Below are 144,179 nucleotides of genomic sequence, written 5' to 3'. Positions count from 1 at the left end.
ACAGGAGATCAGAACCACCTGCTGCTTATTTGGTACATCCCACCTCAAATACTGTAATTAAAGGTATATTAACCTAGGTTTTGCCTCTTTGTGGTGTATACATTGATGTGGAAATGTCTGAATATTTTGACTTATCGTTCACTTTTGTGTAAAGAAATGATACTGCTCTTTTCCTGAGATCATTGGGGGGGGGGGGGGGGGGGTGAGGGGCTGAAAGCTGGGACCCTTGTGATCTGCTGGGCCCCTCCTGTGGTTAGAAAATAACTTTTTCTAGATGGCACAACCACTTTAAGCAAGGCAGTCTTCAAATGTATGTGGGACCTTTAGCCCTAGAGTCACAATGGGACCCCAGTCTAGACCACCCTTGACAAGCATGGAGTATGTTTACCCAGATGGCAGTGGGCCTACCAAACAGAGGCTGTGGCTTCTGCTGGTGTTCATGTTAAAAAGGGTGGATTATCCAAAGAATAATTGCGAGAACAAACCCCTGTCTGTCATACACTGTAGGGTGTTTCATTTTTCATATGACTTTGCTTACGCCCCGAGTCTCAGTGATGTAAAATATATATATATATATGCCAAATTTCAAGAAGATTGGATAATATTTAGGGGTTGCACACATTGATCACTTTTATCTCAAACTAGTAAAATTTCTAATATTTAAGTGCTTTGTACTAAAAAGCTTCTCATGTATTTCTTACAACCAAACCAATGGGAACCAAAAGAGGAATTTGGCTGCTAGAAAAGGTGCCTAGTGGTGAGTTTTTAAGAGCTCGGCTCCCTTCAAAGGAACAATTACTTTTAGTTTTTATTTACCATCACAAGGAAATGAAAAGAACACTTTTGGATGCTGCTAAATCTAGCAGTACTAAACTACAGGAAGTGTGGAGGAAAGCAAATATCCCTGTTAGGATGGAGGAGAATATCCGCGCTGGTATACAGAAGCTGTACAAAGAATACCAAAATCTGGGTAAAGAGAAATCGAGAAACACAGATAAAGCAAATGTGAAACGGCAGATTTGGAAAGATGAACTTGTCGATTTATTTGACATTTCCCGGCAAAATTTGATGGACATGACTAGCATATGACAAGAAGATTGTATGAGTTCATCAATGAGTGGAGTAGAGAAGGTACAAAAGAAGTGTACAAAGGAAGAAATGATTCATAGAAGAATAAACATTAAATAGCTATCACTGAAATCAATAAGACAGTTATACTGGAAGACTCATCTCCATCATCAGCAGCACCTAGTGACGAAGAGGCCGCGTTTTTGCTTCCAGCAACAACAAAAATTACTTTGAAGTCCTAGATTAAAACCTCTTGATCAGACACTCACGTCTACTTGGGATTGAGAACAGCCATGTGAACGCTCTTAAGGTGGTCAATGATACCGCAGAAAGAGGAATTGCTCTGATAAAAAAAAGTTTAACGAATCATTCAGGGATGAACAACAAAAAAAAATTCTTGTTGAGGGTAGTCGAGCATCACAGAAAAGTCGTCACCAAGCAAACAAAAGAAGGGATTGCATAGTTCAAAGTTGATTAAAATAACACATGTTTTGTCTATCATACTACCTATTAATCTTAGTGTCGAGTTTTAATATTTTTTTTTTATCCATTCTTTATTTTCAAAAGATTTTCATAACAAACAATAGAAACACAAAAGAGAGTCTCGCAGGACTCCTAACTCACATAGAGCTTCAGACTCCATAAAATGTGCCGTAAACAAACAGCAATGAATTAGACTGCATTGGAATTTGATATATCCACTGTGTCCTTGTTAGTAGGCGACCCTGAAGTGGGAGTACATTCCCATGAATCGGAAGCTCAGCAGTCTACCAACAATTAAATCAAAGACTAATTCAACAAGAAGGAAGAAGCAGTCAGGAAGGCAGGGACAAGAGAAGAAATGGGATCAGGTGAGTATGAAACATAGAGATGATAGAAGACAACAAAAGGACAAGCTAAATGGAAGGGGTGGGGAGCGATATTAAACAAAAGGAAGGTTCGAAGACCTGAAAAGGAAAGGAAAGACATCAAGAAGGGGAGAGGAGCAGTGAACGAGAAGAAGAAGAAGAAGAAAGGAGGGGAAAATAGAAGGAAGGGGGGGGGGGGGCGAGGAGGGGAGGATAGAAAGAGAGGGGGGGGGGCAGGGTGAAAGGATGGGGAAGGTCCAGTCCAAGAAATATGAGCTATGGAAGGCAGGAAAAAACTGGAAAAATGTAAAAAGTGTGGGTCAACACACAGCTGGGGAACATGGTTGTGGGATCACAGGGGGGGGGGGTAGGGGAGAGAGATAAGGAAACGGCTTGGTTGCGAAGTTGGGTCTCAGAGTATCTCAACCACGGTGACCAAATACTCGGAAGTTTACCATGGGTACCCGTGCTCCAGCTTGCCAACTTCTCCATTCTGCACTAATCACGAACCTTTTGATGCCATTGGGCTACTGTAGGTGACGGCACCTGCAGCCAGTGTAGAGGTATCAAGGCCTTCGCTACAGAGAGCAGATGGGCCACCAACGATTTTCTGTGAAGGTTACAATCAGCATTAGAGAGCCCTAGAAGTACTAATGTAGGTGTCAGCTTAAGTTGTTTCCCCACAATGGTGGAGATAAGCCTGCCATCTTCCCAAAACGACACTATACCTGAGCACGACCACCAGATATGTAGAAAGGTGCCCCTAGCGGTTCCGCACCTCCAGCACTCGTTGCTAGCAGCCAGGCCCCTGTGGTACAATAAATCAGGGGTGCGGTACCATCTGATAAGGAGTTTGTCGTGACCCTCTAGCAGTTTAACACACCTAGAGAAGCCATGAGAATGCCTCAGAACCTCCCTATGCTCCTCCTTCATCAAGGATACTCCCAACTCCTTTTCCCAGGAGAGTAAGAACAGCGGGGTCAGGGACTCGCCCTCCTGCGCCAAGCCTGAGCAGATCAAAGGCAAGGAAAGATTCGATTTGTGGGGGGGGGGGGGGGGTTGCCAATGCCACCCTCTCCAGCCAATGAAGATCAGCTCCAAGGACTCAAGTTTTAATATCATTTTAAGTTTGTGATTTCTAGTTTTCCCAATAAAAGTAATTAATATTGAAAAATCATATTTGTTGCCTACTTTTACTAAACTGATCAAAGTGTGCAACCTCTAAATATTATCCAATCTTCTTGAAATGTGGCATATATATATCTTTTACATCTCTGAGACTTGGGGCGTAAGCAAAGTCAGCAAAAATGTTAAATTTTCTTTTTTGCCTTACAAAGTGAAACACCCTAATACACTAGCTACCTGCTTCTTGTAGAGCTGAATTCAGAACTCAAGTGCTAGTCTTCGGAGCTCTTCCTGTGCTGTGCCATCATATATTTATGGTTTTGTCTTATCTCCATCTACCATACATATGTCTTCTTTGTAGCCAATGACCTACAACCCTTAGACCATGTTCCCACAGTAGATTTTGTCAGAAGTGTTAATAAGATATAGACCTGAGGAAGATAAGCGGAGCCTTCTCGAAACGTGTTGTCATAATAAATTTTTATTTTAATCGTGGTCCGTGATGCTGGTAACAACTAAACTGGTTACGCACCGCTAGCAAACCATTTGGAGGCTCCTGGGGGAACCTTGCTTGTCTTGTAAAGCTATGAGACCTCAAACTGCTGCCAAACTCCATTTATCAATACTTTTCGTAGGATGTGATGCTGAATACATTAACAGTCCGTTCTTGTTCTGAGGGGCTGGGAACGTCAAACGTCTCATACTTTCAATCTCCCTTGAGTCGAGACAACTGAGTGCTGGACGGTGCAGTCACCTTATTAACACTTCTGACATAAGATATGTTGAAGGCCTGAAATCCAATACCCGTAGCCGTTTTCTGATAGAGAAGTGTTTTTGACTAACTGATAAAGTCCCAAGCACTGGACTCCATCCATCCCTCTTGTATTGGGACTAGTCTAATGCGTCATCATTTATTAAAAACCTTATAAAGCCTTGTTCTAAAAAAAAAAAAGGAAAAACCATCTGTCGGAGAAGGAGCCACAGAACGTCATAGCTTTACATGGTGCTGAAATGTCTTGTTGCTAATAGCTAAGGACAATTCACTGCCAATAAACAGAGTGAGAGAAAGGTCAGACGGAGCACATTGTGTTTTTGTCCCTGCATCAATATAATGGTTTTACCATTGAGATGTATCTTGAGAAAATATAAATTTTCCCCCTTTTCTTAATAATGTAAACAGCCTTATAAAAGTGATTCCTTATAGTTTGGAATAATAAAAAGATTGGAACATATTCAGAGACAATGGATGCATTCCAAAAAGATCTGGGACAATCTCCAGAATATCATTAATTGTCTTACCCTTTCACATGGTGTGTAACCATTTCTCTATAGAGAGTTTAGCCTTGACATATGGTGTTGGGATTTTCTGGATATAGATCTAGGTTTTTCATTTTGGCGCCCATGGGCCTAATCCAACCTGTTAGGATCTTGGACCAGTTGTTACTGCTTATTATACTGCACAATGGAGCCAATTTTAACACTTGATGTTTTTGTTTTAGCATATTACGAAATATGAGATCACAAAACATTGTTCTTGCAAAGAATAAGTTACAGTACAGTATGTCCTTGCTCACCATAAGTCGGACAGTGCCCTGATATATCTGTTGTAACAGACTAGCTACACCCCTTTACAAAAAAAGAAAATGTTGACAGTCATCATTTTGTCTCTGGCAAATTCCAAGTATTGTATCTCCTTACTCATCCAACGACTACATGGTCAGAAGATAAAATTCACAGTTCACTGCCCGGTACAGACCTCTATCCAATACTTTTCTATCTAGAAATGTTGGTGACCCGTAGTATGCTTTTAGTTATATCAAGTTTTAAGGTCTTCCTCAAAAAACAGCACAGCTAAAAAGTTGATCCAATCATTATTTAAATGTTTTTCTCTAGTTTTGCCTTTATAAACCTAATAAAGAATATTTTCGAAACATATTTGCTTTTAGGAATAAGAGCATTAGGAGCACCATTGACCTTTTTCTGGGGCATTACTAATCTTGACTATTGAGTTTGGATGCTATAATCTGATTGGAGCAGGGTAACCCGAGACACTGGATCTACAGAAACCAATAGTTGTTATATTTGGCTAACTGTTCAAGTAATGCCTATGGGGAGAGATAAGCCACAGCAAAACTTCTCTGATAACTGCTTATCCCTCCCAGAACAGTAGGTTTTGGTTAAAAAAAAAAAAAAAAACACACCTGACCCTTCTCGACATGCCATCCTTCACCTTAGACCAGTGTTTTCGGCTCGGGGAACCCTGTACCGAAGTTGCAATGTACAACATCAATTTATCTGTGGGTATATAGACTACAGTGCTGCTTTATACAGCAACTCTCGCGGGACATCTTCTAAAATCAGCGTTGTTTCTTCTCTTCTCCATCTGGTCCGCGCCTACAATTTTTTCCAGCCACAATACTTTACTGTTAAACCTGCAAAACAAACCTATTAGGATCCATACTTTACCATCATCACCCTCCAGATTCCCCTTTTAGAAATGAGGAGGAATACAGGGGAGTATAGGTGTAAAGGGGTAACAGAGGGATGCAGAAAGGTCTACATGGGTGACAGGTGTGTAGAGAAGTGTACATGGGTGACAGAGGGGTGTTGGGGGGGTGTAGAGGAGTGTACATGGGTGACAGAGGGGTGTTGGGGGGGGGGGGGGGGGTGTAGAGGAGTGTACATGGGTGTAATGGAATGAAGACAAAAGATCAGACCGGCAGACTCACCACGATTCTTTTCTTCTTTTTTTGCGTCAGCAATGCATAGACAAATACTCACAAACTTGGGGGGTCAGGACGTGCAGTGGGGGGACAAACTGGCAACAGACTCCGTTTCGCACGGACCCGTGCGAAACGGAGTCTGTTGCCAGCTTGTCCCCCCACTACACGTCCTGACCCCCCAAGTTTGTGAGTATTTGTCTATGCATTGCTGATGCAAATAAAGAAGAAGAGAATCGTGGTGAGTCTGCCGGTCTGATCTTTGGTCTTCATTCCATTATATCAACTGTGCCTCAGTTTTGACCAGAGCACCACCACCCTCATTTCACATTCATCCACCTATACCACATCGAGTCCACCAGTGAGAGCAGTGCCGTGCCACTCGCGTTATCTTCAGTGTACATGAGTGACTGAGGGGTGTTTTGGGGTGTAGAGGAGTGTACATGGGTGACAGAGGGGTGTTGGGGGGTGTAGAGGAGTGTACATGGGTGACAGAGGGGTGTTGGGGGTGTAGAGGAGTGTACATGGGTGACAGAGGTGGTGTAGCGCCATGTACATGGGTGACAGAGGGGTGTTGGGGGTGACGGGTGTACATGTGTGACGGGTGTAGAAGAGTGTACATGGGTGACGGGGGTGTAGGGATTAAAGAGGGGTGAATAGGGGGATTTGGACATTGGCGATAGGGGGAGTAGATTGGGGGGGTGGTCAGAGGGGTGTGAACATGGGTGACAGGGGCGGACAAGGTGGACATGGATAACAGGAAAGTGGGTGAAAGGAGGTAACAGAGGAGTGACAAAGGGGGTCTGATAGAGGGGAAAGGGTGCACTACCTTAACTAAGCTGAGCCGAGCCGTCCTTCTGCGGGGGGCCCGAGTAACATCAGGCAGGCCGGCCTGTGTGCCTGTGACTCACTCACGGCGCCGCAGGGGGGAGAGGGATGCTGTGTGCACACGTACATGCAATGCGCACGCAGTGTTCCCTTCCCCCCTGTGCCTCCGTGACGTGCAGGCCGGGGCAGGAGACTTTAAAAAATAAAATAAAAAATTTGCCTGCTGGAACCCGCAAAACCCCCAGAAGTTCTTAACGGAACACCAAGGTTGAGAATCACTGCCTTAGTCACAAAGGGTTTGGGGAGTTCTGACTTTTGTATAAGATGTATGGGCACCTCTACAATACTGTTAAACTAGTGGCAATTGACCAAGTTTAAGAAGAGCCTGGATGCCTTCTTTGAAACATATAATATTTTAAGTACCGGTAATAGGCACTAGATTTATTTTTTTCACAATAGGACACAATAGCTGTTTGATGCCTTCTTAACCACTTAACGACACAGGACGTAAATGTACGTCCTGTTGCCCTGGTACTTAACGCACCAGGACATACATTTACGTCCCATACATGACTGGAGCGGTGCTTGCATCATGCAAAGCAGGTCCCAGCTGCTATCAGCAGCCAGGGACCCGCCAGTAATGCCAGACATTAGCAATTGCGCTGATATCCGCAATACTGATCACGGCATCTGCAGCAATGCGGCACTGCCTCGGGCATCCGATCATCCAAGATGGCAGACGGAGGTCCCCACACCTGCCTCCATCTGTCCAGCAGACCGGAGAAGTATATAGTCGATAATACTTATCAGTGATATGCCCATGCATAACACTGATCATTATCAGCAATCCAAAGGTTGCAAAAAAAAGTCATAAAAAGTGTAAAAAATAATAAAAATAAAAATTAAGTGAAAAAGCCCATCCCCCAATAAGAATTTCCATTTTTACCTCAAAATGTTTAGAAAAAAAAAATTATTAAACATATTTGGTATTGCGCCATGCGTAAATGTCCAAATGATCAAAATATGTTTTATAATAATCCCGTGCGGTGAACGGCGTAAACGTTAAAAAAAAAACACACACTGAAATTATTGCTTTGTTTTCACATAACATTCCAAAAAAAATTCATAAAAAACGAACAAAAAGTCCCATATAGGCAAAAGTGGTACCGATAAAAACTGCAGATCACGGCACAAAAAGTGAGCCCTCATTCAGCGACCAGGGGTATGACCTTTGCTGGGCATAGAGAGTTGAGAGACTCACCATGTAATGACCTTTTTGAACAGTTTCAGTTCTTAAAGGAACCGTTTCAGTTCTTAGAGGAGGGGTGTATTGAATAAAAAAAAAAAAACATGGTGGCATTGTTCTGTGGTTACATTGGCTGTTGGTGGTATCGCAGCTCAGCTGAAGCCAGTGGGGCGCCAGAAATGTCACTTTGCATATCCTTTTAGACACCGAAATTCCTTCACTTAGCAGATTTCACTTTTCTTGATGTAATTGTGTCTGAGTGTGATGTTTACCTGTAAGTCATGGCAGAGTCATTTCCTCGCGCCCCCTTCTACACTCCCCCGAGTGCTGGTGTTTACATTACATCTGCTGGAACCGCAGTTGTCCGCATTACTTCAAAAGACTCCTGCGCTAATGTTTTCTTATTTGCCCCCCTTCCTTGACTTCAGTGAAATCTTAGCGGTGTTCTTATATTAAACACTGAGGACGGGGCCCTAATGAAGTAACATGTCATTAATCATTGTGGTCTAAGCTGCGAAAAAAATCTAAACAAAACACAGTTCTTTGGGCGTATATGATACTTAAACTGTAACAGCTGTACAGTGCCTCCCCAAACTGCTATATAAGATTACCCTGGGGAGCCCGTGTGTATACATCCATGTTATTATACTGACAAGCCAAGAGATGTTTATACTTAAGACCCCCAGGCCACCTCCATGCATGTCATGGTATGGGGAAAAGGACTGTTGCATCCAAAGAAACATATAGAAATAAGTATCGCATGCAATTGCGGTCTATCTAGTGACGATTTACTGCATCTTTAATGCAATGAATCCACCATGTCTCTTTTGCACAGCTGTCTTACATTGATGTGCCTCGCGCGATTTGGGGAGAAGCTCTCTTGTCGTGGAATCAAATGGCAAAGAATGAATCTTTGAACCCAAAAATTGTCCCAGCCTGTGGTATAGAAGGGAAGGTCACCAACCATAGTTATCCGCTGGGGAAGAACGTAAAATTGCAATGCATAGCCTTACCTAAAGGGGTACTCCGGCTTTATATATCTTATCCCCTATCCAAAGGATTAGGGGATAAGATGTGTGATCGCAGGGCTCCCGCCACTGGGGACCCGCGTGATCTCGGTGCAGCCCCCTCCATTCATGTCTATGGGAGGGGGCGTGACAGTCGTCACGCCCCCTCCCATAGACATGAATGGAGGGGAGTGACATTACTAGGGGGCGTGGCCGTGACATCACATCCCCGTCTGGAGGCAATGCCGGGGGCTGCACAGAGATCGCGGGGCTCCCCAGCAGCAGGACTCCCGCGATCATACATCATATCCCCTATCCTCTGGATAGGGGATAAGATGTATAAAGCCGAAATACCCCTTTAACCCCGATATCTGCCCCATAAGAGACCAGGATTATAAATGGCACATGGGACCCTGTTGCAGATTTTGCATTGGGGTCTAGAATCTAAAAGTTACACCTTTTTGGCTCTATTGTAAAGATTAGATTTTGACAATAAGTATATCTCATGGGAGAACTTTAGACAGAAACAATAATTTATGACCACGGAATAGACATGTTGGTTCCCAAATGGAACCTTCTTATGGGATCCCATCTGCTAGCATTAGTATTATATGTCTAGGGAACCATTGGTTGTTGATGACTGCGCCAGTGACGTGAATGAACCTGTTACCCACAAGAATTGTCTAGACTACAATTTGTATGGCTAGTTTCGTGCCTATCACCGTGATGTCTGTTGTCGGGAGGTTATCCAGAAGCCCATTATAGCATTGGAGAATCGTGTAATTAGATTTAAAGGGGAACTCTGGTGGAAAACCTTTTTTTTAATTTTTTTATTTATTTTTTTAAATCAACTGGTGCCAGAAAGATAAACAGATTTGTAAATTACTTCTATTAAAAAAATCTTAATCCTTCCAGTACTTATTAGCTGCTAAATACTACAGAGGAAATTCTTTTCTTTTTGGAACACAGAGCTCTCTGCTGACATCACGAGCACAGTGCTCTCTGCTGACATCTCTGTCCATTTTAGGAACTGTCCAGAGTAGGAGAAAATCCCCATAGCAAACATATGCTGCTCTGGACAGTTCCTAAAATGGACAGAGATGTCAGCAGAGAGCATTGTGCTCGTGATTCAGCAGAGAGTACTGTGTTCCAAAAAGAAGAGAACTTCCTGTGGATCATACAGCAGCTAATAAGTACTGGAAGGATTAAGATTTTTAAATAGAAGTAATTTACAAATCTGTTTAACTTTATGGCCCCAGATTATTTAAAAAAAAAAAAAGAGCTTTTTCACGGGAGAACCCCATTAAAGTACATATGTATATTGAAGGATAAAGATATATCTAAAAAAAATAAAAATAAATGTTAAACCCATTTGTTTCCTCGTCACGTCAGTAGCACATCTAGCCACCACCTAAAAACACACGCCCGCTATATATCTAAATTAGGAAGCCTCCATTCACAATTGTCGTCATTCACAGAGGAATGTAGTAAGGCCTCCCAGAATTCTGAGTGACACATTCCCTTCAGACATGACAGCGGCAGGTTTCTGTTTTTTGCATCACGCCCATTATAATATTCCTTAAATTAAGCTCATCCACACCTTTTTGTCTCTGAGTTATTATAAAGCAGCCTAACACCTACTAATACCGTGTTAGCACCCGGGATGACCCTCGTGAGTGGAGCGCTAATGTTTACCTCAGAGGAAGGAATCAGTCACATATTAACTAAGGATTTAGAAGTGAAATACATCAAATCTTCACTTTTAAGAGCAATTTTAAAGAGCTCAAACCTTAAAGGAGTAGTCCAGTGGTGATTCAGTGGTGAGCAACTTATCCCCTATCCTAAGGATAGGGGATAAGTTGCAGATCGCGGGGGGTCCGACCGCTGGGGCCCCCTGCGATCTCCTGTACGGAGCCCCGACAGCCCGCGAGAAGGGGGCGTGTCGACCTCCGCACGAGGCGGCGGCCGACACGCCCCCTCAATACAACTCTATGGCAGAGCCGAAGCGCTGCCTTCGGCAATCTCCGGCTCTGCCATAGAGATGTATTGAGGGGGCGTGTCGGCCGCCGCCTCGTGCGGGGGTCGACACCCGCTATCTCGGCGGAGAGCCGGGGCCCCGTACAGAGAGATCGCAGGGGGCCCCAGCGGTCGGACCCCCCGCGATCTCAAACTTATCCCCTATCCTTAGGATAGGGGATAAGTTTTTCACCACTGGACTACCCCTTTAATCCTATGTCTTCAGCAATGTTTCTATCTATGACCCTACTCATGGTATATATTGGCACACCCACACCCGATCCATCCATTGAGTTAATCTAATATTTACTATGTTGAGTCCATTTCTGACCATATACAGTTATTTTGTGGGGCGGCCGCAACATTGACAGAAGTCGTCCTTTACAATAGCCTGAGTTTATCCTTATGATTTCTGCTTTGGCTTCCGCCATAGATTTTCCATCCAAGAAAAGTACCCCACGTTAACATAGCATTAAAGGGGTACTCCCCTGGAAAACAAATCAACTGGTGCCAGAAAGTTAAACAGATTTGTAAATTACTTTTATATAAACATCTTAATCCTTCCAGTATTTATCAGCTGCTGTATGCTCCACAGGAAGTTCTTTTCTTTTTGAATTTCATTTCTGTCTGACCACAGTGCTCTCTGCTGACATCTCTGTCCATTTTAGGAACTGTCCGGAGCAGGATAGGTTTGCTAATGGAATTTGCTCCTACTCTGGACAGTTCCCAAAATGTACAGAGGTGTCAGCAGAGAGCACTGTGGTCAGACAGAAAGGAAATTCAAGATGAAAAGAGCTGTCTCTGTAGCATACAGAAGCTGATAAGTACTGGAAGTATTAAGATTTTTAAATAGAAGTAATTTATAAATCTGTTTAACTTTCTGGCACCAGTTGATTTAAAAAAAAAAATAATAATAATGTTTACCAGTGGAGTACCCCTTTAAGATGAAGCCTATAGACCACAGTTTCTTGTATCAGTTAAAATGATAAATCTATTCGGAGTGTCTTAGATCTGATTAAATGTGAAATAAATTATAGGGACAGAGAGTTTTCTGAACTTCAGACCTCCAACTGAAGTAAAGCAATATACGCTTCTCTCCAGCCTAAAATGGCTGATGACAGGAAGCAACATAATTTTTAACCCCTTCCTAACACTTGTGAAGCAATCACAGGGTGCCGATCGGTTGTCAAAGCAGTCAGAACTCTTCTGAAGACCTAAGTGTCCATGTTTAAATCATGTTAGGGTGTAATAGGAGAAAAAAGAGTGTACTGCTACTAGTAAATGTTTCTGTGTAATGTACAAGTGATCGAACCATCAGGCTGACTAAAAAAATGTGTATCCTCCAGATAGGGAATAGGTTTTTCAGTACGTTTTTAGAATAGTCCTCTACTTTAAAGGGGTACTCGGTGGAAAACTTTTATTTATTTATTTATTTTTTTAAATCAACTGGTGCCAGAAAGTTAAACCGATTTGGAAATTACTTTAATAAAAAAAAAAAAAATCTTAATCCTTCCAGTACTTATTAGCTGCTGAATACTATAGAGGAAATTAATTTCTTTTTGGAGCACAGTGCTCTCTGCTGGCATCTCTGTCCATTTTAAGAACTGTCCAGAGTAGGAGAAAATCCCCATAGCAAACATATGCTGCTCTGGACAGTTCCTAAAATGGACAGAGATGTCAGCAGAGAGCTCTCTGTTCCAAAAAGAAAATAATTTCCTCTGTAGTATTCAGCAGCTAAGAAGTACTGGAAGGATTAAGATTAATTAAGAAGTAATTTACAAATCTGGTAGACAAGAAATCCAGCTCACCGTGCAGTTGTCTATTCACCGGCAATGTGCTATGGCAGGCATACAATGCAGAGAAACAACAGAGGAAAATAGTCCAGTGAAAAGGGATCGTGCCAAATAAAATTCTTCTTTATTGTAGTAAAAGCCAGTATACGGGAACAAACATGGACAATGTGACTCGTTTCAGGTGTCGTAGTGCATCCTTAGTCGTGCACAACGACACCTGAAACGAGTCACATTGTCCATGTTTGTTCCCGTATACTGGCTTTTACTACAAAAAAGAAGAATTTTATTTGGTACGATCCCTTTTCGCTGGACTATTTTCCTCTGTTAATTTACAAATCTGTTTTAACTTCCTGGCACCAGTTGATTTAAAAAATAAAAAAAAGTATCCCTTTAAACAAAAAAAAATATTGCTTTGACAAAAAAAAAGGTGTGTGTGTGTGTATATATATATATATATATATATATATATATATATAATATAAAATGTGTGTGTGTGTGTGAAGAAAGAAAAAGGTCCTGCACTAGATTGGTTGCAGGTAAAAACTTCTCATATCTTTATTTGAAGATTCTGCAGTACAAGGCTGGAAGTCTGACGCGTTTCGCTATAGAGCTTAAGACTCAGGATTAAGACTCTACGATGAAGCTCTATAGCGAAACGCGTCAGACTTCCAGTCTTATACTGCAGAATCTTCAAATAAAGATATAAGAAGTTTTTACCTGCAACTAATCTAGTGCCGGACCTTTTTCTTTCTTCACTAAGTGAGCAGCCGGAGGCGGTACCGGCCGGTCCGCGGCACAGGTGGTGAGGTAGGCGTGCACAGGGTGAGCGGCTCACAATCCAGCCTTCTGATATATATATATATAACAATTATTCTATTAACAGGTAGAATCTGAAGACCCTTTAGATATTGAGGACTTAACCCCCGTGGAACGCAGGGTCTTTGAAAGGAAGTTGAAGAAAGAACGGAAGAAGGAGGAAAAGAAGCTCAAAAAAGAGGGACTCGCTGAGGAAACGAAGAAGGAACCAGAAAAACCTTCTGCGGGCGACCTGGCTCTGCAGTACTTAAATTGGTATGTTGATTGTTTACATCTGATTTTTGGAACCTAGGTACTGAAGACACTGTGATCTATCCCCATTTTATAGTTGCATTTTTTTTTTTTTTTTTTAATCTTAGACTACCGGTATTTTGCAGCTTTGCTTGTTTTAGGGTGTTAGGATTACTATGTCCTGTTTTATAGTCATTTACATGTAATGATACATTCACGCTGTGTCCGTTGTGCTGATACACCTTCTGCCGGCTCCGTTACTTTCGATAATGTACCCTATTCTACATTACATTCCAGAACAGTGTCATGCTCATATATGTGCATACTTTGTGAATCTATTTTCCTACTAAAATTCTAGCATACTTTTGTGTACATTTTTTTTACATCCACTATGTGCATATATATGTATATATATATATATATATATATATATATATATATATATATACACACACACATACAGACATGTTTTACATGTTCGTTGGATATTTATAGATATAGGGGGAGATTTATCGAAACCTGTGTAGAGGAAAAGTTGACCAGTTGCCCATAGCAACCAATCAGATTGCTTCTTTCACTTTTCACAGGCCTCTTTTAAAATGAAAGAAGCAATCTGGTTGCTATGGGCAACTGCACCACTTGTCCCCTGCACAGGTTTTGATAAATTTCCCCCATATACCCTACATCTGTATACACTTTGGGGGAGATTTATCAAAACCTGTGCAGAGGAAGAGTGGTGCAGTTGCCCATAGCAACCAATCAGATTGCTTCTTTCATTTTCCACAGGCCTCTTTAGAGGCCTGTGGAAAATGAAAGAAGCAATCTGATTGGTTGCTATGGGCAACTGCACCACTCTTCCTCTGCACAGGTTTTGATAAATCTCCCCCTTTGTGTCTAAATTGATATATGCATACATGTTTTTATCTACATACAGATATATGAATATTTTGCAATTATGTTATATAGCATGTTGAGAGTGCATGCACATATATTCACACTCTCCATATATATTGTTCCCATACATATTATGCAATTTTGGTTCATTATATGATTTGTATTTATTCTGGTCCATATCCATGTATTACACATCTAAAACACTCATTCACCTCCTGGTAATAATACCTCCAGTCCATGGTTTCTGGCATTTTTGGCAAGTCCAACATGGTCCATGTACGTCATTCTTGTTCCGGAACCTATGATTTTTGGAAGCAGGACTATATAAGGGGCATATGCCCGTAATTTTTTGTGCCACGACTAAGAGCCAGTGTCGGCTCAAAACGCGTCGGTTTCTTGTACCATTTTATTCACCATGGCTATCCTCTGATTTTAATGGCTGTCCGGGCATGCTGGGAGTTGAAGTTTTGCAACATCTGGAGGGCCACTGTTTGAGACAACTTCTCTAGAATGAAGGAGCACAGTGCTAGCGCATTGCAGTGGCCTTTTTGTCCTATACACAGACTTGTTACGTAGCTCCATTGAATCCCTTGAATAGGACTGTGTTGCAACACTAGACACTGTTCCTGGACAGAAATTGGGACTACCAAGGGCAGCGTGTATGGAAAACTGCACAGACCTCTGGGTATGAGACTTTATCATAGCCAGGGGTCAAGTCCTGGAAAAAAAAAAAAAAAGGGGGGGGGGGGAACTCATCCAAGATTTCCACTAAAGGGCTGGTCCTGCGGGACTCCTGCATAGGGAACGTTGTTCCTGCTATGAAAAAAGTACAGGAACTTGGTTCCCATGTGTTCCTGCAGAACTTGAGCCATGATCATAGCCCTTCTGGCAGGAAACACTGGAGAAGTGGTGGGGAGTTTAGGGATAAGTATAGTGATCTCTGCCAAAGGGGCTTTACGCAAGTCCTGAGTAGAGATGAGCGAACTTACAGTAAATTCGATTCGTCACGAGCTTCTCGGCTCGGCAGTTGATGACTTATCCTGCATAAATTAGTTCAGCTTTCAGGTGCTCCGGTGGGCTGGAAAAGGTGGATACAGTCCTAGGAGACTCTTTCCTGAAGCTGAACTAATTTATGCTGGAAAAGTCATCAACTGCCGAACCGAGAAGTTCGTGACGAATCGAATTTACTGTAAGTTCGCTCATCTCTAGTCCTGAGTAAAGGGTATGAAAAAGCCACAACATTACAAAAAGTGAAAAAAAAAATGAAAGGCTCTAAAACACGTTACAGTAAAATCTCCCCATAGCGTATATTGACGGGGAATATAAAAGTGTGTGGTATTGAGATATGTCCCCTATTGGGAAAAAAAGGCTCAAAAATCTTTCTAAATGTGGGAATACTGTAGTGTACTCACTGCAGTGTGTTATTACCTATAAAACAGTACAATCTCCCAATGCCGTTTAATCATCTCTTATCCCTCCCCTGGATCATTTCATCCCCCTTTATACCCTGTGTATACCCCTTGCTTTGTGCCAAATTATCTCCCCCTTAACCCCCTGAGCCACATAATTTCCCCCTGAGCCAGACATTGGTCTTCTGCGTACGTGCTGGGGCTTCTGCAGGGGCGTGCAGCGGGGGTCTGGGCCCCTTACTGGGGTATTGGCTGTACCCCCTGATGGCGGCCCTGTGTACAAGGTAGGGCAAGCACATAAGCCTGATTGTCCCCTATTGGGAGTGGTATGTTCCCTATTGGGAGTGGTATGTTCCCTATTGGGAGTGGTATGTCCCCTATTGGGAGTGGTATGTCCCCTATTGGGAGTGTTTTGTCCCCTATTGGGAGTGTTTTGTCCCCTATTGGGAATGTTTTGTCCCCTATTGGGAGTGTTTTGTCCCCTATTGGGAGTGTTTTGTCCCCTATTGGGAGTGTTTTGTCCCCTAATGGGAGTGTTTTGTTCCCTATTGGGTGTGTCCCCTAATCGGAGGGTGCAAATACATTAAAGGGGTACTCCTGTGGAAAACTTTTTTTTATTTTTATTTTTTATATCAACTGGTGCCAGAAAGTTAAACAGATTTGTAAATTACTTCTATTAAAAATCTTAATCCTTCCAGTACTTATTAGCTGCTGAATACTACAGAGGAAATTCTTTTCTTTTCAGGTTACAGAGCTCTCTGCTGACATCACGAGCACGGTGCTCTCTGCTGACATCTCTGTCCATTTTAAGAACTGTCCAGAGTAGGAGAAAATCCCCATAGCAAACATATGCTGCTCTGGACAGTTCCTAAAATGGACAGAGATGTCAGCAGAGAGCACTGTGCTTGTGATGTCAGCAGAGAGCACTGTGTTCCAAAAAAGAAAAGAATTTCCTTTGTAGTATTCAGCAGCCAATAAGGGCTGGAAGGATTGAGATTTTTTTAATAGTAATTTACAAATCTGTTTAATGTAAAGCAATTTACAAATCTGTTTAATGTAAAGCAATTTTAACTTTCTGGCACCAATTGATTTAAGAAAAAAAAAAAGTTTTCCACCGGAGTATCCCTTTAAGTCTAAGACTCTGCTGGGGAATTAAAAAATTGTCCCCTATTGGGAGGTGTCCGCTATGGGAGAGTTCACTGTATATACAGTATTAATAAGTTATGGCCGGTTTGCTCAAAGGCATCATTATTCAGAACTGGAGATTAAAATCATTCTTAATGGGGGTTTGACCCTGTTTTTTTTATTTTTATTTATGATTGGTAGTGGTCATTCCTCTGGGACCCCCAAACTTTTTATAAACGAGAAAACCTTCAGACATTCTTCATAGGAATTGAGTGTGTTTTTATGGTCTGATCTTTTTCTGTATATAATGATAGTACAAGGGCACCCAATTCACTAGCCAAAAATGGGCCTCTAATCGTTGCATGCTGTCTTGGATCTCCAGCCATCTTACTTTTGTGATCCTTAAAAATGACAGACCACAAAAGAAAAAAAATATATGCTTATGGGATGTTCCTTTAACTACAGTTACTTCATGTAAATGAGCGACCAACTACGGTTAAATGATGTACGTATTGGGAATCATTGAAAATTCTGAGTGGTTTCAAAATCCAACAAAATTGCCAGTCAAGGGATGTTTATTGGAGATGGTTTTGTTAAAAGGGCCGTAAGCTGCTATATCATATAGATTTAGAGCCAGTAATGTTCTTAACGTACACAAATAGACTACATAAATAAACCTTTAGCAGATGGGGTGGAATAACTAGGTATGATCGGACTTTTAATTTAGATTCCTGAATGGTTTTGGTAATAAACATCCAAGGCAGAAGAACGGAGTAAATGTGAACCATCTGCTGGGGCCGTGTTTGTTTTCCCTAGCAAGACAGAAACGTCTGAAATCAGTGCGAGTTGCACAATAAGATTTAAGATAATAGGATCCTATTTTAGGATGGCCTGGACCAGCGCCATTACTGGCACCGGGAAGTCGCAAGTATGCTCTTCTCGTAAGTTGCCGCTTATTACCCAGATGACACTGGGGGGGGGGGGGGGGGTGAAAAGGAAACGAGCAGCACATTCCCCCCCCACAGATGGGACTCCTCTCTACGTTGTTCAGGGAGATGACAAGAGCCTCTCCTATCTGGTCAACAGCTGGAATTGTGTGCTTTATTTTTTTTCAGACCCTTAAAGATGTACTCTGCCCCAAGATATCTTATCCTCTATCCAAAGGATAGGGGATAAGATGTGAGATCACGTGGATCCCGCCACTGGGGACCTCCGCGATCTCTCCTGCAGCACTCCTGTATATCAGCAGCCCGTAGCTATGTTTGCTCCTTGGCTTGATGACGAACGATATACGGGGGTGCTGCAGGAGAGATCGCAGTGGTCCCCATCGGTGGGACCCTCACGATCAGACATCTTATCCTCTATCCTTTAGATGGGGGATAAGATGTCTAGGGGTGGAGTACCCCCTTTAAAATGCGCATGACAATCTGTTTTGTGTTCTGGATTGCCAACGGGAAACAACTTCTTGGGTTTTCCTCCACCACAAAACACTAATAACAGAGGTGAAAGATTTTACAATAGCTGGAATCAATCTGCAGTAAAAGTTTATTGTTGTCAGATCTGTCAGATTTTGAAGGTTTTTTTACTTTCATCTGGGCAACCATAAAGGGCAGCCCCTTAGATAGCACTGTTGCCTTGTTGCAGCATCGGGTTCTTGGCTTCTAATTCAATCAAGGACTAAATCTGTGTTGGAGTTGGTATGTCCTGCCCATTCCTGTCCTGTAGTGAGAAGAACACAGGGAGGTTAAAAGGTCCCTCCTTACACCCACTCCAATGTTTTCTTGTCCCCAATGGAGACAGGTGCAGAGAGAGGGACTCCAGTTATCCTCCAAAAATTGTAAGAATCTTAAGATTTTCTGAATTTCTTGTCTCTGTCGTGTGGTTAAACCTGTCCCTGTTATTATGGTCTTCTTTGGTACTTCAGCTGTAGGACCTTCCTTGCAGTTTAATGGTCCTATTCACACGTACAGTATTCTGCGCAGGTTTGATGCGCAGGATTTTCTGCTGCAGATTTCAATGTAAACTGACTGAGCATAGCTTGAAATCCTGTGCATAATACTGTCACAAAAACCCTTATTTTATGCGCACCCCTAGTGCGTGGTTTAGGCTCAGTGGGACTGCAGCCCAATGGACCGGTCACATATAAATAAGTGGAATTACAGTGATCCATGATCTTCTCATATGATTAATAACACAAAAAGGCTGGGATTTTAAACATGTGCTTCACAGTATTCTCATTTACATTTTAATAAAACCTAATAAAGGCTATATTAGGGGTGGGCATAAAAAAGGGTTTTAGGGACCCTGGGCTTTGGTCCATAGTCAATTGAATTTGTCATAAGTGACCCTAACCCATTCTTGGGGATTTTTTGGTTATAAATCATCAATCTGCAAGTGCCAAGAAGATGATGCCTCATGAAAACAATCACATTTCGTCACTAATTCATGATAAAGGGTTAAATGTCAGGTCAATAAAGAAGCAGGAGAGATGGAAGACACTAGCGCAAAAGTTAATGCACAGGTGGATATGGAGATTATGGACACTTTTATTATTTGATAGAAAGTAGCTAATTTTTGAGGATGCACCTTGCCACAGGGAAAAGAGTGTTCGGCTAGGTTCAGACTACGGAATCTTCAGATGGAAAAATTCCATCTAGAAATTCCGAGTGTGTCCAGCGCTGACTGAATCATCGGCGCTAGGACCTCACGGACATTGCAGTCCCCAATAGACTGCAACGTGTTCCGAGAGGATGTCCGCCTGAAGAATGAGCAATGCCATTCTTCAGGCGGAAATGTGACGGCGGATTTTCCGTTCACAAATTCCGCTTCAAAAATTCCGAAATGTGAATTGGTAAACGGAAAACCCATTCGCTATACTGTACATTTTAGTAAGCAGAATTTCTGCCTGCAATTTCAAAGCGGGATTGCAGGCAGAAATTCCGTAGGCTGAACTCGGCCTTAGAGCTTTTCTTCAGGAAAGGCAGTATCACCCCAATGGCCAGAAAACAGTCAAGATTTCATTCCATCTAAAAAATGAATGGTGGGAATTTAAAGGGTTACTCCGCTCCCCAGCGTCCAGAACATTGAGTTCCGAACGCTGTGTGCAGGCTTCTGTGTTCACGCCCGACCCCTTGTGACGTCACAGCCTGCCCCCTTAATGAAAGTCTATGGACTCCCATAGACTTGCATTGAGGGAGCTGGACATGACGTCACTTGATGGGGCGTGACGTCATGAGGGGGCGGGCGTGAACACAGAAGCCGACACACAGTGTTCGGAACTCAATGTTCCGGATGCTGGGTAGCGGAGTTACCCTTTTAAAAAACTAGTCTCTAGCAAGTCTCTATCCAGCAAAGCTGATGTACAAGCAGAGTCTTAGTGGTTGGCACTGCTAAATACATTGAAATGAAGGCTTGTATGGACAGACATTCCTTTTAAAATATCAATCACATAAAAAAGATACAGTGGCACTCACCACAATACTGTCTTCATAATATTTTTATTGTAAGCTTTCAGTGCAGTACATCTCGGCATCCAGCCACAGCGTGTTCAGACGCCAGTGGCGTCTGAACACGCTGCGGCTGGATGCCGAGAAGTACAGCACTGAAGGCTTACAATAAATATGTTATGAAGACAGTATTGTGGTGAGTGCCACTGTATATTTTCTTCTATGTGATTTTCTTGGATAATGTTTATCATAAGAGTCCAGACCTTTAAAGGGGTACTCCAGTGAAAATCTTTTTTTTTTTTTTTTTTTAAGGGGTATTCCGGTGGAAAACTTTCTTTCTTTCTTTCTTTATTTTTTTTAATCAACTGGTGCCAGAAAGATAAACAGTTTTGTAAGCTACTTCTATTACAAAATAATAATCCTTCCAGTACTTATTAGCTGCTGAATACTACAGAGGAAGTTATTCTCTGGACAGTTCTTAAAATGGACAGAGGTGTCAGCAGAGAGCACTGTGTTCCAAAATGAAAAGAATTTCCTCTGTCCATTTTAAGAACTGTCCAGAGTATGAGAAAATCCCCATAGCAAACATATGCTGCTCTGGACAGTTCCTAAAATGGACAGAGATGTCAGCAGAGAGCACTGTGATTGTGATGTCAGCAGAGAGCTCTGTGTTCCAAAAAGAAAATAATTTCCTCTGTTGTATTCAGCAGCTAATAAGTACTGGAAGGATTAAGATTTTTTTAATAGAAGTAATTTATAAATCTGTTTAACTTTCTGGCACCAGTTGATTTAAAACTTGTGCCAGAAAGTTAAACATATTTGTAAATTACTTCTATTCAAAAATCATAACCCTTCCAGTACTTATCAGCTGCTGTATGCTCCACAGGAAGTTATTTTCTTTTCTAAGTTTATTTTCTGTCTGACCACAGTGCTCTCTGCTGACACCTCTGTCTGTCTCAATCCCCGTAGCAAACCTATCCTGCCCTTGACAGATCCTGACATGGACAGAGGTGGCAGCAGAGAGCACTGTGGTCAGACAGAAAATGAATTCAAATACTTCCTCTGTAGTATACAGCAGCTGATAAGTGCTGGAAGGATTAAGATTTTAAAATAGAAGTAATTTACAAATCTGTTTAACTTTCTGGCACAAGTTGATTTAAAAAAAATAAAAATAAAAAAATGTTTTTCACCGGAGAACCCCTTTAAAGAATTCAGGCATCCTAAAAGCCCAAGGAGCAGCAATTTATTTTTTTTTATTAATGATTCCCTTATTTTTTCCTTTACTTTATCTGAAAAACATTTTAATTCATACAATAATTTCCTATCATGTGTTTGAGGGATATTTTATGAGGCCAGAATATTCAGCTAATAAATAGAGATGAGCGAACTTACAGTAAATTCGATTTGTCACGAACTTCTCGGCTCGGCAGTTGATGACTTTAATCTGCATAAATTAGTTCAGTCTTCAGGTGCTCCCGTGGGCTGGAAAAGGTGGATTCAGTCCTAGGAGACTCTTTCCTAGGACTGTATCCACCTTTTCCAGCCCACCGGTGCACCTGAAAGCTGAACTAATTTACGCAGGATAAGTCATCAACTGCCGAGCCGAGAAGTTTGTGACGAATCGAATTTACTGTAAGTTCGCTCATCTCTACTAATAAACATTGCTTTGTGTCAGATCTGTGATTTGTATTTTTGCTACAAAGTAAAATACTTGAGTGACCGTCATCTAAATGGGTTCCATAACTTTTTTTGGGGGGCCAGGGGTTATTTATGCCAGTTAGAGTTGATTCTATTTGCTGAAGCTTTTAAGGCCACGGTCCGATGACCATCCTCCCACACGTGTACTTGTGTAATCCACTTTTAGTATAGTATTTACTTGAGCACCAGAATAAACAGCACCTACAGCTGCTACGTGAAGATGGGGAACAAATGTTTCCTGTACTTCTCACCCTTTGTTTACCATCCACATGGCTGTGTTTACTCCTTTTTTCGGCATCACAGCTTGTTCCACTCTCTTCGCCATCACACGCAGTCCAGTCTCACATTGTGGCTTTGTCTGTTTGTTTTTGTGTACGGAAATTTTGGTTTGCAGCATTTATATATTGGGAACTTTAATCCCAATTAAAGTTTCTATGTTCTCCACTTTTCAACACTTAAAGGGGTATCCGGTGTTCAGAACGCTCAGAGCCATAGGCCGTGGTCGTGACATCACGGCCACGCTGCCTCGTGACTTCACACCTAGCCCCTTCCATTCAGGTCTATGGGACACGCCCCCTCCCATAGACATGAATGGAAGGGGATATGGTGTGACATCACGAGGCGACGTGGCCACGACCACTACCGCAGAAACCCAGCGTTTGTTTAGAATGCGTGCATGAGTGGGGTGCTGCGGGGGGGGGGGGGGGGGGGGGTTTGGGGCCCCAGCGAATGGATCCCCCGCGATCAGACATCAAGTCTCAGAGAGAGTGAATGGAGTGGAGGTCAAGCATGCGCGCTCCAGTCACTTGGTAGACAATTGACGTTGGTTCTCGTGGTTTTTGGCTGTTCCAGCAGGCAGACCCCAATGATCAACTAGTTATGAGGGTATAATTTTGAGATAGGTACTTTAAGGGATAGCTTGTTATGAAGTTTTCTAATATAAATAATACAAATATCTAAAGTGCACCCTTAAAAAAAACAAAAAAAAATAAAACCTCTTGACAGATTGTAGAGACATATCAAAACTTTTGACCGACTGGGTCTAAGCAGTGAGACCCTGACCAACTGTTTGAATGAGCTGGGAGAAAAGTCTGGCTGACCGAGACAATCCCACAGACTCACATTGTAAGTTTGTCACCCTTAGCTTGCTCTTCTCCCAGCTAGTTTTATGTGTGGGAGGTGATAACGCCCTAATAGTGTTATGTGTGGGAGGTGAATATGGCCCATCTTAAAGGGGTACTCCGGCCGTAAGACATCTTATCCCCCATCCAAAGGAAAGGGTATAAGATGTCTTACAGCGGGGGACTCCCGCAATCTTGCATTCGGCACCCACCTCTTTGAGCTGCACGCCGCGCTGCCAGCTCACAAATTGCCAGGTGCCGACCATGGAGTCGGAGTATCGTGACGTCACTACCCCGCCCCCGTGTGATGTCACCCCCCGCTATGCAAGTCTATTGGAGGGGGCGAGACGGCCATCACGCCCCCTCCCATAGACTTGCATAGCAGGGGTGGAGTCGTGAGGTCACAATACTCCGGCCCCCGTGGTCAGCACCCGGCAGTTTGTGAGCTGGCAGCGCGGTGTGCAGCTCAAAGAGGTGGGTGCCGATTGGGTCCCCAGCGGTCAGACATCTTATCCCCTATCCTTTGGATAGGAGATAAGATGTCTTAAGGCCGGAGTACCCCTTTAAGGAATGGATACTCCCCCTTGATTACAAGTGTGTGGGATTTTAGTCTAGGGGGATTTATTTGAGCCTTGTGTCAAGGGGAAAATGTTTGAGTTGCTCTCCAGACATCTTGGCTATGGGGACTTCGCTTCCCTTACTCTGACTGGGCCCTCGTGACTTTGTGAGTGTGGCCCCCTAGCAGATGGTGGATGGTGCTATTTCATGCTATTACTTTGGCTGGGGGTGGAGCTTTAAACAAAATGGGTATACGCTGTCTTTTACGGAGGAAAAGGTGCAGTGTTTTGCAGTGAACGGAGTGGGGAAAAGGGGTGTGCCCAGTGGGCAATGGTTTGGGCAACCCAAAAAAACCTAGAGGACCAGTGAGGTGCTAACCGACATTGAGATTCTGAGCGCCTCCATTGTGTAGGGTTCACGTGGGTTGCCTGTCATCTTCCTCACAATAGCACATCTGTGTATTTCATATCCTTGGTTTATTTCCTCCTATAACTTCTGACGTGGCCCAGTGTAATCTTGTTTGTTTCTCCATTGAGATATTGAGTAATAACTGGGAGGAGACTGGGAGTCCTCATACATTCCTCATCACATTCTTGGCTTTTAGTTGATATCTGGAAAGGCTTGTAATCCTATCCCCGGAGATGACATTTAATCATACTGTCCTCTAAAATGTCATTATTGATTTAATTTTTTTTTTTCAAGTAGTTTAACAGAACAGCATTGAGGAGAATGGTCAGGATGTGAAATTAATCTGCGATTCCTTTCTCATTTATCGATAAAAAAGGAAAAGAGGAATTTACCGTATATACTCGAGTATAAGCTGTTTTTCAGCACGATTTTTCGTGCTGAAAATGCCCCCCTCAGCTTATTCTCGAGTGAACTCTTCGCCTGTCAATCCCTTCTTCAGTGATCTTCAACCTGCGGACCTCCAGATGTTGCAAAACTACAACTCCCAGCATGACCAGCATGCTGGGCGTTGTAGTTTTGAAACATCTGGAGGTCCGCAGGTTGAAGACCACTGCGGCCTTCGTCATCATCCGGACCCCCCTTTAAGTTTTCTACTCACCTTCCCTCGGTGGGAAGAAAGGGTTAGCGTGTCCGGGCCATCTATGCTGCAGGGACCGTACGGTGGGGAGGGTTAGTCGTTCCGGGCTGTCCATCTTCATCGGGAGGCCCTCTTCTCCGCTCCGGGCCGGCCCCGGACTAGTGACGTTGCCTTGCCACGTACCTGCGCATGAACATCCCTGCGCGTCGTCGTCAAGCAACGTCACTAGTTCGGTGTGAGGTGAGATTGGAAATCTCACACCGGCCCGGAGAAGAGGGCCTCCTGGTGAAAATGGACAGCCCGGAACGACTAACCCTCCCCACCGGACGGTCCCTGTAGCATAGATGGCCCAGACCAGCTCACCCTTCCTTCCCTCCGAGGGGAGGTGAGTAGAAAACTAAAGGGGGGGTCTGGATGATGACGAAGGCCGCAGTGGTCTTCAACCTGCGGACCTCCAGATGTTTCAAAACTACAACCCGCAGCATGCCCGGACAGACGATGGCTGTCCGGGCATGCTGGGAGTTGTAGTTTTGCAACATCTGGAGGTCCGCAGGTTGAAGACCACTGATAAAAGGACTGAAAGTTGGTGATGAAGGGGGGGGGGGGAATGATGACGGGGGTCTGGATGATGACGGGGGATGATGACGGGGGTGATGATGACGGGGGTGAAAATGACGGGGGTCTGGATGATGACGGGGTCTGGATGATGACGGGGGGGATAATGTATTTCCCACCCTAGGCTTATAGTCGAGTCAATAACTTTTCCTGGGTTTTTGGGGTGAAATTAGGGGCCTTGGCTTCTCTTTGGGTCGGCTTATACTCGAGTATATTCGGTATGTCCTAAACTCTGCAGGTGCTTCTGCTCATCTGTGGAACAGAACAGAATGTCTTCCTTTTACGCTCCATCCCATGTATTACGACGGGTAAGAGAGTCCATGCCTGCCTTATGTGGAGAACGGATCTGAGCTCTCCACTCATGGCGATGAATAAAACTCAGGTCAATTCCGGTTCTCTCTATCCTGATTGGAGAACATAGAGACTTTTCTTCGAGGCCGATGACCGAGATTTGGTTCTTGGCCATGCTCCAGTTTCTAAAGTTAGTTCATAGAGGCAAAACTGACCACATCAACCCCAGCTGTGTTAATAGAAGACTACAAGGAGCTCGAATGAGATCATAAAATCTGGACCCAAGAGGCAAAATGTGTAAAACTGAATGAAGATGTAACGTGTTGAGCTACTAGAAGGAACGGTGGGAAAGTCTCTTTCTTGTGCATAGTAATTTTACAAGCCAGGACATTTGGACCCAAGAGGCATAAAGTGTAAAGCTGAATGAAAATGTAACATGACAAGCTTCTAGGAGGAATGCTGGGAAATTTGCTTCCTTGTGCATATTAATTTGCCAGTCAGGGTCCTTTGTTGTGCTGTAGAAACACTGCGTGTATGTGACCATGATGGATAGGGTCACCGACTCTTATTTCCATAGTCTACCCACACCCTAATTACATGCGTGAACATGCCGCCATATGCAAATCTCACCAGAATTCCAATATTCTAGGGTCATGTTCTAAGTTGTAAACACCCATGAGCTTTATAGCGCTTGCTTATTTCAGGGTGTCCCAAATCATAACTCTTGTTTTATATAAATAAATGTCTATACAGTGATCCCTCAACTTACAATGGCCTCAACATACAATAGTTTCAACATACAATGGTCTTTTCTGGACCATCGTAAGTTGAAACCAGACTCAACATACAATGTACAGACAGTCCAGATCTGTGAAACGTGTCAATGGCCGGAAGAACCGACCAATCAAAATGGGCATTTCACTGGTAAAACCCCTGTATTACTGAAGCGTATGCACTGACTGATGTCTGGTAGCGCCCCCTACAGTACAGAGTGGTATTACATGTTCTGTATACTTTACCTGTACCAGGGTTAGCTGCTTCTTTGGACACCAGGTGAGGGCGACTCCATTACTTGTTTTACTTACAGGACCCTGAAGAAGCTCCTGTCCTCTACATAGACCAGTATTTCTCATGCAGGGCGGCCCCAGCTGTTGCAAAACTACAACTCCCAGCATGCCCGGACAGCCAAAGGCTGTCCGGGCATGCTGGGAGTTGTGGTTTTGCAACAGCTGGAGGCTCCCTGCTTGGGAAACACTGACGTAGACAGTGATTTACAGCTCCCAGCAGATCTTTCCTACTTTTAGATGTAAAGATTTGCTTTATCTATATTAGTTATCTACTTTTTTTTTTCTTTAATCCTCACTTTTTTTTCTTATTTTCGGATGACATTTTGGAGGCTTCAGAACCAATTACCAGATTCCCATAGAGTTCTGGTCTCAACATACAATGGTTTCAACATACAATGGTCGTCCCAGAACCAATTAATATTGTAACTTGAGGGACTACTGTATTGGCTTATTCTTCTGGCTTCCTAAGAAATTAAAGGGATACTCCATTGAAAAAAAAATTTTCTTTATATCAACTGGCTCAAGAAATTTAAACATATTTGTAAATTTCTTCTATTAAAATATCTTAATCCTTCCAGTACTTATCAGCTGCTGAATACTACAGAGAAAGTTGAGTTTTTCTTTTTTTTGTCTGACAAGAGTGCTCTCTGCTGACACCTCTGTTTGTATCAGGAACTGCACAGAGTAGAATAGGTTTACTATAGGGATTTGCTCCTACTCTGGACAGTTCCTGACATGGACAGAGGTCAGCAGAGAGCACTGTGGTCAGACAGAAAAGAACAACTCAACTTCCTCTGTAGTATACAGCAGCAGATAAGTACTGGAAAGATTAGGATTTTTTTTATAGAAGTAATTTACAGATATGTTTAACGATCATGAGCCAGTTGATATGGAAAAAAAAAATTTGTTTTTCACCGGAGTACCCCTTTAAGCTTAGTCCTTGTGCCTGAGCGTGGGAAAACTAAAGCTAAATTCCATTGGTTAGGCACTGCTTAAAATGACTGCCGCCATCCAGACCGTGGCAGGCACTGGCATAGAAGATGGAAAGACTAGTCTGTGTGGCTAGGCTGGCGTTCTTGCTCTCGTAACACTGTGCCACCCTGACATCTGTGTAGTCATTGCTCTCGTAACACTGTGCCACCCTGACATCTGTGTAGTCATTGCTCTCGTAACACTGTGCCACCCTGACATCTGTGTAGTCATTGCTCTCGTAACACTGTGCCACCCTGACATCTGTGTAGTCATTGCTCTCGTAACACTGTGCCACCCTGACATCTGTGTAGTCATTGCTCTCGTAACACTGTGCCACCCTGACATCTGTGTAGTCATTGCTCTCGTAACACTGTGCCACCCTGACATCTGTGTAGTCATTAGAAGTCCCTGCTGCTCATGTCTCACTGTACTGTGCTAGACCACGTGTTCTTTGTGCGCACCGGTCGCAAAACACGGTCCATTAATTTCTGTCAAATAGAATTTGTGAAGCGTTACTATCCTTAAAAGTAAAACATTTTTGATTAATCCCAACTGATCTCTAGCTGTGTGTCTCTCCCCAGTCTTCGCCTGATCCGATTCATTGCAGGAGAGATAATGGGGTCCCTGACCAAATTAAAACCTTTGACACGCGTGTGTGTGTGTGTGTGTGTGTGTGTGTGTGTGTTTGTGTGTTGTAACATGTCAAAACTTTTTTTTTTTTTTTTTTGTTAATGACCGCAACGCTTCAAGTCAAAAAGTCACTAGCAATGTGTATTCAGCGGTGAGTTCAGGCATGCATGACTCCAAGCGGAGGACCCTTCCAGCACATGTTATGATGGGTTCCCTATTGTCATTCAGTCTGGTGTGCTTTGACCAAGTTTCGTTGAAGGGGTACTCCGGCCCTAAAACATCTTATCCCCTATCCAAATAATAGGGGATAAGGTATCTGACCCCGGGGGTCCCGCCGCTCCCGTCACGCCCCCTCCCATAGACTTGCATAGCGGGGGCGGGGAGTGACGTCACAAGGGGGTGGAGTTGTGACCTCACGATACTCCGCCCCCGTGGTCGGCGCCCGGCAGTTTGTGAGCTGGCAGCGCGGCGTGCAGCTCAAAGAGGTGGGTGCCGAATGCAAGATTGTGGGGTTCCCCAGCGGTGGGACCCCCGCAGTCAGACATCTTATCCCCTATCCTTTGGATAGGGGATAAGATGTCTTAGGGCCGGAATACCCCTTTAAAGGGATACTAAGGTGTACTCCGGAGGAAAAAACATTTTTCAAAATCAACTGGTGCTAGGATGTTATACAGATATGTAAATGACATCTGTTTAAAAATCTTTAAGGAGTGCTGCAGCCTAATACAACTTATCCCCTTATCCGTAGGATACGGCATAAGTGTCTGATCACAGGGGGTCCGAACCCTGGGACCCCTTGTGATCTCCTGTGCAGGGCGCCGGCTCTCCGTGTACAGGAGGCGTGTTGGCTGCAGCATGATGCCGCAGGCGACACAACCTCCTCCATGTATCTCTATGGGAGAGGCGAAGATGGAGTGTTGGACCCCCCATGATTAGAAATGTATCCCCTATCCTGAAGCTTGGGGATAAGTAGTCAATGGCTGCAGTACTCCTTTAATCCTTCCAGTACTTATCAGCTGCTGTATACTAGAGGAAGTTGTGTAGTTCTTTTCAGTCTGACCACAGTGCTCTCTGCTGCCACCTCTGTCCGTCTCAGGAACGGAGGTTTGCTATGGGGATTTGCTCTTACTCCTGACAGTTCCTGACACAGACAGAGGTGGCAGCAAAGAGCACTGTGGTCAGACTGGAAAGAACACAACTTCCTCTGTAGTATACTGCAGCTCATAAGTACTGGAAGGATTAAGATTTTTTTACTTTTAGAAGTAATTTTCTAATCTGTATAACGTTCTCGCTCCAAACATTAATTTTTTTCTCCAGAGAACCCCTTTGTAATGTGTTCACTAGTCTTGGAGATATATCCGTAAGAGCAAAGTCGACCCTACCTATTTACAAGACTACCTACCTGACTATCTCATATTTCATGTGGTCTCCCGACCTAGGAAAAAGAAGAGTAAGGCTTGTTCTATTTCAATGCCCGATTTGAGTTGCTTGCTAGTAGCCTATTGTCCTGTCTCCTTTAAAAAAACATGCATGCTTAGTCAAACATAGCATCCATGTGTTAAAGGGGTACTCCACTGGAAAACATGTTTTTTTTTCTGTTTTTTTTTTTTAAATCAACTAATGACAGAAAGTTAAACAGATTTGTAAATGACTTCTATTAAAAAAATCTTAACCCTTCTAGTACTTATAAGCTTCTGTATGCTCCACAGGAACTTCTTTTCCTTTTGAATTTCCTTTCTGTCTGACCACAGTGCTCTCTGCTGACACCTCTGTCCATGTCAGGAACTGTCCAGAACAGGAGAGGTTTTTGCTATGGGGATTTGCTTTCCACTCTGGACAGTCCCTAAAATGGACAGAGGTGTCAGCAGAGAGCACTGTGGTCAGACAGAAAGGAAATGCAAAAAGAAAAGAAACTCATGTGGAGTATACAGCAGCTTATAAGTACTGGAAGGATTAAGATTTTTTTTTTTTATAGAAGTAATTCACAAATCAGTTTAACTTTCTGTCATCAGTTGATTTAAAAAAAAAAAAAAAAATGTTTTCCAGTGGAGTACCCTTTTAACACATGGATGCTATGTTTGACTAAGCATGCATGTGTTTTTAAAGGAGACAGGACAATAGGCTACTAGCAAGCAAATCAAATCAGGCGTTGAATTAGAAAAGTTTTCCAATGGAGTACCCCTTTAAGGGTGGATGGGAGAAATAGTCATTGGCTGAATGAAGGTATATGGCTGCTTTTAGTCTGATAAGACAGTATTTCCCAACCAGGAGGCCTCCAGCTGTTGCAAAACTACAACTCCCAGCATGCCCGGACAGCCGAAGGCTTGCTGTGTCTGTCAGCATAGTGTCCAGGGCATGGAGGCGCTACTAGGAGACAGGCCACTGCATCAGGAGACGTGGAGAAGGCCAAAGGAGGGCAACAACCCAGCAGCAGGACCGCTACCTCCACCTTTGTTCAAGGAGGAGCAGGAGGAGCACTGTCAGAGCCCTGCAAAATGACATCCAGCAGGCGGCAAATGTGCATGTGTCCACTCATATGATCAGAAACAGACTCCATGAGGGTGGTATGAGGGCCTGACGTCCACAGGTGGGGGTTGTGCTTACAGCCCAACACCATGCAGGATGTTTGGCATATGCCAGAAAACACCAAGATTGGAAAATTCGCCACTGGCGCCCTGTGCTCTTCACAGATGAAAGCAGGTTCACACTGAGCACATGAGACAGACATAACAGAGTCTGGAGGCACCATGGAGAACATTCTGCTGCCTGCAACATTCTACAGCATGAGAGGTTTGGCGGTGGGTCAGTAATGGCTTGGGGGGGGGGGGGGGGGGGGCATTTCTTTGGGGGGCTGCACAGTCCTCCATGTGCTTGTCAGAGGTAGCCTGACTGCCATTAAGTAGCGCAATGAGATCCTCAGACCCCTTGTGAGACCATATGCTGGTGCGGTTGGTCCTGGGTTCCTCCTAATGCAAGACAATGCTAGACCTCATGTGGCTGGAGTGTGTCAGCAGTTCCTGCAAGAGGAAGACATTGATGCCATGGACTGTCCCGCCCGCTCCCCAGACCTGAATCCGATTGAGCCCATCTGGGACATCATGTCTCGCTCCGTCCACCAACGCCACGTTGCACCACAGACTGTCCAGGAGTTGGCGGATGCTTTAGTCCAGGTCTGGGAGGACATCCCTCAGGAGACCATCCGCCACCTCATCAGGAGCATGCCCAGGCATTGTAGGGAGGTCATACGGGCACGTGGAGGCCACACACACTACCGAGCCTCATTGTGACTTGTTTTAAGGACATTACATAAAGTTGGACATTACATAAAGTTGTCAGCAGAGAGCACTGTGGTCAGACAGAAAGGAAATGCAAAAAGAAAAGAAACTCATGTGGAGTATACAGCAGCTTATAAGTACTGGAAGGATTAAGATTTTTTTTTATAGAAGTAATTCACAAATCAGTTTAACTTTCTGTCATCAGTTGATTTAAAAAAAAAAAAAAAAAAATGTTTTCCAGTGGAGTACCCTTTTAACACATGGATGCTATGTTTGACTAAGCATGCATGTGTTTTTAAAGGAGACAGGACAATAGGCTACTAGCAAGCAAATCAAATCAGGCGTTGAATTAGAAAAGTTTTCCAATGGAGTACCCCTTTAAGGGTGGATGGGAGAAATAGTCATTGGCTGAATGAAGGTATATGGCTGCTTTTAGTCTGATAAGACAGTATTTCCCAACCAGGAGGCCTCCAGCTGTTGCAAAACTACAACTCCCAGCATGCCCGGACAGCCGAAGGCTGTCCGGGCAAGCTGGGATTTGTAGTTTTGCAACAGCTGGAGGCATCTTTGTTGGGAAACACTGTCATAATGGGACAGATTAGGGTTAGTATGACATTACATGGGTAAATGTCATCTCATAGTGGCTACTGTTTCTGTGTACAAGACAACAGTTAAACGGTTGTATACTAAAATAAGCGCAGTCCTTCCTACCGTTATATAATAAGACACACAGTATTATAACTCCTCTGCTGTACAATTATGGCGCCAGGACTTCTCACATCTCGGCCATATAAGAAGTGTAGAAATAGGAAGGTCGGATTTAGGATCTAAGTGTTTCTATGTGTAGCTGCTCTTGGCTATTTTTATAAGCAGAATTACAGTTTCTTGACCGGAGGGAGACTTTGCCTTCCACGAAAATATGTTGAAGAGATTAGGAAACTGCCTGATAAGTGGATGTCTCAGGCGCATTTTAGCCATAACTATCTTATTATTTCATCTACACACCCGTATCAGGGATTGTTTTTTGCGGGACCAATTGTACTTTGGTATGACACCTTTTACTGTTCCATGAAATATACTTTGAAAAAAAATTAATAATTTGTGAGGTGAAATGGAAAAAAAAAAAAAAAATGTTTCTAATTTGGGGGTTGTGTTGCTTTTTTTTTTTTTTTTTACGCTGTTTACTGTGCGGTAAAAACAAACATGTTATCTTGATACTTTAGGTCAGCACAATTACAGCAATCCCAAATTTGCATGGTTTCCATCATGTTTTACTAGTTTTCTACCCAATATATATATTTTTTTTTGCCATTTTCTATCCCCTATAACTTTTTTATATATTTGTATACCTGGCTTTATTAGGGCTCATTTTTGCTCAGTATTCTGTTGTTTTAATTTGTGCCATTGTGGTAATGAACTGATTTTTTTATCGCTATTTGCCTCTTTTTTTTTTTTTCTGGGATATGAGGTGATTTAAAAAGAAAAATTGCAATTTTAGGGTCAGCTTTGACAGCGGCTATCTAAAGGATTAATAGCTAGCTGCGGTGATTGCTGCATGCCGGCTATAAGCTGGGGGTCGCAGGGTATGGAGCCCGTCCCATACACCCTGAGTGGCACCATGACAGCCTAGATCCGTCATGTGTTTTAAAGGGGTTAAAATATTATCTCCAGATTATGGCTGGCTTGACATTAGCCTAATATATATGGATTTTTATGCTGATATTACGGCCGCAAAACCTGGCATGATTGTGCGGCTGATGACTGATCTGACAGCTGATGGTTCAAGTCATCAGAATCTCAGCTGGGCCAGGACTTGGAGCTGTAGAAATTCCTCTGTGTGATTACACCGGCCTAAAAGTTACCACCTGTCCTATGGTGGCGGCAGCACATTTGCTTGGCCATAGCTCCATTCACTTTCTATGGGGCTTCCAAACATTGCCAAGCACTCTGCTCACACCTGTCCTAGACAACGAATAGAGCAGTAGCCCAGCATGCGCCACTCCATTCACTTAGTGAACAATTTACCCTCGTTCCCATGATTGTGGGGGTCCCAGTGATTGAACCCCTACTGATCAGCTACATATCTTGGATAAACCCTTTAAATGTTGTAAGGATTTCACCCTGGGGATAGCTCGGGGATCGTCCTTGACACAGCCACAGGACACGTTTCTTCACAATAAACCGGCAAACAGCTAGTCCTCCTCGCCAGCTTGCAGGATAAATAAAAACATGAGACAGGAGCCAACCAAATCCTAGACCATCCACTTCACTGTTGTGGGTGTCACTCACAGCCCCGGCTGTGTTCTCCTCGCAAGGACCCCTGCCTCCCCCAAAAGCCACCTTGCTGTCTTCTGGGGAGAGCCCAGACTACACTGTCTGACTTCCTTTTAAACAGGCTTCCCCTCTCTGCTGCCTCATTGATTAGGCCCCAGGTGGAGGTTCCTCCAGGATCAGTTGGGGAAATACACCCTTTCCTTGCCACACTGTCACAATGGGTACTCCGGTGCTCCAGCGTTCTGAACATTTTGTTCAGAATGCTCGGAGCCAGAGGTTGTGATCGTGGTGCCATGTCCATGCCCCTTGTGATGTCACATTCATGTCTATGGGAGGCAAAGGCAAACAAATGGGACGGAGGAACAATTTTTATCAAATGACCCCATGTCTCTTCAATATCCATCCTATTCTTGTATGAATATGTGGATCAAATTGGCATTTTTGTGCCTAAATCACTATACGAGAGGAAATTTCCCCTCCCCCACTGTCTATACAAAATCCATGGTGTGTATACATTCCTCTCCATCCCGGGCATATGGAAGCTTTACGTGGTGCACCTGAAGCACATGACATCTCGCACGCTCCATTTCCAGTTTATGGAGAAGTAACTGTTTGCAATAGACGTAGTCTGGAACTCATAAAGGAGACACATGTTCTGCTCTCGGTCAGGCTCTTCGGATAGAGCCAGGCTTTGTATAGCCACTTTTCCAGACAATTTGACACAGTTTAAAAGCTTTCCTTGGCAAAGTGCTTGAAAAAAAAAAGGGAAACAGAGGAAAGGCTTACTTTTTAAACGCCATTGATGTTCACAGACCTGTCTCCATTACTAACCCGAAGCTCCAGCAGATTTACCATTGTGCATCCGTTCGGGAATAAAGGTTTCCAGGATGTGGAATTGAAAAGAGGGCGACAGCTGATGGCTCGTGTACTTATCCAACTTAATGACCTTAAGACGTATCCAACTTATGCTGTATCCAATCCAGAGGACATGGCAGAAAACAGGCAATGATTCAGCCATGCTTGGCCCTTCTTAAAGATGGTTGTTTCATCTGAGTCCAAATACTGGTACTTTTTTGACTTGGATTACCATATTTTAAAGCAATATAGAAAAAAAAAGTAATTTTTTTTACGCACCCTACTACAATCCTTATCCAAGTGTTTTTCAACCAATGTGCCTCCAGCTGTTGCAAAAAGAGAACTCCCAGCATGCTGTCCTGGCATGCTGGAAGTTCTTGTTTTGCAACAGCTGGAGGCAACACTGATGGTGAATTGCCCTTGTGGTGGAGCTGCAGAGAAATTCAACATCAAAAAGATAGGGGATAAGATGTCTGATCGCGGGGGTCCCACTGCTGGGGACCCCCACAATCTCTGCTGCAGCAACACAGACATCCAGTGCATTGAGCGATCTTCACTCCGTGACGGATGACTGGATATGCAAGGCGGAGGCTCATTATGTAATGGCCACGCCACCTCAATGCAAGTCTATGGGACTTGAATTGAGGGGGCATGGCTGTGACATCACAAGCCTCCGGTACTGCACCCAATGCTCTAAAAGAACAGCGGGTGCAGCATGGAGAGTGTTGAGGTCCCCAGCGGCAGGACCTCCCATGATCAGACATCTTATCCCCTATCCTTTGGATAGAGGATAAGATGTCTAGTGGCGGAGTACCCCTTTAAGGGCTCATTCTCACGGCGGAATTTCTCTGCTCAGAAATTGAGCTGCAGCAGCCTCCCATGGTTGTCAATGTGATTCTGCTGCACCGTGCACACTACAGAATTTCATAGAGTTGTGTCCAAAGTTATGATCAGTCTGACAGGAAGACAGATCAAGTTACAAGGTTGAATGGAATCCTTTTCTTCTGATTTACTCAAGTGGGATATTCTATCAGTATCTTATGGATAGTTTGGTTTATGCCTTTGGCATGCATTTGATACATAGCAGCCTATATCAATTTATATTAGATTTAATTAATAAATAAATTGACCGCAATTTTTTTTCCTTGGGTAGCACCCTCTTCTTAGATTGCATTTGCTACCGCAGAAACCTCACTCGGTGGTATCTGACTAATGTCACTCCAAGGATTACACGAGGCACTGTCGTCAGGGCCGCCTCTGGCTATAGGCAAAATAGGCAGCCGCCTAGAGCGAACCCTGATGGGGGCGCCACTCTGTCTGCAGCAATAAAGTTAGCCAGCATCTGAAGCACCCGCCCATACAGAAAACCCGCCACCCCAATAGTGAGGAGATTACATGAGGAGGAGGTTTGTTACAGTGTGTCACCCCAGTAGTGAGAAGATTACATGAGGAGGAGGTTTCTTATTTCTTCACAGTCTCCTTTGTGGCAGAGTGGACTGTAGGCTGTACCCGCTAAAGCTCCTTTCACACTATATTATTGTTCTGTTTAGGAACTTCCGTCAGAAGTTCCGTCACTATATCGGGGAAAACCGGCCTTTACAAAACCCCTGACGGCCGCGACTAAATCGCATTGCAGCCTATGGGGTTTTGTAACTGCCCGTTTGCACCCGTATATGCCCGTAATTCCTTACGGACGTTATATAGTGACGGGACATCGTGGCGGAAAAATTACTGCATGCACTGTATAACGTCTGTAATGAATTACGGGCATATACAGGTGCAAACGGGCAGTTACAAAACCCCATAGGCTGCAATGCGATTTAGTTGCGGCCGTCAGGGGTTTTGTAACAGCCGGTTTTCCCCGATATAGTGACAGAAATTCTGACGCAAGTTCCTAAACAGAACAATAATATTGTGTGAAAGGAGCCTCATTTTGCCACTGTGGTCCTTTATTCAAATAAAGTTTCCATGATTTGATATCAGACTGTCTTTGGTGGTAAGGAGGTTTATCTGGCACCCATATGCATTCTTTAGGAGTGCTGCCTAAACAAATTCTGAACTGGCAGCTTAAAGGGGTACTCCGCTTTCCAGCTTCCGAAAGTTTATTTTTCCGAACGCTGTGTGCGGGCTTCCGTGTTCCGAGCCGCCCCTCGTGACGTCACGAGGGGCGGCCCTGAACACGGAAGTCCGCACACAGCGTTCGGAACAATAAACTTCCGGACGCTGGGGAGCGGAGCTCCGGAAGCAGGGCAGCGGAGTACCCCTTTAATATTTACCCAAAATCTTCCATCAAGGAGATTGGGCTGGTTGGGTTTCTTCCTGCTAGAGGTGTCTGACATCTCTCCTTCTGGTACTCTGTGCAATATAGGGTCTGTATTTTTAGTGCATGGCAGCACCTCCCATTTTAAACAAATAAAAAAGGAATTCTGTACAGATGTTAACACATATCACACTGTACCCCTATTTCCCATCTATAGTGAATGATTTTCTCCCACTGATTTGTTAACCATTTTTTTTCCTTTTTAATATTATGTAATTTATTATGGTAAACCTGTTTTGCTTTGATTTCAGTTGGTCCCAAAAACGGTCAGAATGGAAGTTTCAAAAGTCAAGGCAAACCTGGCTCCTCTTGAACATGTATGACCCAGAGAAGGTAAGTCATGGCTTCAGCGTATGTTTTTATCCTGCATTTGGGAGCTTCCATGGTGGTCTTCTATAAATATATTAAAGGGGTACTCCTCCCCTAGACATCCTATCCCCTGTCCAAAGGATAGAGCATAAGATGTCTAATCGCAGGGGTCCCGCCGCTGGGGACCCCCACTATCTCCCTGCTGCACCTGGAGTTTGTTTAAAGCGTCTGGTGCAGTGCCGGAGGCTCCGGATGTCATGGCCATGCCCCCTTCCATAGACTTGCAGTAAGGGGGCGTGAACGTGACGTCACAAGCCTCTGGCCTGCATCGCCAGTCATCCGGTACGGAGTGAAGTTCGCTCCGTGCACCAGATATCTGAGGTTCTGCAATCAAGATCACTGGGGGGGCCCCAGCAGCGGGACCCCCCGCCATTAGACATCTTATCCGCTATCCTTTGGATAGGGCATAAGATGTCTAGGGGCGGAGTACCACTTTAACATTTTTCTTTGAATCTCAGTCCAAGGTTCTTTACCACAATTTCTTTTATAGAAAATCGGATTACTAAGGCTCACATTGTCGCTGCATTGCTTGACTGTTGCAAACCTGTGTTCTCTCTTTACTGCAGGTAGCACAGTGCTAATACAGCTTTTTTGCTGAACAGTTGTCAGGTGTGATCCATCTGTTGCTAAGGATATGCTGCCTAACAATCACAGGCTTTTATAAGACGTTGTCAAGCAGATGCTGTTTGCAGACTACTCTAATCTGCAATTACCCAAGTTATCCTTAGGATAGGCAATCAATATACACTGCTCAAAAAAATAAAGGGAACAGTAAGATAACACATCCTAGATCTGAATGAATGAACTAATCGTATGAAATACTTTCATCTTTACATAGTTGAATGTGCTGACAACAAAATCACACAGAAATTATCAATGGAAATCAAATGTATCAACCCATGGAGGTCTGGATATGGAGTCACACTCAAAATCAAAGTGGAAAACCACTACAGGCTGATCCAACTTTATGTAATGTCCTTAAAACAAGTCACAATGAGGCTCAGTAGTGTGTGTGGCCTCCACGTGCCCGTATGACCTCCCTACAATGCCTGGGCATGCTCCTGATGAGGTGGCGGATGGTCTCCTGAGGGATGTCCTCCCAGACCTGGACTAAAGCATCCGCCAACTCCTGGACAGTCTGTGGTGCAACGTGGCGTTGGTGGATGGAGCGAGACATGATGTCCCAGATGGGCTCAATCAGATTCAGGTCTGGGGAGCGGGCGGGCCGGTCCATAGCATCAATGCCTTCCTCTTGCAGGAACTGCTGACACACTCCAGCCACATGAGGTCTAGCATTGTCTTGCATTAGGAGGAACCCAGGGCCAACCGCACCAGCATATGGTCTCACAAGGGGTCTGAGGATCTCATTGCGGTACTTAATGGCAGTCAGGCTACTTCTGACAAGCACATGGAGGACTGTGCAGCCCCCCAAAGAAATGCCCCCCCCCCCCCAAGCCATTACTGACCCACCGCCAAACCTCTCATGCTGTAGAATGTTGCAGGCAGCAGAATGTTCTCCATGGTGTCTCCAGACTCTGTTATGTCTGTCTCATGTGCTCAGTGTGAACCTGCTTTCATCTGTGAAGAGTACAGGGCGCCAGTGGCGAATTTTCCAATCTTGGTGTTTTCTGGCATATGCCAAACATCCTGCATGGTGTTGGGCTGTAAGCACAACCCCCACCTGTGGACGTCAGGCCCTCATACCACCCTCATGGAGTCTGTTTCTGATCATATGAGTGGACACATGCACATTTGCCGCCTGCTGGATGTCATTTTGCAGGGCTCTGGCAGTGCTCCTCCTGCTCCTCCTTGAACAAAGGTGGAGGTAGCGGTCCTGCTGCTGGGTTGTTGCCCTCCTTTGGCCTTCTCCACGTCTCCTGATGCACTGGCCTGTCTCCTAGTAGCGCCTCCATGCTCTGGACACTATGCTGACAGACACAGCAAGCCTTTGGCTGTCTGGGCATGCTGGGAGTTGTAGTTTTGCAGCATCTGGAGGGCCACAGTTTGGAGACCACTGCATTTATTAATTTTTTTGCAATTTTGGGTAGTCTTCTCAAACCTTCTCTGTATGACACCCCATATGACAGCACATTGAGGGTCTTTGGATCTTGTTTGGCAGTACAGCCTCCTGAGACCTGAACAATTGCACTGTTACACAAATGACATTTATTGAACCCAATGCTAAAATTTCTAAAGCTTAAGAAATGCTCTTCCCAGTTTGAAAATTTAAGGACCCTGCAGGTTTGTAAAGTGCCGCCCTCATTTACACTTACAAGAATCGCTGCGTAGCCCCCCACCCTAATAACTACACTGGTTACAGAGTCATCATACGTTGTGGGATGAGGTTGGTTTAGTGGAGGCTTTCCCTACAAGTCATTTTAAGTTCACCATGACTAATATATTATGAATCATGAAACGGAGGTCATTGCTGGATTGGGAGTACATGGGAGGTGGAATGTGTTTTGGAAAATAATTCTAGCGAAAGTTTTTAATAACAAGATGATCAGAATCCACGTGAGACAGTCTCATAACATGTGTAATCTGCGCTGCTGGGAATAAAAGACGAGCGGTATACTGCCCCCTTCTGCTCAGCTCTGCAATAGCTCCTGGATCCAGAGAAATAAAACAAGATCTTAAGAGGTCGTCATTCTGTATAAAGCTTTTCTGGCTAAATTTAGACATTTGGTATTGATGAAATGCAATCGTTTTAACCAAAAATACATAGGATAGTGACCATTACCATCGTTTGCTTCTTCTCTTTTGCCTCCTATGCCCCGTTTTCACTTATAGCACCATCCATGGCTATATGAAATTCTGTAATAGCTTGATCATTCCCATTGAATCGAAACCTACAGAATATTCTGGTTTTGATTTGACTAGGCTTATAGAATGCTGCAACATTACAGCCATCATTACTAAAAACTGTACAAAAGATTTGTTTTAACCTGCCTGGTTTTGTTACGTTAACCTGTCAGTGATGACAAGGTGATTTTTGGGCTCTCACCGCTATTGTTGAGCCGCTGATAATCCTTTCCATACTTCACAGCTTTTCTTGGTGCTGTGTGAGAAAAAATAGGACAGCAATAGTAAGGGGTTACATCACAAAAGCAGCCCTTGTCTAAGCAGCAAACCAGTGCTGCTGATGACATGCTAAAGGGAAGGGAAGGGAAGAGGGGATTACAGCAGGATGGATGAGTGTGCATCGCAAATGCAGCCTTGGTCTAAGCAGCGAACCACTGCTACTGATGACATGCTAAAGCAGTGTTTCTCAAGCGCGGTCCTCAAGTACCCCCAGTAGGTCATGTTTTTTGGGGGGGATTTCCTTAGTCTTTCACATGTGATATAATTCTGGTCAGTGAATCAGGCATCACCACAGTTATATCACCTGTGAAAGACTTAAGGAAATACTGAAAATATGACCTGTTGGGGGTACTTAAATGGGCACTTTTGATATGTTGTAAAGCATGTATAACCAATAGGTTTTGCAATTGCTTTCATTAGAAAATATTCAGTATTTCATACTGAAAAAGCCAGTCAAACAACTGACCCCCTCCCTGCTTGGACACATACTAGTCCTCCTGTGTCCATGCATCATCACCTATGTCATGGACACACTTCCTTGATTGACAGCTGTGAGCGTAGGGCTCACAGCTGGAGGAAAAATCCTCCCACTGTCAGCTTGTGTCCCGCTACTGTCAGTGAGGACTAGCTAGGAGTTGTAGTTTTGCTAATGCTAGGGGAGATGTGAGCAGACAGCGTACTGAGGGAGGGGGCGGAGACCTGCTCAGTGAGGCCACGCCCCCTCCTTTTGAGAGGAATTCAGAGTAGTGAGCTAAATTAAAAGTGTAATAAAAAAAAAAAATAAAGGTGCTAGACACATAAAAATTACATGTACATGGTCAGGATTAGGTACTGAGTGATATATAAAAAAAAATGTTTTTTTGTTGGATCTGATGGGTACGCTTTAATGACCGTGCTTGAGAAACACTGTGCTAAAGAGAGGGGGAGAGGGGATTACAGCAGGATGGATAGGTGTACATCACAAAAGCAACCCTGGTCTATGCAATGAACTGCTACCGCTGATTCTGCACAAGGGACAGCTGTCTAAAACTCTATGGGTGTTCAAAGATAAGGGGAAGCATTGATTTACCTTTTAAGCACAACATTGACCCTCTTAAAGAGGCAGAAAGGTTTAGTGTGCATGTACACAGTCCAGGTTTTCTCCTGCACCTAGAACAATCTAAACACCACCCAAACTTTGTGTTCATCTTCTTTTCTCTGCTGCTAGTGACAGAATTTCCCGACCAATAGGCCGTGGACAGCAGTATTCAGGGAGGGGAGATACCCAGTGGCCAAGACTTTGGTGTTTTTTTTTGTGGAGTAAGGAGTAATTTTTTGGTAAAGAAAGTGATTTACAAATGTATAAATTATTGAATGATTGGAAGTTGTTTAAAAAGACACAGCCCATTTAACAGAACAGTCAAGGTCTATAGAGTGTAGTTGGACTCACAGGCCAATGGTTTTGGAGTGATGAAGCAGAGCTGTACTTGTTACTTGAAGACGTGCAGCTCCTGGCTGGTCAATTCCACACCATTTAACCTGGTGAGATGACTCTTTCGCCCCTCTGAGCGAGCATGTAAATGGCTGATCTCATTGTACACTTGGCTCTGTCTCCAGAATATCTAAGACTTACAAGTTAATGTCTCGGGACGGCCGTCCAACTGTTTTGCTTTTCATTAGCACAAGCTACCGTAACATCCCACACAATGGACCAGATGTTTTCTGCAGCTGAACAGGAATGATGTCAGAAAGCCAGCGTGCGCTCACCACACCTGGCTCTTATAACTGATGGCTTCCACTTCACTGCCCATCCTGCGGGTTACCTTATGTCTACAATGGTGGGATACAACAGTGAAGAGGGATTTCACCTGGGTAGGAAGTGGCACATGTCAGGGTGCAATGTAGGGGGCCGATGAGGAACAAAACCCAAAGGAAATCACCCGGATTAGCAAAAACAATTCTATTCAAGAGATTATAACTGAAGGAGGCAGAAGAGGAGCAGAGCTCGGGCAGAACAGTCACATAGTTGTATGTAAGCATACTATGCAATATATTTAAATACAGACAGGCAAATGTCCATATGTCAGTCAGAACAGAATTTCTGTCTGTAATAAACCTGTGTGAACAAATCCTAAGATTCTTATTGGATATTACACCTAATTGGAAGGCAATAAATCAAAGCTAATAATCAGATGAAAACATACAGCTTCAGATCCCTGCCCCAGATACTGAAAAACATCCCCACAGCATAATGCTGCCCCCACCATGATCACTGTAGGGATGGTATTGGGCAGGGGATGGGCAGTACCTGGTTTCCTCCAGACATGATGCTGCCCCCACCATGATCACTGTAGAGATGGTATTGGGCAGGGGATGGGCAGTACCTGGTTTCCTCTATACATGATGCTGCCCCCACCATGATCACTGTAGGGATGGTATTGGGCAGGTGATGGGCAGTACCTGGTTTCCTCCAGACATGATGCTGCCCCCCACCATGATCACTGTAGAGATGGTATTGGGCAGGTGATGGGCAGCGCCTGGTATCCTCCAGACATGATGCTGCCCCCACCATGATCACTGTAGGGATGGTATTGGCTGGTGATGGGCAGTGCCTGGTTTCCTCCAGACATGATGCTGCCCCCACCATGATCACTGTAGAGATGGTATTGGGCAGGGGATGGGCAGTACCTGGTTTCCTCTATACATGATGCTGCCCCCACCATGATCACTGTAGGGATGGTATTGGGCAGGGGATGGGCAGTGCCTGATTCCCTCAAGATATGATGCTGCCCCCACCATGATCACTGTAGGGATGGTATTGGGCAGGTGATGGGCAGTGCCTAGTTCCCTCAAGACATGATGCTGCCCCCACCATGATCACTGTAGGGATGGTATTGGGCAGGTGATGGGCAGTGCCTAGTTCCCTCAAGATATGATGCTGCCCCCACCATGATCACTGTAGGGATGATATTGGGCAGGTGATGGGCAGTGCCTGGTTTCCCCCAGACATGATGCTGACCCCACCATTATCACTGTAGGGATGGTATTGAGCAGGTGATGGTCAGTGCCTGGTTTCCTCCAGACATAATGCTGACCCCACCATGATCACTGTAGGGATTGTATTGGGCAGGTGATGGGCAGTGCCTGGTTTCCTCCAGACATGATGCTGACCCCACCATGATCACTGTAGGGATGGTATTGGGCAGGTGATAGGCAGTGCCTGTTTCCTCCAGACATGATGCTGCCCCCACCATGATCACTGTAGGGATGGTATTGGGCAGGTGATAGGCAGTGCCTGGTTTCCCCCAGACATGATTCTGCCCCCACCATGACCACTGTACGGATGGTATTGGGCAGTGCCTGGTTTCCTCCAGACATGATGCTGCCCCCACCATGATCACTGTAGGGATGATATTGGGGAGGTGATGGGCAGTGCCTGTTTCCTCCAGACATGATGCGGCCCCCACCATGATCACTGTAGGGATGGTATTGGGCAGCTGATGGGCAGTGCCTGGTTTCCTCCAGACATTATGCTGCTCCCACCATGATCACTGTAGGGATGGTGATGGGCAGTGCCTGTTTCCTCCAGACATGATGCTGCCCCCACCATGATCAGTGTAGGGATGGTATTGGGCAGGTGATGGGCAGTGCCTGGTTTCCTCCAGACATTATGCTGCTCCCACCATGCTTCACTGTAAGGATGGTATTGGGCAGGTGATGGGCAGTGCCTGGTTTCCTCCAGACATGATGCTGCCCCCACCATGATCACTGTAGGGATGGTATTGGGCAGGTGATGGGCAGTGCCTGGTTTCCTCCAGACATGATGCTGACCCCACCATGATCACTGTAGGGATGGTATTGGGCAGGTGATAGGCAGTGCCTGGTTTCCCCCAGACATGATTCTGCCCCCACCATGACCACTGTACGGATGGTATTGGGCAGTGCCTGGTTTCCTCCAGACATGATGCTGCCCCCACCATGATCACTGTAGGGATGATATTGGGCAGGTGATGGGCAGTGCCTGTTTCCTCCAGACATGATGCGGCCCCCACCATGATCACTGTAGGGATGGTATTGGGCAGGTGATGGGCGGTGCCTGGTTTCCTCCAGACATTATGCTGCTCCCACCATGATCACTGTAGGGATGGTGATGGGCAGTGCCTGTTTCCTCCAGACATGATGCTGCCCCCACCATGATCAGTGTAGGGATGGTATTGGGCAGGTGATGGGCAGTGCCTGGTTTCCTCCAGACATTATGCTGCTCCCACCATGCTTCACTGTAGGGATGGTATTGGGCAGGTGACGGGCAGTGCCTGGTTTCCTCCAGACATGATGCTGCCCCCACCATGATCACTGTAGGGATGGTATTGGGCAGGTGATGGGCAGTGCCTGGTTTCCTCCAGACATAATGCTGACCCCACCATGATCACTGTAGGGATGGTATTGGGCAGGTGATGGGCAGTGCCTGGTTTCCCCCAGACATGATTCTGCCCCCACCATGATCACTGTACGGATGGTATTGGGCAGGTGAAGGGCAGCGCCTGGTTTCCTCCAGACATGATGCTGCCCCCACCATACTTCACTGTAGGGATGGTATTGGCTGGTGATGGGCAGTGCCTGGTTTCCTCCAGACATGATGCTGCCCCCACCATGATCACTGTAGGGATGGTATTGGGCATGTGATGGGCAGTGCCTCGTTTTCTCCAGACATGATGCTGCCCCCACCATGATCACTGTAGGGATGGTATTGGGCAGGTGATGAGGAGTGCCTGGTTTCCTCCAGACATGATTCTGCCTCCACCAAACTTCACTGTAGGGATGGTATTGGGCAGGTGATGGGCAGTGCCTGGTTTCCCCCAGACATTATGCTGCCCCCACCATGATCACTGTAGGGATGGTATTGGGCAGGTGATGGGCAGTGCCTGGTTTCCCCCAGACATGATTCTGCCCCCACCATGATCACTGTAGGGATGGTGATGGGCAGTGCCTGGTTTCCTCCAGACATGATGCTGCCCCCACCATGATCAGTGTAGGGATGGTATTGGGCAGGTGATGGGCAATGCCTGGTTTCCTCCAGACATTATGCTGCCCCCACCATACTTCACTGTAGGAATGGTATTGGCTGGTTATGGGCAGTGCCTGGTTTCCTCCAGACATGATGCTGCCCCCACCATGATCAGTGTAGGGATGGTATTGGGCAGGTGATGGGCAGTGCCTGGTTTCCTCCAGACATTATGCTGCTCCCACCATGCTTCACTGTAGGGATGGTATTGGGCAGGTGACGGGCAGTGCCTGGTTTCCTCCAGACATGATGCTGCCCCCACCATGATCACTGTAGGGATGGTATTGGGCAGGTGATGGGCAGTGCTTGGTTTCCCGCAGACATGATGCTGACCCCACCATGATCACTGAAGGGATGGTATTGGGCAGGTGATGGGCAGTGCCTGGTTTCCCCCAGACATGATTCTGCCCCCACCATGATCACTGTAGGGATGGTGATGGGCAGTGCCTGGTTTCCTCCAGACATGATGCTGCCCCCACCATGATCAGTGTAGGGATGGTATTGGGCAGGTGATGGGCAATGCCTGGTTTCCTCCAGACATTATGCTGCCCCCACCATACTTCACTGTAGGGATGGTATTGGCTGGTTATGGGCAGTGCCTGGTTTCCTCCAGACATGATGCTGCCCCCACCATGATCAGTGTAGGGATGGTATTGGGCAGGTGATGGGCAGTGCCTGGTTTCCTCCAGACATTATGCTGCTCCCACCATGCTTCACTGTAGGGATGGTATTGGGCAGGTGACGGGCAGTGCCTGGTTTCCTCCAGACATGATGCTGCCCCCACCATGATCACTGTAGGGATGGTATTGGGCAGGTGATGGGCAGTGCCTGGTTTCCCCCAGACATGATGCTGACCCCACCATTATCACTGTAGGGATGGTATTGGGCAGGTGATGGGCAGTGCCTGGTTTCCTCCAGACATAATGCTGACCCCACCATGATCACTGTAGGGATGGTATTGGGCAGGTGATGGGCAGTGCCTGGTTTCCCCCAGACATGATTCTGCCCCCACCATGATCACTGTACGGATGGTATTGGGCAGGTGAAGGGCAGCGCCTGGTTTCCTCCAGACATGATGCTGCCCCCACCATGATCACTGTAGGGATGGTATTGGGCAGGTGATGGGCAGTGCCTCGTTTTCTCCAGACATGATGCTGCCCCCACCATGATCACTGTAGGGATGGTATTGGGCAGGTGATGAGGAGTGCCTGGTTTCCTCCAGACATGATTCTGCCTCCACCAAACTTCACTGTAGGGATGGTATTGGGCAGGTGATGGGCAGTGCCTGGTTTCCCCCAGACATGATGCTGCCCCCACCATGATCACTGTAGGGATGGTATTGGGCAGGTGATGGGCAGTGCTTGGTTTCCCGCAGACATGATGCTGACCCCACCATGATCACTGAAGGGATGGTATTGGGCAGGTGATGGGCAGTGCCTGGTTTCCCCCAGACATGATTCTGCCCCCACCATGATCACTGTAGGGATGGTGATGGGCAGTGCCTGGTTTCCTCCAGACATGATGCTGCCCCCACCATGATCAGTGTAGGGATGGTATTGGGCAGGTGATGGGCAATGCCTGGTTTCCTCCAGACATTATGCTGCCCCCACCATACTTCACTGTAGGGATGGTATTGGCTGGTTATGGGCAGTGCCTGGTTTCCTCCAGACATGATGCTGCCCCCACCATGATCACTGTAGGGATGGTATTGGGCAGGTGATGGGCAGTGCCTTGGTTCCCCCAGACATGATGCTGCCCCCACCATGATCACTGTAGGGATGGTATTGGACAGGTGATGGGCAGTGCCTGGTTTCCTCCAGACATGATGCTGCCCCCACCATGATCACTGTAGGGATGGTATTGGGCAGGTGATGGGCAGTGTCTGGGTTCCTCCAGACATGATGCTGCCCCCACCATGATCACTGTAGGGATGGTATTGGGCAGGTGATGGGAAGTGCCGGGTTTCCCCCAGACATGATGCTGCCCCCACCATGATTACTGTAGGGATGGTATTGGACAGGTGATGGGCAGTGCCTTGGTTCCCCCAGACATGATGCTGCCCCCACCATGATCACTGTAGGGATGGTATTGGACAGGTGATGGGCAGTGCCTGGTTTCCTCCAGACATGATGCTGCCCCCACCATGATCACTGTAGGGATGGTATTGGGCAGGTGATGGGCAGTGTCTGGGTTCCTCCAGACATGATGCTGCCCCCACCATGATCACTGTAGGGATGGTATTGGACAGGTGATGGGCAGTGCCTGGTTTCCTCCAGACATGATGCTGCCCCCACCATGATCACTGTAGGGATGGTATTGGGCAGGTGATGGGCAGTGTCTGGGTTCCTCCAGACATGATGCTGCCCCCACCATGATCACTGTAGGGATGGTATTGGGCAGGTGATGGGAAGTGCCGGGTTTCCCCCAGACATGATGCTGCCCCCACCATGATTACTGTAGGGATGGTATTGGACAGGTGATGGGCAGTGCCTTGGTTCCCCCAGACATGATGCTGCCCCCACCATGATCACTGTAGGGATGGTATTGGACAGGTGATGGGCAGTGCCTGGTTTCCTCCAGACATGATGCTGCCCCCACCATGATCACTGTAGGGATGGTATTGGGCAGGTGATGGGCAGTGTCTGGGTTCCTCCAGACATGATGCTGCCCCCACCATGATCACTGTAGGGATGGTATTGGGCAGGTGATGGGAAGTGCCGGGTTTCCCCCAGACATGATACTGTTTGGTTGTATTTCTGAAGTCTCTTGAAGATTCCGGCAGTGTCAGGCTTGGGCCCTTTTTTCACCCTTCATGGCCATACATACATTTCTGACTCAGCTTTACAGGCTGTTTTTTCCACCTCATTGATTGGTTGTAGTACTAATATGCATTGTCAGCTGTGAGACCTTCTATAGACAGAGGTCGGCCTTTCTAAATAATTTCTAATCAATCTTTTCCAAGTGTAATAGTAAGGAGTTGAAATGCTAATGTCCAGGTATTTTTTTTTTCAGTTGTAATTAATTTTGTTAAAAATGTAAAATTCTGTTTTTGCATTCCCAGTATAGGGTATTAAGTGAGAATTGTGTCAGCACAAGACCATCAAAATTACAAAATGGGAAAAAATGTTAAGGGTCTGGAAACTTTTTAAATGCATTGATAAACTGTGACATTTTGATACAGGATGTTATATGATTATTCTTTTAAATGACATATCTGCCTCGTTTTGCACCACTGACAATGTGTTTACTTACAATATACCAGTGAATCAGACCATAATACTCCGCTGCATGTCAGCCCCATCTGCTGGCAGTAAAGTGAAATGCAGCGATTTACTCCAGTTTAAGTAAATGCCTCAAAAAGGGGAAACTAAAAAGTATAATCACATGTACAAAAAAATAAGCTCCATGAAATATTCAGTCTCTCCAGCCTCTTTAGATGTGGGATAAATCCATTGAGATATATGAGCCTCCCACATCAAAGGACATATATATATACACACACACAATATCACAACCTTTTTTTCCCCTTTTAACCAGTTCAAAGCCAGTCCAGTTTCGCCCATTCAAAACCCCATACATTTTCTTTGTTTGTAGGTTACCTGCAGATTTGAAACCTATAAAAACTTTTCCTAATTGTATATTAAAGGGGTATTCCAGGCCAAAACTTTATTTATATATATCAACTGGCTCCGGAAAGTTAAACAGATTTGTAAATTACTTCTATTAAAAAATCTTAATCCTTCCAATAGTTATTAGCTTCTGAAGTTGTGTTGCTGCTTTCTGATGTCTCACGTCCCGGGAGCTGTGCAGTTCCTATGGGGATATTCTCCCATCATGCACAGCTCCCGGGACGTGACATCATCATTGATCAGTTAGACAGAAAATTTCAGAAGCTAATAACTATTGGAAGGATTAAGATTTTTTAATAGAAGTAATTTACAAATCTGTTTAACTTTCCGGAGCCAGTGGATATATATTAAAAAAGGTTTTGCCTGGAATACCCCTTTAAAATAATTTATTGATAGATAGGGATGTATGTATATATATATATATATAATATATTTTTTTTTTTTTTTTTTTTTTTACAATTTTTTGTGATGGGCAAAATGTAAAAATCAAAGTAAAAACAAACTGGAAAAAAAAAAGTTGGAAAAAACTACTTCTGTTATGATTGTATGTGTGTGTACGTGTGTGTATATATATATATATATTATATATATTTTTTTTTTTTATATTATCTTTATTTAATAATTTTCATTTTGTTTTGACTTTTGTATGCTTTTTCTTTCTTGTGCTAATTTTCTCTGTAATTGTGGCTGTAATATAAGTCCCATTTACAGGAGGAATAAAGCTCCTAACACTCAATACATTGCTGTACTGAGTTTGCATATTCCAATCCCATCAGCTGGTGATCTTGTATTTACTGGGACGGAAGCCTTATCGCTGCCTGTTGTACTGTGTATACAGCGTTCATTAATGCCATATATACAGCGATCAGGAAGGTAGGATTAGTTATAACCTGTGGCTGTCTTCTCTCGAGAGTCCGACTGTCTCTATTTTATGAGCTTTAACTGCTTGAAGCCGTGTGCGGTACAGTACATTTATAGTGCTGCCACCTGGGCCTTAACACACACAGTCCTATATTTACAGCATGTTTGCCCCCCGCTCCAGAGCTTGCTCCATAGACAGTGAGTGATGGCTGCTCTCAGCAGCTGGCACTCATCGCTAATGACCATCATCAGTGATCATGCTGATGGTGGCCATTAACCTCTTAAATGCTGCTCACTGATATGCACCTCTGCATTCTTACTGTGGGGATGTCTGTTATGGTTATGGCAGCCGTAGGTCTTCTGAAGGCCTCTTTGTTGGCCATTGGTTGGTCTGCTAATAGAGTCAACCCCGGGCTTCCCTCCTTGTTAGGGTACTTTTACATGGGTAGATACAGTAGCTACATGGTCTGAGCGCCAATCAACTGCATATAAGTTTATTAATGCTTGTTAAAAAGACCCTTCAATGGGCCCAATTGTTAGCAGCAAATGGCCGTCCCAATGGTCTATAGGTCAAACATGCAGCCATTCACTTTCAGTATTATCGTCGTATCCTCTTTATACATGTAGAGAGTTGCTGCCGACTATCAAATGATTTAGTACCACGTGACCCTGGCGATCAGCTCATCACTGCCTTTCGCACATGATAACTTTCGGCCCACTTAGCTGATAACCACTCCCTCTAAGAAGTCCTTAAAGGGGTAATCTGGCCAAAGAGCAGCATCTGTAATCTATGCTGGGCTGCGTCTCCAGTCTCAGAAAGCTCTTTGTTTCCAGGACTGGGGACGTGACATGAAGTCACACCGCGCCCCCTCTATTCATGTCTATGGGAGGGGGCGTGGTGGCCCCCTCCCATAGACATGAACGGAGGGGGCGTGGAGTTACGTGACGTCCCCAGTCCCGGAAAAAAAGAGCGTTCCGAGACTGAAGACACAGCCCAGCATAGAATGTTATATAGAATAGAATCTTATCCCCTTAAGTACTAAAATTCTGTCCCCATTTTATTTGTTCTAGATCTCTGACAAATACTTCAAGAATCTCTTGGCTTACATGGTGGATCTGAAGGGCAGCGCTCGTGAGATCACCGTGAAGAAAGCAGAGGAGTACATGAAGGAGTACGACAAGCGTGAGGCTCAGGAGGAGTCCGATGAACCAAGGATAGAGAGAATCCGAGAAGTATTACAGCTTTTGTGTTAGAGGCGGTGTCATTTATATTCTGCCAACATTGTAATACTTCACTCATTTCTACATACTTGTACTTTTTCACTTAAAGAGGAAATAAATGTTTTCAAATCAACTGGTGCCTGAAAGTTAAACAGATTTGTAAATTACTTCTATTTAAAAAAATCTTAATCCTTCCAGTACTTATCAGCTGCTGTATAAAACAGAGAAATTTGTGCAGTTCTTTCCAGTCTGACCACAGTGCTCTCTGCTGACACCTCTGTCCATGTCAGGAACTGTCCAGATTAGAATCATATCTCCATAGAAAACCTCTCCTGCTCTGGACAGTTCCTGATACGGACAGTGGTGTCAGCAGAGAGCACTGTGGTCAGACAGAGAAGAACTTCACAAATTTCTCTGTAGTATCTGTTTTAAAGTATCTGTAGTATACAGCAGCTGATAAGTACTAGAAGGTTTAAGATTTTTAAATAGAAGTCATTTGCAAATCTGTTTAACTTTCTTGCACCAGTTGCTTTGAAAAAAAATTCCCATCGACGTTCCCCTTTAATGCCGATGCTGCATAATGACCGATCATAACATCAGTGCCTGTGTGTGATTTCTTGCTGACTCCAAATCTGGTACCAGAATATACCTCTGGATTAACAACCCTTCTCCATACTCTAGTGCAGTATTTCCCAACCAGGGTGCTACACTCCTTAGTGACATCACGCCACACCCCCTCCATTCATGTCTATGGGAGGCCGTCACGCCCCCTCCCATAGACATGAATGGAGGGGCGTGGCCGTCACGTCCCCTTCTCGGAGGCAGCTCCCGGCACAGAATGCCAGGGGCCGCACCGAGATCGTTGGGGTCCTCAGCGGCGGGGCCCATGCGACCATACATCTGATCACTTATCCTTTGGATAGGGGTAAGATATATAAACTAGGGATCGACCGATTATCGGTTTGGCCGATATTCACGATTTTCTAAGTTATCGGCAATTACCTTGCTGATAATGCGGGCGCTTTAAATGAATGAACTGCAGCAGCTTTTGCGGGGCCAGAGACCGCCGTTGCCCACTTCTCTCCCCCTGCCTGTCCTGAGTCCAACCACCGCCGCTACCCGATTGCTGTGGGCTGCGCAATGATGAGTGACATCCTCAACACGACGTCACCGTCAGTGGCCTGGTGCACAGTGACAGCTCAGGACCCCACCGGAGCCAGAAGTGGCGCGGACCCCGGGAACAGGTAATTATAAAACCGGGGAGGCAATGGGGCAGTGGCAGTGGTTGGACTCAGGACAGGCAGGAGAGAGAAGCGGGCGGCGGCGGTGATTGGACTCAGGACCCCAGGACAGGCAGGGGGAGAGAAGCGGGTGGCGGCGGCGGCGGTCTCTGGCCCCGCAAAAGGCGCTGCAGTTCATTGATTTAAAGCGCCCGCTTTAAATAATTGATCTGCAGCAGCCTCTGCGGGACCAGAAACAGTTTATTTTACCAAGGATATTTTTTTTGGGGGGGGGGTGGGTTTGGGGGCTTGGGGATTAAAATGCATGGAATATCGGTGTAAGTTATCGGCTATCGGCCTGAAAGTTCACAGGTTATCGGTAGCGGTTCTAAAATATCAATATCGGTCGATCCCTAATATAAACCCGGAATACCCCTTTAAATTAACCGAGTAGGAAATCTCCTCCATTGCAAACTGATTTGACCAATGGATTGTAATGGCCGGTGAATTGGTAAAAATGTGAATTGGGCAAAAATAGTGATAGTCTGTAGTTGCCTTAACAAGGAGTTAAACATGATATTTCTGACGTTTGGAAATTCTTTTTTCATGTACTTTTTTTTATTCCTTTGTGTTGGAGTTTTTAATTTGTTTATTGTTCTCATAGTTCATCTGACTTTATTAAAGGCAATACAAGTTTTTCCTTTATAGTAAGTGTCTACACTTCCTGCTTTGTCTGATTTTATTCTATGTATGAAGACTATGTAGATTGTGTCATTGTGTCTTAACCCATAACATTCCATCTCTACTCATTTCAGGATATCACTTGAAAAATGGGGTCACTACATAGAAGTAGTCATTGGGTGTTCATGTAGTCGGAGAGTCATCACCTACCATAATGCTGACATTATACAGAGCAGTAATGTGGGGGGGGGGGTGCATATCTTCTTCCTAGTTGTCACTATGAACAGTAACAGGTGTAACTTCCAAGGGAATGGTGTGTTTCAGCGGCACTGACCAGGAAGAGGCACATCAGGTGGATGGATAATTTATTGGAACAAGAATGCAACGCGTTTCACCGCGCATGCGCGGTGAAACGCGTTGCATTCTTGTTCCAATAAATTATCCATCCACCTGATGTGCCTCTTCCTGGTCAGCACCGCTGACACTCACCATTCCCTTGGAAGTTACACCTGTTAGGCTAGGTTCACATCATGATTTAATCATCCGATTATCGGACCGTAAAATCGATTGCAAAAAATAGTATACAATCGTATGTAAAAATTTCTTTGCTTTTTGATTTTAAAATTGTATCCAAAAATTGTACAGATGAAAATTCCATCCGATTTTCAATAAAAATCTGATTCTGTTTTTAAAATGAATATGTACGCCAATGGCAATAAAGTTAAGTGTATGTGTTTTGAAGTCTACTGCGCATGCGTACTAAAAAATCGTCTGCGATTAATCTGACAGTCACACGATTCCATGCGATTTACATAGACATCAATAATAATAAAAAAATCGGACACAATTTTTTTTTTTTTTTTTTTTAATACTTTATTTTAGATTTATTATTTCCAACAGGGAACACAGATAAAAGAAGAACAGGGAAGGTCATATGGTCCATCCAATGTCAAATCTACAAGGAGTATACAGTTACGTAAATATACATAATAAGGTAAAGAAGAATAAAAAAAAAACATAGGAATACAGGAAAGCAATACAGAAATCGTAATGTAAGGCACTACAACTGTTCGATCCAAGTAAACCATGCATCAATACGTTGTTTAGAAAGTCCTAACCGCTTAGCTATGAGTCCCTCAAGGGTGAGGTTATTGCGTATCTCCGCTTTAATGGCTGGGAGGGCAGGAACGTCTGTTGACTTCCAGCACCTAGCAATCGCCGTTCGAGCCACAGTGAGAACCTGGAACAGGATCGTAGTGTGTGTGGGAAGCAACAGTTCTACACCCAGAGTTAACAGGGCCACCTCTGGACCCCAAGGGAAGGGAACCATGAGTAAGGAGACAAGCAGGCTCCTCACTTGCTCCCAGAACGGTCGCACTTCAGGGCAAGACCACCATACATGTAACAGCGACCCCTCTTCCGCCCTGCATCTCCAACACAATGGGGGGACCGATGGGAACATCTTAGCCAATCTGACAGGGGTGTAGTACCATCTATATAGGAGCTTGCGGGACGCCTCAAAGTGAGAAGCACACCTAGAGTGTTTTTTAGGTAAAGAAAATGCTAACGCCCACTGTTCTGAGGAGAATGTCATATTCAGGTCCCGTTCCCACTTGTCCTGGAAGGGGTAACGCTCCGGGCAATCTAATTTCACTATCTCAGAGTATCCGATAGCAATGCCTCTCCGAAACGTCCCCCCATCCAGGAAATGGGATTCGTAAGTCGTTTTAAGGGGAACCACTGGCCACTGTAGGGATTGTATAAAATGTCTCAATCTAAGATATAGAAAAAAGTCCTTATTAGGAATCCCATATTTAGCAACTATCGTGGAGAAAGGAAGCAAGCCATCCCCATCGACTACGTCAGAAAGGAATCTGATACCTCTAGTCACCCAGTGTCGGAAGTCAATGTCAGGGAGGTGCAGGCCAATTGCCTCCACAGGAACCAGGCTTATCCTAGGGGGGAGTAATCTATTGCATATAGTAGACCTACTCCACTGTCTGACTGCAGCAGCTATCGTAGTGTATGGAGAAGGGGGCGAAGAGGTAGGATTGAAGCGGAGAGTCCATAGGAAATAGAAAAGTGAAGGAGAGGACAGAAGAGATGCTTCAATTTCCACCCAATGCGGTGATTCCACCTGCCACCACCACTTCTTCAATTGATCTAATATAACCGCCTGATAGTAAGCCCTAATATTAGGGACTCCCATACCCCCCCTCTCTACAGACTGATACAATAAGGCTGCTCTAACCCTGGATCTCTTCCCCGCCCATATAAAGCGGAGTACCATGCTCTGGAGTTGTGCTATATAGAAAGCTGGTACTATTACCGGCAAATTCCTAAGGAAGTATAGGATTCTAGGTAGCATCATCATTTTAGCCGTGGCTATCCGCCCCGCCCATGAGATAGGAAGGGAACCGTACTGTTCCATATCTTTCACAAGTTGTGCCTTCAGGGTGGAAAAGTTCACTGCCACTAGGTTGTTGGGGTGGGGAGTTAAAGATATGCCTAAATAAGGTATCTTCTCTGAAGCCCACCTAAAGGGAAACTGCGTTTTCAGTGTATTCTCCAAATCTATAGGTACGTTAAGTGCCAGGATATTGGACTTAGACGCATTCAGTTTATAATAGCTAGCGTGACTGAAGTTCTCCAGTATCTCCATCACAGCTGGTAAGGAGATCTGAGGGCGGGAGAGGCACAGGATAACGTCATCGGCAAAAAGGCCGATTCGGTGATCTGTGGGGCCTACTCTAATGCCGGTGACAACGGAAGATTCTCTAATCCATTGTGCAAACGGCTCCATAACCAGGGTAAAAATTATTGGGGACAGGGGGCACCCCTGTCTCGTCCCGTTGGTCAGGGAAAATCCCTCAGAGAGGGCACCGGTCGAGAACACCCTAGCCGAAGGTAAGGTGTAGAGGGCCATGATCGCTCGCCCAAATGTGGGAGGAATGCAAAACTTACAAAGAACCGCTCGCAGATATCCCCAATGAACCCGATCGAACGCCTTCTCCGCATCCAAGGAGAGGAGCAGAGAAGGCGTTCGATCAGTGTGGGCCTTAGTAATCAGGCTCAGAAGGCGTCTCGTGCCATCTAGGGTCTGACGTCTCTGCACAAAGCCTACCTGGTCTCTATTCACAAGGGAAGGGAGAAAAACATTAAGTCGGGATGCCAACACCATAGCGTACAGCTTGATGTCACTATTAAGCAACGAAATGGGCCTATAACTACTCGGGTCATCAGGGGGTTTACCTTCCTTAGGGATGGTGACTATCAAAGCCTCTAACATCTCTTTTGGGGGCTGACCGGAATCACTAATATTGTTAAAGACCCTGGTTAAATAGGGGGCAACTAGCGTGTCAAACTTCTTATAAAAATCATTCAGGAGACCATCAGGTCCCGGCGACTTACCCTTTTTGAGGGAGCGGATACAAGAAATCACCTCCTCCTCCAAGAAAGGTCTACTAAGTTCTTCTGCTTGGTCAGGTGACAGAGTGGGCATAGACACAGACGAAAGGAATGAAGAGATAGTGTCAGCAGATGGTTGGTGTGTCAAGGGGTCCTGGCCTAGGTTGTATAATTTGCTATAGTAACCCGCAAAGCAATCGGCCATTCCCTTCGGGTCAGTAAGCTTGACACCTTGTGAGTTAGTCAGGTAAGCTATTCTAGATCTAGCCATCTTTTTCTTCAACTGCCTAGCCAATATGGAGCTCGTCTTATTACCCTGCCAATAATACGTCATTTTAAGCCTCCTAAGTGCCAACTCGTGTGAGTGTAAAGACAAGGCGTGTAGTTCAGCATGTAGCCGTGTGAGTTCAGCAGCAGCCGCAGGTGAGAAGCATTCTTTGTTATGCCTATGTAACTCAGCCATCCTCTGTTGCAATTGTAAAGTCCTGGACACTCTCACCTTTCGCTCATGTGACGTCTGGCTAATGAAGTGGCCCCTAATGGTAGCCTTAAAGGCACACCACAGGGTAGTGTCGGTCACTGACCTATCATCATTAATCTGGAAAAAGGCAGGGACGACTGCAGCTGTGGCCTCAGCATACTCAGGATTATGCAGAATCATGGGATTAAGTCGCCAGACCGAAGCTGGGTGATGTGTGTAAGTTTCCCTGATGGAAATACTAATGGGGGAGTGATCAGACCACTCCAGCGGCATGATCCTAGTTTGTGCTAGTAAAGGGAGCAGAGATCTAGACACCAAGGTATAATCTATGCGGGAGTAAGTCCCATGTGCAGTAGAATAGAATGTAAAGTCTTTCTCAGTAGGATGGGTCACCCTCCATGCATCATACAGCCCAAAGGCAGAAATCATAGAAAAAAAGCTAGTCGGGCCCGGCCTAGAGGATGGAGCTGTAGCGTCTACCTGCGGCCACATAGTCATATTAAAGTCGCCCAACAGTACCACATGTCCCTTTGCTACTTTTTCCACCTGACGTAGGAGTGACTTAAGGAACATACATTGATGACGATTAGGTGCATACAGAGCTACCAGCGTGTATAGCACACTATTGAGCGTGCATATCAAAATTATGTATCTGCCGTCAGCGTCAATCTGAGTATGTTGTACAGAAAAAGCCACCGAGTCCCGTATGGCAATGACCACCCCCCCTCTTTTTGTGTTGAGCGTGAGAGTTAAACATGTGGGGGTACCTATGATGTTTTAGACGCCCGGCGTCTTCTACATTTAAATGAGTTTCTTGCAGGGAGAGAACATCGGCATGCAAGCGCTTGGCCTCATGCCACACTCGGGAACGCTTGAATGGCGAGTTCAATCCTCTAACATTAATAGAAACCAAGTTAAGTACCATTGCAAGGCATAGAAAATTTCACAATCACCGCTAACATTTTCTTAACAGTAATAAACATCAGCACTAGTAACTTCATCATATCTGTGCAAAAACAATCGTCAGGACTTGAAGACATGTACCTTAATGACCTAGACAGGACAGACCAACATACAGGGGTAAGACACCAACAAGGGGAGAACAAAAACAGGAAAACCACAAAAACACAAAGAACAATGAAGGCCATGTGGTAAGCCTCAATGGGGGACAGGAGAAATCGTAATATCCGCAGCTGGGCCTGCAAAAAAAGAAAAACTAGTCTGTCTAGGAGGTACCTAGCACAAGGCACAAAGAGGTTAAACAGGACCAGAAAAATTGTACCAGTTCCAGATGTAGCAACCCGTAGCAAGTAGTCCACACAGCATAGGGAAAAACCAGAGAACACAGCACCTTCACCTCACTTAGTGTTCTTTCGTTTGCGGTTAGTGACCACACTCCATTCCTCCTCCACCGCAGGAATGGAAGAAGTTCCAGAGGCCTTCTGGGATGGTGAGGTAGCAGATAAGTTCCATTCACTGCATAAGCGCTCCAGCTCAGCTGGCGTGGACACCACTTTCTTAGTGCCCTCATGAGTAACAATCAACTTGACAGGAAACCCCCATTTGTAGGGAATCCCTCGCTCCCGCAGAACTTTAGTACCAGCACTGAATTCCCGTCGCCTGGCAAGGGTGGCCGCTGAGAGATCCGTATACAATTGCAGTGCAGCAAATCGTTCAGGTAGGCCCGAGGCAGTACGAGCAGCTTGCATAAGGTGGTCTTTAATGTGGTAAAAGTGCATTCGGAGAATCACATCCCTCGGCACAGAGCCAGGGAGAGACTTCGGCTTAGGCAGTCTGTGCGCCCTGTCTATAAGCAGGTCAAGAGCAGTGGAATGAGGAAGAAGCAATGTGAAGAAGTCAGTCAGGTAGTCCTGAAGATCCTCCGTTTTGATAGACTCCGGCACCCCTCTAACCCTAAGATTGTTGCGGCGGGAGCGGTCCTCTACATCTGCAAGCTTTAATTTAAGGGCCAGCACCTCATCCTCCAAGGAGCTAGTCACATCCACCACTGCATTATGTGAGGCCGTGAGCTCCGCCATTTTAGTCTCAATATGAGAGGTACGGTGCCCTATATTAGCCAGCTCAGATTGTATGCTTGTGACCGCCGTATTGAGGTCAGCCTGTATGGAGCGTTTCAGTTCCGATAGTAAGCCTCTCATGATCTGCTCTGTGAGCGGGGCTTGGGCACCCCCCTCAGAATCCCTCACAGGCAGACCCCCTGGCAGCTGGATATCTGAAGGCCCAGGGGAGAGTCGTACCTGAGGTGAGCCGGTCCGCACTGCAGAGCCACCGGGAGCGGACAGAGCTGTGGACGTCAGAGCCAGGTGATGGTCGCTGCTTGCCCCGGAGGAGGTCGAAGCCGGAGAGACATTCCCCGCCGACGGTGATGTTGATCCGCTTGCAGAGGGCACTCCGGCCTGCCGAGGCGGGAATACCGCTGCGCCATCTTGGGAGGTCTCGGCGGCGGGGAAGAACGCCGTAAGTTTCATGGGGCTTTTCTTCTTGTTTCCTCTCGTACGGGTCATGGTTCCTCTGGCAGATAGTTCCCCGACCAGCGGCGGTCCTTGAGGAGCAGATTAGGCAGGTACAGACGCTATGAAGCCGCTAGCAGGCCCAGAGGAGAGCGGAGCACAAGAGTTATGCGACCGCCGCCATGCGCTGCAGGACACGCCCCCAAAATCGGACACAATTTTGATCAGATTTAGAATCTGGACGAAAAATCGCGGTCAACCACGATTTTACCTCCGATCTTATATCGTGCAAAATCGAATGTTGATCAAAAAACTGATTCATTTGTTGTCTATCATTAATGAATGGAAGTCAATGGATACGACTTGGCGTGCAGATTTGTACGATTTCAAAGTCAAAAATCGTGAGAAGAAGTAGGATGGTAAAATCGTGATGTGAATGCACCCTTACGGTTTGCATTTTTCGGGAGGCTGCAGACGGGGCCCTTTTACTCAGTCACGGTGACCATTGTTGTGTGTGAGCTCACACAACCGCCTGTGGTAAGAGTTCCTAGTTTATTTTGCTGGTCTACCTGTAGACTGTTTTACGCTATGGAGCGCTCTCCCACTTTTTTATAGTCACTATGAACATGTCTGGAACACTTTGGGGGAGATTTTATCAAGACCAGTACAGAGGAAAAGTTGCCCATAGCAACCAATCAGATTGTTACTTTCATTTTGCAGAGGCCTTGTTAAAAATGAAAGAAGCGATCTGATTGGTTGCTATGGGCAACTGGGCAACTTTTCCTCCGGCACTGGTTTTGATAAATCTCCCTATTTCTGTCTAAAGCTCCCCCCACAACCCTAAGGTTTAGCCTGCTCATACATTCCAGCAGGGGGCAGCACCAGGAGGGGCATTTTATTCGCTTTATACACACATTGGCACATACTCGCCAGAATAATGTTTTGCTGCTCTGATCATCTCAAGGAAAGTGGTGCAATTCTTAATATCATTATTGTGCCAAAAAACAATGGTTTCTGTATGTGTGGTTTGGCAATGATCATAGGACTTTGTAGAAAATGTAAAACAATGGAGAACGAGAATGTAAGCTGCAGATTCCAGCACTGATAAAAAAAACTGCATCACATGAGAACATAATAAATATATATTTTAATATATATAATATAATTTGGTGTTATCACTCTCACACTTCTAATACTGATCACTAGAATTCAACATTGCACCTTATGGCAAAGAACTCTCTGAGAATCTGAAAAAAAGAATTGTTGCTCTACATAAAGGTGGCCTAGACCAGTGTTTTTTCAAGCGCGGTCCTCATGTACCCCCATCTGGTTATGTTTTCTGGATTTTTCTAGTCTTTTACAGGTGATATAATTATGGTCAGTGAATCAGGCATCACCACAGTCATATCAACTGTGAAAGACTAAGGAAATCCTGTAAACGTGACCTGTTGGGGGGGACTTGAGGACTGCACTTGAGAAACACTGGCCTAGGCTACAAGAAGATTGCCAAGACCCTGATATTGAGCTGCAGCACGGTGGGCAAGACCATAGATTTATTTCACAGAACAGGTTTCACTCAGAACAGGTCTCGCCATGGTTGGCCAAAGAAGTTGAGTGCACATGCTCAGCGTCGTATCCAGAGGTTTTCTTTGGGAAATGGATGTATGAGTGTTGCCAGCAGTGCTGCAGCAGTTAAAGGGGTGAGGGGGTCAGCCTGTCAGTGCTCAGACCATACACCGCATACTGCATCGAATTGGTCTGCATGGCTGTCGTCCTGTGGTCTGGGCCTGCATGAGCGCTGCTGGCACTGGAGAGCTACAGCTCATTGAGGGAACCATGAATGCCAACATGTACTGGTACATACCCGGGGTCTGTTGAAGTGCACATGCATGAAACAATTGTAACCTAGCTCCTTTGTGGAACACATTGGCGTCCGTCTCGTGAGGCGATATGTTTTCTGTACACCTGTACCTTCTTTTGTACGTATAATAAAAGCCGCTGCTTATTTGCAAGACTGGTGAGCTGCCCTCTTCCTCTGTGCTGGATTATCGTGGACTTTGTCTCAGAAGGAGTTGAGCACCACATGCTGCATTTGGTTGTCGGCTGCGGGTATGTAGTGAGGAGATGAAGTGTATGGAACAGCAGTGCTGATCATCCTTTTTCTACTGTGTGAGAACATATTTATGATCTACAATATCCGTAAAGTGGCAGAATATAAGAAAAAGATGATTGCTTCTAAAAATAGCGGCAGACATAAAGCCTCGAATAAAAAAACTGTTATCACGCTGTTAAACCGGGTTGCAAACTTACATTACAAATAATAGACCAGTCTACAGTACCTCAGTAGCAGTGCCACATAATGTCCAAGCGAATAGCAACATATAGTGGTTAGATAATAACATACTGCGACCAAATAACTACTCGTAATCTAATAATAGCACTATACCATGTCTACATAATACTGACATACAAATAGGAAAATTGTTGTGGTGTCAGCCCACTGGTGGTGTTGCCTCAAAAAGGAAGGTTACTCAGATCTGTGCAAACTCAGTTACACCCCCAAATCCAGGTGTGTAAACCTTGTGGCCTCATCCATGAGAAGTCTAGAGGCTGAAATTACTGCCAAAGGGGCTTCACCTAAGTAAAGGGTATGAATACTTATGTCACTGCAAAATGTTAATAAATTAATAAAAAAAATTTAATTAGCAAAGATTTCTACCTTTCTGTTTTAACTTTGTTAATATGGGGTAGTGAGTGCAGAATGATGGGGGAGACATGATTTTGTTTTAAGAACCATAGTCTGCTTCATACCAAAATGTTACATAAGTGAAAAAGGTCTGAAAACCTTCTGAATACACTTACTTTGTATAGGTTGGAGGAATGAACACTTGATCACTGTCCCTTTAAATGATTATTTTCCAGTAGATTTACTGAATTTAGAAAACTAAGGTGCCTTTTAGTACATGGTGTAATGACCAATGCAGGCGTTCTGAGACGTTCACAATCCAATTACCTTTATCTCTACTGTGGTGCCATATGTAGACCTTCTTCACTCACACAATCTGGCCTGCGACACAATACCTGTAGGGACGGCTGCCAACTTCTGATGACATGGCAGCCATCCAGCACTAACTCCGACCATAGGCCATTGACCAGATTAGTGTATTGCAGAGGAACCCTTGTTCAGCCCTATTCTCCTCTGTCTAAGACTACAAACTCCTTGAAGATGAAGACTTGAGCACGGACTGAAATGGTATAGAAAAGCACATAAGGCTGGGGTAACACTGCGTTTTTGTGTTCTGTTTCTGTTGCTTTATTTTACTGTATACAAAAACGTAGTCCGCTACACTTGTACACTGTATACAGCAAAAAAAAAACACACGCATACCTTACATATACCTATCCATTTTTGTAACGTAAGTCAAAAGTGAAACAATTCTGCTGTATGGTATACAGCAGCATCTGTTTTAGTATTTGTTAACCTTTACATTTTGTGCTTTTCAAGTGTATAGAATGTAGGTATTAAACAGAAACAAAACACAATGTGAACCCAACCTAAATTTATTGACTTCAGCAAGAAATGTTTTCATTGTCAACACATCAATAACACTTTCTCCAGCGGGTTTCACCACAATCACAAACTGACCAAGAGATAATACATCTTTTATACACAACTAGCGATGAGCGAACTTACAGTAAATTCGATTCGTCACAAACTTCTCGGCTCGGCAGTTGATGACTTATCCTGCGTAAATTAGTTCAGCCTTCAGGTGCTCCGGTGGGCTGGAAAAGGTGGATACAGTCCTAGGAAAGAGTCTCCTAGGACTGTATCCACCTTTTCCAGCCCACCGGAGCACCTGAAAGCTGAACTAATTTATGCAGGAAAAGTGATCAACTGCCGAGCCGAGAAGTTCGTGACGAATCAAATTTACTGTAAGTTCGCTCATCTCTATACACAACGTCTATCACTTATCAGGTGGGGACGCCTGATGGAAACTGCTGTCCTCATTCACTTACTATTACCACAGGATTTCTCAACTCGAGCCCTGAAGTAACCCCAGAAAGGTCATGATTGAAGATAACCCATATTTAACCTGGACAATACCTGATGCCTGCCAGTACATCTATCACTTATACACCACTAAAAAAAAATCCTGGGGGAACTTAAAGGGGTACTTCGCTGTAAACACCTTATCCCCTATTCACCTCTATGGGAGGAGGCGTGACTGCTATATACTAGTTGTCACGCCCCCTCCCATAGACATGAATGATGTCACGAACGCAAATGCTGCAAGCCTCCATGTTCCGGCCGCCGCCGCCGCTGCTGGCCCAGAGATTGCAGGGGTCCACAGCGGCAGACCCCTGCATCCAAAGGATAGGGGATAAGATGTTTAGAGCGGAGTACCCCTTTAATGACCAGAGTTGAGAAATATATAATAATTTTTTTTTTTTTTTTTGCTAAACTCAGACAGCAATGTCATCTGTAGCCTGGACAACAGTAAAATTCCCCATAAAAGAGGACATTCACAAAGTTAGTAGGTGGATGAGCAGGATGGAAACAGTCTCAGCATCCCGTATATCAGTGTATACAGTGACCCCCCAACCTACGATGGCCCCGACATATGATCATTTCAACATACGATGGTCTCTCAGAGGCCATCGCATGATGAAGGCAGCATCAACATACGATGCTTTTGTATGTCGGGGCCATCGCATAAACGGCTATCCGGCAGCGCAGACTGCTTCAGCTGCCACCGAATAGCCGTTTACGGTGCCCCGTGAGCTACGCTGATGATCACTTACCTGTCCTCGGGGCTCCGGCACGTCCCCTTCAGGATCCCCTGCATCGTCTGCGCTCTCCATCGTCGTCATCACGTCGCTGCGCACGCCGTCCCGTCATCCAATAGGAGCGGCGTGCGTAGCGACGTGATGGCGGCGACGGAGAGCGAGGATGCCGGGGAAGCAGAGGCCTTGCTGGAGCGTTGGGGACACCCCGGGGACAAGGCGACAGCGATGGAGGGCGACATCCAGGGCAGCGGTGACGGTCTGGAGCGGCGGGGACAGGTGAGTATAACCTCCAATACCAGTGGTCTTCAACATGCGGACCTCCAAATGTTGCAAAACTACAACTCCTAGCATGCCCGTACAGCCGTTGACTGTCCGGGCATGCTGGGTGTTGTAGTTTTGCAACATCTGGAGGTCTGCAGGTTGTAGACCACTGTCCTATACTTTACATTGCACGGATCCCTCAACATACGATGGTTTTAACAATGGTCCATTTGGAACAGATTACCATCGTTTGTTTTAAGGACCACTGCTTCTCTCTTGTGCAGTATCCGTCTAGCATTGCAGCCCAATCCCATTTGAGAGACTGCTTTTCTTTTTACCCTCGGACACCTGACGCCCACTATATGGGGATATGATGAGCATAGACAGTCCATCCCTGTGTTTGTGTAGTCTGTTTTCAGTGAGGGGGGGGGTCTCATCATAACAGCCCTTGTCCATAGACATGAGGACAGTCCCCATGCTTCACACCCGCACAGCACTTAAACCCTGACCAATAAAAAACGACATGTCTCTGTGACGTGTCAAAATTAAAGGAGTAGTCCAGTGGTGAACAACTTATCCCCTATCTTAAGGATAGGGGATAAGTTGCAGATCGCGGGGGGTCCGACTGCTGGGGCCCCCCGCGATCTCCTGTACGGAGCCCCGACAGCTCGCGGGAAGGGGGCGTGTCGACCTCCGCACGAAGCGGCGGCCGACACGCCCCCTCAATACAACTCTAAGGCAGAGCCAAAGCGCTGCCTTCGGCAATCTCCAGCTCTGCCATAGAGATGTATTGAGGGGGCGTGTCGGCCGCCGCTTCGTGCGGGGGTCGACACCCGCTATCTGGCCGGAGAGCCGGGGCCCTGTACAGAGAGATCGCAGGGGGCCCCAGCGGTCGGACCCCCCGCGATCTCAAACTTATCCCCTATGCTTAGGATAGGGGATACGTTTTTCACCACTGGACTACCCCTTTAAACCACGCAGGTACACTTAAGCAATGGCTGGATACTTACTGTCGGTAATGTCTGTACACATAGATTTGATATGAAAACAAGTAATGGTACCTGTTAAATGTTTATTGGATTTCCTTCTGGTTATAAATGTTTATAGTTGTAGGGAAGAACTTGGTACAAAATGTTTTCTTTATTGTGTCCTGAGTAGGTTGTACAAACCTAGTACGCAGCCAAAATGACCCTGTATGACGTGTAAATAAACATCTACCATTACAGATTAGAATTCAACCCCTTAAGGACACAGCCTATTTAGACCTTAAAGGGGTACTCCGGTGCTCCAGCGTTCTGAACATTTTTTTCAGAATGCTCGGCGCTGGAGGTCATGATCGTGACATGACGGTCACGTCCCTCGTCACGCCACACCTCCATTCATGTCTATTTGTGTGAGGAAATTAAAAAGAAAAAAGCAATTTTGCTAATATTGGGGGTTTTTGTTTTCAGGCTGTACATTCTACTGTAAAATAGACATGTTTTCTTTATTCTGTGGGTCAATAAGAGTGGCTTATTCACATTATATATTTTAGTTTTTTACACTTATGTCCCTATAGGGGACTATTTGCAGCAATCATTAGATTGCTAATACTGTTCAGTGCTATGCATATTCATAGCATTGATCAGTATTATCGGCGATCTTCTTCTATAGTCTGCTGATGTCAGACCAGAGAAGAAGACCCTGGGAGAGCGGCCGGGAGCTGGTGAGGGGACCTGCGTCCGCTCTGCAGCTTCTGTCCTCGCTTCATGTACGTGACGTAAATGTACGCCCTCGTGCGTTAAAGGTGTACTCTGCTCCTAGACATCTTATCCCCTATCCAAAGGATAGGGGATAAGATGTCTGATCGCGGAGGTCCCACTGCTTGGACCCCCGCGATCTCTGCTGCGGCATCCCAGTCATCCAAAGTTCACTCCGTGCTGGATGACTAACGATGCAGCATCGGAGGCTCGTGACATTATGGCTACGCCCCTCTCGTGACGTTACGCCCCTCCCATAGACTTGCATTGAGGTGGCGTGGCTGTGATGTCATGAGCCTCTGGCATTTCAGCCAACATTCTAAACGAACGCAGGGTGCTGCGGGGAGATTGCGGGGGTCCCAGCGGCAGGACCCCCATGATCAGACATCTTATCCCCTATCCTTCAATCGGATACTTTTGCTTATCTACCAAATATACTGTATGTTATTTACACACAGCAGGATAAATCTTAAAAAGGTTTGCGACTGACCCCTTTCACCAAAGGGGCTTTGAAGAAAACCATGCACAGACTATAGAAATAACCCTATTCAGATGTAAGGAATACAATTTTTAGCAGCAGATGTTAATTCATTTTATTTATTTATTTCTCAATATCAAATTTCTCTATGGAACTGCAATCATTTCTAATCATAAAAAAAAATATTAAAATAAGAAATTTCTGTTGTGTGAACCATTTGTTATAGGTTGATTTACATTGTTTCTTTAATTAAACTTAAAGGAAAACGGTCAGCTTGCTCCCCCCACACTAACCAGCAGTACTGGCTGGTAGTGCAGGGGACGCTGATCAGTCTGATGCCTACCATGCCTGGATCCATCGCGCCGTTCGCCCGTTATCTTCTTTCTTCTTGATATGCAAATGATCTGCTAACTGGCACAGGCGGGGTTACTGCCTTCATCTGGCACTGTGATGTAACTCAGCCCGGCCCGCAGCTCCGCCCGTCTTATGAATATTCATTTTCTCCCTCATCATCTCCCTCTCCTCCCCGCTGATTCATAAGCCGGGCGGTGCTGCAGACCGGGCGGCGGTTACGTCACAGTGCCAGATGAAGGCAGTAACCCCGCCCGTGCCAGTTAGCACCTAATTTGCATATCAAGAAGAAAGAAGATAACGGGCAAGTGGCACGGCGGATCTAGGCATGGTATGCATCAAACTGATCAGTGTCCCCCTGGGGGTTTTTCCTTTAATGTATTACATCAGTGTTTCCCAACCAGGGTGCCTCCAGCTGTCCAAGCATGCTGGTAGTTGTAGTTTTGCACAGCTGGAGGTACCTTGGTTGGGAAACATCATATTAAATCATAAAATTGGTCACATGAAAAATACTACATGAAACACAGTGGGTGGGGATTTATAATTGGTTTTACGCTGTTTTTTTTAGGGTGATCAAAAGTGCCACGTTTTTGCTCATAGCAATTAGACTCCTTTAAAGTAGTACTCTGGGATATGAAAACATATCCCCTATCCTAAGGTTGGGACCCTCCCGTACGCCTCTGCTCTCCAGCCAAAATATGGCATGCTGACCACTGCACACAGCGGCGGCTGACATGCTCCCTCAATGCAGCTCTATGGGAGAGCCGGAGATTGCCGTAAGCAGCGCTCCTATAGAGAGCCGGGGATGGGGACTGCAGAGGCCCCGTATGAGAGATCGCAGGGAGTCCCAGTGGTCGGACCCTCTGCGATCTGAAACGTATCCCCTATCCTTTGAACAGGGGATACCTTTTCCTATCCCGGAGTACTCTTGAGTGTAGTGCGGCATGGATAGCATTTTGCAGGGGCCGGGGACTTTATAAACTGTTGTACCAGCCCGGACCACACAAGACACTTGTCTATATCTATGCTACTTTGCTAATTATGAAGAAGACGAACCTCTTTGATAAATGTGGGGTACATGACGTACACCCAGACAAGAAGGTGCAAAAATAACTTGATTTACACAATCATATGATAACCCCCCTGGCATGTTTGTAAATGGGCACAAAGCAGAAAACTGCCTTGTTGTTTTGCACTTTACGCACGTTTTTTGTGTTTTGTTTTTACGTTGTGATCAAGGCTAAAACGGAGTTCTATAAAGGCATAGCATAGCTGTATTATACATTATTGTAGTGGGCTCACGGTGCGTACCACTTATTTTATATATCAGCATACAGGTGGGAATTCATAATATCTGCACAATTATACATTTTTGTAAAATTTGTGGGGATTGTGGCGGCCGTGCAACAAGTTTATCAAATGTCACACAGCACTTGATGAATTTTTTGCTGCAATATTGTCCCACTGAGATGTTGCTCCTATAAGAACTTTACAGTCCTAGGGGTAAGTTACCCCAGTTTGTTTGTTGTTCTTTGGCGTTTTCTTTGGGACAGTGAATTTTTGCACCAAAGTTTTGCAAATTTAAAGGGGTACTTGGGCCACAGACATCTTATCCCGTATTCAAAGGAGGCCGTCACGCCCCCTCCCATAGACAAGAATGGAGGGGGGGGGGGGGGGGGGTGGGATGTTGCGTCTCCAGCCGCTCATACCCAGCATTCTAAACTTACTGTAAGTACTGCATGGAGATAATCGGGGTCCCAGCGGTGGGACCCCCACAATCATACATTTTATTCCCTATCCTTTGAATAGGGGAGAAGATGCCTGTGGGTGGATTACCTCTTTAAAGGGGAACTCTGGTGGAAAACAAATGTTTTCAAATCAACTGGTGCCAGAAAGTTAAATACTGGAAGGACTACGTTTTTTTTTTTTAATAGAAGTTATTTACAAATTTGGTTAACCTTCTGGCACCAGTTGACTTATAAAGACCTAGAATTTTTTTTTCCCACCGGAGTACCCCTTTAATTCTTCCAGTTCAGCTGCTGTATACTACAGAGAAAGTTCTTTTCTTTTTGAATTTTTTTCTGTCTGACCACAGCGCTGACACCTTTCTCCATGTCAGGAACTGTCCAGAGGAGGAGAGGTTTGCTATGTGGATATGCTTCAAATTTCGACAGTTCCTGACACGGACAGAGGTGTCAGCAGAGAGCACTGTGGTCAGACAGGAAAGAAAAATTTCCTCTGTAGTATATATACACAACAGCTGATAAGTACTGGAAGGATTAAGTTTTTTTTCTAATAGAAGTAATTTACAAATCTGTTTATCAGCTGTTGTGTATATATACTACAGAGGAAATTTTTCTTTCCTGTCTGACCACAGTGCTCTCTGCTGCCACCTCTGTCCGTGTCAGGAACTGTCGAAATTTGAAGCATATCCACATAGCAAACCTCTCCTCCTCTGGACAGTTCCTGACATGGAGAAAGGTGTCAGCGCTGTGGTCAGACAGAAAAAAATTCAAAAAGAAAAGAACTTTCTCTGTAGTATACAGCAGCTGAAATGGAAGAATTAAAGGGGTACTCTGGTGGGAAAAAAAAACATTTCTAGGTCTTTATAAGTCAACTGGTGCCAGAAGGTTAACCAAATTTGTAAATAACTTCTATTAAAAAATCTTTACCCTTCCAGTACTTTTTAGCAGCTGTATGCTACAGAATTTCCGCTGTACCATACAGCTGCTAAAAAGTACAGGAAGGATAAAGATTTTTTAATAGAAGTAATTTACCAATCTGTTTAACTTTCTGGCATCAGTTGATTTAAAAAAAAGTTTTCCACCGGAACACCCCTTTTAGGGTACGTTCCCACCTGGCGTATACACAACGTATTTCACGCTGCGTAAAATCTGCAGCAGCAGAGGTAAATACGCTTCGTATTCCTCGCTCACCATACACACAAGGCTTTCCGGCGGCAGCCCTATGTGTGTAGTGAGTTTTGGAGGTGGGGCCGTGTGGCTGCGTGACGTGCGACTCCGCCTCCAAAACTCACTAAACACATAGGGCTGCTGCCGAAAAGCCTTGTGTTTATGGTGAGCAAGGGATACGCAGCGTATTTACCTCTGCTGCTGCAGATTTTGTGCAGCGTGAAATACGCTGTGTAAACACCAGGTAGGAACGTGCCCTAAACCTGTTTGTTAAATGGTCTAAAACTAATTTTGAGGTAACAAAGATTATATGTCATACGGCTCCCTTATGGGATTAGATGGGGTCCCAGAGGTGAGACCCCGATCAGTTAATATATTGTACAAGCCCTGAGAGATAATGTGCCGTCCTCCTATAGACGGATCAATTCACCACAGCACAGCACTGCAGATGAAGCTGAGGCCTTAGTGTGAAACATTGGGTGGCATTGAGGTCTAAGTCACATTCCTTCATACCGTGTTGAGGGGTAAAGGTGAACTTTTGAAGTAATCCCGTTAAAAATATGAACAGCTCCATCTTCGCCAAACTCGCTCCTGCGCAAAGTCTGCGCCCTATAGAGAGAAACCCAAATGTAAGAAGGATTCATCATGCAGCCTTCGAAAGGGGACATGAATGGGGGACACCGCTCCTTGACATCCGTATGAGCTTACAAGGCATATAGGCAGGGTTTGTCTTTAACCCCTAACATGATATTAAATAGAATCAAGGGCAGTGCAGCTCAATCAATAAATAGCCTGAGGTTAACTGGTAAGGTCTGATTACCCCAAGACCAAGAAATATATAGATAAATCGCATATCGACACCATGATGCGCTATACTTCTACGTAATTGATTTATGTTATATCTATATGATATGTCTCTTTTTCTTTAATTCTTTCCATTTTAATATACATGTATATATTTTAATCTGTATGTATTTACAGTACCCATTATGGTTTCTAGTTGTACATATTTTCTACTTTTTTCCTCACTCTGCCCATTTCATTTTTTATTATTTATTTATTTTTTATTTTTTTAGTTTTTTTATTTATATTATTATCAATATTTTTCATCCTCATATTTACTTTTTACTTTTTCTTTTATTTTCTATTCTTTATTTTTATCTTTATTTTTATTTTTCCATTCTTACACTTGCGCATTATTATTAATTTTCTTAGCTTCATCTATTTGTTCGCTTTATATACATTTTTTTCATTATTTTACTTCTATACACACACATTCTATGAGCATTCATCATACACTATCTATTTAATCCCCAATTTCTTTTTCACACACATTCCTGACACTGGTTTTCCCCATATATGTATGTGTATGAATATATATATATATATATATATATATATATATATATATGTGTGTGTGTGTATGTATATATATATATATATATATATATATATATATATATACATATATACCACTTATATACATTATTCCCTTTTTTTTTTCCACTGATCCATTTTCAATTTTCATATATATTTCTCTCATCTATTCTCTTTTCCACATTCTTATTTCCATATTCCACTACTCTGGGTTTCTCTTTGTACTGTTACTTTTCCACACGCACTAATAACATCACTTACATTTTCATTATATATACCTGCATACCATCTGCTAGCCCCTTTTTAATATATTAAGGCTACTGAGGAATACCACAATTGTGGTGAAACGCGTTTAGCCTCAATCTTTAAGTATTGCAACAACCATCTTTTGTTTACATCAGCCACTAAGTCAGCCGATACCGCCTTGCCAGCGCTGCAGTACCCAGACTCGTGGCCCACTATTGAAGAGCGCTATTCACACCACGAGGACGCCGGCTGACAGCTGATTGCTGCTCCTTAGGCCGACGGGCAAATAGTGCCCAGCAAAACTCCATTCATCCACCGCTTCATATTGGATGCCGGCTCTCTGCACTACAGAGGACAACATCTCATCATTTGGGACCAACGTACCTTCACAAACGCCCTCCCGGAGGAACCCCTACACCTATGCCAGGTTGGTGGTTGCCCTCGTTCTAGTCCGTGCGGGCGCTGATTTATCCCAGTCTCCAGGAGTCTGCCGCTCCTGAGACAGTCAGCTGCCGTGCAACACGGTGAAGACTGCAAACAAGGTACCGCTCTGAATGTCCTATACTGTGATCGTTCTTTGAAGCAAAGTGGAAGTTATAACTGTATCGCTCATCTCATCTGCTACATTTACCGGACACTTTGTATCTACTTTGTTGCCAATACAGTACATTGGCTTCATGTGATGAACAATTCTAACCACTGTGGCTGCTAAAATAGATTAGAACTATTATATTGACTTTGGTCATTGGCTGCTATCTTATACAAAGTATTTTATGAACATTTACATAATTATTTTTATAAGAAGGTTGGCAATCTATAATTTTTTATTTTTTTATTTATCTTTAATAAGCACATTTTCTAATACCTGGGCAAGGGTTCTGCCCAGGTGTTTTAATATCATTTTAACTCAATAAATGCACATGATTAAGTTATATTTTGCAGGTATTTTTATTATTACCATAATCAAGATAGGATTACTGTAGTCATTATCAGTTCCATTTCCATTTATCTCTTATTTTTATTTGTGATCTACCATCTGTCAATTTGTCTATATCTTTTATCTCCATCTTTTTGCTTCTTCCTTTTTATTCTTTCTCCTTTTCACTTATTTTTTCTTATTTCAATATCCTTGAGGACTGGTCATATAATTTCTTCATTATACGGTATTTATCATGATATTAAATAGGGCTAGTCAATGTAGTATTAGGATTTATTCGCACGTACAGTATCCTGCACATATTTGATGCTTCAGATCTTATGCTGCAAATTTCAATGTAAAGTAAATCTGCAGCATCAAATATGTGAAGAATACTGTACTGGTGAATACACCCTTAATCATACAAAGGACATGGAATGTTGTTTCTCTATATGACTTTCTGAGCAGTTGTCACAGAATTACTACCTTGTAAAACACTTCTTTAGGATAGGGTCACACATAGTGCATCCACAGCGTACTCACATACACCGCAACCGCTCTCAGGGAGCAGGGGGAGCGATAGCAATGTCTGTGATTACAATGCGCAGATCACTGTGTGTCTGCTCGTAGCGGCGGATTTCTGTTACGACCAAAACAGGACGCACAGGCACAGAAGAAGGCACACTCTAGGGGCGGTCAGTAGCGCATCCGCAGTGTCAAATATGCTGTAGATGCGCTACGTGTGACCCTACCCTTGGGAGGTCACTTGTAAAGGGGTACTCCGCTGCTCAGTGGCATCTCCAGCATTCATATTTAGGGGGGGGGGCACATGGGGGGCCCAGTGACAAAAGTGGGGGGGGGGGGGCAATTTTTAAAACGTGTATGTGTGTGTGTATATATATATATATATCATAAATAAATACACACACACACTGTGCAGAACATGTTTAATTTATAAAAAATGTTTATTTAAAATCTTCATACGTTCTTGTTGCACAATGATTTTTTTTTTTCCGTTTTTGCCGTAGATTTTTGGGTAAAATGACTGATGTCACTACAAAGTAGCATTGGTGGCGCAAAAAATAAGCCATCATATGGATTTTTAGGTGCAAAATTGAAAGGGTTAGGATTTTTAAAAGGTAAGGAGGAAAAAACGAAAGTGCAAAAACAGAAAAACGCTATGTCCTTAAGGCGTTAAAACTTTTGGACGCTACCATCAACTTTGATAGCGGCATCTAAAGTGTTAATGTCAAACAATAGCCTGATTGGTGATGTCTGGCATTAGCTGAGGGTTCTAGCTAATGATTTATACAACACAGTGGGAGCAGGCACTGTACATACACATCCGCCTTGTGTCCTTAGGGCTCATTTACATGGACGGATCCTCAGCATATTCTACTCTGCGCATCCCCCGACAATGGGCCCTACAGCGCTGCCTCCATCTATGCCTGATCATAACGGCAATCCTCCGCTACGAGCAGAGACGCTTTTATGTGTATACTCGCGCATATTTTACGCTGTGCATCCCCCGACAATGGACCCTACAGTGCTGCCTCCATCTATGCCTGCTCATAACGGCAATCCTCCGCTACGAGCAGACACGCTTTGATGTGTATACTCGCGCACATCGCGGCTGCTCTCGGCCTAGCTCAGAGAGCAGGAGGAGCGGCCATGATGTGTGCGAGTATACACATCACAGTGTGTCTGCTGGTAGCGGAGGATTGCTGTTATGATCAGGCACAGATGGAGGCAGCACTGTAGGGTCCATTGTCGGGGGATCTGCAGCGTAAAATACACTGTGGATCCACCCCTGAATGAGCCCTTAGGGTACGTTCATACATGCAGGATCTGCTGTATATTTTCTGCAGCTGATTTTGCTACCTATTGAAGCTAATGGGTTGCAAGATCAGCTGCACAAAATATGCAGCAAAAATATGCAGCAGATCCTGTACATGTGAATGTACCCTTAAGGGGTTAATGATAAACAAGCAGTGTGTTCACATCTTTTCCTTCCAGAGGGGTCACTTTCCCTCCTCCAGTGTCCACAGGTCTCCAACAGGTCACATTACCAGAACAATTTATGGAAAAATCGCGGCAAAAATTGCGCAATTTTGCCGCGATTTTTGCCCAAAAAATTTCTGATAATGTGACCTGTGGACACTGGTGGAGGGAAAGTGACCCCACTGGACTGCTACTATACACATGACCCAGCCCCAGGATAGACTGCTGATCAGGGGGAGAGAGGGAGGACACGGGACATCACTCACCTCACATGAAGCTGCTCTGTGTTCCGGAGGCCTGTCAGCTCTTGGCCCCTCCTCTCCTGTGATGGGGGCGGAGCCATCATCAGGTACCCTTCATCCCTGCTCTGCCTGTCTCTGCTAATGATACGCAGACCAGGAGCAGCCAGGGATATCCTCAGCAGCACCCAGCCGGTCAGTCCACCCCTGGCCCCGATACTAGTATCGGGACATCCCTATTTATTTTAAATTGGGGGGCACAAGGGGGGGCACGGCCTGATCTAGGGGGGGGGGAGGGGGAGGGCATGGCCCCCCTCTGGCCCCCCCTAGCGACACCACTGCCGCTGCTCAGCGTTTGGAACAAACTGTTCCGGACACTGGAGCCGGTGCCGGCAGCTCGTGACATAATAGCCCTGCGCCCTCATGATGCCATGCCCTGCCCCCTCAATGCAAGTCTATGGGAGGGGGAGTGACAGCTGTCATGCCCCCTCCCATAGACATGCATTGAGGTGGCGGGGCATGACGTCATGAGTGGGGGGGGGGGGGGATATATGACGTCAGTTTGTTCCAAATGCTGAGCAGCGGAGCACCCTTTAGGTTTACTAGGGGGAAGTTACCATTGGTTTTCCATGGATTTGTGGGGTAAATTTGCTGCCCAGTTTGTCTGATTCTGTCTAAAAATGTTTGTTTGAATCTCAGAGGAAGCATCATACAAAGTGGAGTACTGAAGTAAGAAATGTGATCAGCCATGTTATAAATTTGGTGCAGGTACACAGTTACCATCACATTAATTAATGGAGTAAAAAGACGTTCACCTACATCACTTTTCATAAATACCCCCCCCCCCCCCCCCCCCCCCCCGAGTACCTAAACCTTGTGAGGGAGGAAAAGCTACAATGATGCTCTTGTCTTCATATCTCATCCTCCGAACATCTCCAATCTAGACCTCATATCCCATCCTCATATCCTTAAAGGGGTACTCCGGTGAAAACCTTTTTTCTTTTAAATCAACTGGTGGCAGAAAGTTAAACATATTTGTAAATTACTTCTATTAAAAAATCTTAATCCTTCCTGTACTTATTAGCTGCTGAATACTACAGAGGAAATTATTTTCTTTTTGGAATGCTCTCTGATGACATCACGAGCACAGTTCTCTCTGCTGACGTTATTATAATAATAATAATAATAATAACGCTTCATTTATTGTTGCTCTTAGTGGGATTTCAACCCAAGTCCCCAGCACTGCAAGGCAGTAGTGCTAACCACTGAGCAACCATGCTGCCTTTAGCATACAGCTGCTATGCATGGTTGCTAAAATGGACAGAGATGTCAGCAGAGAGCAGTGTGGTCATGATGTCATCAGTGTCCCGAAAAGAACACTGTAGCATTTCCTCTGTAGCATTCAGCAGCTAATAAGTACTGGAAGGATTAAGATTTTTTAATAGAAGTCATTTACAAATAAGTTTAACTTTCTGCCACCAGTTGATTTAAAAGAAAAAAGGTTTTCACCGGAGTACCCCTTTAACTCCTCATATCCCGATTTCATCATATCCTGATTTCCTTATATACCATCCTCCTATTGTTGTCCTCATATCTCATCCCCCACACAAACTATTCTCTGCACCCACCAGCCAGAAATTCAGAAGGATGTTTAAAAATCCCGGGCAATCTCTGCAGCCTCAGATTAACGTTTTCAGAAGATGTATCAGACGTCCCATAAACTTGCATGTGACATCAGACAAAACCCTTACTCTCGCCGAAGGCATGAGTAAGGGTTGATTTAACTCATCTATGTTGTAATTGACATATAAATAACGTGTGTACCAAGTTATATCGAAATATCTCCAGCCATTTGGAAGTAATGCTGTAACACACACACATAAAATGAGACATATAGATAGATAAATAAATAGATGTATTGGGGGTCAATGGATGGTGGGTTACTTACCTGTGGAGAAGGGCACGAAAGCTTCGTTGTTTACAAATTTCCCTTCATGATCTAAAAAGTGTTGGGGATTAAACTGGAATGGAGTTTCCCAGTGACGTCTGTCATACAGCACGGATGTAAGCAGCGGGATCACGGTTGTACCCTGGAAATGTAAACAGTATAAAGGTAATAAGCACAATATATCAAGGCTTACGTGCCAGTTTACTATTGTAAAAAGTTGCCCATTTTTTCCCAAGTTTTAATTTCCTCAAAGAGAAAATCGAGGAGATTTATCAAAACTTGTGCAGACAAAAGGTTGACCAGTTACCCATGAGGTTATGGATCTCGGTGATGGATCGGCTGTCAAAGTATCCATTGTCATAAAGGTGACGGCCCTTCTCATGCCCCAAAGCGGTGATTTACTTATGAGGAGTCACTCACCTTGGGGATATAGTAACCTTTTAAATATGTGTCTGTAGATGTGGCATGTGCCAGATGTGGAATGACATTGGCAAATCTCTGGATTTCATGTATCACAGCTTGGGTATAGGGCATAGCATTTCTGTCTTCATATCTTGGGAGACGCCTAGATTCCAGAATCGAGTGGATTTCTTTTTGAACTTTTTCTGTAAGTATATAAAAACACAGATTACTGGACATGCTGTAATACAACAGGCCTGACCATTCTCACCTCTGACATCTCCCATTGGGGAACGTCAGGATTAACCCTTGCACATAAGATGGTAAGCCATCCCTGGTGAAACTGGTGGGCTTAGATGACATTTATAAAATATGGGGCCAGCTTTACCCACGACTGCAACGTGAGTCTTCTAGATGTAGCCAAATGGGATTTTCCTACAACAGGGGTCTCCAGCCTATTGGTCTCCAGTTGTTGTGATATTACAACACCCAGAAAACAATCACAACAAGTACTGGAGACCTACAGGTTGGAGGCTCCCACTATAGAACATTATGCATTATCATGTGTACATTGAATGTCATCCTAAAAAATCTTAATCATTCCAGCACTTATCAGCTGCTGAAGTTGAGTTGTTCTTTTCTGTCTGACAACATTGCTCCCTGCTGACACCTCTGTCTGTCTCAGGAACTGTCCAGAGTAGGAGCAAATCCCCAAAACCTCTCTTGCTCTGGACAGTTCCTGAGACAGACAGAGGTGTCAGCAGAGAGCACTGTTGTCAGACAGAAAAGAACAAGTCAACTTCAGCAGCTGATAGGTACTGGAAGGATTAAGATTTTTTTTTATAGAAATAACTTACAAATCTGCTTGACTTTCTGGAGCCAGTTGAGATGAAAAAAAATCGTTTTTCACCAGAATACCCCTTTAAATTCTGTGAAAATAAATTACTATTCGAGAATTTTAGGAAACAGAACCTACTTTGTACTTGAGGATATTTTATCATCAGCAGAATCCCCCAGTGCAGTGTTGTAGAGGTGGTCTCTGTACCGGCCATAACCAGATCTAGTACTGTAGCCAGGATGTTTTTATCATGAAAGAGAGAATCTTTATTTTTCCTTTCCTAGATCAGAATAAAGTACGATAATGTTGACATTTTTTGGCAATCATTTGTAAAATTGTTTCTGCTTTTTGCTTTTTCTAATTCTTATTTGAAGGGGTTATCCAGGGGAAAACTTTTTTTTATAAATCAACTGGCTCCAGAAAGTTAAACAGAAATTACTTCTATTAAAAAAATCTTAATCCTTTCAGTACTTATGAGCTTCTGAAGTTAAGGTTGTTCTTTTCTGTCTAAGTCCTCTCTGATGACACGTGTCTCGGGAAACGCCCAGTTTAGAAGCAAATCCCCATAGCAAACCTCTTCTAAACTGGGCGTTTCCCGAGACACGTGTCATCAGAGAGCACTTAGACAGAAAAGAACAACCTTAACTTCAGAAGCTCATAAGTACTGAAAGGATTAAGATTTTTAATAGAAGTAATTTACAAATCTGTTTAACTTTCTGGAGCCAGTAGATATATATAAAAAAGTTTTTCCTGGAATACCCCTTTAACTTTTTTATAGTTCATTCTGAAAAACTGTAGAAAAATAATTTATTTAATTTCCTGAAAAAAATGGGGAAATGTTTCATAAAAAATTTCTTGTAAAAGTCATTTATCTTAGAGAAAGAGGAAAAATCCATTGCTGCCTCCCTTGTCTCAGTGTACGACATTGCAGCAGGAGGGGCAGTTATATACAGTTAGGCTAGGTTCAGACTACGGAATGTCCGGGCAGAAAATTTCCGCCCGGAGATTCCGAGTTCCGCCTGCGCCGACTGAATTAGTCGGCGCTAGGACCGCGCGGACACTGCAGTCTCCTATAGACTGCTATGTGTTCCGCTAGGATTTCCGCCTGAAGAAAGAGCAACCCCTTTCTTCAGGCGGAAATTTTCTAGCGGATTTTTCATCCAGATTTTCCGCTTCACAAATTCCGAAGTGTGAACGGAAAACCATTCTCTACACTATGCATTATAGTAAGCGGAATTTCTGCCGGAAATTTCAAAGCGAAAATTTCGGCGGAAATTCCTTAGTCTGAACCTAGCCTTACTGAGAGTGGTCAGTGGGGAGAGCATACACGGAGGGTAGCAGGGTAGGTTACACAGGAAGTAGATAGGGAAGGGAGCACACAAAAAAACAGTTTTCAGGGGAGAATCACATGCACTGTGAACAAGTGAAGAGAGAAAGCACTCACAGCAAACTATAGACACAAAAGACCCCACATCCAAGGGGTATTCTGGTGGAAAAATGTTTTCTCAAATCAACTGGTTCCAGTGAGCGGAATTCCGCGGTGTGAACTTAACATTAGTGTGAATGGGTCTTCCCTGGATATGCTACTCTGTGAATGGACTTCCCTGGATACGCTACTCTGAGTACCGCATCACAGATTGCCACCAAAGGGGAGTCCTTAGTTGCATTACACCATAGCTACAAATCTGTGAGATGCTCATCCAGTAGTTTCAGTAATTTGGACAGTGGGCCTATGTATTAGGGTATTGCCTTAGACATGGTCACATGCACTGCTAAGAAAGCACTAAAGAGTTATTCCTTCAGTATATATCTACTGAAGAAGCCTTATCTTAAGGGACAGTAAATTTATTACAATTCTTCCTTAAGTTGTTCTCAAAGCTATACTTTGTAAGCTTTTCAAATACAGTGCTCCCTCAAGTTACAATATTGATTGGTTCCAAGACGACCATGTTGAGACCAGAACTCTATGGAAACCTGGTAATTGGTTTTGAAGTCCCAAAATAAGGGACCACTGTATTTGTATTGTACTGAATTTTCATCAGAAGTAGCAGAGTTACAAGTTGTTTAACGATAATTGGCTTCAGAGGTCTCACTCCTGGGCTCTGAGTGCAGGAACAGCTTTATTTGAAAACCTTTTATTTGTGGGGCATTGGGTTATCCAAGGCGAGAAATAAAGTGCTGATTTCTTCTAAAAACAGCACCACACCCGTCCTCAGGTTTTATGTGGTACTGCAGCTCAGTTCTACTGAAGTAAACGGAACCAAATTGTAATACCACATACTATCTAAGGACAGTTGTGTTGCTGTTTTTGTAAGAAATTTGCTCTTCTTTTTCTGATCCTGGATAACCCCTTTAAGGGTATGTTCACACTACAGAATTACACGGGCAGAATTACGCTGTGTGAACTTAACATTAGTGTGAATGGGTCTTCCGCGAGACCTGTTCACACTGCGGAATTTCAGCGGCGGACAATTCCGCCGCTGGAATTGTTCCGCGCAAAGAAAGGACATGTTCATTCTTTGTGGGGATTCCGCGAGCACTGCATAGCTGTCAATAGTGACAGCTCAGTGCCCCGCGGCCCACACGCCAAAGTACTTTCGGCGGCGGCCGCCAGACGGAATCTCCGCTTGTTGAATTCAGCGAGTGGAGATTCCGCAGTGTGAACGTACCCTTACACTACCAAGATATGTGACATATACATCGTAGGGACTACTACCCCCATCATGATCCTCACTGTTGGTACCCGGGGTCGCAACATGACTACCTGTTGGCAATAGAGGCCAGGAGGGCATTCTGTTATGGGGCATTCTTTGGCTGAAGATACCATCTGGTAAGCACGATGTGGGCACACTGCTGTAGATATCCTTCACTTGGGTACTCTCTGGTAGTCTCCCTGTTAACAGGTACATTTTGACTGGCACTGTGTAGAAGGGCACACTCTGGCAAGCACTGTGTTATGGGATGCATATTGGCAGGCACTGAATTATGTCTACATTCCATGGAAGGTACTGTATTATAGAGTGTTTTCTGACTGGCACTGTGTAGAAGGGCACACTCTGGCAAGCACTGTGTTATAGGATGCATATTGGCAGGCACTGAATTATGTCTACATTCCATGGAAGGTACTGTATTATAGAGTGTTTTCTGACTGGCACTGTGTAGAAGGGCACACTCTGGCAAGCACTGTGTTATAGGATGCATATTGGCAGGCACTGAATTATGTCTACATTCCATGGAAGGTACTGTATTATAGAGTGTTTTCTGACTGGCACTGTGTAGAAGGGCACACTCTGGCAAGCACTGTGTTATGGGATGCATATTGGCAGGCACTGAATTATGTCTATATTCCATGGAAGGTACTGTATTATAGAGTGTTTTCTGACTGGCACTGTATATAAAGCAGGGTACTCTCTGCCCAGCATTGTTTATGCCAGGTTAGTCACTATTTGGACCACCATTGCTTCTTTGACAAGACTAAATAGACCAGAAATATAATGCTAAATATAAAAATAGAAACTATAATCACCTCTTCTTGTTTGGCAACCATAGTTTCGATGAATGAGCTCACACAGTTTACATCTATTTTCTCCCTTCTGAATTGAATGTCGGTCTTTATAAGCTCACAGATCTGATCAAGCTTCTCCAGTATGATCTTCTGAGTCTTCAGAAATATTCCAAGCACTGGAAACATGTTATATAACTGAAAGTAAAGTTATTTTCCTGATGAGTGCAGAACTGTCAGGATTATACAGTATATTTAGATTACATTATGTAATATAAGTGTGGTGGCCCAGTACGGGATGGGGTTTCCCCGTACCTTTTCTGCCCTGTCAGGCAGTGTCCCTCAGTATCCCAGGGCCCCATGTAGTTGTTTCCCCATTTGTACATATGTTTTGTATTATAAGATGTGTTATACCTTTAATAAAATGTACCATGTGATTGTTACGCAGGAGGTATCAGTGACCAGCTGACCACAAAGGTGACCTATGAGCTCCCTGCTAGTCTCCCCCATATAAGCCCTGGGTGGAGCTAGCCTCGCTCTCTTGTTGCTGAGGTCCAGTGCAGTCAAGTTGTCAGTGTGTGTGTCCAGAGCATTGGAGGCCCCAAGTCCAGTCTGCAGTCACAGTCAAGTGCAAGTAAACTAAACCTGCAATAATTGTCAGTCACCGATCAAGTCGTCTGTCTAGTCAACGTGGCCTGACCTAAAATACCCAGTCCTACTACAAGTCCCAGCGAGCCTGCAAGGTCTCTGAGTCACCGGTCACCTCCTTGGGCCCTGGCTGAACTGTATAGACTTTACCAACTGTCTACACTCAGTAAAGCTACCGTTGTCTGTAACTTGGCGTCGGAGTCTTTATTGCCACCGTGCCTAGCCCAGGATCCAGCGGTATACCTTTAGGTGGTTATAGGCTAAACCATGCCCTGGTGTCACGAATACAAGCGGTTAATGCCATCTGCCCCTAGGGTAACAACATCTGCCCTGCACCACACACCACCACACCACATAAGCAAGTCCACCCCTCACATTATATATACAGTATATCCCATAAGTGACTCCACCCCTCACATTATATACAGTATATCCCATAAGTGACTCCACCCCTCACATTATATATACAGTATATCCCATAAGTGACTCCACCCCTCACATTATATATACAGTATCTCCCATAAGTGAGTCCACCCCTCACATTATATATACAGTATCTCCCATAAGTGACTCCACCCCTCACATTATATACAGTATCTCCCATAAGTGACTCCACCCCTCACATTATATATACAGTATCTACCATAAGTGAGTCCACCCCTCACATTATATATACAGTATCTCCCATAAGTGACTCCACCCCTCACATTATATATACAGTATCTCCCATAAGTGACTCCACCCCTCACATTATATATACAGTATCTCCCATAAGTGATTCCACCCCTCACATTATATATACAGTATATCCCATAAGTGACTCCACCCCTCACATTATATATACAGTATCTCCCATAAGTGACTCCACCCCTCACATTATATATACAGTATCTCCCATAAGTGACTCCACCCCTCACATTATATATACAGTATCTCCCATAAGTGAGTCCACCCCTCACATTATATATACAGTATCTCCCATAAGTGACTCCACCCCTCACATTATATATACAGTATGTCCCATAAGTGACTCCACCCCTCACATTATATATACAGTATCTCCCATAAGTGACTCCACCCCTCACATTATATATACAGTATCTCCCATAAGTGAGTCCACCCCTCACATTATATATACAGTATCTCTCATAAGTGAGTCCACCCCTCACATTATATATACACAACATCTCCCATAAGTGAGTCCACCCCTCACATTACATACAGTATATCCCATAAGTGAGTCCACCCCTCACATTATATATACAGTATATACCATAAGTGAGTCCACCCCTCACATTATATATACAGTATCTCCCATAAGTGAGTTCACCCCTCAAATTATATACAGTATCTCCCATAAGTGAGTCCACCCCTCACATTATATACAGTATCTCCCATAAGTGAGTCCACCCCTCACGTTATATATACAGTATATCCCATAAGTGAGTCCACCCCTCACATTATATATACAGTATATCCCATAAGTGACTCCACCCCTCACATTATATATACAGTATCTCTCACAAGTGAGTCCACCCCTCACATTATATATACAGTATCTCCCATAAGTGACTCCACCCCTCACATTACATACAGTATATCCCATAAGTGAGTCCACCCCTCACATTATATATACAGTATATACCATAAGTGAGTCCACCCCTCACATTATATATACAGTATCTCCCATAAGTGAGTTCACCCCTCAAATTATATACAGTATCTCCCATAAGTGAGTCCACCCCTCACATTATATACAGTATCTCCCATAAGTGAGTCCACCCCTCACATTATATATACAGTATCTCCCATAAGTGAGTCCACCCCTCACGTTATATATACAGTATATCCCATAAGTGAGTCCACCCCTCACATTATATATACAGTATATCCCATAAGTGACTCCACCCCTCACATTATATATACAGTATCTCTCACAAGTGAGTCCACCCCTCACATTATATATACAGTATCTCCCATAAGTGAGTCCACCCCTCACATTATATATAGTATATCCCATAAGTGAGTCCACCCCTCACATTATATATACAGTATCTCCTATAAGTGAGTCCACCCCTCACATTATATATAGTATATCCCATAAGTGAGTCCACCCCTCACATTATATATACAGTATCTCCCATAAGTGAGTCCACCCCTCACATTATATACAGTATATCCCATAAGTGACTCCACCCCTCACATTATATATACAGTATCTCCCATAAGTGACTCCACCCCTCACATTATATATACAGTATCTCCCATAAGTGACTCCACCCCTCACATTATATATACAGTATCTCCCATAAGTGACTCCACCCCTCACATTATATATACAGTATCTCCCATAAGTGACTCCACCCCTCACATTATATATACAGTATCTCCCATAAGTGACTCCACCCCTCACATTATATATACAGTATATCCCATAAGTGACTCCACCCCTCACATTATATATACAGTATATCCCATAAGTGAGTCCACCCCTCACATTATATATACAGCATCTCCCATAAGTGAGTCCGCCCCTCACATTATATATACAGTATCTCCCATAAGTGAGTCCACCCCTCACATTATATATACAGTATCTCCCATAAGTGAGTCCACTCCTCACATTATATACAGTATCTCCCATAAGTGAGTCCACCCCTCACATTATATATACAGTATCTCCCATAAGTGAGTCCACTCCTCACATTATATACAGTATCTCCCATAAGTGAGTCCGCCCCTCACATTATATATACAGTATCTCCCATAAGTGAGTCCACCCCTCACATTATATATACAGTATCTCCCATAAGTGAGTCCACCCCTCACATTATATATACAGTATCTCCCATAAGTGACTCCACCCCTCACATTATATACAGTATCTCTCATAAGTGAGTCCACTCCTCACATTATATACAGTATCTCCCATAAGTGAGTCCACCCCTCACATTATATATACAGTATCTCCCATAAGTGAGTCCACTCCTCACATTATATACAGTATCTCCCATAAGTGAGTCCACCCCTCACATTATATATACAGTATCTCCCATAAGTGACTCCACCCCTCACATTATATACAGTATCTCTCATAAGTGAGTCCACCCCTCACATTATATATACAGTATATCCCATAAGTGACTCCACCCCTCACATTATATATACAGTATCTCCCATAAGTGAGTCCACTCCTCACATTATATACAGTATCTCCCATAAGTGAGTCCACTCCTCACATTATATATACAGTATATCCCATAAGTGAGTCCACCCCTCACATTATATACAGTATATCCCATAAGTGAGTCCACCCCTCACATTATATATACAGTATCTCCCATAAGTGACTCCACCCCTCACATTATATATACAGTATATCCCATAAGTGACTCCACCCCTCACATTATATATACAGTATCTCCCATAAGTGTCTCCACCCCTCACATTATATGTACAGTATCTCCCATAAGTGACTCCACCCCTCACATTGTATATACAGTATCTCCCATAAGTGACTCCACCCCTCACATTATATATACAGTATATCCCATAAGTGAGTCCACCCCTCACATTATATATACAGCATCTCCCATAAGTGAGTCCGCCCCTCACATTATATATACAGTATCTCCCATAAGTGAGTCCACTCCTCACATTATATATACAGTATATCCCATAAGTGAGTCCACTCCTCACATTATATACAGTATCTCCCATAAGTGAGTCCACCCCTCACATTATATATACAGTATCTCCCATAAGTGAGTCCACTCCTCACATTATATACAGTATCTCCCATAAGTGAGTCCACCCCTCACATTATATATACAGTATCTCCCATAAGTGACTCCACCCCTCACATTATATACAGTATCTCTCATAAGTGAGTCCACTCCTCACATTATATACAGTATCTCCCATAAGTGAGTCCACTCCTCACATTATATATACAGTATCTCCCATAAGTGAGTCCACCCCTCACATTATATATACAGTATCTCCCATAAGTGAGTCCACTCCTCACATTATATACAGTATCTCCCATAAGTGAGTCCACCCCTCACATTATATATACAGTATCTCCCATAAGTGACTCCACCCCTCACATTATATACAGTATCTCTCATAAGTGAGTCCACCCCTCACATTATATATACAGTATATCCCATAAGTGACTCCACCCCTCACATTATATATACAGTATCTCCCATAAGTGAGTCCACCCCTCACATTATATACAGTATCTCCCATAAGTGAGTCCACCCCTCACATTATATACAGTATATCCCATAAGTGAGTCCACCCCTCACATTATATACAGTATATCCCATAAGTGAGTCCACCCCTCACATTATATATACAGTATCTCCCATAAGTGAGTCCACCCCTCACATTATATATACAGTATCTCCCATAAGTGACTCCACCCCTCACATTATATATACAGTATATCCCATAAGTGAGTCCACCCCTCACATTATATATACAGTATATCCCATAAGTGAGTCCACCCCTCACATTATATATACAGTATCTCCCATAAGTGAGTCCACCCCTCACATTATATATACAGTATCTCCCATAAGTGAGTCCTCCCTCACATTATATACAGTATCTCCCATAAGTGAGTCCACCCCTCACATTATATACAGTATCTCCCATAAGTGAGTCCACCCCTCACATTATATACAGTATATCCCATAAGTGAGTCCACCCCTCACATTATATATACAGTATCTCCCATAAGTGAGTCCACCCCTCACATTATATATACAGTATATCCCATAAGTGACTCCACCCCTCACATTATATACAGTATATCCCATAAGTGACTCCACCCCTCACATTATATATACAGTATATCCCATAAGTGACTCCACCCCTCACATTATATATACAGTATATCCCATAAGTGAGTCCACCCCTCACATTATATACAGTATATCCCATAAGTGAGTCCACCCCTCACATTATATACAGTATATCCCATAAGTGACTCCACCCCTCACATTATATATACAGTATATCCCATAAGTGACTCCACCCCTCACATTATATACAGTATCTCCCATAAGTGAGTCCACCCCTCACATTATATATACAGTATCTCCCATAAGTGAGTCCACCCCTCACATTATATATACAGTATCTCCCATAAGTGAGTCCACCCCTCACATTATATATACAGTATCTCCCATAAGTGAGTCCACCCCTCACATTATATATACAGTATCTACCATAAGTGAGTCCACCCCTCACATTATATACAGTATTTCCCATAAGTGAGTCCACCCCTCACATTATATATACAGTATCTACCATAAGTGAGTCCACCCCTCACATTATATATACAGTATATCCCATAAGTGACTCCACCCCTCACATTATATACAGTATATCCCATAAGTGACTCCACCCCTCACATTATATATACAGTATATCCCATAAGTGACTCCACCCCTCACATTATATATACAGTATCTCCCATAAGTGAGTCCACCCCTCACATTATATATACAGTATCTCCCATAAGTGACTCCACCCCTCACATTATATACAGTATCTCCCATAAGTGACTCCACCCCTCACATTATATATACAGTATCTACCATAAGTGAGTCCACCCCTCACATTATATATACAGTATCTCCCATAAGTGACTCCACCCCTCACATTATATATACAGTATCTCCCATAAGTGACTCCACCCCTCACATTATATATACAGTATCTCCCATAAGTGATTCCACCCCTCACATTATATATACAGTATATCCCATAAGTGACTCCACCCCTCACATTATATATACAGTATCTCCCATAAGTGACTCCACCCCTCACATTATATATACAGTATCTCCCATAAGTGACTCCACCCCTCACATTATATATACAGTATCTCCCATAAGTGAGTCCACCCCTCACATTATATATACAGTATCTCCCATAAGTGACTCCACCCCTCACATTATATATACAGTATGTCCCATAAGTGACTCCACCCCTCACATTATATATACAGTATCTCCCATAAGTGACTCCACCCCTCACATTATATATACAGTATCTCCCATAAGTGAGTCCACCCCTCACATTATATATACAGTATCTCTCATAAGTGAGTCCACCCCTCACATTATATATACACAACATCTCCCATAAGTGAGTCCACCCCTCACATTACATACAGTATATCCCATAAGTGAGTCCACCCCTCACATTATATATACAGTATATACCATAAGTGAGTCCACCCCTCACATTATATATACAGTATCTCCCATAAGTGAGTTCACCCCTCAAATTATATACAGTATCTCCCATAAGTGAGTCCACCCCTCACATTATATACAGTATCTCCCATAAGTGAGTCCACCCCTCACGTTATATATACAGTATATCCCATAAGTGAGTCCACCCCTCACATTATATATACAGTATATCCCATAAGTGACTCCACCCCTCACATTATATATACAGTATCTCTCACAAGTGAGTCCACCCCTCACATTATATATACAGTATCTCCCATAAGTGAGTCCACCCCTCACATTATATATAGTATATCCCATAAGTGAGTCCACCCCTCACATTATATATACAGTATCTCCTATAAGTGAGTCCACCCCTCACATTATATATAGTATATCCCATAAGTGAGTCCACCCCTCACATTATATATACAGTATCTCCCATAAGTGAGTCCACCCCTCACATTATATACAGTATATCCCATAAGTGACTCCACCCCTCACATTATATATACAGTATCTCCCATAAGTGACTCCACCCCTCACATTATATATACAGTATCTCCCATAAGTGACTCCACCCCTCACATTATATATACAGTATCTCCCATAAGTGACTCCACCCCTCACATTATATATACAGTATCTCCCATAAGTGACTCCACCCCTCACATTATATATACAGTATCTCCCATAAGTGACTCCACCCCTCACATTATATATACAGTATATCCCATAAGTGACTCCACCCCTCACATTATATATACAGTATATCCCATAAGTGAGTCCACCCCTCACATTATATATACAGCATCTCCCATAAGTGAGTCCGCCCCTCACATTATATATACAGTATCTCCCATAAGTGAGTCCACCCCTCACATTATATATACAGTATCTCCCATAAGTGAGTCCACTCCTCACATTATATACAGTATCTCCCATAAGTGAGTCCACCCCTCACATTATATATACAGTATCTCCCATAAGTGAGTCCACTCCTCACATTATATACAGTATCTCCCATAAGTGAGTCCGCCCCTCACATTATATATACAGTATCTCCCATAAGTGAGTCCACCCCTCACATTATATATACAGTATCTCCCATAAGTGAGTCCACCCCTCACATTATATATACAGTATCTCCCATAAGTGACTCCACCCCTCACATTATATACAGTATCTCTCATAAGTGAGTCCACTCCTCACATTATATACAGTATCTCCCATAAGTGAGTCCACCCCTCACATTATATATACAGTATCTCCCATAAGTGAGTCCACCCCTCACATTATATATACAGTATCTCCCATAAGTGAGTCCACTCCTCACATTATATACAGTATCTCCCATAAGTGAGTCCACCCCTCACATTATATATACAATATCTCCCATAAGTGACTCCACCCCTCACATTATATACAGTATCTCTCATAAGTGAGTCCACCCCTCACATTATATATACAGTATATCCCATAAGTGACTCCACCCCTCACATTATATATACAGTATCTCCCATAAGTGAGTCCACTCCTCACATTATATACAGTATCTCCCATAAGTGAGTCCACTCCTCACATTATATATACAGTATATCCCATAAGTGAGTCCACCCCTCACATTATATACAGTATATCCCATAAGTGAGTCCACCCCTCACATTATATATACAGTATCTCCCATAAGTGACTCCACCCCTCACATTATATATACAGTATATCCCATAAGTGACTCCACCCCTCACATTATATATACAGTATCTCCCATAAGTGTCTCCACCCCTCACATTATATGTACAGTATCTCCCATAAGTGACTCCACCCCTCACATTGTATATACAGTATCTCCCATAAGTGACTCCACCCCTCACATTATATATACAGTATATCCCATAAGTGAGTCCACCCCTCACATTATATATACAGCATCTCCCATAAGTGAGTCCGCCCCTCACATTATATATACAGTATCTCCCATAAGTGAGTCCACTCCTCACATTATATATACAGTATATCCCATAAGTGAGTCCACTCCTCACATTATATACAGTATCTCCCATAAGTGAGTCCACCCCTCACATTATATATACAGTATCTCCCATAAGTGAGTCCACTCCTCACATTATATACAGTATCTCCCATAAGTGAGTCCACCCCTCACATTATATATACAGTATCTCCCATAAGTGACTCCACCCCTCACATTATATACAGTATCTCTCATAAGTGAGTCCACTCCTCACATTATATACAGTATCTCCCATAAGTGAGTCCACTCCTCACATTATATATACAGTATCTCCCATAAGTGAGTCCACCCCTCACATTATATATACAGTATCTCCCATAAGTGAGTCCACTCCTCACATTATATACAGTATCTCCCATAAGTGAGTCCACCCCTCACATTATATATACAGTATCTCCCATAAGTGACTCCACCCCTCACATTATATACAGTATCTCTCATAAGTGAGTCCACCCCTCACATTATATATACAGTATATCCCATAAGTGACTCCACCCCTCACATTATATATACAGTATCTCCCATAAGTGAGTCCACCCCTCACATTATATACAGTATCTCCCATAAGTGAGTCCACCCCTCACATTATATACAGTATCTCCCATAAGTGAGTCCACCCCTCACATTATATACAGTATATCCCATAAGTGAGTCCACCCCTCACATTATATACAGTATATCCCATAAGTGAGTCCACCCCTCACATTATATATACAGTATCTCCCATAAGTGAGTCCACCCCTCACATTATATATACAGTATCTCCCATAAGTGACTCCACCCCTCACATTATATATACAGTATATCCCATAAGTGAGTCCACCCCTCACATTATATATACAGTATATCCCATAAGTGAGTCCACCCCTCACATTATATATACAGTATCTCCCATAAGTGAGTCCACCCCTCACATTATATATACAGTATCTCCCATAAGTGAGTCCTCCCTCACATTATATACAGTATCTCCCATAAGTGAGTCCACCCCTCACATTATATACAGTATCTCCCATAAGTGAGTCCACCCCTCACATTATATACAGTATATCCCATAAGTGAGTCCACCCCTCACATTATATATACAGTATCTCCCATAAGTGAGTCCACCCCTCACATTATATATACAGTATATCCCATAAGTGACTCCACCCCTCACATTATATACAGTATATCCCATAAGTGACTCCACCCCTCACATTATATATACAGTATATCCCATAAGTGACTCCACCCCTCACATTATATATACAGTATATCCCATAAGTGAGTCCACCCCTCACATTATATACAGTATATCCCATAAGTGAGTCCACCCCTCACATTATATACAGTATATCCCATAAGTGACTCCACCCCTCACATTATATATACAGTATATCCCATAAGTGACTCCACCCCTCACATTATATACAGTATCTCCCATAAGTGAGTCCACCCCTCACATTATATATACAGTATCTCCCATAAGTGAGTCCACCCCTCACATTATATATACAGTATCTCCCATAAGTGAGTCCACCCCTCACATTATATATACAGTATCTCCCATAAGTGAGTCCACCCCTCACATTATATATACAGTATCTACCATAAGTGAGTCCACCCCTCACATTATATACAGTATTTCCCATAAGTGAGTCCACCCCTCACATTATATATACAGTATCTACCATAAGTGAGTCCACCCCTCACATTATATATACAGTATATCCCATAAGTGACTCCACCCCTCACATTATATACAGTATATCCCATAAGTGACTCCACCCCTCACATTATATACAGTATCTCCCATAAGTGAGTCCACCCCTCACATTATATATACAGTATCTCCCATAAGTGAGTCCACCCCTCACATTATATATACAGTATCTCCCATAAGTGAGTCCACCCCTCACATTATATATACAGTATCTACCATAAGTGAGTCCACCCCTCACATTATATACAGTATCTCCCATAAGTGAGTCCACCCCTCACATTATATACAGTATCTCCCATAAGTGAGTCCACCCCTCACATTATATATACAGTATCTCCCATAAGTGACTCCACCCCTCACATTATATACAGTATCTCCCATAAGTGAGTCTACCCCTCACATTATATACAGTATCTCCCATAAGTGAGTCCACCCCTCACATTATATATACAGTATCTCCCATAAGTGAGTCCACCCCTCACGTTATATATACAGTATATCCCATAAGTGAGTCCACCCCTCACATTATATATACAGTATATCCCATAAGTGACTCCACCCCTCACATTATATATACAGTATCTCTCACAAGTGAGTCCACCCCTCACATTATATATACAGTATCTCCCATAAGTGAGTCCACCCCTCACATTATATATACAGTATCTCCTCTAAGTGAGTCCACCCCTCACATTATATATAGTATATCCCATAAGTGAGTCCACCCCTCACATTATATATACAGTATCTCCCATAAGTGAGTCCACCCCTCACATTATATATACAGTATCTCCCATAAGTGAGTCCACCCCTCACATTATATACAGTATATCCCATAAGTGACTCCACCCCTCACATTATATATACAGTATCTCCCATAAGTGACTCCACCCCTCACATTATATATACAGTATCTCCCATAAGTGACTCCACCCCTCACATTATATATACAGTATCTCCCATAAGTGACTCCACCCCTCACATTATATATACAGTATCTCCCATAAGTGACTCCACCCCTCACATTATATATACAGTATCTCCCATAAGTGACTCCACCCCTCACATTATATGTACAGTATCTCCCATAAGTGACTCCACCCCTCACATTGTATATACAGTATCTCCCATAAGTGACTCCACCCCTCACATTATATATACAGTATATCCCATAAGTGAGTCCACCCCTCACATTATATATACAGCATCTCCCATAAGTGAGTCCGCCCCTCACATTATATATACAGTATATCCCATAAGTGAGTCCACTCCTCACATTATATACAGTATCTCCCATAAGTGAGTCCACCCCTCACATTATATATACAGTATCTCCCATAAGTGAGTCCACCCCTCACATTATATATACAGTATCTCCCATAAGTGAGTCCACTCCTCACATTATATACAGTATCTCCCATAAGTGAGTCCACCCCTCACATTATATATACAGTATCTCCCATAAGTGACTCCACCCCTCACATTATATACAGTATCTCTCATAAGTGAGTCCACCCCTCACATTATATATACAGTATATCCCATAAGTGACTCCACCCCTCACATTATATATACAGTATCTCCCATAAGTGAGTCCACCCCTCACATTATATACAGTATCTCCCATAAGTGAGTCCACCCCTCACATTATATATACAGTATATCCCATAAGTGAGTCCACCCCTCACATTATATATACAGTATCTCCCATAAGTGAGTCCACCCCTCACATTATATATACAGTATCTCCCATAAGTGAGTCCTCCCTCACATTATATACAGTATCTCCCATAAGTGAGTCCACCCCTCACATTATATACAGTATCTCCCATAAGTGAGTCCACCCCTCACATTATATACAGTATATCCCATAAGTGAGTCCACCCCTCACATTATATATACAGTATCTCCCATAAGTGAGTCCACCCCTCACATTATATATACAGTATCTCCCATAAGTGACTCCACCCCTCACATTATATATACAGTATATCCCATAAGTGACTCCACCCCTCACATTATATATACAGTATCTCCCATAAGTGAGTCCACCCCTCACATTATATATACAGTATATCCCATAAGTGACTCCACCCCTCACATTATATACAGTATATCCCATAAGTGACTCCACCCCTCACATTATATATACAGTATATCCCATAAGTGACTCCACCCCTCACATTATATATACAGTATATCCCATAAGTGAGTCCACCCCTCACATTATATACAGTATATCCCATAAGTGAGTCCACCCCTCACATTATATACAGTATATCCCATAAGTGACTCCACCCCTCACATTATATATACAGTATATCCCATAAGTGACTCCACCCCTCACATTATATATACAGTATCTCCCATAAGTGAGTCCACCCCTCACATTATATACAGTATATCCCATAAGTGAGTCCACCCCTCACATTATATATACAGTATCTCCCATAAGTGATTCCACCCCTCACATTATATATACAGTATCTCCCATAAGTGAGTCCACCCCTCACATTATATATACAGTATATCCCATAAGTGAGTCCACCCCTCATATTATATATACAGTATCTCCCATAAGTGAGTCCTCCCCTCACATTATATACAGTATCTCCCATAAGTGAGTCCACCCCTCACATTATATATACAGTATCTACCATAAGTGAGTCCACCCCTCACATTATATATACAGTATCTCCCATAAGTGAGTCCACTCCTCACATTATATATACAGTATATCCCATAAGTGAGTCCACTCCTCACATTATATACAGTATCTCCCATAAGTGAGTCCACCCCTCACATTATATATACAGTATCTCCCATAAGTGAGTCCACTCCTCACATTATATACAGTATCTCCCATAAGTGAGTCCACCCCTCACATTATATATACAGTATCTCCCATAAGTGACTCCACCCCTCACATTATATACAGTATCTCTCATAAGTGAGTCCACTCCTCACATTATATACAGTATCTCCCATAAGTGAGTCCACTCCTCACATTATATATACAGTATCTCCCATAAGTGAGTCCACCCCTCACATTATATATACAGTATCTCCCATAAGTGAGTCCACTCCTCACATTATATACAGTATCTCCCATAAGTGAGTCCACCCCTCACATTATATATACAGTATCTCCCATAAGTGACTCCACCCCTCACATTATATACAGTATCTCTCATAAGTGAGTCCACCCCTCACATTATATATACAGTATATCCCATAAGTGACTCCACCCCTCACATTATATATACAGTATCTCCCATAAGTGAGTCCACCCCTCACATTATATACAGTATCTCCCATAAGTGAGTCCACCCCTCACATTATATACAGTATATCCCATAAGTGAGTCCACCCCTCACATTATATACAGTATATCCCATAAGTGAGTCCACCCCTCACATTATATATACAGTATCTCCCATAAGTGAGTCCACCCCTCACATTATATATACAGTATCTCCCATAAGTGACTCCACCCCTCACATTATATATACAGTATATCCCATAAGTGAGTCCACCCCTCACATTATATATACAGTATATCCCATAAGTGAGTCCACCCCTCACATTATATATACAGTATCTCCCATAAGTGAGTCCACCCCTCACATTATATATACAGTATCTCCCATAAGTGAGTCCTCCCTCACATTATATACAGTATCTCCCATAAGTGAGTCCACCCCTCACATTATATACAGTATATCCCATAAGTGAGTCCACCCCTCACATTATATATACAGTATCTCCCATAAGTGAGTCCACCCCTCACATTATATATACAGTATATCCCATAAGTGACTCCACCCCTCACATTATATACAGTATATCCCATAAGTGACTCCACCCCTCACATTATATATACAGTATATCCCATAAGTGACTCCACCCCTCACATTATATATACAGTATATCCCATAAGTGAGTCCACCCCTCACATTATATACAGTATATCCCATAAGTGAGTCCACCCCTCACATTATATACAGTATATCCCATAAGTGACTCCACCCCTCACATTATATATACAGTATATCCCATAAGTGACTCCACCCCTCACATTATATACAGTATCTCCCATAAGTGAGTCCACCCCTCACATTATATATACAGTATCTCCCATAAGTGAGTCCACCCCTCACATTATATATACAGTATCTCCCATAAGTGAGTCCACCCCTCACATTATATATACAGTATCTCCCATAAGTGAGTCCACCCCTCACATTATATATACAGTATCTACCATAAGTGAGTCCACCCCTCACATTATATACAGTATTTCCCATAAGTGAGTCCACCCCTCACATTATATATACAGTATCTACCATAAGTGAGTCCACCCCTCACATTATATATACAGTATATCCCATAAGTGACTCCACCCCTCACATTATATACAGTATATCCCATAAGTGACTCCACCCCTCACATTATATATACAGTATATCCCATAAGTGACTCCACCCCTCACATTATATATACAGTATCTCCCATAAGTGAGTCCACCCCTCACATTATATATACAGTATCTCCCATAAGTGACTCCACCCCTCACATTATATACAGTATCTCCCATAAGTGACTCCACCCCTCACATTATATATACAGTATCTACCATAAGTGAGTCCACCCCTCACATTATATATACAGTATCTCCCATAAGTGACTCCACCCCTCACATTATATATACAGTATCTCCCATAAGTGACTCCACCCCTCACATTATATATACAGTATCTCCCATAAGTGATTCCACCCCTCACATTATATATACAGTATATCCCATAAGTGACTCCACCCCTCACATTATATATACAGTATCTCCCATAAGTGACTCCACCCCTCACATTATATATACAGTATCTCCCATAAGTGACTCCACCCCTCACATTATATATACAGTATCTCCCATAAGTGAGTCCACCCCTCACATTATATATACAGTATCTCCCATAAGTGACTCCACCCCTCACATTACATATACAGTATGTCCCATAAGTGACTCCACCCCTCACATTATATATACAGTATCTCCCATAAGTGACTCCACCCCTCACATTATATATACAGTATCTCCCATAAGTGAGTCCACCCCTCACATTATATATACAGTATCTCTCATAAGTGAGTCCACCCCTCACATTATATATACACAACATCTCCCATAAGTGAGTCCACCCCTCACATTACATACAGTATATCCCATAAGTGAGTCCACCCCTCACATTATATATACAGTATATACCATAAGTGAGTCCACCCCTCACATTATATATACAGTATCTCCCATAAGTGAGTTCACCCCTCAAATTATATACAGTATCTCCCATAAGTGAGTCCACCCCTCACATTATATACAGTATCTCCCATAAGTGAGTCCACCCCTCACGTTATATATACAGTATATCCCATAAGTGAGTCCACCCCTCACATTATATATACAGTATATCCCATAAGTGACTCCACCCCTCACATTATATATACAGTATCTCTCACAAGTGAGTCCACCCCTCACATTATATATACAGTATCTCCCATAAGTGAGTCCACCCCTCACATTATATATAGTATATCCCATAAGTGAGTCCACCCCTCACATTATATATACAGTATCTCCTATAAGTGAGTCCACCCCTCACATTATATATAGTATATCCCATAAGTGAGTCCACCCCTCACATTATATATACAGTATCTCCCATAAGTGAGTCCACCCCTCACATTATATACAGTATATCCCATAAGTGACTCCACCCCTCACATTATATATACAGTATCTCCCATAAGTGACTCCACCCCTCACATTATATATACAGTATCTCCCATAAGTGACTCCACCCCTCACATTATATATACAGTATCTCCCATAAGTGACTCCACCCCTCACATTATATATACAGTATCTCCCATAAGTGACTCCACCCCTCACATTATATATACAGTATCTCCCATAAGTGACTCCACCCCTCACATTATATATACAGTATATCCCATAAGTGACTCCACCCCTCACATTATATATACAGTATATCCCATAAGTGAGTCCACCCCTCACATTATATATACAGCATCTCCCATAAGTGAGTCCGCCCCTCACATTATATATACAGTATCTCCCATAAGTGAGTCCACCCCTCACATTATATATACAGTATCTCCCATAAGTGAGTCCACTCCTCACATTATATACAGTATCTCCCATAAGTGAGTCCACCCCTCACATTATATATACAGTATCTCCCATAAGTGAGTCCACTCCTCACATTATATACAGTATCTCCCATAAGTGAGTCCGCCCCTCACATTATATATACAGTATCTCCCATAAGTGAGTCCACCCCTCACATTATATATACAGTATCTCCCATAAGTGAGTCCACCCCTCACATTATATATACAGTATCTCCCATAAGTGACTCCACCCCTCACATTATATACAGTATCTCTCATAAGTGAGTCCACTCCTCACATTATATACAGTATCTCCCATAAGTGAGTCCACCCCTCACATTATATATACAGTATCTCCCATAAGTGAGTCCACCCCTCACATTATATATACAGTATCTCCCATAAGTGAGTCCACTCCTCACATTATATACAGTATCTCCCATAAGTGAGTCCACCCCTCACATTATATATACAATATCTCCCATAAGTGACTCCACCCCTCACATTATATACAGTATCTCTCATAAGTGAGTCCACCCCTCACATTATATATACAGTATATCCCATAAGTGACTCCACCCCTCACATTATATATACAGTATCTCCCATAAGTGAGTCCACTCCTCACATTATATACAGTATCTCCCATAAGTGAGTCCACTCCTCACATTATATATACAGTATATCCCATAAGTGAGTCCACCCCTCACATTATATACAGTATATCCCATAAGTGAGTCCACCCCTCACATTATATATACAGTATCTCCCATAAGTGACTCCACCCCTCACATTATATATACAGTATATCCCATAAGTGACTCCACCCCTCACATTATATATACAGTATCTCCCATAAGTGTCTCCACCCCTCACATTATATGTACAGTATCTCCCATAAGTGACTCCACCCCTCACATTGTATATACAGTATCTCCCATAAGTGACTCCACCCCTCACATTATATATACAGTATATCCCATAAGTGAGTCCACCCCTCACATTATATATACAGCATCTCCCATAAGTGAGTCCGCCCCTCACATTATATATACAGTATCTCCCATAAGTGAGTCCACTCCTCACATTATATATACAGTATATCCCATAAGTGAGTCCACTCCTCACATTATATACAGTATCTCCCATAAGTGAGTCCACCCCTCACATTATATATACAGTATCTCCCATAAGTGAGTCCACTCCTCACATTATATACAGTATCTCCCATAAGTGAGTCCACCCCTCACATTATATATACAGTATCTCCCATAAGTGACTCCACCCCTCACATTATATACAGTATCTCTCATAAGTGAGTCCACTCCTCACATTATATACAGTATCTCCCATAAGTGAGTCCACTCCTCACATTATATATACAGTATCTCCCATAAGTGAGTCCACCCCTCACATTATATATACAGTATCTCCCATAAGTGAGTCCACTCCTCACATTATATACAGTATCTCCCATAAGTGAGTCCACCCCTCACATTATATATACAGTATCTCCCATAAGTGACTCCACCCCTCACATTATATACAGTATCTCTCATAAGTGAGTCCACCCCTCACATTATATATACAGTATATCCCATAAGTGACTCCACCCCTCACATTATATATACAGTATCTCCCATAAGTGAGTCCACCCCTCACATTATATACAGTATCTCCCATAAGTGAGTCCACCCCTCACATTATATACAGTATCTCCCATAAGTGAGTCCACCCCTCACATTATATACAGTATATCCCATAAGTGAGTCCACCCCTCACATTATATACAGTATATCCCATAAGTGAGTCCACCCCTCACATTATATATACAGTATCTCCCATAAGTGAGTCCACCCCTCACATTATATATACAGTATCTCCCATAAGTGACTCCACCCCTCACATTATATATACAGTATATCCCATAAGTGAGTCCACCCCTCACATTATATATACAGTATATCCCATAAGTGAGTCCACCCCTCACATTATATATACAGTATCTCCCATAAGTGAGTCCACCCCTCACATTATATATACAGTATCTCCCATAAGTGAGTCCTCCCTCACATTATATACAGTATCTCCCATAAGTGAGTCCACCCCTCACATTATATACAGTATCTCCCATAAGTGAGTCCACCCCTCACATTATATACAGTATATCCCATAAGTGAGTCCACCCCTCACATTATATATACAGTATCTCCCATAAGTGAGTCCACCCCTCACATTATATATACAGTATATCCCATAAGTGACTCCACCCCTCACATTATATACAGTATATCCCATAAGTGACTCCACCCCTCACATTATATATACAGTATATCCCATAAGTGACTCCACCCCTCACATTATATATACAGTATATCCCATAAGTGAGTCCACCCCTCACATTATATACAGTATATCCCATAAGTGAGTCCACCCCTCACATTATATACAGTATATCCCATAAGTGACTCCACCCCTCACATTATATATACAGTATATCCCATAAGTGACTCCACCCCTCACATTATATACAGTATCTCCCATAAGTGAGTCCACCCCTCACATTATATATACAGTATCTCCCATAAGTGAGTCCACCCCTCACATTATATATACAGTATCTCCATAAGTGAGTCCACCCCTCACATTATATATACAGTATCTCCCATAAGTGAGTCCACCCCTCACATTATATATACAGTATCTACCATAAGTGAGTCCACCCCTCACATTATATACAGTATTTCCCATAAGTGAGTCCACCCCTCACATTATATATACAGTATCTACCATAAGTGAGTCCACCCCTCACATTATATATACAGTATATCCCATAAGTGACTCCACCCCTCACATTATATACAGTATATCCCATAAGTGACTCCACCCCTCACATTATATACAGTATCTCCCATAAGTGAGTCCACCCCTCACATTATATATACAGTATCTCCCATAAGTGAGTCCACCCCTCACATTATATATACAGTATCTCCCATAAGTGAGTCCACCCCTCACATTATATATACAGTATCTACCATAAGTGAGTCCACCCCTCACATTATATACAGTATCTCCCATAAGTGAGTCCACCCCTCACATTATATACAGTATCTCCCATAAGTGAGTCCACCCCTCACATTATATATACAGTATCTCCCATAAGTGACTCCACCCCTCACATTATATACAGTATCTCCCATAAGTGAGTCTACCCCTCACATTATATACAGTATCTCCCATAAGTGAGTCCACCCCTCACATTATATATACAGTATCTCCCATAAGTGAGTCCACCCCTCACGTTATATATACAGTATATCCCATAAGTGAGTCCACCCCTCACATTATATATACAGTATATCCCATAAGTGACTCCACCCCTCACATTATATATACAGTATCTCTCACAAGTGAGTCCACCCCTCACATTATATATACAGTATCTCCCATAAGTGAGTCCACCCCTCACATTATATATACAGTATCTCCTCTAAGTGAGTCCACCCCTCACATTATATATAGTATATCCCATAAGTGAGTCCACCCCTCACATTATATATACAGTATCTCCCATAAGTGAGTCCACCCCTCACATTATATATACAGTATCTCCCATAAGTGAGTCCACCCCTCACATTATATACAGTATATCCCATAAGTGACTCCACCCCTCACATTATATATACAGTATCTCCCATAAGTGACTCCACCCCTCACATTATATATACAGTATCTCCCATAAGTGACTCCACCCCTCACATTATATATACAGTATCTCCCATAAGTGACTCCACCCCTCACATTATATATACAGTATCTCCCATAAGTGACTCCACCCCTCACATTATATATACAGTATCTCCCATAAGTGACTCCACCCCTCACATTATATGTACAGTATCTCCCATAAGTGACTCCACCCCTCACATTGTATATACAGTATCTCCCATAAGTGACTCCACCCCTCACATTATATATACAGTATATCCCATAAGTGAGTCCACCCCTCACATTATATATACAGCATCTCCCATAAGTGAGTCCGCCCCTCACATTATATATACAGTATCTCCCATAAGTGACTCCACCCCTCACATTATATATACAGTATATCCCATAAGTGAGTCCACTCCTCACATTATATACAGTATCTCCCATAAGTGAGTCCACCCCTCACATTATATATACAGTATCTCCCATAAGTGAGTCCACCCCTCACATTATATATACAGTATCTCCCATAAGTGAGTCCACTCCTCACATTATATACAGTATCTCCCATAAGTGAGTCCACCCCTCACATTATATATACAGTATCTCCCATAAGTGACTCCACCCCTCACATTATATACAGTATCTCTCATAAGTGAGTCCACCCCTCACATTATATATACAGTATATCCCATAAGTGACTCCACCCCTCACATTATATATACAGTATCTCCCATAAGTGAGTCCACCCCTCACATTATATACAGTATCTCCCATAAGTGAGTCCACCCCTCACATTATATATACAGTATATCCCATAAGTGAGTCCACCCCTCACATTATATATACAGTATCTCCCATAAGTGAGTCCACCCCTCACATTATATATACAGTATCTCCCATAAGTGAGTCCTCCCTCACATTATATACAGTATCTCCCATAAGTGAGTCCACCCCTCACATTATATACAGTATCTCCCATAAGTGAGTCCACCCCTCACATTATATACAGTATATCCCATAAGTGAGTCCACCCCTCACATTATATATACAGTATCTCCCATAAGTGAGTCCACCCCTCACATTATATATACAGTATCTCCCATAAGTGACTCCACCCCTCACATTATATATACAGTATATCCCATAAGTGACTCCACCCCTCACATTATATATACAGTATCTCCCATAAGTGAGTCCACCCCTCACATTATATATACAGTATATCCCATAAGTGACTCCACCCCTCACATTATATACAGTATATCCCATAAGTGACTCCACCCCTCACATTATATATACAGTATATCCCATAAGTGACTCCACCCCTCACATTATATATACAGTATCTCCCATAAGTGAGTCCACCCCTCACATTATATACAGTATATCCCATAAGTGAGTCCACCCCTCACATTATATATACAGTATCTCCCATAAGTGATTCCACCCCTCACATTATATATACAGTATCTCCCATAAGTGAGTCCACCCCTCACATTATATATACAGTATATCCCATAAGTGAGTCCACCCCTCATATTATATATACAGTATCTCCCATAAGTGAGTCCTCCCCTCACATTATATACAGTATCTCCCATAAGTGAGTCCACCCCTCACATTATATATACAGTATCTACCATAAGTGAGTCCACCCCTCACATTATATACAGTATTTCCCATAAGTGAGTCCACCTCTCACATTATATATACAGTATCTACCATAAGTGAGTCCACCCCTCACATTATATATACAGTATATCCCATAAGTGACTCCACCCCTCACATTATATACAGTATATCCCATAAGTGACTCCACCCCTCACATTATATACAGTATCTCCCATAAGTGAGTCCACCCCTCACATTATATATACAGTATCTCCCATAAGTGAGTCCACCCCTCACATTATATATACAGTATCTCCCATAAGTGAGTCCACCCCTCACATTATATACAGTATCTCCCATAAGTGAGTCCACCCCTCACATTATATACAGTATCTCCCATAAGTGAGTCCACCCCTCACATTATATATACAGTATCTCCCATAAGTGAGTCCATCCCTCACATTATATATACAGTATCTCCCATAAGTGAGTCCACCCCTCACATTATATATACAGTATCTCCCATAAGTGAGTCCATCCCTCACATTATATATACAGTATCTACCATAAGTGAGTCCACCCCTCACATTATATATACAGTATCTCCCATAAGTGACTCCACCCCTCACATTATTTATACAGTATATCCCATAAGTGAGTCCACCCCTCACATTATATATACAGTATATCCCATAAGTGAGTCCACCCCTCACATTATTTATACAGTATATCCCATAAGTGAGTCCACCCCTCACATTATATATACAGTATATCCCATAAGTGAGTCCACCCCTCACATTATATATACAGTATCTCCCATAAGTGAGTCCACCCCTCACATTATATACAGTATCTCCCATAAGTGAGTCCACCCCTCACATTATATACAGTATCTCCCATAAGTGATTCCACCCCTCACATTATATATACAGTATATCCCATAAGTGAGTCCACCCCTCACATTATATATACAGTATATCCCATAAGTGAGTCCACCCCTCACATTATATATACAGTATCTCCCATAAGTGAGTCCACCCCTCACATTATATACAGTATCTCCCATAAGTGAGTCCACCCCTCACATTATATACAGTATCTCCCATAAGTGAGTCCACCCCTCACATTATATACAGTATGTACCATAAGTGACTCCACCCCCCATAAGTGACTCAGCCCGTAGAATTACCAAACTGCATTACACTGTACTTCTAGTGAGAAAGTCCCACAGACTGTCATGCATCTTTCAGCCACAAAATGTCACTGTTGTTGTAAGTGAGAATGAAGTCACAGGATGTCGCTGTTGCTTAAAAAAAAAAAAAAAGTTCTCTGAGGAGGGAGGAGGGTGCTGGGAGTTCCCGGCAGAGGGTCTGTGTGGGTGTGCTGGACCCAGCTGTGTGTGTGCTGAGGAAAGGGCTGCTAAGTGTTCCTGAAGAGAGAGACATCTTGCATTCCAGAGACTTTGCAGCAGGATTGGGGCAGAGGACAGAGACCCCCAGACAAAGTTGGATTATTGTGTACTTGAACATGCCAGCAAGCCCCCAGAGAGAAAGGAACAGCTAAGCAAGATTACAGATCAAGAAACCAGACTGCAGTTACCTCCAAGTGACAGAACAAGATAAGCAACTTGCAAAGAAACCAATTACAGACCAGTGCATTATAGACTACTAGTTGCAGACAGCAAGTGACAGATTCAGAGATCCGATTGCAACTACCCTCACATGAGAGACTGAGACAAGCAGCTGCTCTGTGGCCTACAGTACTGTGAGTGTGCATTGGTGCTAACCTGTGGAAGGGCATAGAGCAGGTTTCTTTAGATAGAACGTTGTAGCAACGTGTCCCGGTTAGCAGGAATCAGACAGGACCATATTAGAGAAGAGTAGCCTGTATTTCTCTGTGTGCGCTGGCGGGAATGCCATCTTACGTATACGGTTCAGTAAGCTTTCCTGTAAACCCATGTGAACTGTTATTACTGTTTATCTCACTGCCCGGTAGTTATATTCTCTTGTTTAATAAAGCCGGTTTCTGCTTCAGCCTCATTGTCTGCTGTACCGTACTTGAATCCTGCACTGCGGTCTCCTACTCCTCTGACCACTACACAGTCAATGGATTAGTGATATAAATCAATGTAATACTATCGTATTGTATTCATTTATGTGATTGGAACTGTATTGCTAAAGGCTTTCATTGGCAGGCTTATCAATCCATGAGGAACAGAAGAGGTTCAGGGCAAGGTAGGGCATCGGCCTGCTCTAGCAACACATCCGCACCAAGGGCCTTGGAGCCACTACACACCAGGGATTAGCGGGATTTACTGTAATGGACATCTTTGTCTGTCATGACATCACCACCATCTTATTTGTCTGTCATTTCATCACCACCATTGCCTTTGTCTGTCCTTACTATTAGCAGCTCACATCTGCCGGTTATGGCGCAGACTTGGGGTGCCCTGAACTCTGTCGCCCACCCCATGATTTACCTGTACTTTAGGGTTTGAACTTTTTGACTAGCTTCTATTACAGAAACTTAATGTCCCGATCTGTAAAATGTTTCTTGTTCCCTTGTCTGACTTGCTTTGGCAAACCAACAACATTGGCCTGTGATCCCATTGATTCCTCCTCTATATCCCTGTCTGAGATTCTGCCATCTTCTGACATCAAAATTTCCCTTTGCTTATCATTGTAGCTCCTGAAGTTAAGGTCAGGTCATTGGATTTGCCTTTACTTTACTTTTGGCTATTTTGAGACATATCATCACAAACGTCAAATATTCCCAAATGTTTATACTGCTGAACTCTTGTCCGCTCAGGGATGTAGATGTCTCACTTTTTACTCCAGTGATTCTGCAGGCCTTAGTGTAGTTGCATGAAAATGATCATACATTGTGGGACTTTTCATAAATAGGATGCAAGTACGCTAAAAAACAGGCAACTAAAACTGACTAAACTAGGACTTTAATATTAAACTCCCCAAACTATCCCTATACAATGATTTATTTGCTCTTCCAAAAGATCCTAGGTGACACTCCAGGACCATCCCCACTCAACGTTTTTATATGGTAGCTTGTATATACTTAAAATATAACTTAAAACAACCTACCTGTAAAGAGGGAGAACCAAGCAAACTGAAAGTTTCGTAAATCAAATCCAGCAACTGTATGAAGACAGGATCCTTGTAGTCAAACCTGCTGCCAAACAACATGGCGAGGGTAATATTTGTAGGAGCACAGCTAAATTCTCTTAGTTTAAATGACTGACCTACAAGAGACAATATGTGGAGTATATTCACTTTCCTGTGATTTAAAGCATTTGAGTCTATTCATTTTTTACTGTTAGAGATGAAGAAACTTTGCGAAAGTTTGGTAATGATGGAGGTTGTAGTTTAGCAACACCTGGAGGATCTCTGATCGGAAACACACCCAGGGGAGAGCACCCTAAATATACTGGCCCATAGTCTGTGTTTTTCTTATCTTCTCGTTTCAGATATGTTAATTCAGAGGACTATTGTGGATTAAGTTGACTATGTCGATGACCTGGGTTTTCTTTTATTTAAATAAAATCGTTAATGAGGGCTTGTGGGTGAGTGTTTTTGAAATAACATTTTTGTAACTTGTGTTGTGTTTTTTTTTTAAATTTACCTTACAGGCTTAGTAGTGTAAGTCGTCTTATAGACGGAGTCCGTGAGTAAGCCGGAGCTTAGCCCCAAAATCAGCTATCACGCAAATATTACCCCCGTACCAACAGGCCCGGAGCGTCAAATATAGAGCTCCTGGGCATAAGCGGTAACAGGCTGACATTATTTCGGCTGAGGGGGGCAATAGCATTGCCCTCCCTGGTAACACCAGGCTATTGCTTCTTGGTTTGTATTTGACTGAAAATGAAAATAGGTAGATCCCCACAGTTTTTACAATGTATGTATTTATTTAAAAAAAATAAAAGTGTGGGGTACCCCCTATTTCCATTCAGCTTTTGGCTGTCTGAGAATGATGGGAGTTGTAGTTTAGAAACAGCTGGAGGCTCCCTGTTCGGTACAACACTGCCAGAAAGAGTCTGATCACATTTCAAATTTTTACCATGCCTTTTTTTTTAATTGAAAGCCATGCGAAAAACACATTATGGGAACAGACCCCATACTTACCATCCTCATTCCAGGCTTTAAGCTTCTACTTGTGTAGCTTTGCCTCTAGTGCAGCCAGAGTTGTCTGATCGCGGGGATCTCGCCACTGGGGACCCCCGCGATCTCCGGCTTGGCACCCCAGTCATTCATGCATGGAGTGAACTCCGCTCCATGTCAGATGACTGGTGACTACAGCCGTCACGCCCCCTCCATTCATGTCTATGGGAGGAGGTGTGACGGATATGTACTAGGCATCACGCCTCCTCCCATAGATATGAATGGGGGGGCCTGGTGTGACATCACGAACGCGGAAGCTCCAAGCTTCCGCATACAGGACGCCGCCTCTGTGGGCCTGAAGATCGGGGCGTCCCCAGCATCTTGATCCCCGCGATCAGACAGCTTATCTCCCATCCTTTGGATAGGGGGTAAGATGTTTTCGGCAGAGACACAGCATATAGACACAGCATAAAATAAATAAGCACAGAACCTAGGAAATTGAATGGTGGACACCAGCTATAATGTCCAATTGGCTGCCAGTAGAGAGGAGAACCCATTCTAAATTTACCTATTGGGCCCTATCATTTCTGTGTATGATATATATATATATATATATCATATAAATCAGTAAATAAAAAGGTATTACTTAATATTAATGGGTAAAATACTTCATGAATGTGGAACAAACAGTATAAATGTTGTCTTATACATGGATCTCACCAGCATAAGACTCAATCTTGTCTGTCAGAAACTGCAGTTCCTCTATGATTTTGTTTTCTATATGCTTCCTGCCCATGCCCAGGTTCCTCAGACTGCATATTGTAAAGCGTCTTGTAGTTCTCCACATTTCTCCAGATGAAAAAAATACACCTATAAGAAAGAGATAAATACCATTAGTTAGAATTGCCTTTTATACAAATATATGTGTACGTCTTATTATGAATGATTGTTTATCAGATGTGGTGACCAGGTACAGAGCATACTAATCTGCCTGCCCTTTCAGGTAACTATTGCCTCAATTGTCTTTTTTGGCCCACATCTCCAAGGAACTTATTTAATTTTGTATTTATTGTTCTATGTTTTATGCCAATGTATGTTGTTCATCTTGTATAAAGTGTAATGTGCCTTTAAGGGAAAGGTTGCAGAGTTGTCATGTGGTCACTATGGCCATTAGAGTTATAGGCCCTTAGCCCCCTGGTCTGTCTAGACAGTTCCTGGACAAGGAGGAGAGAGAAGAGTCTGTGTAGTGTGGTAGAGGGGAGAGGTCATCAGTGCAGTGTCCAAGTCACAGAAGTCAGTGAGTCCGAGGAGAAGATAAGTGTTTAGCAACTACAGCAAAACGCAAGCATCCTGCCGCCCAGGTCAAGTCTGTCAAAGTCAAAATTGTGAGGAGAAGTGCCTGAGAGCTGAAAAGGCTCATCTATAGGCCCCCAATCTGTAATAATGCGCTCCTTGGTGTCCTGCACAGTAAAAGTGGGTAGAATAGTAGGTCCCCCATTAAGTAGGTATATATAATACAACGTGTGACATTATGGACAACACCTTGTTTTGCTTTACAGCAGTGTCTCCCAACCAGTGTGCCTTCAGCTGTTGCACGACTACAACTCCCGGCATGCCTGGACATGCTTTGGCTGTCCAAGCATGCTGAGAGATGTAGTTTCCAACAGCTGGAGGTACACTGGTTGGAAAACACTGCTGTAAAGCAAAACAAGTTGTTGTCTATAATGTCATGTGTTGTTATGGTCATCACTAGCGGGCTGTAATGAAGTGGTTTCTGATAGGCTCCTTTGTAAATGGTTGTTTCAAAGTTAACCTAGCCTAGAGAGAGCTCTGTGTGCAGATCCCAGGTAGTTAGCAAGGTAGATAAGTAGGTTGCTAAATAGGTAGATTGTTAGCCAGGTAGGTAGATATGTAGGTCAGTAGCCAGGTAGCTAAGTAGATTAGTAGCCAGGTAGATAAGTAGGTAGGTAGCAATTTAGTTAATCTTGAAGAACTGCACTCCAGTATATGCAAACTTGACAAATATTGTCTCATACAAAGATCATGTGAGAGGGTTAAAACGTTGCTGCATCTGATGAATAAAGCCTAACTCATGTTCATCTAACAACAGTGCTGCTGTTTCCATTATACTAGCAATGTAGTTAGCTATGTAAGTAAGTAACCAGGTAGTTATGTAGGTAGGTAGCCAGGTAGCTAAGTAGGTAGGTAGCTATGTTGGTAGCCAGCCAGGTAGGCTGCCATATTAAGATGCATCTAAATTAATAGTTTAATTTTTAATGCTCTCCTGATGTCCAGGGGAGTATCCACATGTTGCAGTTTTACTGGGATTTTTCTACATTTGCGGCAAATATTTTACCGGGATTATGACTCTAGAGCTGCACTCACTATTTAGCTGCTGACGTCATTGTGACTTTATGTGGCTCAAGTTAGCTTGTTTGCAGAAAATGTAGCAGATTTACTATTTAGGACTGAGAAAAAGCTGGGTATTGACTCCTGGTTGCAGCTTATCTGATTTTTAAAAGGAAACTGTTAACCCCATAAGGACACAAGGCATACATGTACATCTTGCACCCACTCCCCTTCTAGGACGTGTGCTCAGGAGCTGAGCGCATGTCATAACGGATGGTCCCGGCAGCTGATCTGTGGCTAATGCCAGACATCACCGATGACAGTGATGCCCAGCATTAAGCCTTTAGAAGCCACGATCAAATTTGATTGCAGCGCTACAATGTAAAACAACTACTCCCGGGTGCTCAGCCTAGCTAATTGGGACCACCACGGTGAAACCATGGATCACCTGAGAGGACAGTGGGAGGGTCCTTACCTGCCTCCTTCCCGTCTGATCGGCGGTCCAAGGCTCCATGCTGGAGCAATGAAGTGCCAATAATATTAATCAATGCTATGCTATTGCATAGCATTGTTCAGTGTATGCAATCTTATAATTACATGTAATAGTCCCATATGAGAACTATAAAATAGTGGATAAAATGTAAAAAATAAAAAATAAAGTTAATAAAAGTTATTTAACCCCTTCCCTAATAAGGCTGAATCACCCCCTTTTCCCATTTAAAAACAAAATGATAAATTATGTAAACAAAAATAAACATATGTGGTATCGCTGCGTGTGTAAATGTCCGAGCTATAAACATATAATGTTAATTAAATTGCATAGTCAATGGCGTATACATAAAAAAACAAAGTCCAGAGTTGCATATTTTTTTCACTTTGCATACCCAAAAAATGAGCCCTCATATAGCCCCGTTTGCGGAAAAAAAATGATAGTGGTCAGAAGAGGACATTTGTAAAAATACTAATTTTCGTACAAAAAGTTATTATTTTTTTTTAAAGAAGTAAAACAAAGTAAAACCAATATCAATAGGGTATCATTTTATTCATATAGACTTACAGAATAATGGTAAGGTGTCATTTTTACTGAAAAGTGCACTGCCTAGAAGCAGAAGCCTTCAAAAGTTACAAAATTACAAAAGTTTTTTATTTTATTTTGCCACACAAAAAAAATCTTTTTTTTTGATTTGCAGTAGATTTTGTGGTAAAATGATTGATGTCATTACAAAGTAAAATTGGTGGCACAAAAATAAGCAACAAGCATCATTTAGGTCTGTAGGTGGAAAATTAAAAGCATGGTGAGGAGGGAAAAAAAAGTGAAAATAAATAGAATAAAAATAAAAACTTATCCGCGGGGGTCCGAGTGCTGGGGTTACGCTTGGACACCCCCCCCCCCCCCCGCGCGCGATCTAAAACTCATCGTGGGGATACGTTTTTATGCATGAGAGCTGGTCATAGGAACAAGGGGTTTGTTATTACTGAGATGGGGGCTATGTATTCACTATTGAACTGGGATCAGTATTTTATCATGTTTTTTTGTTGGCTTCCTAGGAAACTTCAGGTAACACACAGAAATCTTGCAGTCTTTGCAGAAAGAAGTTCGAAAAGTAAATTTGACTTTTTGAGTTTCCACATGTTGCAGTTTTGTTGCAGATTATGCAAATCGATGTATAAAAGTAAGGCATTTCCATTGCAATTTGCATAATCGCGGTAAAATAGCGTAATTTCTTGCCACGATTTCAGGAAAATTGCAGTAAAACTGCAACATGTGGGAGTCAGGAGAGCATTAAAGATCAAAAAGAGCACAGGTATGTTGTAGCCAGCTGCCCAGTGCAGGACGTAGTTGGGAGGACCTGAAAGCAAAAATAGAGAATCACTTGCAGCTCCTTCACATCCCCGCTTGCACAGTGAGTGTTGACATCGGCCACATGATTGGAGGCTTCCAGGTTTTGCCGCACACAACAAAGAACTATTAGTTCCGGGCCCTGGAGGACCAGATATGGCAGGGCCTGGACTACGGCCTGGTCTTACTGCCTGTGCCGTATCCACGCTTTGCCGGTGGGGGCTGCTTTCGCCAAAGCGTAGGTATGCCACTGTATAGGGGCAAATACCCCAAGTCTTTGTCAGTTGTTTCCAGAGTCAGCATAAAGTCAGGTTAAGCCAAGTTGAGTTGTTACAGCTGCACTATAACTACAAGTGCCAGAGTGCCCAGTGATCTAAAGTGACCATCTATGCAACTTTTACCCATTTATTGAACTAAAGTTTTCTGTGATATGGCATGGACTGTATCATCTGCCTGCAAGACCTTTTAGTAAAAGTATCTTCTGTAATCCTGCATGTGCGGTTTTCATTGCCCCAGTGTTTGGCCCAAGAAGCTGCTTATCCTTGGAGCGTGGAGGTTAACACTACCCTGGCGTCACAAACTCTTTTTAGTTTTTTTCCTAATAAGAATATTATTGTACTTTGCTCCAGTGCCTAGTTTTCTACAGACATGATGCTGCTCCCACCATGCTTCACTGTAGGGATGGTATTGGGCAGGGGATAGGCAGTGCCTTGTTTTCTCTAGACATGATGCTGCCCCCACCATGATCACTGTAGGTATGGTATTAGGCAGGTTATGGGCAGTGCCTTGTTTCCTCTAGACATGATGCTGCCCCCACCATGATCACTGCAGGGATGGTATGGGGGCAGGGGATGAGCAGTGCCTGGTTTCCTCCAGACATGATGCTGCCCCCACCATGATCACTGTAGGGATGGTATTAGGCAGGTTATGGGCAGTGCCTTGTTTCCTCTAGACATGATGCTGCCCCCACCATGATCACTGCAGGGATGGTATGGGGGCAGGGGATGAGCAGTGCCTGATTTCCTCCAGACATGATGCTGCCCCCACCATGATCACTGTAGGGATGGTATTGGGCTGGTGATGAGCAGTGCCTGGTTTCCTCCAGACATGATGCTGCCCCCACCATGATCACTGTATGGATGGTATTGGGCAGGTGATGGGCAGTGCCTGGTTTCCTCCAGACATGACGCTGCCCCCCACCATGCTTCACTGTAGGGATGGTATTGGGCAGGTGATGGGCAGTGCCTGGTTTCCTCCAGACATGATGCTGCCCCCACCATGATCACTGTAGGGATGGTATTGGGCAGGTGATGGGCAGTGTCTGGTTTCCTCCAGACATGACGCTGCCCCCCCACCATGCTTCACTGTAGGGATGGTATTGGGCAGGTGATGGGCAGTACCTGGTTTCCTCTATACATGATGCTGCCCCCACCATGATCACTGTAGGGATGGTATTGGGCAGGTGATGGGCAGTGCCTGGTTTCCTCCAGACATGATGCTGCCCCCACCATGATCACTGTAGGGATGGTATTGGGCAGGTGATGGGCAGTGCCTGGTTTCCTCCAGACATGATGCTTACCCCCGCCATGCTTCACTAACTCCAGGTGGCTTCCATGTGTCTTTTATTGAAGAAAGGCTTTTTTCTGGTCACTTAGCCTTTGAGCTCAGATTGGTATATTTTTTCCTTTTAAATAAATCTGCAAAAACTTTTAAAATTCAGTTTTCACTTTGTCATTTTGGGGCATTAAGTGCAGATTTATGTGGGAAAAACTTCATTTTGGCACAAGTTCTTAAATGGGTTACCCAGGAATGGAAAAACAGAGCAAAAACAGCGCCACTCCTGTCCTCAGGTTTTGTGCAGTATTACAACTTGGTTCAATTCATTTTAATGGAATTGAGTTGCAATAGCACATACATCCTGCGGACAGGTGTGGTGCTGTTTTCTGAAGAAATCAGCTCTGTTTTTCTAATCCTGCATAATCCCTTAAACAGAACAAAATGTGCAAAAAGTAAAAGGGTATGAATATTTTCCGAATGCATTGTATATATAGTCATTCCTACTATCAGGACAATTATTGTTCATAGAGAATATGTGAAGGTAAAGGCCACGTTCAGACATGTAACAAAACCATGGTTTCTTAATGATGTCTATTTTTATACATATTACCCTTCACTGTCATCCAGGAGGTAGCAATTTGGTTAAATAAAAGTATGCCATCTGATGCTATAACTTAACTGTCATGACTTTTGAGCCTTATAACCTAACGCTAGTATGCTAAAGGGGTTTAGGATTGTAATGCAGCTTCACCTATCCCTTTTTTATAGCAGTTTTTATTATCCTATAAAAAAGTTTTATTCGCAGTCATTAACAGTTGGGGCCATGGGTTCGCAATGCCCCGGGGCTGCCACGCCTATCTCCTCTAGGTAAGCGATGGGACTGCTGTGTGAATGACAGGTCCTCAGCACATACTCCCACCATCGTTCCTACGTGCCCACAGCAAGAGCTTTTTTGTAGGATCATCAAAGCTGCTATAAATAAGGCAAAGGTAACAGAGCAGAGCACCAAAAAGTCCTCTCCAGATTCTGGGTATAGTGCAGCAGATCAGGCTGGGAAATATACCATATTCTATAGAGTAATTATTCAATTATGTAATTGACAACTGCAATAATAAAAAAAAAATACAAATGTTTCTATCAGCACTACTTTATCTTATAATAATAATAATAATAAATAATTATTTGTACCTTATAGTAACATAAATATTAGCATGAAGGTCCAGGTCTAAGTGAAAAATATTGGGTTTGACAGATGTTAGATTTGTAAGCCTAAAGGGGTGCTCCACTGCTAGACTTCTTATCCCCTATCCAAAGGATAGGGGATAAGATGTCTGATCACAGGGGTCTCCTGCAGAACCTGGCAGCCTGGCAACATGCGGCAGTAGTCGTGATATCACAGCCATGCCCCTCATGATGTCACGGCCCCTCCGTGCATGTCTATGGGAGAGGGCGTATTGGCAGACACGCCCCCACCCATGGACATGAATGGAGGGGGCGTTGCCGTGACATCACTGGGACGAGGCCATGACTTCATGATCACGTCTTCCGGCTCCGAGTGTTCTGAACAAAATGTTCAGAATGCTGGAGCACCGGAGTACCCCTTTAAAGCCCAATTGGATATTGCAATACAAAACACAGGCTATAGATAAAAGTGATGCTGTTTCTGGAAAGAAACTAAGTAAAAAATAACACTAAAAAAAACAAAAAAACTTTTTTATTTTATCATAACACGGGCTGTGGATCAGTTTACTTGCACTGTATCTTTGAAGTACTACAACAAAGAATAAAAAAGGATTCCGTACCATTTCCCCCTTGGATATCATGAAATATAGGGAAAAAAGCTCTGTCTGAGAATGTGTCCGCTTCCTCCACAAGGGCTTCCTTTATGGTCTCCAGTCCGGTGAGCACTACGGCCTTATTCATACCCAAGTGAATGGTGAATATGGGGCCATATTTTTCTGAAAGCTGAAACAGAATAAATAACACAAAACTGATACAACTCAGATCACAGGGTGCACAACAAAACATACCAACAAAAATACCTCACCTTTATAAGACATTCATACTAGGAAGAAAGAGCAACTGTATGGGCTTGTGGTGTCACTGACACCAGCAGTAAGAAATAATAAATTGTAAATAATAATGGGGATATATACTGTTTTGTCATCAAACTCACTTTACAGAATCTAGCAGTAGGGCAGGCTGATGGAACGATCTGTTGAATGACATTTTCATGGATGTACATCAGCATGTAAGGGATATAACTAAATGAAGTGTGTGAAAAAAAAATAGTTTGTACATTGTATCGGTCTGGAGTCCAGCCTGTATAGCATTGTCTAGACTAGATAGAATTGTATCCAATTCTCAGTTTATGGGTGCGTTCAGACAGGCGGATCCACAGCGTATTTTACGCTGCGGAACTGCCGATGATGGACCCCTACAGGGTGCCTCAGATGTGCCTGCTTGGAGCGACAATACGCCGCTAGGAGCAGACACACTGCTATGGGAGAGTCGCCGCGTGCATGTGCAGTATACTCGCACATCGCGGTTGCTCTCGGTCTAGCTCAAGGAGCGGCGCATGCACGGCGACTCTCACATCGCAGCAGTGTGTCTGCTTGTAGCGGCATATTGAGTCACCCTGCAGATCTGCAGCTTAAAATACGCTCTGGATCCGCCTGTCTGAACCTACCCTATAGCTGGGTTCACATATTCGGCATAGGTGAACTCAGCCTAAATCTTGACGCAACTGATGCTGCAACTGATGACAACGTGCATCAGTTGTCATCAGTTGTATGGTATCCAGCATCCACTGTTTCTGGCACCTGACAGGAGAGTTCATCAAGTTGCGTTCCCCTTTCTGATGCTGTCTGGCGTGTCCTACCATCCAGCCTCAAAATTGGGATGCTGGATGATTGTGAACTGTCTCATTCAAATGAATAGGATCAGTTCTAGCATCAGTTTACCTCCGGTGCACGCCAAAGGAAAACTATGCCGGATGCCTGATACATGTGAACCCAGACTAATAGGGCTAGCAGTCATCCAAAAAACAAACCGATGCCTGTTTGTTGGCTGCCATTCTGATCTGCTGACAAATCATTGGCCATCGGCTGCATATCTTGTGTAAGGCTAGGTTTCCACTTTTTTTTTAACCAAAAAAACAATAAAAGCACCAATTCTGCAGCACAGTGGGTTTTTTTTCGGTGAAAAAACACTGTGGCCAGATGTTAGCTGCAAGTCAATAGGGAACTACAAAATGCCATATCCACTTGACGTTTTCAGTTTGGTGTATTTTTTATTCTTTTGGCTTTTTATTTTTTTCATTTTGCAATTTTGGGCTTCCTGGCAGATTTTGAAAAACAACCTCAGGCTAGGGTTCCACTTGGTTCTTTTTCTGGTGTTTTATTTTATTTTTTTTTTACAAAAAATGCCTGAAAAAACTCCCCAAAAATGCCACTGATTTTCCTGCATTTTTTTCTGGTGTTTTTATCTTTGTGTGGAAAATGCATTTCTTGCACCGGATGGTGCCGGCCAATCAAAACTCTCAGCGGCATATATGGATCTGTGATGTGAAGAGAACTTCACATCAAAGAGGAGTACAGTGCAGGGCAGGAGAGCGGAGGTGCCGCCAGATTATAAAGGATGATTGCAACAGGTGTCAGTAGTGACACTCGCTGCGATCTGTCTCTTAGTGCAGGTACTACAGCTCCCAGTCTGTTCCATGCTGGGAGTAGTATTAGTACCTAAATAATGTCGGAAATAAAACAGAATAAAGTTGAAAAGTTATTAAAATCACACACCCTTTATAAAACACATTATGAAAATACATTATTAATAAAAAACAAGTTTCCCAAAATTTAAAAAAATATATTATTCTTACAAATACATGGCCCCTTTATCCATTTTTTATATTGCCGACTGCATTTGATCCGTGATCGAAAATTTATACAAATTTAGTTCTAAATAATATAAATTTCATTCCCAACTATTTTTTCCATCCTTACTGTACCATTTAATTGTAACCTACGTAACCTGCAAAACTTCTGTGGAAGAAAAATGCCAAGATTTTCCCAAAAAAATGCCAAAATCTCAACATGAGGTCATTTTTCAAAAACTGCCAGGAAACCCCAAATTGCAAAAAAAAAAACGTCAAAAGGATTAAAAAAAAAAAAGGCATTTTGCGGTTCCCTATTGACTTGCAGCTAACATCTTGCATTTTTATAGAAAAGACGCAGTTCGGCAGAATGGGCATGGAAATCTAGCCTAATAGGGTATGTTCACACATGGCAGATTTGTTGCAGAAATTTCTATGACTATAAATTCGTTCTATTCATCTAAATGTGGATATTCCAGATGAATAGGACACAAATGTAAAAATTTGCCCATGGCAGCTGCGCGGTTTTATTGAAAGTAGAATGTTAGACAATAAATCTGGCACATGTGAGGCTGTATGAGCGGCGGCCTTAGAAATCTCTGCCAGCTCGGAGCCTGTTTGCTGATGTAAACTGTAATCGTTTTGTCATGGGTAAAAGGGCATGCCCCCTATGACAAGTACTTTTTTTGAAAGTTGATGTGCACAGCATAAATCTGTATAACTTTATGGCTCCAGTTATTTTGTTTTCTTTCGTCCAGAGTTCCCCTTTACGCCAACATATTTTACTTCCACTGTACTGAACAAGCTTGTTAGAATGTATCCTGTCTGTAATGTCACTTAAATATGTGAAAAGCACACTAGAGACTTTCCTCTTAGTATTCCTGATTAAAGGGAACCAATCATCAGATTTTACACTATATAACGCTTGGCAAAGCATTATATAGGATAAAATCTTTATTTTCACCATTCCCGGGGGACGCTCCTGCCCCCAGGGATGGTGAAGATATGAAGTTATAAACTAGTCACCGCCACCGCCGTAAGTAGTCACCTGGGCGGGGAGCTCTTCTCCCCTACTCCCGTTCTTCGGCCGGGAGCGATGCCCCCTCCGCTTGATTGATGGGCCGCATCATCGCTCTGCTCCGTCTGTTCAGTGAGCGGAACAATGCCCATCAATCAAGCAGAGGGGGCGTCGCTGCCTGCAGAAGAACGGGAGTAGGGGAGAAGAGCTCTGTCTAAGTGCTCTCTGAGGACACCTGTCTCGGGAAACGCCCAGTTTAGAAGCAAATCCCCATAGCAAACCTCTTCTAAACTGGGCGTTTCCCGAGACAGGTGTCATCAGAGAGGACTTAGACTGAAAAGAACAACCTTAACTTCAGAAGCTCATAAGTACTAAAAGGATAAAAAAAAAATTATAGAAGTAATTTACAAATCTGTTTAACTTTCTGGAGCCAGTTGATATATATAAAAAAAAAAGTTTTTTCCTGGAATACCTCTATAAGGGAACAGCAACACATAAATAACATACATGAGAATAACAGCAACAAAATAATAAGAAAAATATATTCATTCTTGGTTAAGTGCAAAACATAATTAATATGACAAGAAGTCTCTCAGTGGGCCCAACACTGGTGCTGCAGATCTGCCCGAAGCCACCCGAAGCCACAGGACAGCCTCTGGTGCTGGGACACCACTTGTAAATTCAAGCTGACTAAGCATGCGCACACTCTAAGCATTGCTTTCTTCAATTGCGTACAACCACATACCCAATCCCCAATACCATGTTGAGCAGAATATGCAATATATACCACCACGCCATTTGCGCGACTGCATTAGACAGTGTTAGATTACACAGTGAATACCACCAAAGCCATTTGCACAGGTTTCATGCAAATATACAAATAGCGTAAAGTCCGCAATCATAGATTAAACCACACTCAAATATGTGATTTGCGTGCATATATATATACACAATGAGGGACATTTATCAATCTTTGCTTATGTATTCTTTTTTTATTAGTAATTTTTTCCTTACTTTTGTTTTGCTTATGTGTGACTTATTTATCAATTGGTTTCAGGCTGTTGATAATTTTCATTCACGTAAGCAATTTTTCCTTTTTTACTTTGGTGGTAGCTTTTTCTGCTCCATGTTTGAGCTGGAGTAAATGTAGTAAATTTTTAACGCTGTTGCGACTTTTTTTTGCGCAGTTGCGACTGTCGCAGTTAATAAATACCTGACTACCCATAGTCCATTTTAAAATTATTACTACATAGTAAATTTTAGGAAAACTTGCTTTTCTCGATTTCCAGTCAAAATGTCGCACGAAAAATCGCGTAGTCGCAGCTGCGACAATTTTGCGACAATTATAGTAAAGAAAACCTGACTAAACCCGTTGATAAATGTCCATAAATAATTATATATTGAGCATACGCCATTTTGTGCAAAATCATACACTTAGCATACACAATTATGTGCAAAGGCAATTGTACATTATGGCAGCACTATAATAAAACAAAGTATCATGTAACGTAATGATTTGATTTTAATATAGGCAATAATACAGGGTTGTGTGCCTGCCAAAATAAACATTTAGGCTGCACTACAACAAGTATATATCCAAATATATGTTGTGCAAGCCTAAATGAATCAGTATAATTTTTATATAAATATACTAAATAACAAAATCAATTAAATAGTATCATGAAAACAATATTACGTACTAGTGTGCAAGTCAGCAGATAGACTATACCATACAGCGAAGACAGAGATGACTACTCAATACAAGGAAATATGAAAAGAAGATATGCAGGAATCAATGCTACTGCCCCAACCGCAAAATCAATGCTACTGCCGCCCAACCGCAAAATCAATGCTACTGCCTCCCAACCGCAAAATCAATGCTACTGCCTCCCAACCGCAAAATCAATGCTACTGCCTCCCAACCTCAAAATCAATGCTACTGCCCCCAACCGCAAAATCAATGCTACTGCCCCCAACCGCAAAATCAATGCTACTGCCCCCAAACGCAAAATCAATGCCACTGCCCCCAACCGCAAAATCAATGCTACTGCCCCCAACCGCAAAATCAATGCTACTGCCCCCCCCACCGCAAAATCAATGCTACTGCCCCCCAACCTCAAAATCAATGCTACTGCCCCCAACCGCAAAATCAATGCTACTGCTCCCAAATCAATGCTACTGCCCCCCAACCCCAAAACCAATGCTACTGCCCCCCAACCCCAAAATCAATGCTACTGCCCCCAACCGCAAAATCAATGCTACTGCTCCCAACCGCAATATCAATGCTACTGCCCCCAACCGCAAAATCAATGCTACTACCCCCAACCGCAAAATCAATGCTACTGCCCCCCACCGCAAAATCAATGCTACTGCCCCCCAACCGCAAAATCAATGCTACTGCCCCCAACCGCAAAATCAATGCTACTGCCCCCCAACCGCAAAATCAATGCTACTGCCCCCCAACCGCAAAATCAATGCTACTGCCCCCCAACCGCAAAATCAATGCTACTGCCCCAACCGCAAAATCAATGCTACTGCCCCAACTGCAAAATCAATGCTACTGCCCCAACCGCAAAATCAATGCTACTGCCCCAACCGCAAAATCAATGCTACTGCCGCCCAACCGCAAAATCAATGCTACTGCCCCCCACCGCAAAATCAATGCTACTGCCTCCCAACCGCAAAATCAATGCTACTGCCTCCCAACCGCAAAATCAATGCTACTGCCCCCCACCGCAAAGTCAATGCTACTGCCTCCCAACCGCAAAATCAATGCTACTGCCTCCCAACCGCAAAATCAATGCTACTGCCTCCCAACCGCAAAATCAATGCTACTGCCCCCCCCACCGCAAAATCAATGCTACTGCCCCCCCACCGCAAAATCAATGCTACTGCCTCCCAACCGCAAAATCAACGCTACTGCCTCCCAACCGCAAAATCAATGCTACTGCCCCCCACCGCAAAATCAATGCTACTGCCTCCCAACCCCAAAATCAATGCTACTGCCCCCCCACCGCAAAATCAATGCTACTGCCCCCCACCGCAAAATCAATGCTACTGCCACCCCACCGCAAAATCAATGCTACTGCCCCGCAACCGCAAAATCAATGCTACTGCCTCCCAACCGCAAAATCAATGCTACTGATCCCCCACCGCAAAATCAATGCTACTGCCCCCAACCGCAAAATCAATGCTACTGCCCCCAACCGCAAAATCAATGCTACTGCCCCCCCAACCGCAAAATCAATGCTACTGCCCCAACTGCAAAATCAATGCTACTGCCGCCCAACCGCAAAATCAATGCTACTGCCTCCAAACCGCAAAATCAATGCTACTGCCCCCCCACCACAAAATCAATGCTATTGTCCCCCAACCGCAAAATCAATGCTACTGCCCCCAACCGCAAAATCAATGATACTGCCCCCAACCGCAAAATCAATGCTACTGCCCCCAACCGCAAAATCAATGCTACTGCCCCCAACCACAAAATCAATGCTACTGCCCTCAACCGCAAAATCAATGCTACTGCCCCCCAATTGCAAAATCAATGCTACTGCCCCCACCGCAAAATCAATGCTACTGCCCCCACCGCAAAATCAATGCTACTGCCGCCAACTGCAAAATCAATGCTACTGCCGCCCAACCGCAAAATCAATGCTACTGCCGCCCAACCGCAAAATCAATGCTACTGCCGCCCAACCGCAAAATCAATGCTACTGCCTCCCAACCGCAAAATCAATGCTACTGCCCCCCCACCGCAAAATCAATACTACTGCCTCCCAACCGCAAAATAAATGCTAATACCTCCCAACCGCAAAATCAATGCTACTGCCCCCCCACCGCAAAATCAATGCTACTGCCTCCCAACCCCAAAATCAATGCTACTGCCCCCGCACCGCAAAATCAATGCTACTGCCCGCCCACCGCAAAATCAATGCTACTGCCCCCAACTGCAAAATCAATGCTACTGCCCCCCACCGCAAAATCAATGCTATTGCCCCCCACCGCAAAATCAATGCTATTGCCCCCAACCGCAAATTCAATGCTACTGCCCCCAATTGCAAAATCAATGCTACTGCCCCCACCGCAAAATCAATGCTACTGCCCCCAACCGCAAAATCAATGCTACTGCCCCCCCAACCGCAAAATCAATGCTACTGCCCCAACTGCAAAATCAATGCTACTGCCGCCCAACTGCAAAATCAATGCTACTGCCTCCAAACCGCAAAATCAATGCTACTGCTCCCCCACCGCAAAATCAATGCTACTGCCCCCCAACCGCAAAATCAATGATACTGCCCCCAACCGCAAAATCAATGCTACTGCCCCCAACCGCAAAATCAATGCTACTGCCCCCAACCGCAAAATCAATGCTACTGCCCCCCAAACCGCAAAATCAATGCTACTGCCCCAACTGCAAAATCAATGCTACTGCCGCCCAACCGCAAAATCAATGCTACTGCCTCCAAACCGCAAAATCAATGCTACTGCCCCCCCACCGCAAAATCAATGCTACTGCCCCCCAACCGCAAAATCAATGATACTGCCCCCCAACCGCAAAATCAATGCTACTGCCCCCAACCGCAAAATCAATGCTACTGCCCCCAACCGCAAAATCAATGCTACTGCCCCCAACCGCAAAATCAATGCTACTGCCCCCCACCGCAAAATCAATGCTACTGCCTCCAAACCGCAAAATCAATGCTACTGCCCCCCCACCGCAAAATCAATGCTACTGCCCCCCAACCGCAAAATCAATGATACTGCCCCCCAACCTCAAAATCAATGTTACTGCCCCCAACCGCAAAATCAATGCTACTGCCCCCAACCGCAAAATCAATGCTACTGCCCCCCAAACTGCAAAATCAATGCTACTGCCCCAACTGCAAAATCAATGCTACTGCCGCCCAACCGCAAAATCAATGCTACTGCCTCCAAACCGCAAAATCAATGCTACTGCCCCCCCACCGCAAAATCAATGCTACTGCCCCCCAACCGCAAAATCAATGATACTGCCCCCCAACCGCAAAATCAATGCTACTGCCCCCAACCGCAAAATCAATGCTACTGCCCCCAACCGCAAAATCAATGCTACTGCCCCCCAAACCGCAAAATCAATGCTACTGCCCCCCACCGCAAAATCAATGCTACTGCCGCCAACTGCAAAATCAATGCTACTGCTGCCCAACCGCAAAATCAATGCTACTGCCGCCCAACCGCAAAATCAATGCTACTGCCTCCCAACCGCAAAATCAATGCTACTGCCCCTCCCACCGCAAAATCAATACTACTGCCTCCCAACCGCAAAATCAATGCTACTACCTCCCAACCGCAAAATCAATGCTACTGCCCCCCACCGCAAAATCAATGCTACTGCCTCCCAACCCCAAAATCAATGCTACTGCCCCCCCCACCGCAAAATCAATGCTACTGCCCCCCCACCGCAAAATCAATGCTACTGCCACCCCACCGCAAAATCAATGCTACTGCCCCGCAACCGCAAAATCAATGCTACTGCCTCCCAACCGCAAAATCAATGCTACTGATCCCCCACCGCAAAATCAATGCTACTGCCCCCCACCGCAAAATCAATGCTACTGCCTCCCAACTGCAAAATCAATGCTACTGCCCCCAACCGCAAAATCAATGCTACTGCCCCCCCAACCGCAAAATCAATGCTACTGCCCCAACTGCAAAATCAATGCTACTGCCGCCCAACTGCAAAATCAATGCTACTGCCCCCCAACCGCAAAATCAATGATACTGCCCCCCCAACCGCAAAATCAATGCTACTGCCCCCAACCGCAAAATCAATGCTACTGCCCCCAACCGCAAAATCAATGCTACTGCCCCCCAAACCGCAAAATCAATGCTACTGCCCCAACTGCAAAATCAATGCTACTGCCGCCCAACCGCAAAATCAATGCTACTGCCGCCCAACCGCAAAATCAATGCTACTGCCTCCAAACCGCAAAATCAATGCTACTGCCCCCCCACCGCAAAATCAATGCTACTGCCCCCCAACCGCAAAATCAATGATACTGCCCCCCAACCGCAAAATCAATGCTACTGCCCCCAACCGCAAAATCAATGCTACTGCCCCCAACCGCAAAATCAATGCTACTGCCCCCAACCGCAAAATCAATGCTACTGCCCCCCACCGCAAAATCAATGCTACTGCCTCCAAACCGCAAAATCAATGCTACTGCCCCCCCACCGCAAAATCAATGCTACTGCCCCCCAACCGCAAAATCAATGATACTGCCCCCCAACCGCAAAATCAATGCTACTGCCCCCAACCGCAAAATCAATGCTACTGCCCCCAACCGCAAAATCAATGCTACTGCCCCCCAAACTGCAAAATCAATGCTACTGCCCCAACTGCAAAATCAATGCTACTGCCGCCCAACCGCAAAATCAATGCTACTGCCTCCAAACCGCAAAATCAATGCTACTGCCCCCCACCGCAAAATCAATGCTACTGCCCCCCAACCGCAAAATCAATGATACTGCCCCCCAACCGCAAAATCAATGCTACTGCCCCCAACCGCAAAATCAATGCTACTGCCCCCCAAACCGCAAAATCAATGCTACTGCCCCAACTGCAAAATCAATGCTACTGCCGCCCAACCGCAAAATCAATGCTACTGCCTCCAAACCGCAAAATCAATGCTACTGCCCCCCCACCGCAAAATCAATGCTACTGCCCCCCAACCGCAAAATCAATGATACTGCCCCCCAACCGCAAAATCAATGCTACTGCCCCCAACCGCAAAATCAATGCTACTGCCCCCCACCGCAAAATCAATGCTACTGTCCCCACCGCAAAATCAATGCTACTGCCCCCAACCGCAAAATCAATGCTACTGCCCCCAACCGCAAAATAAATGCTACTGCCCCCCCACCGCAAAATCAATGCTTCTGCCCTCAACCACAAAATCAATACTACTGCCCCCAACCGCAAAGTCAATGCTACTGCCCCCCACCGCAAAATCAATGCTACTGCCCCCAACTGCAAAATCAATGTTACTGCCCCCAACCGCAAAATCAATGCTACTGCCCCCCACCGCAAAATCAATGCTACTGCCCCCAACCGCAAAATCAATGCTACTGCCCGCAACCGCAAAATCAATGCTACTGCCCCCAACCGCAAAATCAATGCTACTGCCCCCAACCGCAAAATCAATGCTACTGCTCCCGACCGCAAAATCAATGCTACTGCCCCCAACCGCAAAATCAATGCTACTGCCCCCCAACCTCAAAATCAATGCTACTGCCCCCCAACCGCAAAATCAATGCTACTGCCCCCCAACCGCAAAATCAATGCTACTGACCCCCACCCGCAAAATCAATGCTACTGCCCCCCAACCGCAAAATCAATGCTACTGCCCCCCAACCGCAAAATCCATGCTACTGACCCCCACCCGCAAAATCCATGCTACTGCCCCAACCGCAAAATCAATGCTACTGCCCCCAACCGCAAAATCAATGCTACTGCCCCCAACCGCAAAATCAATGCTACTGCTCCCGACCGCAAAATCAATGCTACTGCCCCCCAACCGCACATTCCATCGTGTAAACATAGTCTAAGACTCTTGAATGACAGAATACTAGTGTGACAATCTGGTTCTTCTCTTATCTCCACTCCTACATGGCTGCTACACAAGACAGTCTCTTTAGGAGACTGGGAAAGCTGGGTTAGCACTCATGCCGGGTGGTTATGCCAGACAGGTATAGGGACAAACAATTATGTATGCCATAATAATAGTCACCTATGGGGTGAAGAAAACAAATACAAATGTTTTAGTTATTTTTAGTTGTTTTCCAATAAAAAAAAATGCTTGGAAAATTGTCACATGACATAAAAAAAAAGTATCACTAATTGGTATTGGCAAGTATTCGAAAAAGAGTATTGGTACTGGTAATATAGTAACATAGTTCATAAGGTTGAAAAAAGTCCAGAGTCCATCAAGTTCAACCTATAACCCTAATAAGTCCCTACTGAGTTGATCCAGAGGAAGGCAAAAACCCTCATACTAGAGGTAAAAATTCCTTTCCGACTCCAAATATGGCATCAGAATAATTCCCTGGATCAACGTTCTGTCCCTATAAATCTAATATACATAACCAGCGATGTTATTATTCTCCAAGAATGCATCCAGACCCCTTTTGAATTATTTTACAGTGTTCACCATGACCACCTCCTCCGGGAGAGAATTCCACAGTTTCACTGCTCTTACAGTAAAGAACCCCCGTCTGTGCTAGTGTAGAAACCTTCTTTCCTCTAAACTTAGAGGATGCCCCCTTGTACTTAAAAAAGGATGCCCCCATGTACTGGGTCTTAAAAAAAATGGCATCAGGACATCTCTACCAGGTAAGCTATGCCACCCTGCAATGTGACACTACCATCTGCTTTCTTATGGGACTACTACTACCAACCCCCATGATCCCTATAAGACATAATAAAAACATATGTATATGACTAAACTAATAAATATTGATAATAATGCCAACTACTATAATAACGTATTATCCTGTCAATCAAGCCCAGCGAGGAGAAGACAATAAAGAGGCCTCTCCTTAACTTTTCAACCTGTTCTCGGCTTCCCTAATGATTTCTCTGAAACACCAAAGGTTTGAGAATAAATTGTACCCAACTACAACATGGGAGCCTGTGCATTGACATTGCAGCCCAAATCACATCCATACAAATACAAGCTTGGTTGAAATTTTGGGAAAGTTTTGAGGTCACCTTCAGCAGAGAGAGGTCCTGTCTTTTGAAGTCCAATTGGTGAAGGTTTCCTATGAGAGGTAGCGGCGTTGGACCTGGAGGAAAGTTATACGGAGACTTCTTCTGTCTAGTAATAAAGTGCACCAAGAATATAAGCATCAGTAATGTACTTAGTGCCAGGTATATGGAGACAGAACCTGTTATTAGCGAGAACAAGCCAGCCATCATAGGTCTTTAGCTTTCCTAAGATCAGTGCTGGTCTCAGCAGCTATACAGCTTTATATAGTCAACAGATAAAAGGGAGATTTTATAATAAACAAACATGAAAAATCATAAAAGAAATCATGTTCATTTACAGATATTATTGCTGTATGAGAGTTTACAGGATACATCGGTTAATGAGTAACTCTCTCCCTTTAGCCACCCTATGTTTACTCTGTGTTTACTATGTTACTCTTCATTTTAACCCAAACATACATAATGCCAAGGTATATGTTTAATAAATGCATTATTACAGATATTTATTCTTCATTATTAAAGGGGTATTCCGGCCATAGATATCTTATCTCCTATCCAAAGGAACCTATCCAAACCTCTGTGTTTCCATGACTGGAGACCTCACGCCCCCTCCCATAGACATGAGTGGAGGGGGTGTGGCGTGACATTACGTCTTCCGTCCCAGATACTGGAGCAGCAGCCTGGCATTGGATGTGGGTGCTGCAGGGAGATCGTGCCCCCCACCCCCCGCGATATGACATCTTATCACCTATCGTTTGGATAGAGGATAAGATGTCTATGGTCAGAATACCCTTTAATTCATCCTATAACTACGTATTTTAAAGGGGTTCTCCGGTGCTTAGACATCTTATCCCCTATCCAAAGGATAGGGGATAAGATGCCTGATCGCGTGAGTCCCGCTGCTGGGGACCCCCGTGATCTTGCACACGGCACCCTGTTTGTAATCAGTCCCCGGAGCGTGTTCGCTCCGGGTCTGATTACCGGCGACCACAGGGCCGACGGCGTGTGACGTCACACCTCTGCCCCCGTGTGACCTCACGCTCCGCCCCTCAATGCAAGCCTATGGGAGGGGGCGTGGCAGCTATCACGACCCCTCCCGTAGGCTTGCATTGAGGGGCGGAGCGTGACATCACACGGGGGCGGAGGCGTAACGTCACACGCTGCCGGCCCTGTGGTCGACAGTAATCAGACCCGGAGCGAACATGCTTCGGGGACTGATTACAAGCGGGGTGCCACGTGCAAGATCACGGGGTTCCCCAGCGGCGGGACTCCCGCGATCAGGCATCTTATGCCCTATCCTTTGGATAGGGGTTAAGATGTCTAAGCACCGGAGTACCCCTTTAAGAGCTGTATAGACCAATACACTAAGCAGTGTGCATCCAGCTGTTGCATAACTACAACTCCCAGCATGCCTGGACAGCCAAAGGAGGTCCAGGCCTGCTCTCAAGTCACCCAAGTGCAAGTAAAAAGTGCAAGTGTTCACACAAAAAAATGTGCACGAGGATGCAGTCCATTGCAAGCCCTTCTCCAAAAGGAAAGAGGTTCCCCAACAAACCAGACCCTTCCCCTCCGGGCCAAAAGGCACCTGCAAGGTTCCAGGTACAATGTCCCCTTATACAAAGCTACTCTGGGACCGAAAAGTGCTTCTGGCAAACAACCAGGTGTTAACCAAGTTGCCACCGAAAAAACAGTAAAACCGGTTCAGCATTCCTGCCAAGACAGGGAGGTGAGGAACCTAATGGCCACACACACCTCCCCTAGACTGGCAGGAAGGACACCCAGAAGGGCTACCGCACCCTGACCAAATCCTAGTGTACATAAAAAGAACACAAACGTGAGCACAGTGACAAAACATAAAGAATATATAAGTTGATGTGCACAGTGTGATACTGACCGGACATCCGGAAGGAGCGGTGGGAGGACTAGTCAATCGATTTGGTTCCTGTGTAGGAATAGAAGATTGTTTTGCCGGACACTGGAATACATCCATTGGGGGGGATTATTTGTCCTGAGAGTCCAGAGAGGGGTCATGGGCAGAGCTCATCATTGTGGCTCTTGTATTAGCGCATTCAGAGTTATTCCCGCCCTCATCTGTGGATAAACGTGTCAGGAGGATATAGCGTGCAGGAGGCAGGCCAAAGTAATAAAGGTTTGTGGTGGCCCAGTACTGGAGTTGCACCCCTGTACCCTTGCTGCCCTGTCAGGCAGCCTCCCTACAGTGTCCCCTGGGCCCCCCTGCATCTGTTCCCCTTGCATATTCATTTGTATGTGTGTTATCTCCTGTAATATACCTGCAATGTGTTATAGCTTTAAGAATAGTTGACATGTGATTAACCTGTTGTCATGTGATTGTAACCCAGTGAGGTGTCAGTGACCATGTGACCTAAGGGTGACCTATGGGACCCCTCAGAATCTCACCCATATAAGTCGTGTGTGGAGCCTCTTCTGTTTCTCTTAGTCTTCCCTGAGGAATAGTGAGGTCAAGTCCTAGGTGTGTTTCTGGAGTCCAGAGGAGGCCTAAAGTCAGTCAAGCAGCCACGGATTCTCAATTCCATTGCCCCACAGGTCAAGTCAAAGTCTGGTAAAGCTAAAGAAGGGGTGAAGTCAGTCATAGTCTGTCATAGTCAAGTCAGTCCAAGTCATCCTGTCTCAAGTCAGCATGGCCTGAATCCAAATTGTCCAAGTCCACTATAAGTCCCAGCCAGTGGCGGATCCAGGGGGGGGGGGGGGGGGGTCAACGGGGCAATTGCCCCCCCCCCCCCCCCCGAGATTGCTGCCCCTATTATTGAGGAGCAGGAGCTGTCCCCGGCTCCACTGTCCCCTCACCTATCACACGCTGCTCCAGCTCCTGCTGCCCCTTTAAGAGAGGGAGCTGACGGCTGCTACAACTTAGTCCCTGCTCGTCCGACCCCTCCCCCGGCTGCTCACCGCAGAGAGAGAGACACTGCCTGCCAGCTGTACAGCCTCTGCGGCCTGTATCCTCCATACCAGCGGAGCTCCGATCTGCAGGGCGGCCATCAGAGGTGAGGAGGTCTGTAGTTAGGTCCCAGTGTCCGGGCATGTCAGTCACTACCTGTATACCAGTGACTGCTGTGCCCTCTCTGGCCTACTACATATAGTATATGCAGTATGGGCCAGTCATTGATATACAGTGATGTGTTTCTCAAACAGGGTGCCTCCAGCTGTTGCAAAACTACAACTACCAGCATGCCCAGACAGCCAACCAGAGTTGTAGTTTTGCAACAGCTGGAGGCACCCTAGTTGGGAAACACTGTGGGGCTATATACATCAGCTGTGCTGTACCACTGCCCTGGCTGCTATAAATATATGCATGTATATAGTAGTCAAGGCTACAATTAATGTATATCGCCCCTCAGTGTTATGTCACTATATACCAATGTCTGTGCTGTGTTCTCTGCCCTGCCTGGCCCATATTACGTATATAATATATATAGTATAGGCCAGTTCAGAGGACACACAGCACGTATATAGGGACATAATACTGCAGGACTATATACATCAGCTTATCTGTGCTGTACCCACTGCCCTGGCAGCTATATTTATGCATAGAAACATATACATATATATATATATATATAGTAGCCAGGGCAGTGGGTACAGCACAGCTGATGTATATAGCCCCGCAGTGTTATGTCAGTATATGTCACTGTATGCTAATGTCTGTGCTGTGTTCTCTGCCCTGCCTGTCCCATATTACGTATATAATATATGTAGTATGTGTTAGCCAGTTCAGCACAGACATTCGTATATAGGGACATAATACTGTTGGGCTATATACATCAGATTATCTGTGCTGTACCCACTGCCCTGGCAGCTATATTTATGCATAGAAACATATATATATATATATATATATATATATATATATATATATATAGTAGCCAGGGCAGTGGGTACAGCACAGCTTATGTATATAGTTCCGCAGTATTATGTCCCTTTTCTCACTGGCCTATACCAGCCTATACATGGGGACCAAAAAAAAAAAAAAAAAAATACATTTAAAAAAAGTAATAAATGTGATTTACCCCTTGCCTAATAAAAGTATGAATCACCCTTTGTTCCCATTTTTTAAATGAAATAATGTAAGGAAAACCCTATACATAAACCCTAAACATATGTGGTAGCGCCACATGCACAAATGTGTGAACTAATAAAATATAATAGTTAAGTTGCACACTGAAAGGTGAAAGCATGAAAAAATATCAAAGTCCAGAAATGCGTATTTTTGGTCACTTGAATAACTAAAAAAAAAAAATCTCAATAAAAACAGTTCTGACAAAAACATCAGATCACAGCACAAAAAAATAAGCCCTCATATAGTCCTGTATGCGGAAAAATAAAAGGGTTATAGGGGTGAGAAGAGGACACTTTAAAGCATACTCATTTAATGCCTCCCTCTCATGTGCCACTCACTTATAATGCCCCCCTGTCTTGTGCCCCTTACTTAAAATGCCCCCTGAGGGTGCAGGACAGGGGGCATTATAACATTACAGGGGCATTATATGTGAGGGGAACATTACAGGGGCATTATATGTGAGGGGCACAGCACAGGGGGGGCATTATATGCTAGGGGGACAGGACAGAGGGCCTTATTATTATGAGGGTGAACAGGGTGGGTCATGGTTATATGTGGGGGCACAGGATGGTGCATTATTACTATATATGAGGGGTAGAGAGTATAAGGAATTTCTGGGGTAGTATGGTTTTCATTAGCCACAATACATCACAGTATTGTATTCAGAGGGATATTTAGAGCGTACAGTGTGTGGTAGTATTATATTCTGACGTTACAGTGTGTTGTAGTAATATATTCAGAGGTTACAGTGTGTGGCAGTATTATATTCAGGGGGTACAGTGTGAGGCAATATTATATTCAGGGGGTACAGTGTGTGGCAGTATTATATTCAGGGGGTACAGTGTGTTGTAGTAATATATTCAGAGGTTACAGTGTGTGTCAGTATTACATTCAGGGGGTACAGTGTGAGGCAGTATTATATTCAGGGGGTACAGTGTGTGGCAGTATTATATTCAGGGGTACAGTGTGTGGCAGTAATATATTCAGGGGTACAGTGTGTGGCAGTATTATATTCAGGGGGTACAGTGTGTGGCAGTATTATATTCAGGGGGTACAGTGTCTTGTAGTAATATATTCAGAGGTTACAGTGTGTGGCAGTATTACATTCAGGGGGTACAGTGTGAGGCAGTATTATATTCAGGGGGTACAGTGTGTGGCAGTGTTATATTCAGGGGTACAGTGTGTGGCAGTATTATATTTAGTGGGTACAGTGTGTGGCAGTAATATATTCAGGGGTACAGTGTGTGGCAGTTTTATATTCAGTGGGTACAGTGTGTAGCAGTAATATATTCAGGGGTACAGTGTGTGGCAGTATTATATTCAGGGGGTACAGTGTGAGGCAGTATTATATTCAGTGGGTACAGTGTGTGGCAGTAATATATTCAGAGGTTACAGTGTGTGTCAGTATTACATTCAGGGGGTACAGTGTGAGGCAGTATTATATTCAGGGGGTACAGTGTGTGGCAGTATTATATTCAGGGGTACAGTGTGTGGCAGTAATATATTCAGGGGTACAGTGTGTGGCAGTATTATATTCAGGGGGTACAGTGTGTGGCAGTATTATATTCAGGGGGTACAGTGTGTTGTAGTAATATATTCAGAGGTTACAGTGTGTGGCAGTATTACATTCAGGGGGTACAGTGTGAGGCAGTATTATATTCAGGGGGTACAGTGTGTGGCAGTGTTATATTCAGGGGTACAGTGTGTGGCAGTATTATATTTAGTGGGTACAGTGTGTGGCAGTAATATATTCAGGGGTACAGTGTGTGGCAGTATTATATTCAGTGGGTACAGTGTGTAGCAGTAATATATTCAGGGGTACAGTGTGTGGCAGTATTATATTCAGGGGGTACAGTGTGAGGCAGTATTATATTCAGTGGGTACAGTGTGTGGCAGTAATATATTCAGGGGTACAGTGTGTGGCAGTATTATATTCAGGGGGTACAGTGTGAGGCAGTATTATATTCAGGGGGTACAGTGTGTGGCAGTAATATATTCAGGGGTACAGTGTGTGGCAGTATTATATTCAGGGGGTACAGTGTGAGGCAGTATTATATTCAGGGGGTACAGTGTGTGGCAGTAATATATTCAGGGGTACAGTGTGTGGCAGTATTATATTCAGTGGGTACAGTGTGTCAGAATTATATTTAGAGGGTGCAGTGTGCCAGAATTATATTCAGAGGGTACAGTGTGCCAGAATTATAGAATTATATTCAGAGGGTACAGTGTGTCAGTATTATATTCAAAGGATACAGTGTTTGGAAGGTTTCTAATAATAATTGTTTTCATATAGAGGATCAGAATCCGCTGACACAGTGAGGAGCCGTCTGGGCGTCAAGTTCTGCAGTGAGAACATTTAGCTGGACCTGGCGGTATGTACCATCTGAATTAGATAAGGAAAGACTATAGAGAAGACGTCACCTGTAGTCACTGATATCATTGTGTATTGTCCTGACTGTCCCATCACTGGTAAGTTTTGCAGTAATGATGGGTGAAACAACAACTCCCAGCATCCCCTTAGGTCATACTGGGAGTTGTAGTTTTAAATGGTAAAAACTTCTTTAGCGCTTTCCCATTCTGTAGCAATTGGTGTATTTGATTATTATACTGGATACATTTAATAATATTGTAAGTTCTTTAACCCCTTAAGGACCAAGGACGTACTGGTACAACCTTGGTCCTGCTCCCGTGATATAACGCGGGGTTATACAGTAACCCCGCAACATATCACGGCGGGCCCGGCGTCATAGTGAAGCCGGGACCCGCCGCTAATAGGCTAAGAGCTGAGCCGCGCGGCTAAAAACGAAAGTAAAAAGTGCCGGTTAACTCAGTGGGCTGTTCGGGATAGCCGCGGCGAAATCGTGGCATCCCGAACAGCTTACAGGATAGCGGGAGGGCCCCTACCTGCCTCCTCGCTGTCCGATCGCCGAATGACTGCTCAGTGCCTGAGATCCAGGCATGAGCAGTCAAGCGGCAGAATCATCGATCACTGGTTTCCTATGAGAAACCAGTGATCAATGATAAAGATCAGTGTGTGCAGTGTTATAGTCCCCTATGGGATAACAATGATCAGTGTGTGCAGTGTTATAGCCCCCTATGAGAGCTATAACACTGCAAAAAAAAAGTGAAAAAAAAGTGAATAAAGATCATTTAACCCCTCCCCTATTAACAGTTTGAATCACCCCCCTTTTCCCATAAAAAAAAAACAAAGTGTAAATAAAAATAAACATATATGGTATCACCGCGTGCGGAAATGTCCGAATTATAAAAATAGATCATTAATTAAAACGCTCGGTCAATGGCGTACGCGCAAAAAAATTACAAAGTCCAAAATAGTGCATTTTTGGTCACTTTTTATATAATTTAAAAATGAATAAAAAGCGATCAATAAGACCTATCAATACAAAAATGTTAAAACCGTTAAAAACTTCAGATCACGGCGCAAAAAATGAGCCCTCATACCGCCCCATACACAGAAAAATAAAAAAGTTATAGGGGTCAGAAGATGACAATTTTAAACGTATTAATTTTCCTGCATGTAGTTATGATTTTTTCCAGAAGTACGACAAAACCAAACCGATATAAGTAGGGTATCATTTTAATCGTATGGACCTACAGAATAAAGATAAGGTGTCATTTTTACCGAAAAATTTACTGGGTAGGAACGGAAGCCCCCAAAAGTTACACAACTGAGGTTTTCTTTCAATTTTGTCGCACAATGATTTTTTTTCTGTTTCACCGTAGATTTTTGGGCAAAATGACTGACGTCATTACAAAGTAGAATTGGTGGCGCAAAAAATAAGCAATCATATAGATTTTTAGGTGCAAAATTGAAAGAGTTATGATTTTTTAGAGGCAAGGAGCAAAAACGAAAATGCAAAAACGGAAAAATCCCCGGTCCTTAAGGGGTTTAGCAACACCTTATTTTCTGTCCGCCAAAACGAAATTCTCTAATAGTGCCCCTCCCGAGACTAGACTCTGGATCCGCCCCTGGTCCCAGCAAGCCCTAAGGTCTCTGAAGTCACTGGTCACATCCGTGGGCCTAGCCAAGCTGTATAGACTGTTACACCGGTCTGACTCAGTAAAGCTGCCATTGTTCAGTAACTTGGTGTCGGAGTCGTTATTTACCCCGGTGCCTAGCCCAGGATCCAGCGGTATACCTTCGGGTGGTGTAGAGGTAAAACCACACCCTGGCGTCATGAACACAAGGGGTTAATGCCATCTTCCCCTAGGGTAATTCCATCTGCCCCTATCACACCCTCACCACAGGTGAACAGGTCACTATTAGTGTTTCGGATGCAAGGGTGCAGCATGCTTCCGCCAGACATGGAGAGACCAGGCATCAAGAGCAAATAATAAGCGTGCAGAGCAGACAACAATGAGTAATTATGGGACCAGGAGGAGAAGTCCTGAGAATACGGCACAATTCAGGTAGCTGTAATTTCTGCAAGTGGCCACTAGAGGGTAGTATTGTATTACGAAATAATAGGACGGTCCAATTTGAATGTAAGATGGTACTGCTGTGTTTGATATGGATTAACCCTTAAGTGCCACCACAGTATACAAATTCAAACAGGGCTTTTACCTGCTTAACTGAAATACCTACCTACTGGGGGATTTTATTTAAAGGGGTTCTCCACCATAAGGTGATTTTAGTACGTACCTGGCAGACAGTAATGGACATGCTTACGAAGGATCTGCGCTTGTCTTGGGGCTAAATGGCTATGTTGTGAGATTACCATAACACTGTGGCTAACTGTTTGTGTACTGGTATTTCCTGTTTGACTTTTCTTTTTTTTTTTTTTTTTTTACTACAAATCCAATAATTCCATTTTCCTCCCTCCCACACATCAGCCACCCCACCCATTGAAACATAAATGAGCTGCATCCATTCAAATCAGTGTGGTTTTCAATCAGGGTGCCTGCAGCTGTTGCATTAGTTGCAGATTGATCTCTCTCCCACCAAGCGATCACTCCACCCATTGAAGCAGACAGGCTCCCTGTCATCAGCTGACTAGTGAGTCAGGTCTCGGCCGCATTGGACCTGGGAAAAATCTGAGACAACAGTCATTTTGTAGGCTGGTAAAATAAAATATTGGGGTAAAAATCACAGAAGAATTTTGAGAAAACCGTCACACACAGGTACAGACACTATATTATGAATGACACTAACTTTACAGCCCCTGTAGCATAGTCAAATAAAAAAAATCCTGAAATACCCCTTTAATGGGGGATTATGTACGGGCTGGGGGCTTCTACCTGCTTGATTGGAATATCTACCTAAAATATGGTTTATGCCGCTCATCACTACAGCTGGAGGCACACGGGTCAAGAAACAAACTCTAGATCAGTGTTTCCCAACCAGTGTGCCAACAGCTGTTTCAAAACTACAATTCCCAGCATGGCCAGACAGTCAGGGATGCTGGGCATGTAGTTCTGCAAAATCTGGCCCTTCACATGTTGCAGAACTACAACTCCCAGCATGCCTGGACAGTCTGGGCATGCTAGGAGTTGTAGTAATGCAACAACTGGGGAAGAACAGTTTGGAGACCGCTAAGTAGTGGTCTCCAAACTCTAGCCCTTCAGATGTTGCAAAACTACAACTCGTAGCATGCCCAGACTGTCCAGGCATGCTGGGAGTGGTAGTTCTGCAACATATGAAGGGCCAGATATTGCAGAACTACACGCCCAGCATCCCTGACTGTCTGGCCATGCTGGGAATTGTACTTTAGCAACATATGGAGGGCTACAGTTTGGAGATCACCGTATAGTGGTCTCCAATCTGTGCCACTTCAGATGTTGCAAAACTACAACTCCCAGCATGCTCAGACAGTCAGTGCATGCTGAAAGTTGTAGTTTTGCAACATCTGGAGGACCACAGTTTAGAGACCACTACACAGTGGTCTCCAAACTGTGACCCTCCAGATATTGCAAAACTAAACTCCCAGCATGCCCAGGCAGCCTTTGGCTGTGTGGGCATGCTGGGAGTTGTAGTTTTGCAGCTTTTAGAAGGCCACAGTGAAGATCACTTACCGCGATCCTCACTGCAGCCGTCTGCGCGCCGCACTTTCTGGCCGCACTCCTCCTGCGTCGATGCCGCCTCTGCCGGTCCGGGTAAGTCGATGCCGCCACCGCTGCTCATGGATGCTCCCCCCTCACCGCCCGTGTTCCCCCCCCCCCCCGCTCTGCCCCGACTTCGATCAGTGGGCAGAGCGGGGGAAATGAACTCTAACCCCCCCGCACCCCTCCTGCCATTGGTCGTCAGCCTGATCGACCAATGGCAGGGGATCGGAGGGGGTGGCAACACTGCCACCTCGCTCCTATCCTTTAGGATGGTCAGAGCTGTCTTAATCTTATTTTCCGGGCGATCGGGTCACCAGTGACCCGATTGGCCTGGATCGCCGCAAATCGCAGGTCTGAATTGACCTGAGATTTGCCGCGATCGCCGACATGGGGGGGGGGGGGTCTCAGGACCCCCCTAGGCATTGCCGCGGGATGCCTGCTGATAGATATCAGCAGTCATTCCGGTCCGATCACTACCGGCGAGCTACGGTGATCGGACGTGAGGGCGTATGCATACGCCCTCCGTCCCCAAGGAGTTAACCCTTTAAGGACTGAGCCCTTTTTTACCTTAAGGATTGAGCCCTTTTTTGCAATTCTGACCACTGTCACTTTATGCATTAATAACTCTGGGATGCTTTTACCGGTTATTCTGATTCCGAGATTTTTTTTGTGTGTGACATATTCTACTTTAACATAGTGGTAAATTTTTGTCGCTACTTGCATCCTTTTTTTGTGAAAAATCAAAAAATGTCTTGAAAATTTCAAACATTTTACATCTTTCTGACTTTGAAACTTTCTGCTTGTAAGGAAAATTGATATTCTAAAAATGTTTTATATTGATTCAAAAATACAATATGTCTACTTTATGTTGGCATCATAAAATTTACCTATTTTTATTTTTTGAAGACATAAGAGGGCTTCAAAGTATAGCAGCAATTTTCATAATTTTCATGAAAATTTCAAAATCTGAATTTTTCAGGGACCAGTTAAGTTTGAACTGGATTTGAGGGGCCTTTCTGTTAGAAATTCCCCATAAATGACCCCATTATAGAAACTACACCCCTCAAAGTTTTCAATATGACTTTCAAAAAGTGTGTTAACCCTTTAGGTGTTTCACAAGAATTGCAGCAAAGTGGAGGAGAAAAATCAAAATCTGCGTTTTTTGCAACCCCATTTTTTTTTCATTTTTAAAAGTGGTAAAAGGAGAAAAAGCCCCCCAAAAATTATCTCTGTGGGCTCACAACATGGCTCAAGAGGGAAAGAGCCACTGTAGGATTTTTGAAAACGAATTTTGCTGTCATGGTTTTTGGGGGACATGTTGCATTTAGGAAGCCCCCATGGTGCCAAAACAGCAAAAATAAATAAAATAAAACACATGGCACTCTATTTTGGAAACTACACCCCTCAAGGAATGTAACAAAGGGTACAGTGCGCCTTAACACCCCACAGGTGTTTGAAGACTTTGCGTTGAAGTTGGACTTGAAAATGGAAAATTTGATTTTTAACACTAAAATGATGGTGTTACCCCAAATTTTTCTTTTTTACAAGGGATAATAGGAGGAAATGGACCCCAAAATGTAAGCCCAATTTCTCCTGATTAAGAAAACGCCTCATATGTGGACGTTAAGTGCTCTGCTGGCAAACTACAGTGCTCAGAAAAGAAGGAGCTAAATTTTGAAATATAATTTTGCTGAAATGGTTTTTGGGGGGCATGTTGCATTTAGAAAGTCCCCAAGGTGCCAGAACAGCAAAATCCCCCCACATGGCATACTATTTTGGAAAGTACACCCCTCAAGGAACCTAACAAGGGGTATAGTGAACCTTAACACCTCACAGGTGTTTGATGACTTTGCGTTGAAGTTAGACGTGAAAATGGAAAATTAGATTTTTAACACTAAAATTTTTCATTTTCACATGGTGTAATAGGAGAAAATGGACCCCACAATTTGAAGCCCAATTTCTCCCAGTTAAGAAAACACCCCATATGTGGATGTTATGTGCTCTTCTGGCTCAGTACAGGTCTCAGAACAGAAGGAGCACCATTGGACTTTTGGAGATAGAATTTTGCTGGAATTGAAGTCGGGGGCCATGTACATTTACAAACCTCCCATGAGGCAAGAACAGCAGAAACCCCCCACATGTGACCCCATTTTGGAAACTGCACCTCAGAATGTAATAAGGGGTGCAGTGAGCATTTACACCCCACTGGGCCATTGTTCAAAAAATCTGTCAGACAGCTGTTGGGTGTAAATGCTCACTGTACCCCTTATTACATTCCGTGAGGGGTGTAGTTTCCAAAATAGGGTCACATGTGGGGGGGTTCCCCTGTTCTGGCATTAGGGGGACTTTGTAAACACACATGGCCTTAAATTCCAGACACATTCTCTCTCCAAAAGCCTAATGGCACCCCTTCTCTTCTGAGCATTGTAGTTCGCCTGCAGAGCACTTTACGTCCACACATGGAGTACTTATATACTCATAAAAAATGGGTTTACAAATTTTGGGGGGCTTTTTTCCTATTACCCTTTGTGAAAATGAAAAATTTCGGATAACACCAGCATTTTAGTGAAGAAAATAACATTTTTCATTTTCACGTCCAACTTTAAAGGGATTATCCAGGTAATTTTTTTTTATATCTGTCAACTGGCTCCAGAAAGTTAAACAGATTTGTAAATTACTTCGATTAAAAAATCTTAATCCTTTCAGTACTTTTGAGCTTCTGAAGTTAAGGTTGTTCTTTTCTGTCTAAGTGCTCTCTGATGACACCTGTCTCGGGAAACGCCCAGTTTAGAAGAGGTTTGCTATGGGGATTTGCTTCTAAACTGGGCATTTCCCGAGACAGGTGTCATCAGAGAGGACAGAAAAGAACAACCTTAAATTCAGAAGCTCATAAGTACTGAAAGGATTAATATTTTTTTATAGAAGTAATTTACAAATCTGTTTAACTTTCTGGAGCCAGTTGATGTATATAAAAAAAGTTTTTTCCTGGATAACCCCTTTAACGAAAATTCGTCAAACATCTATGGTTCACTATACCACTTGATACGTTCCGTGAGGGGTGTACTTGCCAAAATGGGGTCACATGTGGGTAGTTATTTTTTTGCATTTATGTTAGAACCACTGTAAAATCACCAATTTAAGGTCTCAAATGTACATAGTGCTATCTCACTTCTGAGCCATGTTGTGCGTCCGCAGGGCATTTTACTCCCACATATGGGGTATTTCCATACTCAGGAGAAATTGTGTTACAAATTTTGGGGGTCTATTTTTCCTTTTCCTTCTTGTGCCAACACCAGCATGTAAGTGTAAAATTTTAAATTTTATTTACACTAACAGGCTGGTGTACACCCCAACTTTACCTTTTCATAAGGAATAAAAGGAGAAATAGCTATGTAGGGGTATGTGTATATGTAGTGTTATACCCTTTATTTTGTGTAGTGTAGTGTTTTTAGGGTACATTCAGACTGCCGGGGGATTACAGCGGGAGATTGAGCTGCAGCGGAAAATTTCCTGCATCTCTAACTTGCAACGAGAGACTAACTGTAAACCCCCGCCCGTGTGAATGTACACTGGGGGTGGGGTGGGGTGGGGTGGGGGTGGGGGGGGGGTTTAAACCTCCAGCTGTTGAAAAACTACAGCTCCCAACATGGCCTTTGGCTGTCCGTGCATGCTGAGGTTTGTGGTTATGCAACAGCTGGAGGCACACTGGTTGCAAAACACTGAGTTAGGTTTGGAAACTTTGTCTGTTTCCTAACTCAGTGTTTCCCAACCAGTGTTCCTCTAGCTGTTGCAAAACTACAACTCCACGCATGCATGGTCTGTCAGTGCATGCTGAGAGTTATAGTTTTGCAACAGCTGGAGGCACACTGGTTGGGAAACACTAAGTTAGGAAACAGACAATGTTTCCCAACCAGTGTGCCTCCAGTTGTTCAAAACTACAGCTCCCAGCATACCCAGACTGCCGACGGCATTCTGGGTGTTGTAGTTTTGCAACATCTTTAGGGCCACAGTTTAGAGACCACTATACTGTGGTGCCCAAACGGTAGCGCTCCAGATGTTGCAAAACTACATCTCCAAGCATGCCCAGACTGCCCAGGCATGCTGAGAGTTGTAGTTCTGTAACATCTGTCCCTTCAGATGTTGCAGTACTACAACTCCCAGCATGCCTGGGCAATCTCAGCATGCTGGGAGTTGTAGTTTTGCAACATCTGGAGGTCTATAGCTTAGACCACTGTATAGTGGTCTCCAAACTGTGCTCTTCCAGATGTTGAAAAACTACAACTCCCAGCATGCCCAGACAGCCTTTTGCTTTCTGGGCATGCTGGGATTTGCAGTTTGGCAACCCTTAGAAGTCAGCAGTAAAGATCGCTTTACTGCTACCTTCATTGCTGCTCCGTGCCGTCGTCTCCCTACCTCTGCTGCCGATCTCCGCTAATGCCACCGATGATCGGCGGGGTCCGCCGCAAGTCCCCAGGTACCGGCCGCCATCTTCTCCCCCCGCTCTGCCCGACATCAAGGGATAGGCAGAGCGGGGGGTTTCCATGGTAAGCCCCTGCCTTCAACTGCCATTGGTCAGTAGTCCTTACTGACTAATGATAGGGGATAGGAGGGGGTGGCATCACTGCCACCTCGCTCCTATCCCTTAGGATGATCGGGGCTGTCACTGACAGCTCCGATCATCCCTATTTTCTGGGCGTTCGGGTCATCAGAGACCCCATCAGCCCGGAAATGCCGCAAATGGCCAATCTGAATTGATTAAATTCTCTCTCCAAAAGCCCAATGGCGCTCCTTCTGTTCTGAGACCTGTAGTGCGCCAGCAGAGCACTTTACGTCCACATATGTGGCATTTCCTTAATCGGGAGAAATTGGGCTTCAAATTTGGGGTCCATTTTCTCCTATTATACCATGTGAAAATGAAAAAGTTGGAGTAACAATATCATTTTAGAGTTAAAAAATCAAATTTTTCATCTTTACGGCCCACTGTTCAAAAAACCTGAGGTGTAAGTACTCACTGTAACCCTTGTTACATTGCTTGAGGGGTGTCGTTTCTAAAATGTGGGGCGTTTCTGCTGTTCTGGCTCCATGGGGGCTTTGTAAATGCATATGGCCCCCAACTTCAATTCCAGCTAAATTCTATCTCCAAAAGCCCAATGGCGCTCCTTCTCTTCTGAGATCTGTAGTGCACCAGCAGAGCACTTTTAATCCACATATGGGGCACTTCCTTACTCGGGAGAATTACATTTTGGGGTCCATTTTCTCTTATTACCTCATGTGAAAATGAAAAATTTGGGATAACACCATCATTTTAGTGTTAAAAAATCTAATTTGTTTATCTCATGTCTGTGGTGTCCCGGTACCGTATTGCATACTGTACCTAGTGTGGTGGTCCCCAAAGTCAGAGTAACTATGCTCAGGTAGGGTCCCCCAGGAGGGACAGCCCCTAGTCACCTCTCCTATACTCTGATTCTACAATGTTGATACATGTAAATATTTAGTAATAATGTATATTTAATATAATGTATAGTACTTGCCTTGTTTAGCGTCACAGGACCTTCGGTCATGTGACTATGCTAATATCCTTTATGGTATGTTGGAGGACCTTTGGGGGTCCTTGGGTCACATGTTACCCATAATCCTTTGTAATGGTGATTGACACAAGTATGGACCAATTAGCACTAGTCCAGCCCCTGCCCATATAAGGGAGCTGTAGCCAATTATCGCTCTCTTGGGTTGCTGCTCTCCTGGATGCCGGACTAGCAGGATGGATCTGCGCCACTTGCAAAGACATGCTAGGCCTGAAAACCTACCGGCCTCAGTGGAACTAAACCGTGAGTTCTAAACTGCCCCGCTAAAGCTAGTGTGACTACTGGACCGCAACTAAATCCCCTAAATCCAGTGGAACAGCGTATATTATCCTAAAGACTCTAAATTGCTAAAGTCCCAACCTTTGTCAATCTCCAAAGAAAGCTTGCATGTATAGCAACTGTTCCGGTTATGAAGCTTGCATAAAATCTTCAGTAAAAGTTACAACTGTTTCAGCAAACTCTCCGGTTGTGGACATTCCATTATTATCTACCTCCCTATCGCTCTTGGGAAGGGTGGCGGTAGGACAAGCATTACTGAGGAGCCCCCACCCTGGCGTCACGAATAGCAAGGGTTAACAAGCACCCTTTAGTCACTGCACAGCTACACTCCCCATACCCTACTCCCCCAGGCTATCACATGTCCAACTTCAATCCAACCCTGTGAAACACCTGTGAGGTGTTAAGGCTTACTATACCCCTTGTAATGTTCCTTGAGGGATGTAGTTTCCCAAATAATGTGCAATGTGCAGTTTTTTTTGCTGTTCTGGCAGCATGGGGGCTTCCTAAATGCAACATGCCCCCCAAAAACCATGACAGCAAAATTTGCCCTCCAAAATCCCACAGTTGCTCTTCCCCTCTTGAGCCATGTTGCGAGCCTGCAGAGCACTTTTATGTCAACATATGAGGTATTGCCATACTCGGGAGAAATTGGGTTACAAGTTTTGGGGGGCTTTTTCTCCTTATACCCCTTGTAAAAATGAAATAAAAATAGGGCTACATGAACCTGTTTGTGAAAAAAAATGAGATTTA

At 43.9% G+C, this 144,179-nt stretch overlaps 2 protein-coding genes across 2 annotated transcripts in view; one reads left to right on the top strand and one right to left on the bottom strand.

The window, feature by feature from the left end:
- The window catches only part of C8H7orf50 (chromosome 8 C7orf50 homolog), a 273,243-nt gene extending 220,250 nt beyond the window's left edge, over positions 1 to 52,993 (top strand). Inside the window, exons 4-6 of the mRNA XM_056536534.1 lie at positions 13,535 to 13,722; positions 37,545 to 37,626; positions 51,346 to 52,993. Coding sequence (XP_056392509.1) covers positions 13,535 to 13,722; positions 37,545 to 37,626; positions 51,346 to 51,528 — 453 coding nt within the window. The 3' untranslated portion in view covers positions 51,529 to 52,993. The remainder of the gene's footprint in view (positions 1 to 13,534; positions 13,723 to 37,544; positions 37,627 to 51,345) is intronic.
- A 17,670-nt stretch (positions 52,994 to 70,663) lies between these two features.
- Positions 70,664 to 127,613, bottom strand: LOC130285205 (cytochrome P450 2W1-like). The gene is made up of 9 exons (XM_056536527.1): positions 127,410 to 127,613; positions 115,571 to 115,733; positions 108,743 to 108,892; positions 107,009 to 107,166; positions 81,776 to 81,949; positions 78,388 to 78,529; positions 77,433 to 77,617; positions 77,013 to 77,154; positions 70,664 to 70,894 (listed from the first exon to the last, which is right to left on the bottom strand). The coding sequence occupies exons 1-9, from the start codon at positions 127,611 to 127,613 to the stop codon at positions 70,707 to 70,709; spliced, it is 1,506 nt and encodes a 501-aa protein (XP_056392502.1). The 3' UTR covers positions 70,664 to 70,706.
- Positions 127,614 to 144,179: the final 16,566 nt, after the last annotated feature.

This window comes from Hyla sarda, chromosome 8, assembly GCF_029499605.1.
Source record: "Hyla sarda isolate aHylSar1 chromosome 8, aHylSar1.hap1, whole genome shotgun sequence".
Taxonomy (NCBI): domain Eukaryota; kingdom Metazoa; phylum Chordata; class Amphibia; order Anura; family Hylidae; genus Hyla; species Hyla sarda.
Note: the sequence above shows the minus strand (reverse complement) of the source record. Positions and strands in the feature narration are given on the sequence as shown.

Bases quoted from the DNA above. Each gene is read 5' to 3' on its own strand.
- LOC130285205 (XM_056536527.1), bottom strand. From the start codon at position 127,613: ATGGCTGGCTTGTTCTCGCTAATAACAGGTTCTGTCTCCATATACCTG. The intron at 108,893-115,570 runs GTACGGAATCCT...TCTTTCTTATAG, and splicing joins TGATATCCAAGGGGGAAATG to GTGTATTTTTTTCATCTGGA. The intron at 78,530-81,775 runs GTGATTATAGTT...ATTCTGATCTAG, and splicing joins TGGTTGCCAAACAAGAAGAG to GAAAGGAAAAATAAAGATTC.